At 47.8% G+C, this 108,145-nt stretch overlaps 3 protein-coding genes, 1 long non-coding RNA gene and 1 pseudogene across 9 annotated transcripts; 3 read left to right on the top strand and 2 right to left on the bottom strand.

The window, feature by feature from the left end:
- Positions 1 to 201: 201 nt before the first annotated feature.
- On the top strand, positions 202 to 320 carry LOC118613180 (annotated as a pseudogene).
- Positions 321 to 5,559: 5,239 nt separating this feature from the next.
- On the bottom strand, positions 5,560 to 24,551 carry LOC107508969. 3 transcript variants are annotated; one of them, XM_036234431.1, is made up of 6 exons: positions 24,387 to 24,551; positions 9,061 to 9,321; positions 7,059 to 7,107; positions 6,664 to 6,770; positions 6,118 to 6,170; positions 5,560 to 5,742 (listed from the first exon to the last, which is right to left on the bottom strand). In XM_036234431.1, the coding sequence occupies exons 1-6, from the start codon at positions 24,421 to 24,423 to the stop codon at positions 5,680 to 5,682; spliced, it is 570 nt and encodes a 189-aa protein (XP_036090324.1). In that variant the 5' UTR covers positions 24,424 to 24,551; the 3' UTR covers positions 5,560 to 5,679. The 3 variants fall into 3 exon arrangements, with proteins under 3 accessions (XP_036090324.1, XP_015996549.2, XP_036090323.1); XM_016141063.2 differs by having other exon boundaries at positions 5,560 to 5,852; positions 24,387 to 24,546; XM_036234430.1 differs by having other exon boundaries at positions 5,560 to 5,849; positions 24,387 to 24,543.
- A 4,555-nt stretch (positions 24,552 to 29,106) lies between these two features.
- LOC118612837 lies at positions 29,107 to 32,951 on the bottom strand. 2 transcript variants are annotated; one of them, XR_004955093.1, is made up of 4 exons: positions 32,588 to 32,951; positions 31,767 to 31,870; positions 31,087 to 31,174; positions 29,107 to 29,818 (listed from the first exon to the last, which is right to left on the bottom strand). It is a non-coding gene; the product is annotated as an uncharacterized LOC118612837 (long non-coding RNA). The 2 variants fall into 2 exon arrangements; XR_004955094.1 differs by lacking the exon at positions 31,087 to 31,174.
- Positions 31,835 to 42,554, top strand: CTSE (cathepsin E). The gene is made up of 9 exons (XM_016140895.2): positions 31,835 to 32,015; positions 32,668 to 32,824; positions 33,274 to 33,391; positions 34,345 to 34,463; positions 36,969 to 37,168; positions 39,244 to 39,366; positions 40,559 to 40,697; positions 40,795 to 40,893; positions 41,379 to 42,554. The coding sequence occupies exons 1-9, from the start codon at positions 31,948 to 31,950 to the stop codon at positions 41,544 to 41,546; spliced, it is 1,191 nt and encodes a 396-aa protein (XP_015996381.2). The 5' UTR covers positions 31,835 to 31,947; the 3' UTR covers positions 41,547 to 42,554.
- Positions 42,555 to 51,004: 8,450 nt separating this feature from the next.
- On the top strand, positions 51,005 to 73,186 carry RAB7B (RAB7B, member RAS oncogene family). Of its 3 annotated transcripts, XM_036234429.1 has the most exons (7): positions 51,005 to 51,191; positions 54,702 to 54,918; positions 57,483 to 57,551; positions 58,100 to 58,226; positions 58,923 to 59,159; positions 65,042 to 65,167; positions 71,116 to 73,186. In XM_036234429.1, the coding sequence occupies exons 3-7, from the start codon at positions 57,499 to 57,501 to the stop codon at positions 71,194 to 71,196; spliced, it is 624 nt and encodes a 207-aa protein (XP_036090322.1). In that variant the 5' UTR covers positions 51,005 to 51,191; positions 54,702 to 54,918; positions 57,483 to 57,498; the 3' UTR covers positions 71,197 to 73,186. The 3 variants fall into 3 exon arrangements, with proteins under 3 accessions (XP_036090322.1, XP_036090321.1, XP_015996362.2); XM_036234428.1 differs by lacking the exon at positions 54,702 to 54,918 and having other exon boundaries at positions 51,006 to 51,191; XM_016140876.2 differs by lacking the exon at positions 54,702 to 54,918 and having other exon boundaries at positions 51,008 to 51,191; positions 58,944 to 59,159.
- Positions 73,187 to 108,145: the final 34,959 nt, after the last annotated feature.

Raw genomic sequence — 108,145 nt, 5'->3', positions numbered from 1 at the left:
ATGTAGGAGGTAGAAGCGGGGATTTGGTGATCGAACTACTTGGAGTGGAGATGAAAGGAAGAGAATTCCAAGGTGACTGATCATTTTTAGCTTGGGCGAATGAGTGACCGAGGTGAGATGGAGAGTAAGGAAGCAGCAGCAGGATGCCTTCTTTTTCTGAGTGTCGAATGTGAGAACACAGGGGGCCAGGATAGATGGTGGTTAAGGACCCAGACCCTACTGAACAAGCCTGATCCCGTCTGATCTCAGAAGCTAAGCAGGGTTGGGTCTGATTAGTACTTGGATGGGAGACCACCTAGGAAGATCAGGTGCTATCGGGGTGAAAAATAAAAAAGTAAAGAATTGCAAGCTGGCAAGGTCCTTGCAATCTGTGAGGTCAACCAAAGGTTGCCTTCCCTAAAAAAAATATCTATTTATTTATCATAAATAAATAAATAAATAAATAAATATAATGACCCAGACCCTGAAGGCGTCTGTTGCAGTTGTTTAAACTCTCTGTGACTCAGCTTCCTGGAGATGAGAATAATAATAACTTTCTCAAGTGCTGTCGTGAGAATTATGTAAGTTAATATATGTGAGGCACTCACAGAGTGTGTGTAGAGACTATATAAGTGTTTATACCTTGTAAAGACAATATAAGTGTATATCATTATCATCATTATTGTTTTATTATACACCCAAAAGGTGAAGTCCAGTCAGCAGTTAGATGTGTGTCTGTCTGCAGTTAGAGATGTAGATTTCAGTGGCATCAGCAAACAGAAGTCACTGAAGTCTTTGGGAGTAGAGTGGAGGCGCCCCGAAGTGCTGTAACATGTGAGGGACAGGTGGAGCCTGCCGAGGGGACCCAAATGGCATGACAAAGACACAGGGGGAATGGAGTGGGAGTGCACAGATGTTAAGCCTCAAGGAACATTTGTCTTACTTGTTGGGGCCTCTGGTTGTCCCCCAACTTTCTTGGTGCATAGTCAAGATTGCCGCATGTGGGGTGTATCCAGGGGACGTTGGCAAATTCAGTAAATTGAGTTTTAACATCTATTCCCAGAAACATATTTTCGGAGAATATTAAGGGAGTAAATTATTTTTACAAAACCTAAAGTACATTCTCCTATAAAAACAAGACTCTTGGAAATAAGGACCATCCCTCCACACTTTCGCAAGTCGGGACTTGTGCACACCAAGGGTGTCCTTTCCTCCATCCAGGCGAGCCCATTTTGCACACAAATTTTCTCCCTCTGTTTTGTGTCTGTTTCGACTCCTCACCTGGATCACCCACCCATTCCTAAGGAAGTGAAAAACGATTGACCAGCGATTGATTTAGTTATTGGGTTCCCATTGTGAGGAGCTGATGCCAAATGATACTTGAGGCAGAATCTAAGGAAAAATATGTTAACCAATAATCGCCACTTCCTTTCAATGATAACAAAATAGTACTGGCGATCTAGTCCAGTCAGCTCATCAGCGAGGAATAACTCCTTGTAACTTAATCAACTGTGACATAATCAGGTGAGAATGATTCTTTACATTTTCAAAGCATCATGTAGTTTGCAGAATATTTTCATATAACATCATTAGATAATACCTATCTGTGAGGTAGTCGTTATTATTTTTGTTTTACAGATGAGAAAACCTCGACTTGGGGAAATTAACTTGACAAAGGTTTTACACGGTAAGTGAAGGGCCCAGACCGACAGCTGAAAGGGGAGCGGTGAACCAAGATGGAGGGGCAGGCGGCAGAGGAAGCTGCCCATCCCGGAAGCGGGCATGAAAGGGGGGAACTGTCTGTAGAAGAGTTAAAGAATAATAATAATAAAAACAACTAAAGGCAAGCTGCTTTTTTATTATCACCATGCACCAGTAATTCTAAATAATGTCAGTAATAAAGCACTTCCCTGCTGGGCATTGAGAAGCTGGCTTTTTTCTATCCTCCGATGGAGACATTAAGAGAGCAGGTGAGCCTCATTTCCAGTCACGCAGAGAGATTTCTCTCAGGACTTTGCAAAATGTTTAATGTTCCAAATCCCTGCCTTTATTAAAACAGATACCATTTCCTTGGGGATGTTCAGGGCCTTTCGGGAGAAATAACAACTGCCACATGACCAAACATTGAGAAGCTCCTCAACTCACTTAACAGAATTTCCCAAGAATCTTCTAGAAAAACAGCGCCCATTCACTCTTTCAGCAAAATGCACTGAGCAGCTCCTCCGAGAGTGATGCAAGCTGGAACTGTGGGTGTGGGTGGCTGGCAAGGAGAGAAAGACAGCTACCCGTGCCCAGCTGGGGGTGTGGACAGCTGCTTTTGAAGAAGAGCTGGAGGAATTTGTCTTAATGCCCAAGACCTGGGCCTCTCTGGAGCATACAACTGACTTCCCTCAGGGCTGTAGCTGAAATCCAGACTTCTCCCATCCTGAGCAGGGCAGCTGCTTGCTTCCAAGCTACAAAGGGTCATTCAGTGTTGGAGAGTCCTAGGAGCCAACAGCTCAGACCTGAGAGATTTCCTGGAACCTATGACTCTTACTGCTAACCTGAGACAGTCTCAGGAAAATCAGATGGCTGATCATCCATCCTTCTAGTTGCCGAGAGATTTCCTAATCATTATTTGGTGCTCATTTTACTGCTGTTGGAATTACTGTGTCTCTCAAGCTAAAGGCATCGAGAGCCTGGGCAACACTTTCTAGATTTCTGTAGGAACCAGCACCAGGACAGGCTCACACGCAAGCTCCAGGAAGACCCTGGACCAGAGCTTCTCAACTGCGGCACTGTTGACATTTTATGTGGGGTAAGTCTGTTTGTGGGTGGCTGTCCCGTGCATTGTAGGATGTTTAACAGCATCCCTGGCCACTACCCATGAGATGCCAGTAGAACACACACACACCCCACTGTGTTGTGACCATCAAAGGTGTCTCCAGATATTTGCACATGAGAGGGAGAGCAAAACTGCTCCCAGCTGAGAGCTGCAGCCCCAGAGAGATGTCTCTTGCTGCCTCCCTAATGATTTGAGGCTGTAGGGCACAAATCAAGGCTGGTAGAGGGGGCTTCCTGGCTTCGGGCCAGGCAGAGCCACCTCATTTGCCCACATGAAAGTCTAATAGCTACTCTGCACTTTCACTGGGAAGAATAGAGTTAGCCTTGTCATTGGGGTCCCATGCCATAGGGGCGCCAGGGCAGGTGCCCCCTTAAACAAGCTCTTTTTCATAAGGAACAGTTCCTGTCCTACGAGATGTTCTATGGGAAAATGGGAGTTTAAAAATAGTAAATACCTGGCTCTTCACAAAGTACATTACGTATTGAAGGCTCTGAGAAGTCTTGCAATGAAAAAAACCTGTTTAAATTTTACAACCCAGATTTATGCTGAAGTCAACCTATCCATTAAGATTTAAACACATTGGCTCAGTTTCCCAAATGTAGGTTATTTGGACACTCTGCAGTTTCTGAGCATTTCCAGAGGGTTTGTGCTCTTGGAGTCACTCCTGGCTCTGAGTTCAGCCTCCCCCTGAATTGTCAGACTCATTCATATTGCAAGTCTTACCACTTTCCCCTTATTTCTGCTCTCTGCTGACCAAGATGTGGATTTCAGTCTCCTTTACATGATTTTCCCTTCCCCAAAATACCCGCAATGGCATTGGTGTGCTCAGTATCCCTTGTTGAGGTTGTAGCGGTGCAAGTCTTTTCTGTGATTTCAGGCCCCTTTCCCCTCGAAACTTTCCTCACTATCCCCCTAACTCACAATTCTTCCAGCATCCTTCTCCCCAACCCCAACTCCATGATCCTCATTTTATTGTACAAGACAATGTCTCTTTTCTCTCCTTACTTGATCTCATGGACCTACTTTTCACTTTGAAAACCTTGTTAACAGGTGGCTACATAATTTATCATCCAAACTACGACAGTTGTGAGAGTGAAAGGGGACCTAATAATAATTTTGCTGGGACAACAGACGTACACCAGGAAAGTCCCCAGAAAAACAGGGCACATGATCATTACACATCTCCATTAAAACAAAAACTGTCTACTCCAGAACTTGCCCTTTATCAATGCAGAAAAGGTGGCAGAGGCTTGAAAATTGTCAGGCTTCCTTTCTCCCTTCTCCTTCCCTCACCTGTCCCTATAAGTGGATGAAGCCATAAAGTATATTTTTCTTATCGATATGAACTATGCCATCTTCCTTAGGAGACAAAAAGTAGCTTCCTTCAGCTTGGTTTTAAGTGAAAGTTTCTTTTTCTCCATTACTTTTTGCTTATTCATTATTTCCCAAACTTATTTAGCCACGTCATTTAATCCCTCCATCTCCGTTGACCTATTAACGTTGGCCTTCCATAACTAGACAAACACACTTTGGGGAGTTCAGAGGAAGGGAGGACTGTCTACGTTGCGGTTGATATCACCTCAGGTGATGCCAAGATCAGGGCGCAGTGGAGACTAGGAATCAAGCACCTATAAATGAGGGGGAAATCTGGATTTTAACAATGGGAGCAATTGGAGTGCAGAGAGCGGCAGGAGCCCCAAAGGAACAGCGAGCTCTGCACTAACGTTCCATGGACTGTGCTGCAGGAAACACTACCTTGAATCACTGATTCCCAAACTCTGGAGCTGACTTGCTGTGAAATCTTATCTCCCCTGCCGCCCCCTCCACTCCAGACACACTCACCTCCTTGCTGTTCTCGGACCAGGTAAGTCTCGCTCCACCTCGGGGCCTTTGCACTTCTCGCCCCTTCTTTCTGAACGTTCTTCCTCGTTTATCCTCAGGTCTTACTCTCACTTCTTTCTCAGTGAGCCTTCCCTGACCACCCAAGAGCAACCCACTCCCACTTGGTATTCCCTGCCTTCTAAAACTTGCTTAAATTTTCTCCATAGCACATGCCACCACCTGGCACTCCATGTATCTGCTTACGTGTTCATTACTTGTCTCCCTCTCCTAGTCGGTAAGCTGCACGAGGACCAGGGTTTGTCTGTTGGGTTCACCACTGTATTCCCAGAGCCTAGGTCATGGTGGTGTTTGATAAATGTTTTTAAATGAAGGGGAAAAGAAGTGACTCAATTGCAAAGTTCCAGACATCTTCCAAAGCTCCCTCTGGAGCTGCCCTTAGTCATCACGTCTACCCACTTCCTCTAGGTGCTTGTTCTCCAGCTCCTTCCCTGATGGCCCTCCATTCTTTGTGGGAGCTCATGTCTCACTCTCTCAGTAAGAAGCAGTGCCCCTCGCACCTCCTCCCCCAACCCTTGGTGCATTGTCCAGACATTCAAGGTCGTCAGCCATTCACATCTCCTCCGCACACCACATGAGCATGACTCACAATTAACTCCTACAGGGTGTTAATTCTTGACAGGGCAGAACAGGAAAGACAAAATCCAGAAGCTGGACCCTAAATAGTGTAAATTCCTCTACTCAGACCTGGCCTCAGGAAGGGCAAGAGCTAGAAAGGCCTCCTTTGTTTGCCAGTCTGTCTCAGGGACCTGGGGCTGCAGGTGGTTAGGACGAGCATGTTCCTTGTTGCACACATGTCACTCCTTTTCAATAGTACTGTACTTTGCTTCCAGTAAATAAAAAGAAATACACAGTCATTTGCCTCCATCAGAATACGCTTTATGTACGTTTGAACACACAAACTCACATACATCTAAAGCAAAAACCATGTCAAGACCCAGCCGGGGCACAGGTCTGACTCTCTGTGCTGAAACATCTCATTGGCTTCCCATCAGTGGAACACAATGGAGGCATATTCCACTTGGTCTGGTGATGGTCTCCTGGGGTGATCAAAAGGCGGCACGTTAGCATAGACAGCGAAGTCATCCTCTTTCCAGGTGGCCAGGTTGATCACGTTGGCATATATGGCATCAGCATGGCAGGAAAGCTGCTTTAGAGACAGGACCCTGGTTAGAGTCAGATGGCTGGGCACCAGAGACTTCCAGAGACAAACCCGTTACTGGGCTTCCTACAGGACAGCAAGTGAATCACTGGGTTCTTGCTGACGAATCCCCTCGATTTTCAAACACATTTCCTTTAGGGCTGTTCTCTGGCTCATGCCCACCACCCCATGTATTGGGTCTATCTAGGAAAGAGCATGAAATCATGGCAGAGGTGACTGAGAGCCCCTCTAGGTGTGACTTAACTCTCCTTACCGAGGATTTGTAGAGAAAGTTGTTCTGATGCCTCAGTTGTTTCTTAAATAGTCCTAGAAAAATTAACAAACTAGAGTCAGCCTGAGTTGGGACAATAACCATCTATACTTTGTTGATTGCTGGACTTAGGGTTAAACTTTGAAATTCAGCATCTACCATGTTCAACCCATTGGGCCTCTGAGACTCAGCTAAATGCCCAGGAAGAGACAGGGGTGGCAGGGGGGAGGGGGGAGGGGTGATGGTGGTGGTGGTGGTACTGGTGCACTTTATAGTTTTGGCTATTATTTGGATGAGATTATTTGGCATCAATATTTCTTTTAGTTGATACATATGAACCACATTGTACATAGAGATTGCTTATATATGGCTTTCAGCATAAAGAATTTGTGTCATAAATAAATGTTGCTACATGCAGAGTCCCTTGCAACTTCACAGAAGAGACCATATAGCTTACCTACTCTTCTCCCTGAAAATCTTGCTCCATCTCCACCCAAAGTTTCTCCCCCTTCTACATTTCAAGTTCCAGAGCCAACTTGTTCAACTCACTCTCATGCCTCCATTTCTTCAGGGTCATGGACAAGAGACCCACCAGGAGCAAGATAAGGGCTACGACACCAATGGAACCGGAAATGGCTGTGGCTGCTGTGCCCAAGCTGAGGAAAGCAAACAAGAGAAAAGAGTACACTTCAGCTGCCCTGGTTAGCATGGGTGACCATTTATAAAAATGCCCTGGGACCTCCCCACTCCTACAGAGCTCCTACCTCTGGGTTTCCATGTCCTCAGTAGCTAATCATCTCTTGCTCCCATTTTGAACTGCTCTCCTCTGCCCCAGTCTCCACGGCTATGGCCCCGCTCACACCAATCTTCATATTTGGGCCAAGTAGAACCCTTCCCCAAGATCCCCAGTGCTCCTCCATAGGTCCAGCCCTTCCCTTACCCACCTGCTGAGTTCTTTGGGTGTAGTCTCTGGATTCAGGGTGGTGATGTTCTCTGAAGGGACAGAGAGGGGAAAAAAAGAAAATTTGAGAGTAATTCTTATACACATGCCGAAAGTTTGTGTCCTGCCAAAATTCACATGTTAAAACCTGATTCTCAATGTAATAGTTTTAGGAGATGAGGTCTTCAGGAGATACCGGATCATGAAGGCGGAGCTCTCATGAATGGGATTAGTGCCCTTATAAAAGAGACCCCAGAGAGCCCCCTCACCTCCGTCTACCCATGAGGACACAGTGAGAAGAGAGCTAGGAACCAGGAAGTGGGCTCTCACCAGACACTGAACATGCCAGGGCCTTAATCTTAAACTTACCAGCATCCAGAACTATGAGAAATAAATTTCTGTTGTTTATAAGCCACCTAGTATATGGTAATTGGTTATAGCAGCCTAAACTGACTAAAATAACACACAAGCAAATGAGCTCTAGAGGATCTAAATGGTAATATTAGCCATCATTTATTGGGGACTTAAAATATGCTGGTCATATTTATTATCGCATCTAATCTTTATAAATAGACAATGAGATAGGAATAATTATTATTTCCGTCTTATAGCAAAGAAACCAGCTCACAGTCATAGACCTAGTTAGTGGCAGAAACTAGACTTGAAGTCATGTCTCTCTGACTTAAAATTATGCATTTATGAACACTACACTTTGCTGCCTTTACATGATCATTTCAGTCTTGAGTTCTACCATTCTTACAAAGGGTTAAAGGTTACCATATATGACAGGAGGTCCAGAAAGAAGACAGCCAGGATGATGCAGGTGTTAGGTACACCTGGAAGGGCATGGAGTGGGTAGGAAGGGGTCAGGACATCAGCTAGTTGGTCTGAACCTAGGTGGCGGTGGCAGGTATGAGAGCCTGCCCATGGTCTGGTGAGGAAGTAGTGTTCCTATTATTCACACTGCGAAAACATTTCTCCTTCATCAAGGAATCTAAAACATATTAGCCAAACTCTCCTGCTGTCCAGGTATATGCCACATGCCCCAGGCAAGTGATAGATCAAGGACGTGAGTCATGTTTTCAATTCCAACTCCAAAGCTCTTTTTTCCTGCACTCAGACCTCTTCTTATTTCTTTCCCAATAAAGAGGAACTGTGTGATTCATTCCCAATCATAGGGTAACACTTCTCCAAACACGTGTGGAGCTGCCTACTCAGGCACCCAAATGCAGAAACTGCTGCCAAGGTGAGGCAGCGGGAATATACAGGATCACTAAGGCAATCTAATATCCACTGACAATAAATAGCACCCAGGAGTAGATGCAGCAGGAATCACAGCCTCCTGGGACACTAAGGCCAGATGGAATTGTGTCAGGCACCTTAACGTCTCACTTCCTGTCCCCCTTCCAAGTAAGACGGCTGACCTCATCAAGTTTCTCTTTGACAGCTCCTGCCCACCTTCTGAGCAAGGGGTAGGGAGGGAACTTGGAAACCAGATCTTTTCATTGCCTGTATCACTAACACCCAGGATGAGGTACCAAGTCACAGGGCTTGATGTGTGGTGGAGTAGGGCAACGTAGTGTGAAATGTCACATGCAAATCCAGAGCAGTGAGAGGAGAGTCTAGGACACTATCCGGGGGTGGTTAGCTGAGGTAGGGCACATCTGCTTACAGCAAAAAGGACAGACGGCATGGGGGTATCCATCCAGGATCAGAAAGAGAAGGACATATCCTAGGAAGACAAAGGAGGGTCGGTGGGGGTGAGTGGAACAAACATGGAGGATGATAGCATTGAAGAGCCTGAGATTGAGAGTCCAGTGACCAGGGTCTCAGACTCTTCCTATCTGTGATCTTAGGACAGTCACTTAACCATTCTGAGTCTCGTTTTCTTCATCTATGAGATGGGCATAGCATGAATACCTGCCTTGAGGGGTTGTTTAAGGCCTAAATGTTCATACTATTATTTAACAGTAATAGCCACTTTGCCTATTTTCACCTGGTCTTACCTGAGCAGAACAATGGTATGGAGTTGTCCAGGAAGGCATTGCTGGCCCTGGAGTCTTGGAACATACAGTTGGTCCAATTCATTTTGACAAGGGATCCACTCAGGGGGTTCTTGTCCCAGGTACTGAGGTTCTCAGGACAGGTGGTCCCCTTGAGCTGGAAGCAGAGTTTCTCAGAGGTATTTAGGAGCAGCTGGCAGACACAGGACCCCAGGGAGCTGGCCCCTCTCTTCACCTCTATCTCTTTCATTCTTCCACAAGAACCTTTTGGATGCAGAGAATGTTAGAATCTTGCCACTGGAGGGCAGGGCCTCTAAAGGCAGCGAGGTAGCATTCCTCGTAAGGAAGGCATCTTCACAGAGTCCTTCCCCAAGCACATGGTGCAAAGTCAGCTTCCCAACCTCTATGCCACGTCCCCCTCTGATCTATTAGTATATGAATTTACCTCGATCATTTATTGGTTTACTTGATTATTGCCAGACTCTCATCACAAGAATGTTAGGTCCAGGGAGGTGTACAGGAGTAAAAAGGGTCAAATATTTGGCAAAAGAAGGAAATTTAATTTTGGGTGGTGAACAATGTACATTTGACATATTGTCGAATCATACACTTGAAATTTATTGGATTTTATTAACCAATGTCACCGCAATAATTTTAATAAATAGATAGATAGACATAGATAGATAGATGATAGATAGATAGATAGATAGATAGATAGATAGATAGATAGATAGATAGATAGATAGATAGAGAAATGGATGGACGGATGGATGGACGGATAGATGGACAGATGGATGGATGGATGGATGGATGGATGAATGGATGGATGGATGTAAGTAAGCTCCACAAGAACAGACACCTTAACTGTTTTGGTCATCACTCTCTCCAGTGCCTAGAACAGTGCCTCACACAATGAATAGGTTCATTATATATGTGTTGAATGAATGAATGAATGAATGAATGAATGCCAGAGACTCCTTTATATCACCACTCAACCTCTGTTGGAATAGTGGCGAGCCTCTGACCACAGCCTTTTGAATCCCATGATTGCTGGCAAGTCTTTAACCTCTGAAGGAGAAGTTGATCTGAGACAGACCAAAGTCACTCTGAACCAACCAAATTGTGTCATAAAGTAGGTGGGGATTGAACCAGATAATGCCAATTTTGGAAAAAGAAGAGGCGTGCCAACCAAACGCCAAGAATAATGTACTGGAGGAGGCTGGAGGAGGAGGTGCCGTGCCTGGGTATGTGGGTGACCTGGGGAAGAGAGTAGGGAAGGTGTGAACCCACAAGCCACCATCAAAGGCACTTACTTCCTACTTTGGCCTCCAGCCTCTGCTTCAGGTGGGAGGTGAGGAGACAGTGTGTTTAAGACAAAATGAAAGAGGACCTGTCATCTTCTGTCCTTCCACCACCAACCACCACATTCCCCAAAAGGGATCTGCAGGAGCCGTATGGAAATCCCCCGCCCAGGTGATGTGGATGAGTCATTTAGCATACCTGGACTCAGTTTCCCTCTTTGTGAAATGAAGTAAGAGTAAGAAAATAAGGCATGCCTACAAAAATTACTAATTTTTTTCACAAAGGCATCACATCATCCCCTTCTAAAATCACCTTTGCACATGTCACCTTATACATCGTACATTTCTTCTGATAATCATACTACTGATCAAGAATTACTAAGAACTCTATGTGTTAGGAATTGTTTTTATTTTTCATTTCCAAAAGAGGAGAGGCTTCTTTAGAAGCCCAGTTTGAGGCTTCTAAAAGTTGTTTTATAAGGTAATGTTCATATGGTTTAGAATTTTAAAAGTACCAAAGGATAGTCCTTGAAGGCTGCTTTTCCACCATTCACCCCAGCCAGCTAGTTTTGATCCCTGGAGACAACAAGCATTTCCAATTTATTATATGCCTTATGTATATATGAACAAACACATAGATACACACAGACATATAGACACACACAACACACTTTTTTTCTACAGATGATAGGATGCTATATATATTGTTCTGCCTCTTGCTTTTTCACTTAATGTATCTTGGAGTTAATTTATTATTAATACATACAAAACTTTCTCATTCTTTCCTTCAGCTGCTGATTGTTCTAGTCTATGGATACTCACAGTTTATTTAATTGGTCTCCTGGTAGTGGACATTTAGATTATTTCCAAGTTTCGTTCTTCAAATGATGGTGCAATTATTAAACTGTACAAACATTTTGTAGGTATGTAAATATGTGTAGAATTAGGGGAATAGTTATTAAAGTAGATTTACAATCTAAATATTAAGAAGTCAGTGTGGCTTTTAAAAAATTTTAAATGTAGTATTACCCAATTGACTACCTGTATTAATGACTATTTTTCACTCTAAATGGCCTTTGGCTATTTCCAAAAATCAAAATGGTCCTCAAAGGACAGAGATCTGAGACCACTGAGGGTATTCGACAAAACTGCCAGCGCCTCTAGAAACCGTCCTCCATCAGAATCCAAACGCCGTCAGCACTAGCAGCACTGGAATAAGTGGAGTGTTTCCCAGGGGGCTGGGATGGCTGATATAACCCTTAATGGAATGGATATTTCCAAGTATTTCAAACAGGGTTTACTGAGTCCCAACCATATCCTACTTAAAACCCAGGCTATAAGGATAAACAGGGAATGGCCTTGCCATGAGGAAACTGAAGGTCTAGGATGGTGGTCAGTTCGCAAAGTGTGGTCTGGGGAGCCCCTGGGGGTTCCAGAGATCCTTTCTGAGTGCTGATGAGGTCAAAACAATTTTCATAGTAGTACTGAGATACTGGCTGCCTGTTTCACTCTCGCTCTTGCTCAAGTGTACAGTGGCGTTTTCCAAAGGCTACATGGCATAGGGTGTGGCTACAGACTGAATGCAAAAGAAGATCCGAGAATCTAGCTCTCTGTTACCAGGCCGGATGTTAATATTAATAAGATTGGCAAAAAACGTCAAACAATGCTTCTCTTCTCACTACAGTTTTTATGTTTTGGAAAGTATGTTTATTTTACATAAAAATATGTTATTTATGTTAATATTTAATGGCTTTAGCATTATTTTTAAATTAAATAGATATTTCTAAATGTTCTTAGTTTTCATTTCTAGTATGGTAAATAAATAGTATGGTACATAAGCAGTAGCTCTTTGGGTTCCTTAATATTTTTTCAGAGTATAAAGGGACCCTGACGCCAAAAAGTTCGAGAACTGCTGGTCTAAGGACCTCTGGCGTTTCTTCACCAGGGGGCAGGAAAAGGGCACTTCACCAAAAATGTCAGGGGGTGCAGCACAAAAGACACAAGAGAAACAGAGATGGGCGTTCTCAAAGAGCAGCACATGTCAAGGAGGACAGATAATCTCCTGTCAGAGAAAGACTCTGGGGCCTCTCAGCTGGCAATGTGGTGGCACAGCTCTGCCAGAGGGGACAGAGCTCAGGTGTGGGGACCCAAAGCTCTGAGATGGAGGGAGCCTGGAGAGGAAGCAGGCTGCCTCCCACTACGATGCCAGGGGTCACCTGCCCTGCCCCAAACACTTCTTCACTGGCCGCTGGTGCCTGAAATTGCATCGAAATTCTTCATTCCCTGAGCCAAAGGTAAATTCAATCCAAAACAATGACAAGTGTCACTGAAACTCACACAAATGTGCAAATAACCTCATGGCTATTTAGATAGATTAGGAGGTTGCACTTTAATGAAACGAGAGTGTATGTCTATGGCTCAGGGAGTTGCTCTTCCACCTCATCCTCTCACCCTACTCTATCCGGGAAGGTAGCTATCGACACCCACAGCTATAGAAAAGGCAGATGTATGGTCAGTGCTAAAGGATAAGTGGATCAGAAAGAAAGGACAAGTCATTCCTAACTTGGGTGATGAGGGAAGGCTGCCTGGAGGAAGTGGCATTTGTGCTGGTTTTGGACAATGGGAAGGATACCTATGGGCAGTGCTGAGACCGTGGACAAACCAGTGTGCTCTGAAACAAGGCACAGCAGTTGGAACATGAAGTCATTTTTCCCTGAATGAACATCTGAAATCATTAATAAGAGAAGAAGCACTGGGAACTTGAAAAGGATGGGAAATTGTCATCAAGAATGGTGGAAGGAAGGAGGGACAGAACCTTGGGAAGATAGGGTACAAGGAAGATAGCTCACAAACTAGATTTCAAGAGCCCTGTGTGAACCAAGATCATGTTTGACCTGACTTGTTTTCCCAGCACAAAAGCCTGTGCCTGTAACGTAGAGGCCCACAATCAATGCCTGATGAACAGACACACTCCTTTTTTCCAGACTGGCCACAGAAGTACTGCTGTAATCAAGCAGGGCCATCGGGAAGAGAGGGGAGGAAGATGTGCAAGCCAACTTCCTCTGACTTCCTCTGAAACAAATACTCTCACCATTTCTAGGACTTTAAGGGCTTTTCTAGTTGTTTTTGCAAATTTCCATTTCTCAAAATAGAAATGCTGTGTCCTCTTGAGGTTTATAACAGAGCCCTTTATTGGTTGGGGGTTGCTTTAAATATCACCTTATGTTTTCAGTTTGCACAGTGGCTGCTTTGCAAGCCTCAAACAACTACCTTCACATCTGGCTTCCTGAGAAAATCAGAATGTCAGCCTCTTGGGCTCCTGCAGATCACCAGTGAACACACGAAACGCAGCTGTCTACACGTGGCTTAACAGGAACTGATCCCAAACTCATTAGACTTGCTGCCCTGTGCTGGCCCTGCACATATACTTTATTCAATTTGGAAAACATAATACAAAATATTAAGAAAGCACATTTTATCAAGAACCAAGTGAAAACGCCATGCACATCTCATAATTTCATTTACCACTCAGAAGCGGGGATCTCCTGTGCCTTCCAGTTAGCAGTTGGAAGGATTAGATGTACTTATCCCCATTCATAGATGAGGTGACCAAGAATTGCTGGGGAGTGGTGAGTAAATTGCCCGAGGTCACAGCAAATAGCATGACCAGCATCCAAACACAGGTCTCACGATCCCTTAGCCTTTCCTCCACTTCCTACATAGGTTGTTTCTATGTACGTGGAAGTACTTTATTAACTGTAATGGCCATGTGGATGTTCGCAGTAGCCAAGGATGGTTGTTTGGAGTGTTCATTGTTCTAAGGAGACTACCCACATCATAGACTTTGTTATTATTTGAGGTTTTTCCCACACTTTTATTTAACTGCTAACTGCAAAGGTAGGTGATTTATAGTGTTATTACAATCATTTTCTGGAAGATAGCAGTAAAATATCTTACTTAACAAAAATGTGTTTATTATGATAATTTTCTGACAGAAGACTTTTTTTTTAACAGTGTTGATATTTACTTGCTTCATAAGTTGAAGCAGAATGAGTTTGATAAAGTCTTGCTGATTTAAAACATCTACAATAACTAGTGCTTCCGAACAAGGAGCTGCTTTTCTACCTGTTTTTAAAAATCCTCTATTAGTATTTGTGTATTAGCTAAATTTGAAATTTTGCATTATAATTCATATTGTTTGCCTGAACGGTAGTTCAGAGTTCCTAATTTTAATCTACCAGATTTCCTTATGATATAACTCACTTTTGTAGTAATTAATGCTCATTTACCATTACATATTCACAAAATAATTACTTTATATTCATAAATTACAGATTTCTACATAACGAACTGCTAGTTAAAGCATAGCTATGGTTTATGGGTTAAAGGAAATTTCTTCAAGATGAAAATTAACTGTAGTTAAATTTCAATACTTGCTACATATTATTTTTTAAAGTTACAAATTCTAAAATTAAATACTAAGCTCATATATTATTTCTCCCAAGGTATTGGAAAGACAAAAAGATGTTGAACCAAAAAAAAATGAAAAGCTGCCTATAGAAGAAATGAAATAGAACTATTCGTACTGTTAATAAATTTGGTAAGAAAAAGGTAGAATGCCAAAAAATAAAAATAAAAGTTTAAAACCATCGGTTTCAGTGAATATGTCACAGAAATGTGAGCAGGATATTAATCTACTTTTTAGTTTTATTGTCAACCATACCTGATGGATTTCAAAAAAAAAAAGTAGGGGGAAAATGCAAAGAATCCAAATACATAGACACTTAATTTAAATATGAAACAAGAGCACATTCTTATTGAGAATTATCCACCTCAAGTAAGAAATTTTTACTTTGCAAAAGATATTACAGGTTGGAAGTTTGGGGAAATACAAAGGACAGAAATATTTCCAAATTGTGGGGAGGGGGAGGATCATTCTGGTTACTTTATTCTATTTCAAAAGAGTCTGCATTTTGCAGCTCTTGTAGAATGAAAAATCAACTGGAAAATAAGAAAGAATACAAATATTGGGGGCATTTAGCACCTTTTTTCTTTTTGTAAACATGATGAATCTGAAATAAACATCAATAGTAGTAGTATATATACACATTTCAAATCTGATTTGAAATATATGTAATTATTAATGTTGCAATAACAGATTCTACATGATGAAGAAAATACTGGCATGCTCTTGTCAAACATAATAAACACAATTCTGTTTTTAGCAAGACATGGTCTAGCATTTAGAGGATCATTCAAGAAAATGTATGAGTATTATGTAAGAATTTTAATTTGCAGATATCATAGATTAATAGCATTATAGCAGAATATGTGTCCAACATACAAACACCAAATAACATTATAGATCACTTAGCAGATGTAAAATAAAAATCAAATAATTAAAATACAGCACATTTGTTGACTGAAATTATTTTGAACATTGTAAGAAATGTTAAATATTACACAGTTGAATAACTGAGGCACATTTCCTGATGAAACAGTTATTTTTAGGATTTGTAAATTTTCAAAATGCAAATATATATATAAACATGAAAAATATTTTTTCCCACAGTAAATGACACAGCTGGAGAAGAATTATACAGATTTGTAGTAGAGCACCAACCAAAAAAAAAAAAAAACATTGAATCTAGATCATAATAATTTTAAGGGGCAGAGATATAACAATAATGAAAAAAACTTATGACAAACTTAATGGATTTCAACATAAAATTCCCCTAAAGATGCTAAGGCTGACCATTCTTTAAACCTAGTAGTGAATAATATGGCAAAATTTATTTAGATATCACCGAATTCTGTTATATCATGTAAGAACCTTTCAATTTCAGTAGAACGCTGGAGAATATTGAAAATAGAATAATTAAACCTAAATTTGAGGCTACCGTCAAATATGTGATGATGGAAAAGTCAATTTGAAACCACTGTGACCCAAAATCTCAATTAGAGGCAGTATGGAATATTCTTTTACAAATCATTAATGACACCAAAGATATAGATTCTAGAACACAAACTAAAGCTATACTTTTGAAAATACATTTTTAAAATATATTTGCTCAGTACCAATTTGGTATAAGATTTATGACAACATAATGATAACATATGACAAATTTCTGACAACATAAATATCAAAATAAGCAAAAATCAGAAATTAATGTACATAATGTCTTTGAAAACATCAAAGGGTTTAAGAAGCTTTGGGGGAAAAAAACAAAGTTTTACACAATTCATAAAACAAAGTTTATGAAATATGTATTATTGTTGCTAAACCAACTTTAGTCTCTTGACACTGATGCTAATTTCTCCAAACTAGAAAGTACTAGAAACAGGAAAGGGAAGACTCATTTTAACTGTGAATCCTATACTAGCCCTTTAACAATTTAAGGGTCAATATCAGAATCATATGTTTTTCTATATTGGAAACAGCGAAATCTCTTTAACAGGCAAAGAGTCTCATGGCTTTTTTAGTATTCTAAGTGACATGTATAATTTGAAAAATTATGATAAACATGAACTGCAATCATTCAAAATATATGATTGAAATTGAAGAGCATGGTAGAAAATGCAGCAATGACAAAACTGATGTGCAAGAAACTAAAATCCTTAAGCTGCTTTCGCAAATGTGAATGCCCGTGAAGTGCCTCGATTTATTTGCAGCAATAATGTATTGGACACATTTTACTAAAATCATTGTAGCTCTCAGGATATTTTTACCTTGGCGGTATCAGCGACCAGTGGAAAGTGTATCTCCTCGCATTTAAAATTAATAAAAACTACTTAATACCCACAATGTCACAAGAAAGACTGTCAAATCTAGTGACCATTACTATAGAAAATAAGATATTGGAACAAGCAAGCATTAAAATCACTATAGAAAGTTTTGTTTTCATGAAAATTGTTTTGTGACTGAAACTATCTTATGACAAACTGTTACATCCCTAAGATTTCCTGTTCCTAATGGTCGTGACAAAAACACTAATATTATACTCTTTTGTAGTCAATAATTTTATGTATATAATTTATATAGAATCAACTTATATTTTTGCTTTGTTATTATTGAGAAGTACATAACTACCAATTTGAAAAGATTTTACTTGAGAAAGAAGCACTTCTTCCTTATTCCTACAAAGGTGCCGAAGGGGCCAGCAGTAACTCTGCGTCTTCTAGTGATTTGTGAAAAAGTGACGCGGGTGAAGGTTAGCCAATGAAGCATGGTTCTCCCCTTGGAGCACGTTGCCTCACATGTATTATTATCATGCATGAATCTGCCCGACAGTGGCCAGTGTCTCCCAGCCATGCTCAACATACTGTCAAAAGGCTATACACAGGCATGAAAAGCTCACCATCTGTGCCTACCCACTTTTCCAGCCTTGTCTTTTAGTAGTTCCTCTATACCTGATGCTACCATCTGTTTGAACTTCTGACAGTTCCTCTAAACCTGTGCTCACCCCTGCCTGTACAGAGACCCCAGGGTACCTTTCCTTGCCTGCTACTCTTGCACTGTAAGTAAGCTGAGTTGTCCCACTTCTCCAGGAAGTCTTCCTTCTCCAATCCCCATTTTTCAAGGTTACTAGGCTGGGTGACACTCCCATATATCACATCTGAACATAGTACTTGTCACACACAGCTGTAATCTTCTGTAACCTTGTCTGACTTCTCACTGGACTGCAGTCCCTCCAGGGAGAAGCCACATCTCATCAGTTGTTGCACACAGTCTCTGGCACCTAACTGTTGCTCAAGAAATGTCTAGACAAAGACACATGCAAACAGTCAGATGCATACATTTATAAAATGAGTTCTATCTCACTAACAATCGAAGAAGTTAAATTAAAACAATAATTTAAAATCATGTTTTTAAACAAGTAGACTCATCAAACTAAAAAGCTCTACACAGCAAAGGAAACCATCAAAAACAACAACAACAAAAAACAACCGACCAAATGGAAGAAGATGTTTGCAAATATTTTCAATAAGGGTTAATAGCCAAAAATACATAAAGAACTCATATAACTCAACTGCAAAAAAACCACAAAAAACAAAAAACAAAACAAAAAAAAACAATTAAAAAATGGGCAGAGGATCCGAACAGACATTTTTCTAAGGAAGACAGAGAGATGGCCAACAAGTATATAAAAAGATGTTCAACATTACTAATTATTAGGGAAATGCACATCGAAACCACGAGGTATCGCCTCACACCTGGCAGAATGGCTACTATCAAGAAGACAAGCAATAACAAGTGTTGACGAGGATGTGGAGAAAAGAGAACCCTCACACACTGTTAGTGGGATTGTAAATTGGTGCAGCTACTGTAGAAAACAGTCTGGAGGTTCCTCAAAAAATTAAGAACAGAACTAGCATATGATCCAGAAGTTCCTCTTCTGGGTATTGATTTGAAGAATATGAAAACAGTAATTCAAAAAGATATATGTACCCCTAATGTTCATTCCAGCATTATTTACAATAGTCAAGATATGGAAAAAATCTAAGTGTACCTCAATGGATAAGTGGATAAAGAAGATGTGCTATACATATCCAATGGGATATTACTTAGCCATAAAAACGATGAAAATATTATCATTTTCAAGAATATGCATGGATCTCAAGGATATTATACTAAGTGAAGTAAATGTGATAGAAAAGGACAAAACCATATGATTTCACTCATATGTGGAATATAAAACAAAAAAGTAACAAACGAACGAACAAAACAAAATCAAAAACAAATTCATAAACACAGACAACAGAATGGTCATTACCTGAGGAGACGAAGCGTGTGGGAGGCCGAAATGTGTAAAGGGGGGTCAAATACACGGCAACAAATGGAAACTAGATTTTGGAGGTGAGCACGCAATAAAGTATACAGATAGAGAATTATGAAGTCGTACACCTGAAATTTATATAGTGTTGTTTTTTTTTAAAAGAATGAAAATATTCAGCCCTAACAAGTGTTCTGGGGGATGGACAATCCTTGTGAGGAAGGCAAGTTGTTACAGTGTTTGTGAAGGACATTTTGGTGGTATATTTCAAAAAAAAACCCTGAAAATGTTCCTCCTTCTTTGACCACTTAGAGGAATTTATCTTGAGGAAATAGCCAAGGATGTGTGGGTGACCGACAAATCATTTACAACAGCAGCCTTTGAGAATCATCCTCAACACCCAGTAACGATGAATTGTTGTGTTAATTGTGGGACACCTGTAAGGTAGAATACAACTTAGCCATGAAAGTGATCTTGGGAAACCAATTTATTGACAGGGAAAAATGTTCACACCCTATTGTCAAGTCAATAAACGGCAGATAAAACAACGGAATGTAAAACACATGCCATTACAATAAATACGTTGTATGTATGCGTGTCTTCATGTGTGTGCTGTCTATTTTTTTCCTCCACTTAATAATATATTATTGTGATCTTTCCATGTCCACGTCATGGAAAGGTAAATACCCAAAACATTAATAACAATTACCCTTGGGTGGAAAGATTCCTGGTGATTTTTGTATTCTTCTTTCCCGTCTGTTACCTAATTTTTCTGCAGTGAGTGTATGTGTTTAAAGAGAGAGAAAGAGAAGAGGAAGGAGGAGAAGAGAGAAAAGAAGGATAAAAGAGTGAGCGAGCAGAGAGAGAGAGAGAGAGAGCCGGCCTCCCCTGGGGCTGTCAGGCCCCGGGAGGTTGACTGTGAAAGGGGGACCCGCACTATCAAAGGGGAGCGTTGGAATTAGGAGAGCAGGAGGGAGGGGACTGAGTTGAGAGCTCCGAATGCTCCGGTACTGACAAAACAGAAGCTTTGCAAAGTGAACACTGTTTTTTTAAATAAAAAATAAATAAAAACAAAAACAAAAACAAAACGTGTTCAGAGGCAATGGAATTGCCAAAAGACAGTGTGGGCACAATTGAAGCAGCTTGTGAACCCAGGGCCTGGAGAAAAAACAAAAACCAAAAATCTCACAACAGTAAAACTTCTTTTTTACCACCAGAAGGCTTTCCCTTCTATTTATTTACAGGGCGTCTTTTTCTTGCACCCAGCAAAGCTCGCTATTTATCTTGCCACTCTGACCTCTTTCTATTAACATCTGCTGCTTTTAATGTAGGTCGGTGAAGCGGCTCTGCGATGAACCTGGGTTTGTCTTTTTTTTTTTTTTTTTTTTTTTGCCGTGAATTTATTTTGATATGTGATGAGCAAGGGTTAGACCGTCTCCATTTCCCTGGGATTCCATTTCAAAACACGTTTCAGTAAATGTCATCTTAATCTAGTGCACCCGGCCCCTGAGCCTCGTTAGCATCACTCTATATTTAGTCTATTTTGAAACTCAGTGTCCTGTGCAGAGTCGATCTTAAATAAATATACATTGTAAAGTAAGAGAGGACACTGCAAAGAAAGAGCCAGAGAAAACAGAGCATCTTTGGTGGGTCGAGAAGAATCTGCTGGCCGCAGCAAGAATTCGGGGTTCTAATCCCAGATCATCCGGCCCTCCGCCTTCCGCCCTCTGCCCTCCGCCCGCCGGGCTGCCCTGAGCCTCCATCACCCGCTGAGCATTCTGGCCAGTTTCCTCAGTCTTTTTCTAGTTGTGCCTCTCATAGGAAGGACTTGCTTGATCATCCAGACGCTGGCATCCAGCATCTAACTATGCCCCTCTGCTGCCTTCTGCCCAGGCCCGGAAGCCTCCTTACAGGAGTGGCCTCTCTCTTACTCTCTCCCCATCTCCACTCTCCGCCTCCTCTTCATTCCCTGCCCACAGGGCACACCCCAGGGTGGCGCTGCCAGCCTGCTACATCAGGAGCTGGAGATCCAAACAGGGATGGCACTTTGCCCTTAGGAAGTGGGCGACATTGCTTTTTTCTCTCATTGTTCTGTTGACTATTTAATGGGCACCAGAGGCCTTCCAGATGCGAAGAGCTGGCTCCTCACCATATCCTGTTTATTCGGCATTTATTGAGTGCCTACTGTGCGCTCCCTGCCTTGAAAAGCACTTGACCCAATTAAAAGCGCACATAAATTTGCCCTAGCAATTTCTGAAAATGCCACTCTGTTCCTTGGAGTAATGACATGTCCTTATAGCCTTGTTCAGATTAAGGTCATTTTTGCCTTCATTTTTTCAAATATAGCCCCTGTTTCTGAAGGTCATGGCCATTTAGGGGGGTGTAAATCTTTAGCAAAACAAAAAGACATCTTTATCTTCCCATCAGAGTTGCTGCCTGCAAGGTTAGGTAACCCTCCAGAAGTTTTTTCTTATGGATTTCCACAGAGGAAAAAAAATTAATTTGAAGGTAAACATATATGCCTTGACAAACTCCATTGTCAACATACTGAAAGATCTTTTAAAAAGTTTGTTTTTTGTTTGTTTTCCAGAATTAACTTATAGGACTTTTGTTCATATAAAAATTTACCCTCCTTTTATTTCCAGCTACACGGTGTTAGGCAAGGGTCCTGCCTGACTCATTAGTTAGCAGTCGCTGAACAATAGACAGGCACTTACTGCTAAGAAGCACGCTTAAGAAATAGGTTTTCAAATCCTTACTAACAGTTCTTTCTGTCCCTTTTCCCCACCCCACCCTGAACCCCAGAACCACGGTTCAAAGAGATTTAGATAAAGGATGTATTCCCTGACCTATTTTCATTTTTTTTTTTTTAACATCAAGGCCTCAAAGACTAGCAGTGAATTAATTTATGGTTCTGCCAAATTGGACTGATAAAAATCACTATTCACCCTGAAATTCATTTAGAACTAACTATTCTGGACATTTAAATTTACCCTCCAGAGACTGAGAACAAGAAATGACAACTCACTTGGAAAATTAATCTTCCTAGGCCTTCTTAGCAGCAATCAGTGGGCATTGAATGAAGAGGTTTGTGTAAGGCCTGTGGGGGCAGGGTTGCTGCTTTGGGAGCTTAACTGCAGGTAAACTAATCTGAGCTGCAGCTGGAAGAGCCCCCAGGCTGGGCTTCACCTCTCTTTACATTCAGCTTTGAAAAGGAGAGCGGCTGTCAGGGTCCTAAAGAGAGCTCTCCTCGGACAGCCCTGCTTTGACGCCGCTCTTATAAAACTTTTCAAGGAGGATTAACAAGCAGGTTTGTGAAAAGACTTGGCATGCCTCTCCAATTGCTAAACAGATAATGAGGATTTCTAGTCATTAGAGCAATGATAGCAGATGGAAATTCCCAAGACTGCACCATGTGAAACCAAGCTAGAAAACACCCACCCTTATTGGCGGTCATCAAAAGCCCCCTAATTATTGAAAATGAACTTGAGGTTTCCTGTCTCCTCATACAACATGAACACCTTTATCTGGAATTTAGTTTTCAGCACATTCAACAGAAATTTGGACGTGAGGAAATAACATGTTCCCAGAGCATTTTTAAAAATCCTATTTAGAAAATAATGTCTCTAATTCCAGGTATAGCCCATTAGGGATTAAGCAACAAGGGCAGCCTCATTCCCTTCCCTCACCGAGCAGGCTAGGGATCACAAATAGTAAAGGTCCTCTGTTTTATAGTGGTGGAAGCTACTTGTCCTGACCCTCTTAGTAAGTTAGGCGCCACACACCAGGACTAGAATGGGAATAGGTGTTCTGAGACTCAACTCTGGGCTCACGCCTTGCACAATCTAGAAATCTATCGTAAAGAAGAAATCATCCAGGGTCTCCTTAGTGAGCTCTTTCCATATTGCAGGCATAATAGGACCTACAAATAAGTGGAGGAACCCCTGTAGTTTCATTTCAAATGATGCAAAAAATGAAGCCACATGCTACTGGGGCAAAATTGTCCTTTAGCCAGGCACACCAGGATTCAGGTCCTGCCCCTGCACCTTTTACTGGGAGGGTGATCTGGGGAGGGTTATCAGAGCTCTCTGAGCTAGTTTTTTTTTTTGTTTTTTTTGTTTTTTGTTTTTTGTTTTTATCTGAAAGCATCAATAATACCTACCTCACAGAGCTGTCATGAAAATGAATTTAAAGGAGATAACATATAAGAATCTGGTAGCCCTTGTGTTTAATAAAAGTTGGTCCCCCTCCTACTTGCTGCCACCTAAACTCCTTTATCCTAGAACAAAGGGTGTGATTATAGAGTACACAGCAAGAGCAATGCCTTTGCTAAGGTATGATCAGTGATTCAACAAATATAAAATACACAGGAGATCCCACTCTGGCCAATAAACAACTGTAATGGCTTCACATGACCAGGCAGAAGGACATCTCTAGTCTGACGAGATGACTGAGGGAAGTGAGAAAGGGTGGGAGAAGGGAGGCCAGGGCAGTATAGACCAGAGATGTCCAACTGAAATATAATATAAGCCACATACATCATTCAAAATGTTCCAGCAGGCACATTTTTTAAAGAAATAGGTGACATTAATCATAATAATATATTTGATTTAACCCAGTATATCCAAAATATGATTATTTTAACTTGTACTGATGTACAAATTATTAATGAGCTATTTTATGTTCTTTTTTTCCTACCAAGTCGTCGAAGTCAGTATGCATTTATACCTACAACACATCTCATTTCACACTAGCAACATGTCAGGAGTTCACCGTGTAGACCATGCAGGTATAGATAAATCCCCATGTGCCAACCACTGTGCTGGGTTTTGAGGGACCAAAAAGTCTACCCTAGAGCAGGGTCCCTGCCCTCGAGGTATTCTCTGTCTAGTTTGGGATCTAAGACAGATGGGGGAAATTTTACCCAACAATATACATTTGCCTGTAGGTCCCCAAACTGCTTATCATGAATTACTAAACCTACAGCTCAATCCTTTTCCTATAAGCCTTAGACATCTCCCAACCACAAGGACAATTTTCCTTCCCATTGTCCACATAAACCGTTTTCAGATTGTGCCTCTGATTTGGAGTAGAGGTATATATCACCCTAGGGAGCAGTTTAAGGGAAGAGAGGTGCCTTGTTCTCCCATCCCTTCAGGCCACAGAGTGCCCACTTTATAGCAGGTGAGCCCAGATTCCAGACCAGTAGGAAAGAAACTGAAAGCCAAGTCTCAGTCTTAACGGAACCGGTTACCTGTCTCCGGGTGTGCAGCAGCAGCGGGAGGAGCCATCCATGTCGAAGAGGCAGCAACTCTCACTGAAGGCTGAACCCCGCCCTACCCTGTCCTCTTCCCTGCACCCCTCCCTGAGAGCCTCTTCATTTCCTCCACTGCCTGTCTGGGCTCAGAGACTCACACCGAGATGAAAAACCAATGGCTGAGGCTGCTCGCAGAGCAATCTTCATGCTGTGCAGACGTGGACCTTAGCCAAACCACAAATTGAGATTTGCTTTAGATTCCCTAGCATTTTTTTTTTGAAACTCTCCCTTTCTGCAACCCACACCTGTGACCAGCCTAAGGTCCTTCCTTAGCAATTCCTGCTGACAAACTAATTCATACTAAGGAGTTAATGACTCAGTGGGCCATCTTTCCCAGGGATAGTTGCATTTTTAAAGACAAAATAATAATCAAAAGGATGACTAAAATTTATTGAGTACTTACTTGGTGTTAGGCACTGTGCTAAGATGGTAATGCCTCATTCTAGAGAATGACTGAACAATGCTGGAATTTCAAGCAAGGCGACACCAGGTTGAACAAAGGTGCTTTTAAAATCATACTTTCATGCGACTCTATGATTCAGGAATATGGGAAACCTGTACGATTTTTTTCCTTTTAAATTGTAGAGCCATCTTCTTTGTGTATGGATTGGAAGGTATAAGAATTAAATTAGTTTGTTTTCATTCATCCACTCATTCATTCAACAAGTATTTATTCAGTGGCTTCTCCGAGCCAGGCACTGGTGGCTCTGGGGACACAGCGATGACCCAGACTGCCAGAATTCTGGTCTCAGAGCTCACAGGGTAGTGGGGGGAGACAAGCAGCAACAGTAAGAGAGAATTACAGATGCGCTCATCCCCATAGACAAAATGGACAGGGGAGTGTGATCAAGAAAACCTGGGGCGTAGAGTCTCCTTCGACCTGGGCTGCGGGGGGAGACAACCTGAAGGAAGTAACATGGTTGTCCCGAAGAAGGAACGCACAAGGCCGAAGGGGTCAAGCAAGATGTATTGTAGCAGAGTGACAGCTGGGCTGAGCCAAAGATGCGAGGACACCTGAAACTCAAATGGGGCTTGAGGCCAGCTCTTTCGGTGGGAATATTTGGGGGAGGTAAATTGGCGGAGAAGGGAGGAGAGTCCACTGAAGCGAGAGGTGAGCATATAGGGCTACCAACCCAGAGGTAAGGTCCGGTTCCCACACAAAGGTGAGGAGTCTGGTTCCTACACTGCTGGGGAAAGGGATAGGGCCCTCCTGGACGTAACGCCTGCATCCCCACCGTGCTCTTGACCATTTTGAGCTGGATCTGTGGTTATATATGCAAACTTTCCTACCACAAACAATGCTAGATGAATAAATAACCTTGAACCAGCAGTGTTTGTCAGAGGGCTAAGTGTGTCTGTGAGACAAATTCCAAGAGTCATCCTTGATCCTTCCTTTCCTTCATCCCCGTCCAATTCAGTGTCTCGTCCTGTGGGTTCTGTCTCCAGAACGAACCTCAGACACCACTTCTTTTCTAGTGCTCCTTCTCCTCTCCGTCCCAAGCCACTCTCACCTCTTTCTGGAGCCAGCCCAGGGGATACGTCCATGTGAGAGTGTGGTGTGGGAGGCCCTCACACCAAGGCATTTCATGGACCAGGAATAATACAGATTTTGCATCTTGCCCTGTGGGGGAAGAACTCTCTTGGGGCCTTGGATTTCTTATCTCCGAAATAGGGTAAATGATTTTTATGTGAATAAGTGATGGTGTTTGCCAAGTCTTTAATGATGGAGCTCCACTGGGAGGGTCTCAGATAAACGAAGCTTGTTAAACCTGAGAGGAAGATCGGACAAATGTCTTGGCGACCTGGAATGGACGTAATCTTAATTGCATCTCCAGTGTGTGTTTTTCCCCTATAGGTTGCCAAGGCTTTTCATGGACCAGGAATAATACAGATTTTAGAAATGGAGACAAATTTCCTTTAAAAAGACCCCGATATTAAAGTTCTGCCTTTATCCTATTCAGCTCCAGCTTTGTAATTTAGTCCTCCCCTGAGGGCGCTTGAGGAAGTTCCAGCACGGGAACTGATTCAGAGTCCAGCAGTCCTGGTAGAGGAACTGAAACCCTGGAGAAAGGCGCACTGCCGAGATGAGGCCCCGGTCACCAGAAATCTGGAAATGAAACCCGTGGTGATAATGAAGGGAAGGCATCGGATTTATGTCACATTGGCCTAAGTGCCATCTCTCTTTCCCTTATAATAAAATCTACTCAGGCATTTATCGAGCACTCACAGTGCGTCATGCACTTCCACATACACTTGCATTTACTCTCCCTGATGACCCCATTTTACAGATGAGGAAACTGAGGATCCGTGAGCATTTTTGTTTTCTAGCCTTTCAACAGTTGAGCCCCTGCTTCCACGGTAAGACCTGAGGACAGGTGGAAGAATTGATGACTTTCCTGACCAATTAAAATACACATCAAAGTGAATGCTCTACGCAATGCATTTCAGTCAGTTAATACACACAGTAATGTATATACACGCTACCGATGGCAGCCTGGAGTAGTGTAAGATCAGACTCTTCGGAGAGACTTCCTGGGTTCAATCCTGGTTCCATCATTACGGGCCATGTGACCTTGGACAAATTCCTTTACCTCTCTGGGGCCATTTACCTCATGGGGTTGTTGAGAGGATTACGTGAGTGAGAACAATTAAAGGACTTAGAGCAGTATAAGGCGTAAAGTGGGCACTCAGTGAATGGCAGGTGCCTGCTCTGGTACCTATGTTCTAATCAGGGTACCAGGACGGAGTGCTCACTTGGTGTCAAGTGCTGGGGTGGAGGACATAGAAAGCACTCGTCCTGAGGGTGGTCTCCCGGAATCCTCACATCATCCTGCAAAGAAATCATTCTTTTTTACAGTGGGGGAACTGAAGCCCCAAAACAAGCTGCATGTCACGCATCCGTCTGTTAAGGGGCAGGGTTGGAATCCAAACTGTGTTTCACCTGCTTTCAAAACCGAGTTCAGCAACGAGCACAGAACCTGGTGGTGTTAGCCAGCAGTCTGCTCCCGACCAAGCCCAGGGCATGAACCGCTCTTTCCGCTTACGAGGACAGTGACCCGTGCACAGCATACACGCACACACATGCAGTACGCAGGTGAAAAACTTCCCCGATACCTGTGCCCTCTGCTGACTGGACTGCAGCAATTGGTCTGAGAGACACTTTGCCCAAATACAGTTGATATCAGTTTTGGAAGTGATTCAAAATAACTGAACTCTTGACACAGAGAGATTCTGGGAACATTGGATCCTTCTTATTTCCAGTTGCACGAAAATAAGAGGCTTTGCCAAACCAAAGCAGACCAAGCCACAGGGGAAAGTTTGCATTTGTGCCAGTTATGGTCTTTTACAATAAACAAATGCTTTGATTTCCTGACACTTTTCTTTTTCATAATTCAATGTATGGATGAGGGGTATCTAACAGAGGAGTGCATAGGGGGATTTTCACACTGTCGGCAATGCAAACTAGATGCTTGCTAATCCTTGAAGGCAAGATAGAAAATATTTGCAAAAAAAAATAAGCAGACAGAATTTCTTCTCGCACGGCTCCACGCCACCACACTCCACTCTGCACACACCCTCCTCACTTCTTAACAATAAAAAGTCCTCAAATTTTTCACCGTGCAGGAAATTGTTCTCTCTCCCATTCTTTCTATTCCAGGAATACATTTTTCAACGTCAGACCTCAGGAATAATCCAATACAGATCACCAACTTTAATGTCAGGCAAACCTGGGTTTGAATCCTGGCTATGGCACCTTATGCAAGTTACTTAAACCCACTATGCCTCTGTTATCTCATATGTAAAATGGGCTTTAAAACAATGCCTACCTGATAGCATTGGTGTGAGAGTTGAATGAACTAATGCACCTAAGGTCCTTAGCTCAGAGCCTGGCCTATGCACCCCAAATGTTCCTTGTTATCACCTGATCCAACCTGTTTATTTTACAGACAAGGAAACTAGATTCAGGGGGGAAAAGTGATTTATTTAAGGTCATATGGCCAGTTAGTGACAGAGCCAAGACTAGATCCAGGCAGCTCATCCAGGTATTCTTTTTACTGTACCACTCACAGCGTGGAAGATTTTCCTTCATTCATCAACTTCAAGCAGAACGGGGTTGGAACGTTGTCCACTTGATCATGTTCATGCTGGGCTGGTGACGTTGCCAGAGCCAGGACCAAGAGCATCCTGCGTTTCTGGCTCCAATGCGATCAGGAGCCAGCTGAGCATGAAGGGGAAGGAGCTGCACATGTTACATTGAGACCCTGTCTCTAGGGCTATCCAGCCCTGATGAAGCTGATTTCTGCAAAGCACTGAGCAACTGTCCTCTTATTACTAATTTATCTTTTGGAAGCTGAAATTCCAGAACAGAGAAGTGGGATGGGGTAGTGTCACCACTAACAGCTTTCAAACATTCTGGAAACAGACAAAACCTCTGTGTCCACCCAGCCTCCCAAGGCCCCGAGGGAGGCTTCCTTTCCCAGAGGCATTCTCCCAGCGCTGAGAGGCCGAACCACTGCCTCTGCTGTGCCACTGCGAGGCAAAATGGTTTCCAGTGCTTGACGTGACCAATGCCACCTTAAGAAGCAAATTACTCTCCGTGACCACCAGTTCACCCACAGACGGGTGGGCCTGTATCACCTGAAAGGAATGTTCTCACACAGATAAGCAGGCCCATTAAATTCTTTACTGCTTTGGAATATACAGATCTTAACAAGCATGTGTCACTTGGCTGCAAGCCAGCTGTGTTCCTGGAAACTGCATATATCAAGCTCTTTTAGGTGGAAAGATCCACTATCTTGCTGCTACCCCAGACTCGGCTTCTGCCCATAAGTTCCTTTAACAAACTCTTGGTTTACTTCTAGAGCTGTCAGCCTCTTTCTTTGGTCTCTAGGCCCCATCCTCCTCTGGAGGTCAGTTCCAGCAGACCTAGGGACATTTTTATAATCACCCTGTTTTTGCCCACATGGTCCTGTTTCACCCCAAATGTTCCTCCTCTTTCTTTTCTTAAAGGACACACTCATCATCATCATCATCATCATCATCATCAACATCATCACACGTGCCCAAGGGCTTTTGTTTTCTACGGAAAGTGTTCAAATCATCCACAGCAATATTTGGCTCCAGGGTGGGAGGATTCAGTAATCTGTAGCCAGGGCAGATATAATTCCCGGAGTTTCCAGAGAGAACAGAAGCCATTGTTTCTGACAAACATCCCCACGCTTCTGCCTCTAACCTGTGTCAAATTTTCCAAAATCCATCTGGACCCCAGAGCTCCTCGCAGACGATCCAGGTGGCCCATAGCTGCACAAACCAATCAGCTGTTTTCAAGCCTGAGCCAGTGAAACCTGCTACTCTCAGTAAACGTGGGCCTGGAAGACAGGAGAGGAGAGAGGAGTTATGGTTATACTCATTTCAAGAGTTCAGTAATAATGATGAAAATTCTGTAGCAGAAAACTCACTGGACTGGAAGTTAGGAGGCCTGGCTTTAATCCATGCTCTTAGGCCAGCCACTTTGCCTCTGACCCTCAGTGTCCTCTGTTACGTAAGTGGGTTCACCTTCATGGTCTGGAGGAAGTCTTCCAGAACAAGGTCTTTATAGTGGCAACCTTTGGTCCTAATGACACATTATAGTTTTTCAAGTATTTCCACATGCCTTATTTTGTGCATTTAATCCTCCTTAAAACTCAACAATACAGGTAGAGTATTTGGCAAATGAAGAAATTAAGGTACCCACTGCTTGGGCAATTATGGGCAAACCATATTAGAGCTTAGTGCTAAAACAAATTATTTCTACTTCCAGCCACTTGCAGCTTACATTGCCCTTCTGGGAGTAGAGCTCTCTCCCCAATGAAAGATTGGAGAGAAGGACTCCTGGAAGGTAGGTAAATGCCAAAGAGGCTTTATTCCCTCGGGGTCAGGGGTCAGTAGTCTGGGCTATTCCCCAAGCCTTTTTCATGTCCTTTTAAACATTTTCAGAGCCAAAGCAAGGCTCAACTTAGTTCCAAACTCCATTTGTCTGTTTCTTGGGCTCCAGAGATGGAAAGCCGAGCTGACCTAAACCCAGGTGCCCTACCTCCTACTCCAGAGCCTAAAAGTGTTGGCACCTGTGACAGTGATGGTGGCCTCTGCTGCCCTGGCTCAGAGCACCCCATAGACTTGGGTCAGGGTTAAGGGAAGATATTCCTTCCTGCCCCCCTCCATCCCCAATCAAGAAGGTGAAGCCCACCTCCTGTTTAGTAGATGGGATGTCCTTTCGTAGATGGGTTTCATCATGTTAGTGCTGAGCCTGCTACCCCCTACCCCTGACCTCAGTTCCACTGACAGGCAGGATCCTGCTGCCTTTTGGTACTTTTAAGGGCTGAATTGTGTCCCCCCTCCCAAATTCATATACAGAAGTCCTAACCCCAAATACCTCAGAAGGTGACCGTATTTGGAGATGGGGCCTTTAAGGAAGTAATTAAGGTAAATGAGGACATGTGTGTGGGTCCTAACCCAATACAACCGGTGTCCATATAAAAAGAGGAAATGAGGACATGGACACACACGGGCGGGGAGGGGGGGGAAGACCATGCGGGGACAGAGGGAGGAGAAGGTGACCATCTACAAGCCAAGGAGAGAGGCCTCAGAAGAAACCAACCTTTCTGACACCTTGATCTTGGACCTCTAGCCTCCAGAATGGTGAGAAAATAAGCTTCCGTTGTCTGTGGTGTGTCGTTATGGCAGCCCTGGCCGAAGAGTACAGGCACCTGCTGCAGAGCCCGCCGCCCCCGGCAGCTCCCTGGCCCTGCAGGGCTGCCTCGGTTTCCTCCTTCGAACTTCCCCCTGCCCTCAGCCCTGGATTCATCGAGTCCTTGGCATCAGAAAAACCAGTCCCACAATCCAGACCCAGATCTCCCTATTTCAGGGGATTTGAAGCATGCTGATTTCTGCTTTTACGTGGACTAGGGGGAGGATATGGGGCTCCCAAGAGAATGAAGAGAGAACAGGAAATACAGACAGAACAAACTGATTAGTATTTTGAGTTAGAATCCTGCCCCGCATGTGACAATTGAGCTTCCACCCTCAAGAGCCTTCGGTCCGACAGGTGGTGGTAACAACGACGAGGGTGGTTCCCGGTGTCCAGGGCCACATTGCTCCTCAACTAATACAGGGCTTCTTGGGGTCAAGGTAGGTGCCAAAGACTCTGGGAGAAGCTAAGCCGTGAAGACCTTCTGACTCTTAGAGGATGCACAGATCCCCAAGTCCTACCCCAGATCGGCAGCCTGGTCACAGGAGGAAAAGGAGCTGAGCAGTGGAGGGAAACGCCCTGTTACTCACGTTGTGTTTGCTCAGGGCCTGGCTATTGACTCCAGAGGCCTTATCGCTGTGTCCTCAGACAGGGCTGGTCAGGTCTGAGTTACGGAGATTTGGTTCACACTTCTCTGTGGGACAGAATAAAAGGAGAGGTGACAAGGAAGGCTGCGGCAGAGCGAGAGAGGAGCTGCTGGTCAGAGCCACAATGAAAATACTTGTCCTCTTGCTGCTGGTGCTCCTGGACCTGGGGCAGGCCCATGGACCACTCCACAGGTGAGGCCATATCCACGGGTGAGGCCATATCCACAGGTAGGCCATGTCCGCAGGTGAAGCCATGTCCGCAGCACTGTGTCCAGCTGGGACAGTGTCCCACCCTCAAGCTTAGGGCTCCCCTGGGAAAAGAAAGCTGAAGGGGAGATGAAGAGTAGAAGAAACCAAGGGCTTGGAAAATGCTTACCAAGTGGTCACCTTGCATTGGCCTTAACCTCCAGCCCATGACAAGCCATCCGCCTGCCTCCATCTCTGACAGTGCTGCCTGCCTGAGCCCCAGAGACCCTCTCAGGTTTGAAAGAACAGCTGTGGTTTGCTGTTCAAAGGATCCGAGTACTTCCCCAAGGGACGGAGTTCATCTGTCCCTTTAAATCAGCCCCTCATGAGGTTCATATAAAACTGCAGACCATGCCACATCCCCATTTTCCTAGTAGGGCCTCAAAGAGCCCATCAAGTCTAAGAGTCTACAGAAGCAGACAGGAGGCTCGGAAGGCTGAGGGCAGAGAGGGTACTGATCTGGCCAAACCTTGGCACACCGCACTGCAGATCCCTTTCTGTGTAATTCCCTAACTAACCTCTAGAAAAATGGGGTAGCGGAGGCGGGGTTGGAGAGGGGCAGAAATGCATCTCCTCTTCACACAGACTTTGTCCTCAGGGTGCCCCTCAGGAGGTATCAGTCTGTCCGGAAGAAGCTGCGAGCTCAGGGCCAGCTCTCTGAGTTCTGGAAATCACAGAATTTGAACATGGTCCAGTACACCGAGTCCTGCATAAAGGACCAGAGTGCCAATGAGCCCCTCATCAACTACTTGGATGTGAGGCATCCCTGGGCATGGGCTGGGGAGTCGGCGGAGGAGAGGAGGGCTAAGCCTGGGGCGTGGCTAGTGGGCAGCAGCATTGAAGGCCAGTGTGGATTTCTCCTCTAGGATGAGCCATATGGACTAATCCCCTGAATCCCCATGGACTTGGCCAAAAAAGCAGTTTGTATAGACTTTTCTCTGTGGGAGGAAAGGGATGATCAGAGCAGGCCTTCTCTGCCTAGCTCCCAATGTTATTATGAGAATCAGGATAATGATTTGATTTCTTCCCTTGAAGCCCCTCCTCTGCTGCTTTTACCTTTGGTTGCCACTTCCCAGGCTCTGTGAGCTCCAGTCTGTACTAGCCTGGGCTCTCTGGCCCCAGGCAGCTTTCCCTGGGTCCCCTGGTGAGCACCCTACCCCACCCCATCATACACACCCTGCTGCCTTCCCTCCCTTGCCTGTAGATGGAATACTTCGGCACCATCTCCATTGGCTCCCCACCACAGAATTTCACCGTCATCTTCGACACCGGCTCCTCTAACCTCTGGGTCCCCTCTGTGTACTGCACCAGCTCAGCATGCAGTAAGTTGTCCAGGAGCCCCAGTGAGGAATGGCTGGGGGCTAGTCCTGGGATCGAAGGCCTGGCACTCTGGGGAAGGGGATTGGGTTCCAGAAACTGGCCATCCCTGCACGCCAGCCTCCCCTCTCCAACTCTGGGTCTGCCCTGGGATTGCCTCCAGCAGAAAGCTAAAATGGGACAGCTAGCCAAGCCCCAAGCCAGTAACTTTCGCAATGACCAGCATCAGTAGGGGGAAACTCTATCAACAAAAATACAAATCTTTGAAAACATGGTGACTCACCCCCTTTGGAACACCCAAAAGAACATGGGGGAAGTTCCACTCCATTGGTTATTTCTGGGCAGGTAGGTGTGTCGGGTTTCAGAGCAGAGAGTTCACCTGCTTCAAAGAGACCTGGTGACCTATCTCCCAGTATACGGGAGGTGGGGCTGGTAGCACACCGTGTACAGCAGATCCATTTGACCAGAGGTAACTCAGAGGTCTTAGCAAAGACTAGAAGAGGAAGTGCTAAGGAAAGATGTCTTAGCCTATGCAGGACAAGTTTAGAGACAGAATGTCTCAGGAAACCCCAAGACTAAGTGTCCATAGGTTGGGCAAGAAGTTGGTAGTAATTTCCTGGAATGGCGATTGTTTATTCCTGAATTTCTTTTGAATGTCAGACTCTGACCCTCAGTGGTTGGCAAAGGCTGCTGCTGGTGCCTGGCATTTATTTTGGTGCGCCTCATGAGGTTACTGTGGGCAATCCTGTTTGCCCAGGGACAACTCTTTGAGTGGCCCAGTTAGGCCACTACATATGTAGAATGTAGTAGCTCATTAGCGAAGGCCATGGCCAACCTTTCTAACGGGCTCAACTCACTGCTGAAAGTTGAGGGAAGAGACCCTTACTCTGGGATGTCAGGGCACGGATGAAGACAGTGAGCCGATGGCCTAGGCAAAAGCAGCATCCTTGCTTTCCAGGGACACACGCCAGGTTCTACCCTTCCCAGTCCAACACATACAGTACAGTAGGGAGCCATTTCTCCATTCATTACGGGACTGGGAGCTTGTCTGGAATCATCGGAGCCGATCAAGTCTCCGTGAGTATAAGTCCTTCATTTTTTTTTTTTCTCTTGGTCAGAAACATAGAAGACAGAACACTGTTTAGAGTTCTTGGGGGGAAAGATTCAGATCTGCCTCAGAAAGAGGTAAAAACAAGGAACTGGCTTCTAGCGAAAGGGGGAGGCCTGGCCAGCTGCAGTTAGCACTCCCCGCCTGAGACAGCTGCACTCTGACGGTCATTCTGCTCAGAGTGCTGAGCCCTAGAGAGGTGGCAAGGGGGATTCCCACAGAAAACAGTGCACGGGGCTGAGAGCCTGGTGGTAGGGTTCACAGCTGGATCTCTGACCCCATGAGCACCAAGGAGACAACACCAGGCTTCCATCTAGAAAGATAAAGATGTCCAAGGTGGGGCTCGAGGTGGGAACTCAGTTACTGAGACAAAGCAGCAAGATCAGAAGTAGGGGTCCAATCATGGAGACAAGCCTGAATCCCAGTTGTCAAAATAACGGCCCAAGGTTAGCCCTGAACTCAATGCTGAGCTCATGAGCTGCTCCTTAAACTCCTCTGACCATAGGTCTTATGGGTCCCAGAACCGCGGGAACCTGACCAATGTTGGGGCAGAAAACCAGGAAAGCCCTGGCCTGCTCTGTCCAGGCTGATGGGCAGCAGCACAGTTCCTCCTTATCTGTGGGTTTGCTTTCTGTGGCTGCAGTTATCCTTGGTCGACTGGTCTGAAAATATTAAATTAAAAATTCCAGAAATAAACAACTTATAATTTTTTAATTGCGCCCCACTCTGAGGAGCGTGATAAAATCTTGTGCCGACCAGCTCTGTCCCACCCAGGATGTGATCATCCTTTTTCCCAGCATATCCATGCTGTATACATACGCTCCTCGCCCATCAGCCGCTTAGAAGTCGACTGCGATATCAGATCAGTTATCAGAGAGCGACAGCAAGAGACCATGTATATGTAGCTTTTATTACAGTATGTCGCTTTGTTCCATTTTATAATTAAGTATCGTTAATCCCTTACTGTGCTCAATTTATAAAATTAAACTTTATCATAGGTAGGTATGTATAGGAAAAAACATAGTATATACAAGGTCTGGGACTATTTGCCGTTTCAGGCATCCACTGGGGGTCTTGGAGTGTTTACTCTGTGGATAAGAGGGACTACCGTATATGCCCAGGCCTCTGGGCTCATAGGGGCTGACCCACTCTGGTGAGCATTGTTTCAATTCTGGGGTGACTCCGAAGCCAGCAGGGACCAGGCTTCATCAGCATTCCTTTAAGGTGGGATTAGGACCTGTGGAGTGAAAAAGTGCCAGGAGCAGAAAACACACCATCTATGGAAAAACACCACATACAGATAAAACAACACTCTGCATTGGCTATTAGAACATATGTAAAAGTATAAATGACTGTTTAGAAGGCTGATCATAGTAATTACCTCTGGGAAGCAGAGAAGGAACTGGAATGGCACAGGAGAGGGAATTTCAGCCTTTAGCCTGTGGCTTCTCTGCTGGCTCGCCCGGGGGGTGGGGGGCAGCAGCCCAGTCCACAGCTGCTCCAGCGTCCATTGGTTCCTCCTTCAGATTTTCTGGTTCCTGGGGCAGCTTCACATTAAATCCTGTAACAAAAGAAGACATCTAAATGTCCAATTTCATTAGTCATTAGGAAAAACAAATGAAACCACAATGTACCCACTGCATATCCAATAGAAAACTGAAATGGACAAGAAGGCAACATCCAGCGTTGGTGAGGATATGAAACAGCTGCCCGCAGGAACTCTTAAAACGTTGGTCATTGAAAACATCAGTTAGTACAAATCGCTTCAGAAAACTCTTTATCAGTATTTACTCCAGTTGAGACACTTACATACTCTATGAGCTAGCAATTTAACTCCTAGGCACACATCCAACAGAAATACGTACACATGTGCATCCAGAGACACGTACGAGCTGCTCTATTAGCAATAGTCAAATACAGGAAGCAACCCAAATATCCACACGGTAGAACGAATAAATAATGATGATATATTCATACTGTGAAATATAATAACAATGAACAAATTATGATAGCATGCAATAGCATAAGGTTGAGTGACACAAGCCAGAAACGAAGGAATTCATAATGTGTGATTCCGTTTATATAAAATTCAAAAAATAAGCAAAGCCAATATATGCTGTTAGGAGCCAAGAGAATTGAGAAAAGATGCAACGATGGGCAGAATTCACGAATGGGTGATGGGGGATTGCAATGTCCTGTTCTTGGTTTGGGAATTCGCTCACATGGGTGTGTACAGTTTGGAAACAGTAATTGAACTGTACACTTATGGTTTCTGTATTATGTTTCAATAAAAAAGGTTTACATTAAAAAATTAAGTGGGAATATGGCAAAAATCCTCGTGCCCATTTAATTAAAAAAAAAAAAAAAGTTACGAAGGACAAGAGTTAGCTTCAGGACAGAGGGAGACTCTGGGACTCTGAGACCCTTTGCCAAAGATCTCGTATGCAAACTTCCCTTGGGCTTTCTCCTGTCAGGTGGAAGGACTGACCGTGGTCAGTCAGCAGTTCGGAGAGAGTGTCACAGAGCCTGGCCAGACCTTTGTGAATGCGGAGTTTGATGGAATTCTGGGCCTGGGATACCCTTCCTTGGCTGTTGGAGGGGTGACCCCAGTGTTTGACAACATGATGGCCCAGAACCTCGTGGATGCACCTATGTTTTCTGTCTACATGAGCAGGTAAGGCCCATCACGGCTGCCGGGTCCAGGTCAGTTATGACGACGGTGGGACAGTATGGCACAGCTGGAGGAGACTAGACTTCGCGGTCACGACACCTGGGTTGGACCGCTTGCTTGGCCGCTGGGTGATTCGGAGCAAAACACTTAACTATAAATATTGAGGAAATGGGATTTGCCTCATACAGTCACGAAAAGCACTTCGTAATCTATACCATGCCGTAATCTAGACTAATACAAGGAATTGAATATTCATTTATGCAGTGAATAAGTATGTCCCAAGCCCCTATTATATAAGTGCTGAGCATGTTAGGCACTAAAGACACAATGAAACAAGAAAGACAGTCTCTGCTCTCAAGAAGGTTAACTCCAGTGGTGGGAGGCAGGAAAAAAATTTCAAAGTAAGTTGACAATAAAAGAGTTTCATGTTAATGGATGGATTAATAAAATGTAGTACTTAAGTGCAGTAGAATATATTTGGCCTTGAAAAGGAAGGAAATTCTAACACATGTTACAGCATAGATAACTCTTAAGGATATTTTGCTAAATGAAATAGCCAGTCACAAAAAGATGGCCACTGTATGATTTCACTTACATGAAGTACCTAGAGTGGTCACATTCATAGAAATAGAAAGTGGAGTGGTGGTTGCCAGGGATTGGGGGTGAGGGAAAGGGAAGTTATTGAATGGTTACAGAGTTTCGGTTTTACAGGATGAAAAGTTTCTGGAGACTGGTTGCACAATAAGGTGAATATATGTAATATTACTGAACTTTACACTTAAAAATGATTAAGATCGTAAATGTTATACTATGTGTATTTTACCGATTCATACAATTTTTTTTGAATTGTATGTTGTTGTTGGAAAACATCACACCCCGCCTCGAGCGTCTCGCCTGGGGTCCTGGGGGAGTCATCTCACCTTCCTCCCCACACAGGGAAGGAGCTTTCCGACCCCTGCCCAGTGAGACCTGGCCTGAGCTCACCTTGCTTTGGCATAAGCCCATTACCCTATTTTCCTCTCCCATGTGGACAGCCTTGAATTTCCTCTATCAGACTTTTTCCTCTTCAGCATGGCTGCAGTTGAGGCAGCCCTGGGCAGAACTGTGAGTAAAAAAGCAGATTGTCTGGACGCCTCCACCTCCCCATTTCAGGGCCTCCCGCCTCCTTCCATCCTGGGAAGATGGGAGCCGTGATGGGAAATAGCAAAGGCTTTGCAGTCAGGCTGACCTGGATTTAAATCCTACCACTTATGTTACCTCATTTCCTTGAGCCTCAGTTTCCTTAAATGGACACCAGGTTGATGTGAGAATTAAATAAGATTAAGCAGGTGAAATTCTTAGCACAGTGCCTTGCCTAAAGGCAATCGGCTTTTTCTTCTCTCTATAAAATCACTTTCCTAAGATTATCACAGATATCCAGTCCCCCTTCTCCTTTACAACCCTGCCTTGCGATAGCCCAAATTTTGAATTTTTCTGATCCTTTTCCTCTTGAAAAGGAATTCATTTTATGTCCTAGTTTCCCAAAGTTCTGTTAGGTGCTGGAACATAATCTGAGAAATGAACATCAATGAAAATTAATAAACATTCAAGTTCTAATTAGTCGCTCTGAGTTCACATTAGCTTCTTTGCCCTAACACAAGAGTGCGAATAATGTGGAAACCAACTTAGGCACCACCACAACAGTAGTGGGGAAGGGACTTGGGAAAAGGTGTCTTCTGGGGGCTCCTCGAGTCGCCTGGTGCATGCACACCTTGGGGTGGTTCTGGCCTTGGTTCTGCCTGAGTTCTGCATGACCGGACCCGTTGTCCCCATTTCTCACCTCCTTCCCCCTTTATTCCAAGAAGCAGAGGACATGCACAAATCGTTGAGCAGAGCTGTTTCTATCCTTTTGGCCAATACGCCCAGACTAATCAATTCACAGTAGTTGGAGGCCCTGGTCTCGAAGCCCCGGCTGACGTTTCTGCCTGTCTAAGTGCTTGGCGTGTGTGAGCAGACCAAGAAGCAGAGTCCTAGCGGAAGCTTGTCCCTAGAGTTTTCCAGTGGCCCTTCCTTGACAATCTGCCTTTCCCTCCCTATAGTGACCTAGAAGGTGGTGCAGGGAGCGAGCTGATTTTCGGAGGCTATGATCACTCCCATTTCTCTGGGAGCCTGAATTGGGTCCCAGTTACCAAGCAAGGCTACTGGCAGATTGCTTTGGACACGTGAGTATCCTTCACAGGTATGATACCGAGGAAAGAACTTACAACAGGCACCATTCAAACCAGATTTAACTGAACTGACGTGAATGAAAGTGCTAGTCCCTGGAGAGGATGCTGGGACCCCGCCGCACAGACTAGAAGCATGAAGTGAGGTGCTGGAAGGGGCAGCAGTAACCATGGCGGCAGGCACGCCGCACCAGCTCAGTTTCCTTGCTTGTATGTGTGTGTGCCTTCGATTCAATAGACAGTGAATACAAACACTCAGTCAACTGTATGTTCGCTCAACGTTAATGAACACACAGGCAAGGGCTAAGGGACATGGGGGTACGAAAATGAACTGAACTCAGATTTTGCATTCACAGAGTATGTACAGAAGATAAGATGTTCAGACAAACTACTATCATGTAAAGAGAAAGGAGGTCAGAGCTCTATGAGACATGCCACCAAAGTGACCCAGCAGACGGGGCAAGACAGCTTCTATATGAATAACTCCTCAAGGGTTTCCTGGAAGTGGCAGTATGGACTTAGCGCTCTCTGGTGCTCATGCTCGCTCTTGCACGCGCGCGCGCGCTCTCTCTCTCTCTCACACACACACACACACACACAGACACACACACAGGTGTGGGGCAATTGGGGATGTGGGACAAGATGCCTGACCCATTCCCAGCACTATGCTAGACTAGATAATGCAGGAATTCAAAGAAATGCAACTCAAGTATCAATTCAGCCAGAAATAAGTTCCCACAAGGTTCCAGTCATGTTTAAGGCACCTGAGAAACAAAAGGAAAAAGGCTCATTGGTTCACTGTCTACTGAGGGGTTTTCAAACTGTAGGGATTTACACATTTATAGGTCATGACATAAGTTTAAGGGACCATTATCTAGACTCTGATAGAAAATAGCAGAGTATGCTTTCACATATTAAGGTTAAGCCATGTTTCATGACATTTTTATTGAGTATATGTGTGTGTGTGTCAGGAAGTAAATGTATTTCCTGCTGTGAATTTCAGTCAAAAAACAAATTGAGAAATACTCATGCGATGAGAGAGACCAAAATGGAGATTATTAATGTGCTCCAGCAATGGGGAGCCCAGCAGGGATTGAGAGCTGCTGGGGAGCCCGGGAAGCTTCTGGTCAGGGGAAGGGGAAAGGGAGAGGAGGGGCGGGAGACTGACAATACTTCCCTGTGCCCTCAGAATCCAGGTGGGAGGCACCGAGTTCTGCTCAGAGGGCTGCCAGGCCATTGTGGACACAGGGACCTCCCTCATCACAGGACCCTCGGAGGACATCAAGCAGCTGCAAAAGGCCATTGGAGCAGAGCCCATCTATGGAGAGGTGAGTGCCTGGCTGGGTGGGGAGGGATAGAGCAGAGGGATAGGCTTCTCTTGGGAAATAGAAGGCCTCTAAATCCATCCCCTACATTGTGTTTTAGTATGCTGTGGAGTGTGACAACCTCAATGTCATGCCAGATGTCACCTTCACCATCAATGGAGTCCCCTACACCCTCCAACCAACTGCTTATACCATTCTGGTAAGAACTGTTTCCTTATTCTGCAAGTCACAGGGCCGTGCCCACATGCCTGTCACTTCCCCCTTTTCAAACAGTCGCCTGCACTCCGCACCCCCTCCCGTCTTATCTTGCTCTGAAGTGGTGTTTCTTCTGGGAGGGACACAACTGCCTCTGGTGGAAAGATCAGTGGGCTGGGTCTGGAATCTCCTGTTCCACCAGGAAGCAGGAGCAAACCTGGGACAAGCATTCAATGAAGTTTTCTGACCTTGTCATGTAGGACTTTTTCAATGACAGTAATTTAATCCCCTCAACCACCAAGTCAGACTGGGGATGTTATTATCCCATTTTACAGATGTGTGAAGCAGGAGAAAGAATCAGCCGACCGCAGTCACGCAGCGGCTGTCCACGGCCGCGCAGCGTGGCTCCCTCCGCCGCACGGCACGGCCTCCAGACGGCACCGCTTCCTTCTTCCCCGTACGTCACTTACGCTCTTCTTTCCAACCCAGGACTCGGCCGACGACGGAACGAACTTCTGCTCCAGCGGCTTTCAAGGTCTTGACATCCAGCCTCCAGCTGGGCCACTCTGGATCCTGGGCGATGTCTTCATCAGACAGTTTTACTCTGTCTTTGACCGTGGGAATAACCGCGTGGGTCTGGCCCCAGCTATCCCCTAAATAGGGGCCTTGTGTCTGTGCCTGTCTGCCTGATACCCCGTGGAAATCCAGCTGGGCCTGTTCGGTTGGGCATTCTTTACATCTGTGAAAGAGTCTTTTTCAGTAGAATGCATTTGTTTCAAAGCTGCAAGTTGAATTAGGACCAAATGGAGCGCATGCATGCACACACACACACACACACACACACACACCACACACACACACACTTCACACATGCCCATATACCTACCACTTCCACCACCATCGTGATGGAAGAATTAAGTTATGTGCCCACATTTTGTTTTGCTTTTTGCTAACATTATGGAAATTTTCAAACATGTGCAGAGGCAGAGATTACAGTGGAATAAATCCCTGTGTGCCTCCATCCAACTTTTTCAGCCCAGCTGCACATGGCCCGGCCCGTTTTAGCTGTACCACTCTCCACCCCTCTCTTTCACTCCACACACCTGTGTTATTTTGAAGCCTAGCATCACATCACAAATCATCACATCAAGTATTTATCCATAAATCCTTCTAACAGTCTTAAACAGGCAGTCAGTGTTCATAAATATTGTCTCATAAATATTTGATTACATTTACATGTGACTTGTTTATATCAGTATCCAAGGAAAATTCACGAATTGCATCTATTTGAAATGACTCTTATATCTCTTTTCATCTGTAGAGTTGACCACATTCTGAATTTTGCTGGTTAAAATCCAGAGGTGTCATGTAATATGGTTCTCTGAGCCCGTCTTTCCTATAAAATGGTAGTTAGAACTAGAGGCCTGATTTTGTGGCAAGAAAACTTCATAGACAGTGCTGGGAACATCCCACCGTATCCCATCAGGGGGCAGGTAGTGCCTGGTGCCTCCCCTGGTGAGTGGGCCCCGGAGCTGCCAGCCTCGTTATCCATGACAGATCTCCCTTTGGTACTTAGCCTAAAGGTTTCAGAGGCCACTAATGATCATTGCTTAGATCCACACTGTCATTGGGAGTTGCAAAACAGGGATTTTTCTAATTCTCTAATTTCTCCTGTATTTGTTAGCTGAAATTCTTCTATGAAAAATAACATTTTCATCAATCGTTTCCTCACCATGAGGTACAGCTCATACAGGAAAGGCAAGATTGCTTGCTTTTTCCCCCCTTTGTTTACCAGTTTTAGAATAATGAGTATCTCAACTTACTGCAGTTTTTTAATGCTCAAATCACCCCACCTTTAGCAAGTGAGCACCCCTTCAAGTTAGTTCCTGAGAACTTTTGATTTGACTCAATACAAAGAGGTGTCTGGGCCCATTTTCCAAGCAGCGCTGGTTCCTTGTAATGTGTTCATGTGTTTGTTGTAAATGAAAATATTTCATAGTATAGGGTGGGGAGGAAAGGAGGAGGGAGAGAGAGAGAGAGAGAGAGAGAGAGAGAGAGAGAGAGAGAGAGAGAGAGAGAGAGAGAGAGAGAGAGAAACTGACTCTGAACTAACCCTTTAGGGCCCCAGGGCCCACCCCAAGGGAACCAACATGAGGAATCCAGGTCTGAGCTGCATCCCACTCTAGTGAAATCTGTTGCCTCCAGAAACAACTTGTCTTTCTTTTCTTTTTGCCTTTTTCAAAATGGAATTACCATCATAGTTTTTCTTATTATAAAATGCATGAAAGTCTTCCATGATCCTCCCCCTCAGAGATAAGCATTATAATCAATTTGAAGTTGTTCGATACAGACTTTTTGTGCATATATAAACCAACGGAGGTGGCTATTGGTAAGGAAATGTTCTTTCTACAAAAAAAGGAACCGCACTTGTCTCTAAACTGCTCTTCGCATTTAACAGCAGATTCCACCCCAGCATAGACAGCTCATCCCTTCTTACCCCTGTATTGTGGCCATTTATTTATCGAATTCTCTCCTGATGAAGATTAGATTCATTTGGGGGTTACTTCAATCCCATACAAAAAACATTCATTCTGTGCCAGGCACTAAGCGAGGCGTTCTAAGAGCTGCAGGACGACTGGGACAGGCCCGGGCTGCCACCTTGGGCAGCAGGCGTCGTGGAAAGCACACCGGGCGCACAGGTAACTTCTGTTATCTGTTATCACTTCTGCACTCCACCCCTCATCAAACTGGTGACCTTGGCTGACTACTTCATGCCCGTGAGATATCGACCCCACAGAGCTGTCTCTAAGAGTCAGCTAACTTGGGTGGAAACACTCAACTTGTAATGTGTGTGACCTGTCCCCTTCACTGTCAGAGCAGATCACGGCTGCACACATATGCACACTCTTCTGTTTTGATTTTACTTTTTTTTTTTTAAATTAAATTATTGCTTTCAAAGTCAACTCAGAACAGCCTGATCCAAATAAGGTAGCAGTATAGTAGGGCAGTTGACAACAAGGCTCTGGAGTTGGACAGGTCTGGACTTGATTCCCGATGTCAGCTGTGGGACCTCTGCACCTCAGTTTGTTCATCTGTAGAATGGACATGGTACTGGTAACTACCGCATGGGGTTATTGTGAGGATTCAATAATGTATGCAACACTTATCTAGTTTATAAGCCTGTGCTCACTCAGGGACCAGACCTACACTCGACATAGGCAAATATCATAAAAGGCAGAAGCCCTAGAATAAAAAGATTTTATGACTTTTCCTCTGAAACAAAGCACACCAAGAGCCAAAAAGGAGCGGATTGTCAGAGAGCGCCCCTCAGGCCTTCTCCCTAAGGGTGATGTCTGCGGAGCAGGCAGCCTCCCTGAAGTGGTGAGTGTGCCGAGGAGCTGAGCGGCGGAGCCTGGCATATGAAAACGATGCTTAAACTGGGAAGTAAAAGCAGGCCGTGTCCAGGCTGCCCTGAGCCAGTGCCACTCTGTGCACGCTGGTCCCTCAAGGTAGAAGTGACACTTTCGGTCAGCATGGACTAAACCCCGCTGGCTGTGTAGCCTGCTGAGCCCCATTAGCTGCTTTGGGTTTTCCAAAACTGACCTTTACTCTTTATGACTTTCACATCATCAGTTGTTAGCCCTGAAATCTATGTCCTTGTCCCATGACCCATGTCTGATACTAGGTCACAGACCTCTCAGGGATGGGCCAAGAGCTTTGGTAAAGCTTCATTGTGCCCTGGGTACTGATTTAAAATGTTATATTTATTTCCTCGGGCTGCCATAACCAAGTACCACAAACCGGGCAGCTTACAACAACAGAAATATATTGTCTCACAGTTCTGGAGGCTAGAAGTCCAAGATCAAGGTGTCAGCAGGGTCATTCTCCCTCTGGAATTGGTAGCGGAGAATTCTTCCTTGCTTCCTCCTAACTTCTATTGGCGGCAGGCGGTCCTCGATGTTCCTTGTCTTATAGCTGCAACACTTTAATTGTTGCCTTCGTCGCCACACGGTCTTCTCCCTGTGTGTTTCTGACTCTCGGTGGCTCTTCACCTCTCTTGTAATGTAAGGATACCAGTTATATCAGGTTAGTATCTACCTTCCTCCAGTATGAACTCACGTCAACAAATTACATCTTCCACAACCCAATTTTTTAAAAAAGGTCATTCTGAGGTACTGGGGGTTAGGGCGTCAACGCATCTTTTAGGGGAACACAACAGACATTTCACTAACTGCTCTTACATTTGATGTTTGGCTTCTTAAAGTCCTTCCAGGAGCTTCTGGTATTATGTCTTTCGTTTCTTCCCCTCCCCTCCAACAAATCTGTGAAGCAGGTTTTGTTTCCCAATTTTCTAAATGGGGAAATTAGAGTATAAAACAATGAAACAATCTGTCAAAAGTAGAGGCGACAGTAAAGCCCACGTCTCTCGCTTCCTAGGCCACTGCTTCTAAGTTACATTCTCTCCCAAGCCCAGGTATTTGTCACTTCAAGATATCTGAAATGCGAGGATCGCAAATAGATTCCAGTCAGTTCCCACAGTATTTATTTTTTTAAATAAAAATGCATTTGCTAAAATAAATAAATACATACATACATACATACATTCGCCGCCAAAATGTCGGTGGGTGCCAACCCTGTCTGATCCTGAATGGAAACAAGGCCCTGCTAAGGAGACTCCGGGGAGCCGTTTTTGTTGTGCTGAGCATAACGTTCTTGGAGGAATTGTCCCTCTCCTTGTCTAGGTGAGCCTGGCAGGCTAACTGTCCTAGATTCCTGTCACCGTCCCCGACATTACAGGGGAGAACACAGGCCTCAAGCCACACCAGTCAGGCTCTCTCTCCTGGGAAGCGAACGCGGAGTGCGACCCCACAGGGAGGACGGGCGCCTGGAGCTGAGTTGTGCGTGGCAGGTGCACAGAGGGACAGTTCCCAAGTCCCCAGTGCCGAGACCTCCAGCGCTCCCCAGCGTCTGTCCTTCGCAGGCCATGTTGCTCATCTCTTCCCACTGCTTCTGTTCTCAAATAAAGAACTCTGGCATGTGCCTCCTACCGTAGGAGGGGGACCGATGACTGGCCTGCCTGCTGAGGGCGTCAGCAGTCTCAGGACGGTGACGTCTGTCTGATTCCTTCTGTAGGTAAAGTTCGAGAGCAGGCTTAGCGTCTTTGTCTGGGGAGCTCATAAAAGAAGAACTTGCACTTTAAAGGGTAGGAAGAGTAGAGGCGACATGTGATAATTTGCTCAACACCCCACAAACGTGGGCTGTGTAAAAGACACCAGGGCTTGACCACAAGTCCAGGCCTCAGGACCACAAGCTCCTATGCCTCAGCTACAACACCTGCCTCTGGTCTTATCAACACTTGCGAGGTTATAACATGCCACTAACTCCTAGAACAGATAAACCTCCAAATCACAGTGGCTTAAACAATAAAAGATTATCTCTCATTTATGAAGAGTCCCGTGGAAGACTTGCATAATTCAAAGACCTAGGCCCTTTCGGCTTATGGTTCCCAAATCCCCTGGGACCTCAGAGTCATTCTTTCTGTCCTGTAGATGGGGAAAGAATGTGGCAGATCCTGCAAGAGGTTTTACTGGGCCAGGTCTGAAAGAGGTTAAGGTACCAGCAGAATATTTCCTCTACATCTGTCCAACTTGAGTGCCCAGAGGGCAGGAGCTCTGTGTTGCTCACCATTCTGGTCATTCGCTGAGACGTAGTCCATGGCCGCACCTGTCTACAGGCACTGGGGATGCCATCTAGCTGTGGCTTGTAGGTGTCAGAGGCTTTGATGACCACCAGCAGCCCCTGCCTCAGCGGCCTTGACCTTTTCCCTCCCGCTGTGTAAGTGTCAGTGTGTCTCAGGTCCTGCCTCAGGCCTCTTCTCTCTCCCTCTCTCCCCTGCCCTTTCACACACAGGAGACCATGTGCCTCTGCGTGGGCCTAATCTGTGGTGGCAACCCTCGTGTCAGCATGTCTAAACGAACGGTTTACAAAGCTACGATTTTTCCAAAATAACTCCTATATCTTCGTTTCTTGTCCTGCACTCTGCAACCTGAGCTCTAGTCCTGCCATGCATTCAATGACCCAACTAATATTTATGGAGCCTTCTTTTGGTCCTGGTTCGATAAGGGGAAACTTTTTTTTAATGCCTGAGTCAGAAGCTTATATTTAACATTGTATTGGGAAGTTTAATTCAAAGGAAGCAAGAGAAGGGAAGTAAGGAAGTGAGAGAAGGGGAATAAGTACAAGGTGACTACAGATTTGTGACAAACACAGCTGTTGCCGGGCTGCAGCTCAGAATGGTCTGCTGGCAGGGGACGAGGGTGGGGCGGGTTTGAACTTCTATCTGCTGGTTACTTTTTACTCCTGTCTCAATTGGTCAGAACCTACCCATGAGCATTTAGCCCCTCCACTTCCAATTCGTATTCCTGGCCTCTCCAGGAAGCTGCTGGGAAGCCAGAGCCTCTGCGAGGTCACCAGCCTGGGTGCGAGCCTAGCGCTGGCTTTTTCTCAGTCGGCACCCTGCTGGCAGGCTCCTTGACCTGTAGATATGGTTCTCACAGATTCAAGACCAGGGAGATGGCTTAAGCTGTCATCAATTGCTCTGGCTGGAAGCAAGACAAGGGACTGTGGATGGGTGGGGTGGGGGCAGTCAAGGCCAAACACTGACTGAGCCGTGGTCTGGGGACAGAAACATGAACGAGACAGTGTACACCTTCGACAAGCTTAACTGGTGTCCTGGAAATGTCCTGTTGGCACATCAACCTCAGTTTAGACAAAACGGAAGCCCCATATCCCCTTCCAGTCTCACCGTGTTTCTCATGTCAGTTAGGGGCATCGCCGTCCCCTCCGTTATGCAGGCTCGTTCCTCCATTCCTGCCTTACAGTCCTTCCCACGTTCCCAGCACATCTTCAATTAATATTAATACGAACCCTCTAAATGCTGGGATTGAGAGAGGAAGAGCATCTGGCTCCCCACTGAACACCCGGCACCCAGCTCCCCAGTCCTCTGTAACGCCCTCTGAATGATTGAACACATCAGTGATTTCGTCTTCACAATGGCCCTATTGGTTCTGTCACAGATTTGTTTCTGTGACTTGTCTCCTTGTCCCCATTCTCCTAGTTGTTACATTTCACCAGGAGTACTTCAAGAACATCCTGATGCTCTGATTCTGGTCTCTCCTCCTTCCAGACCCATTTCTGAAACCTGTCTCCAATCGCATCCTTCTCCCGCTCCGGACTTCTCAACAGATCCCTCCTGTGCACCCAACGAAGTCCAAGTTGACATGACTTTTGGGGCTCTCTAGGGCCTTGCCTCAGGGTGACCTCCTGTCCAGTCACACCTCATCCACCCTGGGCCCAATGCGACCATCCCCATTTTCTCGCAGGATTTTCTCTATCCTGTTCACCAGAGGAGGACACTCCCCAAAATGGCCCCTTTTCAACGATTGTTAAGATTATAAGGAAGGGGCATAGACACAGTGCTGAGAAAAAAACAGATAGGAATCTCAGTCCCGCGGGACACACACCGTGAGGTGGTCGCCCAACTTGGAGCCTTTCTTATGTACTCTCTCTTCAGCCGAAATTCAGTATCTCTTCTCCTGACCACCTAGGGCCCACCGCACTCCCAAGTCACTTCTTATTTTGAACTTGACTCCTTCTCCCTCTTATAACACACCTGCACATGTTCAGATCCTGTGCATCCTCCAAGCTCTGATTCAAATACCTCCTTTTCATAAAGCCTTTTCTTTCTCTAGAAATCCTCTAAATTCCCACAACCCTTTAGCTGCATATCTTATTTTATTATTTGCACTATGTCTTATTTCCACTAGTAAAATGCAAGTATCCATTTTGTGCCCCCCGACAAGTCTGACAGACTCACATAATTGAATGAATGCATGCAGGAGGGAAGGAAGGACATTCAATGAATGCAGCGTTAGGGCCTCCCCTGCGGGGTGAAGGCTGGTCATCGTTCCTCACTGGAGCTTGTGTAAGAGGAAGAGCAGGGAAGTTGCTGACTCTTGATCCATGTGGACAGAGGAAGTGGGACCTAGAGGCCTGAGGGTTGTTGGTGACTTGGCTGCCAAAGGTATTAAGGATAGTTCTGCAAACACCTCCTAAAGGTGTAGGTTTCAGTTCCATGTTCAGAGGCCGTAAGGACTAGCTGAGGATAGCTCACTTCCCCTATCCCAAAGGACCCATAGCGGCAAGCTCCATGGTCGCTTTTACATGTTCCCTGAAAGAGGCTCACGTGGATCTCTGCAGGCTCTCGTCCTCAGCCTCGCTCTCTTTCTCTCTCTCTCTCTCTCTCTCTCTCTCTCTCTCTCTCTCTCTCTCTCTCTCTCTCTTACACACACACACACACACACACACACACACACACATACACACAGTTTAAAGCCTGGTCTCAGAAAAGTTATGCGTATGGGGAAGAGTGTGGATTCTAAAGGGCAACAATTTAAGAATGAATTGGCCATCATAAACGGTGGTTGTCCTGAGGGTGGGCCGAGGCACCCTTTCCCAAATAAGCAAAATAGAATACTTTGAGGAAACATGATCTGCAGTCTTTTCAGCTTCAGTGGAATATTATTAAATATTAAAGTCCAAAATTACACTTCAGGGAAATCACTGCGCCCTTCCTCCAGGTATATTTGCTAATTGGAACAAGGAAATGACCTTCAACTGGAGATTTCTTCCACCAAAAACTCCTTACCAAGCCTATATCTGGCACTGTGCGTGGCTGAGTGTGAGGTTCAAGGTTACTAGCTCTGCCTTTGAGGAATGTGTAGTTTAGTTGACCAAACGATCATAGACGGTAGCAGCATCAGACTCAACACTGGACACAAGGAAGAAGTTGTTGACAGTGAAGATTATTAAACAAAGGAACAGGCCACAAAGGAGGAAAAATCCCGTCTCAAAAGGAATGGGGGCGGAGGGGTGCATCGAATATATTACAAGTCCTCAGGGGATCCCTTGGAATCTGGTGACTCGCTTAATTTGGACACGTCTAAACTCATTTTATTTCCCTTTTATCTGAAGATCAGAGTGAAGAAGCAAAATGGAATCACTGCCATCACGCTGCTAAATTACTAAAATCAAAGAGGCTGAAGACTGAGGAAATTATTCTGGTTTCGTTTTAACTAGTTTGGGAATCTAACTTGAAATTTTCAGTTCTGCATCAAGGCCTGGATGCACATCACACTTCCAGATAACCGTCTGACTGCCCCTGACACCCGCCACAGTGGACTAAGAAAACAGTGATCAAGTATCCAGACCACCTGACATCCAGTAGCCAGACAACCAGATTCTAGAGGATGACCATCTTGGACCAATCCAGAGGCTAAGGGTGTGGGGCTGATTCTTCTCAAGAATATGCTTTTTACTATAAGAGCTCTTAGCTTCCCTTTCTCCTTCGGAACACTTAAAGACCCTTGAATAAATCTTTATCATTTATTTCTAGCCAAAGCCACCAGACGCTTTTTGAGTTCCTTTGACATGTCTACCAATCATAGTTACCCAGAGCATGGTTTCAGACAGTTCAAAGAGATACCAAAATTAGTCTCATACTAACAGCATTTTAAATTGCTGTAGTCTCCTAAATACTCCAGGTTGGGTCACGTATCCTCATCTGAGAGGCCCGGGAAGATGTCGGGGCTTGCCTCCCATCTCACGAGTCTGGTGTGTGTGGTGGTGGTGGCAGTGGTAGTTGTAGTGACGTGGTGTGTACAGTATTAGGGTAAAGGCAAAGCATAAGGACCAGAACCTCTCCTGACCAGTCTGGTAGTGGGACCAAATCTACTACACATATGAGTCCAATATTTCAACAAACAAAAGGGCCCCTTTGCTAGGTGGCTTCTAGCAGCAGTAACAGAAGTTCCTAAAATCAGCCAGAAGCTTTGTATGGTGTCGACAAAGGCATGCTACCTTGCAGGTCCTCTGACTACCAGCTCCTACTCTGAAGTCTTCCATCCCTCATCGACCCCTGGGCCGGAGTCCCTGTAAAATAAATTCTCACAAGGCCCGGAATCCAGTCAGCTCTGAAGCCTAGCTATTCCATTCCACCCCACCCACTCCACCCACACAGCTGAGGTCACCGTGGCCCAGCCTCTTTTGCAACTTTCCCAAGTCTGTGCATGAGAGGGAGAGAAGGAAAACCCCGAAGGAAGTGACTTGGCCTCAACAGACTCTTTTTGCTCCCAAAGCCTTTTCCCTCTGACTCGGCTGAGACTGTTCCTCTAAAAGGAGACCTCCAGACGCAGAGAAAACTCCCACCTGCCCTCGGAGGCCGAATGCCAAGCAGGCACACCTGTAAGTGTGTATGTGTGCGTGTGTGTACGTGTGGTGGTGTTTTTCTTGGTTCTTGGTTCTTCCGTCTGTCCCAGCAGCTCCCAGAGGTATTTGTGTTTTGGCGGGAGGAGTAGAGTCAGGTGATGCAAGGATAAGGCTTAGAATCTGGCAGCTGAGGGCTTACACCAAGCTCCAAGACCCCTACTAGGGAGAAGCTCCCGCGGCCTGGGGCCTGGCCACCAGCCAAGCGGAGAAGACTCCCCGCCCAGCCCAGGGAGCTGGGGCCCAGCTCGGGTCTCTGCACAGGCCAACGGTCTCCAGCAGGAAGATGCAGCTGCCGGGACAGTCAGAGGAAGGGCAGCCAGAAACTGGAGCCCTTCAGGAGAGCTGTCCTGCTGGAACCAGGAGTCCCCTTGACACATCGACAGGATGCCTTCTGGGATGGAAGCATCTCATCCAAAGGGTCTCATCAGGGAAGGGGAACCCCTAGAGAAGGAAGTGTCCCTCTTCTAAATCATAAGTATGTCTCTTGCTCTGCAATGCTAGGTGAGCCAATGAGTGGAGTCAGACAGACCTGGGTTCTAGTCTCTACTTGCCTCAGAAATCCACTGGGCTGCAAAAGTGTTTCGTAAATTGCGAAGTGCCCTATAATTGCCAGGAACTGTGTATTAATAAAAGTAATTTATTTGGGCTTACTGATCAATCCCCCATATACAAGTCCCTTAGAGATAGCAATTGGTCTATATCCTCAGACCTTCATAGTACTAATATCTAAGTATATAGTACATGTGCTGGATGGATGAACAGATGGATGGATGGATGGATGGATGGATGGATGGATGGATGGATGGATGGATGGAGGGGATGGGTAGATGACTATTTATTGAAGACGCAACATTCCAGCATGGGTCAGGCTTTTTGAAGGGATACTGAAAGGTGTGAGCCACGGTCCTGCCCTCTGGAACTGCCAGTCTACTTCGGGAGAACGTAAAGAACAGGAATGCTAAGCTTTCTGAAACCAGGGCTGTGGGTGCTCTTCCCAGAGGGAGCATGTCTAGACCTGCTAAGGCAGCCTTTAGATAGGTAAGGCAGAGCTGTGAGCCTTCCGAGGAGGCAATAAAGGTTTGTGCTCCCTAGATAGCCTCTTTTCAAAGACAAACTTTACTCCCAAGGTTGTAAATCCCATTACTTTCAGGGTGGATAGATTTGTCATTTTCCAAGGTGCAGGAGCAGGGAAGGGAGGCACTGAAAGTGGAGCAACAGGAGGGGAGTGGGGAGACTCTGCCTGCTGCAGAGTTCTCCTCTGCCCCCGCTCGCTGGTCTCCCTTACCCCTTCTCCTGTCGCCCCACACAATCGAGGCAGAAGGTTGTGCCTGGGTCCTGGTTGAGGCGCGTAGGGTAGGGAGAGAAGGAAAGTGGGAATGTGAGAACAGAGCAGGGCCAAAGTGTTCTTGTAAGACTGGCCCCAAACCGTAGGGCTTTTTAATTTTAATTTTTTTTAATTTTTGTGAGGAGGTGTCAAACCAGTCTTTCTTACTCCTCAGGGCCTGAGCTACACTGTAGTTTTGGTAGATAGGCAGGACCAGGGCTCCGAGCTTAAAAGTGCTGCCAGGCAAGAGGGGGAGAAGAGTTAGTCACAAGCAACGCAGACCAGTGGCCTGTAAAGTCTCCTGCATGGACCTGAGCTGGCTGGAGGCAGAGCCCTGCAATCTAAGCCTGCTTTTCACTGTTATTAACAATAGAGGGTGATGACTCAGACTGGCCTCTAGGAGGATGCCCTGGTTTGAAGCATCTGAGTCATCTGAGTGGGCAGGAAGAGGCTTAAAAGGACAGGCTTTGCCCAAGCTCAGCCAAGTGAGAACAGAGAGGACATGGGAAGGGACTTCGGCCACCATCTGAAATCTGCACATGCCTCCTTGGTGAGCCCAGCCGGTGTCTACTCTCAAGCCATCCTCCCTTGTCACTGACGCAGTCCCGGTCACCCTATTGTGGCTGCCAGTTATCCTGGGCCCACGGGCCTGGCTATTTTAAATAACAGCCTTTGCAAAGACCTGCCCTTCTGGGAATCGGCAGTGGCAGCACACATCCAGGGGAAGAGTCAAGGCTGAGGTGAGTTACAAGGATCTGGAAAAGAAAAGACTCAAGTAAAATTCAAAGAGAAGATTTTCAACCTCAGAAGGGCTGGCATGTGGCAGAGGAACTGAGCATTTCTTGTGAGCCTCCACCCTGCCCCGGAGAAATCCACCCCTAGGGGTGAGGAAGCAGCTCTGTGGAGGCAGGTCTGGCTCCATCTTTCCATGAGTGTAGTGAAGACAACTCAAGCACTGGGTAGGAGGCTGCACTATATGACCTTTGAGGTCCTACCTGCCGCGTGTTAACGTCAGCTCCACTAGGAGCTTGAAATCAGCCATGGTGAGAATATTTACACCACAGAGTGGAGGAGGCTCTGCAAATCTCTCTCCTCCTGGCCCCCTAGCTGTTAACCATTTTCCTGGGTCTTCCTCAATTTGGGGAGCCAGTCGTGCTATGAGAACATGACACATGCCGTCCTGCGTAATATGCCACAGCCATAAGTGACATCTATTTTACCAATGAGGAAACAGACTCACCAAGGTTAAGTAACTCACAAGGTCACAAATGCATGGAGGTGGGATGAGAACTGACTTCAGAACTCACGATCGCTTCATGGGACCAGATGGCCTTCCTCTCCTGCTGCAGACACAAAATGATTCGTCCTGTCGAGGAGTCACACTCAGATGACAGAGCTGCCATCCATCCACATGCTCTTTTAAAAGAAATGTTTTTATTTGATACTTATTAATTACAACAACTTAGGCTTGTGTAACAAATTTTAACGTAACATGTAGAAAATAAGACAGTAACTCCTAGCCTCTAATCTGCCTTTCTCTACCTCCTAGTATTCAGTGTATTTACAAGACACACATAAATATAACGTTAAACACATAGTCACACACATAGAATCGATGCTTGTTTTTATACGATTGGGATCATACCATACAAAATATTCTTTGTTACTTAAATTATCATTATATCTTTCTACTTCATTACTTCGCTCTCACTCAAATTACAAATGAATATAATTTATGTAGAAAAGTGTCTTATTGATGGACATTTAGGTCACAACAATTCAGCAATCACTTTTGTACAAATGTGTGTTTGAGTATATGTGTATTTCTATGGGACGGATTCCTAGAATTAAAGCCTAGGGTAGGACAAGCATATTAAGTTTTGATATTGTCAAATTGCTCTCCAAGAAAGACGGTGCCGATTTATAGTCCCTCGACAATATACAAGAGTGTTACCCCTACACACTTGCCAGTACTAAATATTATCATCAATCTTTTTAACTGTTGCCATTCTAGTGGGTTAAAAAAGTGGCATTTTAAATTTACATGTCTTTAAAACTTAGTAAGGTTATCTTTTCAAAGCTGACTACTAATCATGTAAAAGACTTCTGCTGGTTACTCACTCATATTCTTTGTCCACTTTTATGTTGTATGTTGTCTGCAGGCTGCTTTACACATAGTGGGCACCGATCCTCTGTCGTACATGACGCATAGACTTTCTAGCTACACCGCACACGCAGTCTTCCCTTCATCTGCTCACCAGCTCTGCTGCACCATGCCAAACGCACACCACCCAGCCCCTGAGCTTCTCCGACAGAGTCCCCAGGGGCAGGGTGTGTGACCCTCGCTCTAGGTTTGCAGTAGGCACTAGGACCTAACAGGTAAGGGTGGAGGCTCTGGTGTTAGGCCTGAATTCAAATTAAAGTTCCAATTCCAGGGTCTACCACTTACGAGCTGTATCTCTAGAGATGAGCTACTTCACTTCTCAAACCATCTGTTTTTCAGTAGTAAAATAGAGATAATAGTGTCAATCCCACAGGCTATTTTTTCATGTGCTAATAATAGCCACAAAATAGCTAACATTTCTTGAGCCCTTCATTTGTACCAGTAAATGTATTAATAACATGTGATATCGTTTAAATGTATTATAATAATGTATTCATTCATTTACCCTCACAACGACATGCATACTATTTATTTACATACTCACGACACCCTCTCTAGGTGCCAGGAAATAAACGTTATCTTATAGGATGAGCCACGTGGCCACATCGCAGCGTGAGCTCCGCCTCACTGCAGCGCCAGGCCCACCGTCCCTTTTGTCACTTTGGTCGCCTTTCTCTGTGTCTCCGCCCACTCTACTAGGGCTCTCCAGACCTGAGCACAGTGCCCTGGGCCCTGGGCACACACATTCTATGCACTGGAACTCAGGAGGTCGGGAGGCAACGTGGCACAGAGGAGCCCCCTCTGGCCTCCAGTTCGAACACCAGCTTGCCCATGTGCTGCCTGTGTGGCCCTGGTGGATTTGTTTCTCTGAGCCCCAGTTGTAAGCATCTCATAGGGCTATGGGGAGGATTCCCTAAGCTCTACAGATGCCTCATCAGCCGCCTGCGAGTTCTTTCTCCGCTTGTCCCCCTCCCCCTCTCCCCACCCCACCGCCTCCCTTTTGTTCTGACTCCCTTCCCAAGGCACTACGTTGGCTTTTGGGGCTAAGTTAGCATGCTGGTACCAAAGCCTTTAGGAAAGAGCTCACCGCTGCTCCCACTCCCTTTCTGGAGTGGCGGCTGATGCTCAGAGGCCTGTGGCCTTCAGGACTTTCTGAACCGCTCTCCCTTGGCTGGTTTCCTGTGGGCAGCCACAGCCATTACAAAATGCCAGCCCCGGTTAATACCTTGAATCCTCTTCCTCACATGTCTGGAGCGTAGGACATGTTTCATGAATGAATGAATGAATGAATGGATGGATGGATGAGTGAATGATAGGATCCTTGGTCTGATATTCATGATCCCTCTTAATCTTGCTCCCTCTCCAGACTTTCCTCTCTCCACATTCTTCGCCTTGCCCTTCCCCGAAGCAAAACATCCACCTTCTCCACTCACCTGTTCCCAGGCCATTGCCTTACAGGGGGTCGTTACCTCCTTCTGAAACACCAGCCCCCAACCACAGCTCTCCGCTCTCGCTCCGCGCTCTCTCGTTTCGTCCGGGCCCAGTTCAGTTGCCGGCTTCCCTCCCCCACTTTCTCTGGGTCACCTGACACTTGCTCTCTGGTGTGATTGCCCAGCCCTGTCCTTTCTCCCCTGATGACCCCTTGGGAGTTGGTGGGGGAGAAATGTCCCATTTGCTTCATCTTTGTGCTCTTCTAGCGTCTAGTGCCGGGCTTTGCATGCAGCAGACAGAAAATAAAATGAATATATATAAATGTATATACGGATTTATAAAATACATGCAAACACATGTATTTTTCTCTTCTAGAAATAGTATATGTTTGACTTGTTTATTGTAAAAAAAAAAAATGGAACAAACTAAAAGGCATAGAGAACAAAATTAAAATCATATTATGTCCTACTACTCAAAATTAACCACTTGAATTTTTTATATATTTCTTTCCAGAACTTTTTCTATGCAAGCAGGACTTCGTTTTAGTACTTGGGGTGGTATCGCATACACGGTTGAGTGTCTTCTGTTTTCCATTTAGATCCTCTGGCAGCACGAACCCACATTATTACAATACGCTCGAAATCTCCATTTTGATGACTGCTTCCTAGTCCATTGTGTGCCATGATTTATTTAACCACTTCTTTATTGTTAGATGTTCATAAATAATACTGTGAAGAACATTCTTGAACAAGAGTCTGCCCGCATTTCGGATTATTTCCTTAGGACAAATTCCTAGAAATGGAGGGCAGGAACATGTTTAAGTCTCTCACCACTTGCTGCCAAGTAGCTTTCCAGAAACATGTACCAATTACAACCCCTCCAGGTGCCTTAGAGAAGAGCTTTTGTTTCTGCAATTGCAGCAGCACCTTGGCCTGGGGGAGGGGCTCTCTTCCATCCGTGGCCTCGCAGGCAGTCCTGACAATGAACCCCTTGTCCTGCCCCCAGCTCCTCTTCCTGCACTGCCCTCCATCCTGGCTCCAGGCGTGACTGTTGGCAAGGCTTTTGTTCAATCTTCTCTGGCCTTCCTGGCACTCCAGGCTGCAGGGTTTGTAGATCTGAAGACTGACAGATGCACCTGTCTTGTGGGGTCACCACCCTTCCAATCTTAGGGAAGCTCCCAGGATAAGGCAAAGGGAGGGTATGTAAGTGTGGCTGAGGTACCCTCCTGTTTTGGGGAACAACCTTGGCCCCTGGCAGTGATCTACGCATCTAGGAGGGGAAAGCAGAGGCAGCCTCAGCCACAGAGGACTTTCTGGCCGGCATGTAGACTACTTCTGTTTCCTTAAAGGCTCTGAAGCCCTTCCATGAATCCCCGGAAGAAGGTGGACCTGAAGCTCATCATCATCGGAGCCCTGGGGTATGCCAAGCTCAGTTTGGGGTCTGGGGGTTGAGAAGCAGCCCCTAGCCAAGGGCAGTGAGACCTCCTGGATGTGTTTCCACCACTCACGGGTCACCTTGTAATTCAGGGTGGTGCCGGGGGGTGGGGGCGTGGATCCCGCCCCAAGGAAGAGAGCTCTGGTGGGAGAAAGAGGCTGGGGGCAGACTACCCGGTTTCTGGTCCAAGCCCTGCAGTCACAAGTCACTTAGCATCTATCTGCCTTCCCATCTCCTGCCACATACAGGAAAGACCTGACCCTTGCTTTGCTTTGGGGACTCGGGTCTCTCCAAACCAGTTCACTCACTGGTCCCTACTTCTAGAAACCATTCCCTACATCTTTGCTACTCAAAGTGTCAAACATTCTGAATGTTTGACATTCAGAATCTCAGGGAGAAACAGTGGTGAGAGGGGCATGGTAAGATCTTAAGAGTGGTATGAATGCGTGCGTGCATGTGTGTGTGTGTGTGTGTGTGTGTGTGTGTGTGTGTGTACATACATGTTCACGTGTGCCTGGGTTTGTCTCTCAGTGTAGGAAAGACCTCCCTCCTCCACCAGTATGTGCACAAGACATTTTATGAGGACTACCAGACCACACTGGGGGCCAGCATCCTCTCCAAGATTATCATACTGGATGATACAACTTTGAAGCTGCAGGTGAGCAGCCCTCCCTTTTCCTCTTTGACATGCATGCCTGAGAGTCACCTGACATCCTCTGGACAGCCACTCGCACAGTGGTGTGTACCATGAGCTAGAATGGTCTAGAGCAGACATCAGCAAACTTCGGTTTATGGGTTAAATTTGGTCCACCACCTGTTTTTGTCAATAAAATTTTATTGGTACACAGTAATGCCCATTTGAGAGCATGGTCTATGCAAAGTGCTTTCAAACTACAACAGTGTAGTTGAATAGTGGTAACAGACATTTTGATCTACAAAGCCTACAATATTTATTACATGGCCCTTTATAGAAGAAAATTTGCTGATCCTTGATCTAGAAGGAAGGGCTCTAATCTAGGAGTTGTGAGGCCCCACTCCTCTCAGATTCCCTGGAAATTTGGCAAGTGGCCTGGGGCAAGTCACTCCCAAGGTCCAAATCTGCCATATAGGAATAATAATGCCTGTCCTGATGACCTAAGGGAAAAACAAAAGCTCAAATGTAAAAGTTCTCTTGGGTGCTAAATGTTGGTGCCAAGATACTGTAGTGTACATGAGTGACAGGGTCAAGATGCCTGTGTGTGAAAGGACCACATGCATCTGTGCCAGAGCTGTCTGCTCCCTACTCAGAAAAGCAAACTTTGACACAATGTGACCCCATCGGGCCTATCTCCAGCCACTCACCACAGACCCACAGTGCATCTGCTCTTCCCCTCAGATCTGGGACACAGGAGGACAAGAGCGATTCCGCTCCATGGTGTCCACATTCTACAAAGGCTCCGATGGCTGCATCCTGGCTTTCGATGTCACTGACCTGGAGTCCTTCGAAGCCCTGAATACCTGGCAGGGTGATGTTCTTGCCAAAATCATTCCAGTGGAGCAGTCCTACCCCATGGTGGTGCTGGGGAACAAGATTGATCTGGCGGACCGGCAGGTACCATTCATTCATTTATTCATTCATTCACCAAATATATGCAAGCACTAACTATATACCAGGCACTGTGCTAGGCCCCAGATGACCTTAAGTAGTGGATATAGACACTTTAAAAGACAATTGTGATATAATATGGTAAATGCAATGATAGAGAAACACCCTGGATATTTGGAGATCACGGTAAAAGTACATCTGATTGTGACCGGAATCTAGAAAGGGCTTCGTAGAGGACGTGGCTTCAAAGCTGATGAAACAGCATGAGCAAAGGCCAGAAATAGCATGATGTGAGCCAAGAACTGAGGCCATTTTGTCTAGAGACAGGGAGTAGAAAAATTAAGGCATCAGAGGTAGACAGGTGGCGTTTATTAACCTATAGAACAACATTTCTACCCAGGGTCAGGTAGGGGGTCTGCAGTTATAAATACCTGAATCTACAAACCTTCTGAGAAAGTAGCATATAGTTTTATTAGCATAAGCATATTCTCCTCATCTGCCTAACCACTTGACGGCTCTTCTGCTCCATGGCTGCAGCGACCCAACTTGTGCAGGCGTTTACTGCACGGCGCTGAGCAGAGCTCTTTTCATCAGTGCCTACTAATGAGAAAGGACTAGAGATAGACTTAATTTGTAAAAGATGCTCTGCCTGTTGCCTTTGGCCTTGGATCCCTCAGCTGCATGTCAGACATAAATCCACTGCAGCCACCAAACTCCAGGGGTCAGTTGTTAAGTTTCCCAAGTTGCCTCCTAAAGCCCTTTTTTGGCTGGAGGTGAGGCCTTACCTGTTCTCCCTCTTGTGTGTGTGTGGTGGGGGGACTGGGAGGTGTACCCACAACACGACTCTCTCCAATGAAGTCCTTTCTAATCCTCCTTTATATCTATGCTGTGGGTTTTAGAGTCATCTAACAGATTCTTGCTCATGAACTTTTGGAAATGTACGAGGCTTGAGGCGGGGGCGGGGGAGGGGAGTCTGTCTCCCAACACATCTGTCAAATTGTAGTGCCTCCACTAAAACTTCCACTTTAACATCCTGCTTCATACACCTATAATTCATAGGATGAGAACTTGAGGGAGTTCAAGACCGAAAGTCTGACTTTTTCTAAGTAAAACAAGAGGCACCATCTTCTGTTGAGAGGGAACCAAGTGGAAGTCTTAAAAACAACGGTGAAGCTTTGCCGGTTACTCTGAGAGAAACAGATAAAGGAGCTAATCAAGGACAAAGACAAAAACTGATAGGTGACACTCAGGGCTCAGCCGAAGGGAGACACCAGGAGTCTGAGGTGGAGACTGTGTTGTGTTGTTCTGTGCTGGGTAAGAGCCAGGAGCAAGGCACCTGGGACTAAGGGTTTTCCAGAGAAGAGTAGCTGAGGAATAGAGGTGTGAGGGCACCGAGAGCCGTGAAGGAAAGAAGAGAGACAAGGAGAGGGTTGAAGGGCTGGGGCTGGGCACCAGCGGTTGAGGAGTGGGTGGAATAAATGAGGACATGAGGGAGGAAGGGGAAGGAGGTTGTGGTCACAGAGTGGGGGAGTGCTCAGTATTGTACAGAGATCCTAGATCTGGCTCTGGGAAGAAGAGACTGAAGCAGAGAGAAGGCGAAGACTGTTGGAGGCGAAGGAATTGTGAGGTGATCCTGAGCGGCAGAGGCTACAGGGTGAGATGCGAGAGGGGGTGCTGGCAAGATGAGAAGTAGAGGTGATGTCTTGAAGGTATGGAAGGGTCTGATCCCAGCTTCAGGGGAACGAGCTTTGTTCTACAGACGGAGGAAGATGAAAGCAGTAGCTGCCCAGGCAAGCCCAGCCCCGTCTCCGCCATCTGCAACGAGCTGGGTGGAAATAGCCCCCACTGGAGAGAGCGATAGGGGGAGGCGACTCCAGGGAAAGCCAGGATTCAGTCAATGCCGGGAGGTGAGAGAGGATCCTGGAGAAGGGAGGACGAGGGAAGTTTGTCTTCTCACAAGGGAGGCCCAGGAAGAGGGTTTGCAGGAAGCTGGAGTAGGAGGACTCAGAGGTGACATGGAGGACAGGGAAGTGGAGAAGAGAAACTGGGTGTGGGAAGAGCAGAGGGACTTCAGTTCAGAGACCCAGGATCATAAAGCCAAGAGATGAGGCAGGGAAGCAACCGCCCTCACATGTCCTGAGTTTGGCATAGACTGAGCAGACGGTGTTGCCAGTCGCTGGTTGGGTGTGGAGAAATGGATGAGGCGAGCTGAGAGGCATATTCTGGGCTTGGAGAGGGTAGCCCAGGAAACCTGTTGTCGCTTACACAGGGTTAAGTGGATAAGAGCCAAAGGCTAGCCAGGAAGCACCTTCTCTGGACTCAAATTCACCCTCCTGCGTGTGCTTGGCCAGTTCCAGCTTCTTTATCTGTGAAATAGAGGCTAGACACTGATTTTATGAGGATTAAAGGAAAAGATGTTTATAAAGTGCCTGGCAAGCTTAATAAATGAGAGTGATTATAATCCTCCTTCTTATTATCTCCAAGGCACAGGCTAGGAAAATAACAGGAGATTTTCCTGCTGAATAAAAAGAAAATGAATATTTAAAACTCTAATGCTAAGATTTGGAGTGACGAAAAAATTTTGAAGATGGATGAGGGTGATGATTGAACAACAATGTAAATGAACTTACTGTCCCTGCATAAAAATATATATATAGTCAGATTGATTTTGAAAAAAATCACTGACCTAGATTTTTTAAATCTCTCCTTTTTCTACAGAAAGTTATACTAATGGGAGGTAGGGAAACAAGGAAAAAAACTGCAAGGAATTTATTCACTAGCATGTGAATTCTTTGCTATATGCTCAAGTAGGCAATTTTTGACTTATCACTGATTTATAATGTTGGGATTGTGTTTTCTGAAAATGTTCTTTATTTTTGGTAGTGAGTAAAGATATATTTGACTTGCTCTTTTTAACCCATATAATTCATCATTTAAATGTACATGAGATAGAAAGAATCATAAATAAAGTTATATAAACTGGACTAATTTTGTCAAACATTTGGCCTCTGATGAACTAGAAAAATTGTAACAGGAAAAATAAAATGTTTATAGTATATTGTTGGCCAAAAGCAAAATTAATGAAAATAACTCTTCCAAAATTTTCATACTTCTCATGCCCCCCAAATCACACCCTGAGTTCATTTCCACCGTCAGAGCCTAACTTACAAATAACTGTTGTTTTATAAATAAAAGACAAGATGATTTTTAAAATCATGAAACTGTAACTGGAATTAGAGGAGAAAAGTGGAAAGTGCCATCTGGGTAGTTTTCTTCACAGGCCAGCTTTCTGAGGTTGAGGGACAGAGGTGGTAGGGGTAGAAAAAGAATGTCAATTTCCAACAATCTCCACTGATATTTTGGAGTTAGGTATTTAATCGCTGCATGTAAACGGAACAGAGAAAGAGAGAAGGAAATGGGACAAAATGTCTGTCATAACCTGCCTACTGATCAGGGGGCTGTAGTCGCAGGCTTGTCTTCCTAGCTCTGTCGCTGGGTGAGTTTGGGCATCAATCCTGGCTTCTGCTTCTCATGCCATTAAAGATAAAGAATCTCCCTGCCTTCTGGAGAAGAGGAGGCACTTGACTCCATTGTGCTTCACTTCAATTTTTACTGCGACTCCTGAGCACCAAGGATGTGCCCAGTAAAATACTCATTGTGTGATGGGAGTGGGGGTTGGGTAACTGGGGTGGGATACAAAGAAGGGAGGAGCCATCAGGAGAGTAAGTCCAGTCCTCGCCCTCAAGGACTTTAAAAGATACAAAGCCCTTTGCTTCCTAAGATGCCATTTAAGTATAAGATGTTAATTTCCAATGAATATTTATTTGCACGTTAACTAATGAGAATCATAGTAATCGGCAGCCCCGCCATCCTTGATTCTTCCTCTAAACCATTCAGGATTGATTTTCTCTCAGCCGAGGCTTCTTGGTGACTCAGCACATCTTGGGCATCTGTGCCCACAGAAGGGAGTAGTTGTGGCCCTCTCTCCAAACGCAGGAGGATCTTAGAGGTCAGAGGCCAAGACCAGGGCCTGGGATTTCTCCTCGCTCTGCACAGTTTCAGCAGCTCCTCGTAGACTGACCAAGCAGAGGCGGAGCTGTCATCTGGGCTCCCCAAAGGGCAGGCTGCTTGGCGACCCCAGTCTCTACCCTCTTAGGTAGCAAGGCTCACAATGTCAGAACAATACTGGGGGACAGTAGAGGCATGTGAGAGAGAGCCATGAGCCCTGGGCCCAGCTCCCACTCCTGAGACCGGGAAGCCAGGACCAGAGGCAGGACACAGCAGTGGTACCTTTCATCTCAATGTGATAAATTCCCGGATCCTGCAGGAGCAAGGGAGATGATTTGACAAGTGGCAGCCTCTGAGCTACCCAGGTGGTACGATGTCCTGAGGGAGGGGCAGAATGGTCCTTTCTCCATGAGAAAAACCTTGGCTCCCTTAAATAAAATGAAATAATGGTTATGAAGTCTCAGGCACAGCAAATGGTCAGTATATGTCATTTCCTCCTCCCTGAAACGATTAGACCTTAAACTCAGTGGGATCAATCATCTTCAGTAGTAACCCGAAGGGCTACCAGAGTATTTTCCAATCCAGCATCCTCTGACTGTGATCGGCCATTTACATATGGTAAAAGGATATTCATTCATCCTGCACTGAATGGCTCATGGCACCAGGACGAGTGCTAAAAAGGCCGGGACCTTGAGCTCAAGGAACCGACAGTCCAGTGGGAGAGACGGAAAGCAGCGCAGTTCTTACGCAGTGTCCCGCGGAGGGCGACTCAGATGTAAGGGGAGCACTGAGCTGGGGCTTCGTCCAAACTCTGCCTTTCTCAGATGTGTGATCCGAGGCAAGTTGCTAAACCTCTCTGAGACTCAGTGTTCTTATCTATAAAGTGAAACTAATAAGACTCATTTCATGGAGTTATTGAGAAAATTAAATGACAAGGAAGCTAACACAGAATGTGGCCCACTGTAGGAGCTTACCAATGCTCCTAAGACTGTTCCCGGAGTCTCTGCGCAGCAGCAGGCCACCTAGGTGAGGGCCTGGTCGGCCAGCCGGCGGGAGGAAGTCCTCATTCCTGCCTCGCGTCTGTCCTGTCCATCTCCTTTTCATGGGACTGAGGAAGGAGCCAATGGCAGGAAGAAGCTCCCGGTATAGGCCTTCAGAAGGGGGCGCAGTGCAGTGGAATCTAATTCTGCTAAGCTCGTGTTCAAATCCTGCTCAGCCCCACACTTTGAGCAAATTCTTTTACTCCCTAGTCCTCAGTTTCCTCATCTGGAAAGTGGAGCTAACAATGACCGCATCATAGGTTTTTGTTAAAGAACAACATGTGTAGAGTTATGGATACAAGGAACGTTCCCAATAAATGGGGTGGGGGTGGGGCAGGATAGGGGGGACGTGATGGCGGTGGAAACGGGGGAAATGTGGGGGTGGTGGGGATGATGGGGATGTGGAGGCGGTGAGGGGGGATGGCGGGGGGATGGTGGGGGATGGTGGGGGATGGTGGGGGATGGTCGAGGGGGATGGTGGGGGGATGGTCGGGGGATGGCGGGGGATGGTGGCGGGGGATGGCGGGGGATGGTGGCGGGGGATGGCGAGGGGATGGTGGCGGGGGGTGGCGGGGGGTGGCGGGGGGTGGGCGGGGGATGGTGGGGGGGATGGTCGAGGGGATGGCGGGGGATGGGCGGGGGATGCGGGGGATGGCGGGGGATGGCGGGGGGATGGTGGCGGGGGATGGTGGGGGATGGTCGAGGGGGGGTGGTGGGGGATGGCGGGGGATGGTGAGGGATGGTTGGGGGGATGGTCGAGGGGGGTGGTGCGGATGCGATGGCGGTATAATCGTAGGGATGATGATGCAGGAACCATGAGCATTTCTCCCCATCATTCAGGTGCCACAGGAGGTAGCCCAAGGCTGGTGCAAAGAAAAGGATATTCCCTACTTTGAAGTCAGTGCCAAGAATGACATCAATGTGGTACAAGCCTTCGAGACGCTGGCGGGTCAAGCTCTGTCAAGGGTGAGTGGCTGTGGTAGCAATACCTGCCTGGGCTGCCCCCTAGGACGGGAGAACTAAGGAGCTTCCAGAAAAGAACACATTGGGCACAGGTAGGGACGTGGGTGGGACAGGATTGCTCATCGTCTTAATTAACGAGTTTCTGAATGGGCTCAACTGGACTCCACCTCTGGAACCAGATCTCAGAGGCATAAAGCTACTTCAGCGTATGCAAATGGTGATCCCTCTACATACTGATTATCAAAATCATTTGTAGAGTTTCTAAAAAATACCATTCTGTATCTCACCCCTGGAGATTTTAATTAGTAAGGGTTTGAGAAATGATGATCATGTTCAATTCTCAATGAAGAGAATTCCCATGGTGCCGAGTATTTGTCCAAGTGGAGTATCAAGCCTGCAGGAGATGCTGACATCCTCCAATCAAAAACATGGATAGATGTAGACTCCTGGGTGCACTTGTTCAGCTGGATGTGTTGAGTGTGTCACGTGTGCCAGGAACTGCACAGAGCTCAGGGCCCCCTCTCTCATGGGGAGACCTGAGTGGTTGCGGTATAGGTATTGTATGACGAGGAAGGACTTGGTGTTGGGGCCCCAGAGGCGGGGCACGCAGCTCACACTGTGGAGAAAGGGAAGGAGGAGAGAGGAGAAGAAGAACAGGGAAGGCTGCCTTGAAGCAGTAGCGGGGTTTTAATGCCATTCTGGTGCGGAGCCTGGAAACTCAGAAGCAGGCCCATGAGAGATTTGCACAGGGAGGAGCTCAGCTTGTTTTATTATTCTGCCCCATTTAATCAAGGTGGGCTTCTTGGCAGAGGGGAGATCATCATGACAATGATTTTGAATTGAGGAAATGAGCAAATGAGGATGGGAAATTGGAGGCCTCGCATAAGTGGAAGTGCTCGCCATCATCACAGGTGATCGGCCTGCCTGGCCTTGCTCTGCCAGCATTCCTGGAGAGATGCATGCCCAGGCTCATAGTCTGACGGGTCCTCGATGGAGAGAGGCAGCAGTCACCTTCAGCGGCTGCCTGGGCAGGAGGCTCAAGCTTGCCATCCTTGTACCTGGTGCCTTAATCGCAGAGTTTGGCCCCTTGAGCTATTCTTACACTTCCCTCCTATTCTCCAGCCCTCACTGTCTCATGATAAAGAGAAGCAGGGGGGTGTCCATCTCTAGTGGGCGGTGAAGAAGTGTGGCTTTATTATATCGTGTGTTGGCTCCTAAGATACAGATGTGCCTGCTCATGTCATTCCCTTGGAAGGCTGAGTCTTGTTTGACCTTATAGAGTGATATGTGATAAATGGCCTTCGGTGCAATGATTGACAACTGCTCAGTCACGGGGAAGCCATATCAGCCCACAGCCAGTGTCTGTGTGTGGTTAGCTTCTGTCCTTTCTAGGAAAGGATTGTGCTTTATTCTTGAAGTTATGTCTCTCCTGCTGTGTTACTTTTATAATGTGTGGTCTGTGCAGATGGCATTTGTCTGTTTGGTGTTTTTTTTTAACCTCCTACTTGGCAAAAGAATGGCTCGGTGACCCCATGTTTTTTCTCATCTTGATGGGGGAAATTTACTGATGAGAAGTCTAGAAGTCACAGGGGTGGTATCTGCAGTCAGACTGACCCAGATTTGAATCCTGCTCTGGTGCTTTCGAGCGGACCCCTGGGCAAGACACATGACTTCTCTGAGCCTTAGTTCCCCCATCTCTAAAATGGAAATAACTCGATCCTATGAACATTTCTTGAGTTGTCAGGCTGAACTGGAGGTATAGTCCTCAGTGGCTCCAAGGACAGGTAGAGGAGCATAGTCACTAACAGACTGTCATGGAGTGAGTAGGTGCCACAGGGCGAGTGAGGTGGAGGCGCCAAGGGGACTCAGAGCTAGCTGGTGGCAAGAGTAGGCGAGGATGCCTCCCCAGAGAAGTGGCATGCGAGTCGGGTTTTGAGAGACGACTCTTAGTTTGCAGGTGGACGTGGTAGGCCCCTGGGGGTGTGAGCAGAAGGACCGGCAGAGGCCCAGACAGGAATCCACAGGGCTCGTGTGAGGAGCCAGCTGTGGGTTCTGTCAATAAGAGGAAGAAGCATGGCATGGGGGAAAGCAGTGGCGTGGGACCACGGCGGGTAATGGAGCCCACAAGGTCAGCAGCACCAGAGCACAAAGGCCTAATGACCCCGGACTTCAGACTTCCATGCTCTTACAAAGCCACATGCCTTCCAGACCGCGCTGCGGGGCCCCGCAGGGCACGCAGGGGCTCACCCAACCGTGAAGCTCAATAGGGCACGCTGTTCCACAATGTCTGTATTATGCAGAGATTTGGAGAAACATTTCACATTAAAACAAACACACTTACTAGGGCACAGAATGGAAAACTCATGCAGATCTGGATGTTTAAGGTGAAACCGCAGTTTGCAAACCTATATTTTAAAGTCAAACTAAAGTTTTCAAAGACATTTCCTACAAGGCCCTCCTTCCCAGAGAGGCCCCGTGCTCATTCACACCAGGCTCGAATGTTTTGAGAAGAAGGTGTTAGAGGTGCTGCTGGAAGAAGGAAAGAAGCTCCAGACTTGGAGGAGGGTGGGGGATGGGTGGGCAGGGAGGGGAGGAACTGGGGCTCTGAAGCTTAATAGACCTGGGTTTAAGTCTTGGCCCTCCCTCCCTCACTGTGTCCTTGACAAGTCACACATCTTCCTTAAGCTACCACTTCCCTCCCTTTAAAGTACAAATAACGATGTCTTCCTCCTGGGGTTGTTGTAAGAGATAAATAAAATAGTATCATAGCACAGAGAAGGCATTGAATAAAAGGTAGCTGTTTAAAAGCCGGAACGATGTACAAGGGTTTTCATCAGGGGCGTGTCAAGGGGTGGTCGCGAAGGTACTGCAATAGACCAGGCATGAGAGGATGGAGCCTGGGGTGGATGAAAGAGACTTTGGAGAGAGGACAATCAGGGGTTGATGATGGGCAAATGCTGGAGAGAAGGACTCGGGAAGTGTTTAGGCTGACGACCAAGTTCTGCCTTGGCAAACAGAGGGACTGTTGGTTAGGAATGCTGTGGACCACGACAGAGAAGAGGAGGGAAGCGGAGCATCGCGGGCAGGCCAACGTGGTCCATGGGAGCACGTGGCATTCGAGGGGCCTCGAGGGGCCTCGACATGTCTGCGCTCCGCAGTGAGCTCTGGATGGAAAGAAAGATTTGAGAGTAGAGCACCGAATAGGTACACAGGTAGCATTTTAAAGGAAAGAAGGTAGTTACTTCAGTGTCCCGATCTGGATTTCAAGGATTAAGGTATTTAGTTGTGCCAAGCTATGATAAGAATGCCCTCAGAATCAAAGAAGGGATGCCTGCCTGCATCATGGGATTTAGGATGGCAGATTTTGCTCTCACCAAGTCGGCGGTACCATCTCTCCTGGGGCTGGTCGGGCCCGGCTCCAGTGGCGTGGGCTGCCGCGAGGTCCCAGTCCCTTTAGGGCGAATTGGAGAAAGACAAAATCACTGTATCCAGGAGGGAAGCAGGTAAGCTCAGTGGAATTATAGGACCTTAATGAGGTCCTTAGGATGCAGGATCTAAGGGCAGGGCTGTGGAGGCGACCAGACTCGGAGAGACAGACGCCCACAATCACACCCCACTGAAAAGATGTGTGCATTTGGGTACCACATGTGACTTCACAGTGAGATGTACGTGTTTGCCAAGGGGACCAGGGCTTGGAGAGCAGAATGACACAGGAATCCTCATGATGGCCGGCTGGCTACTTGGAAGTTTTAAAGGAAATCTGATGATGACATTATCAGGGGAAATGATGTCATTGACGGGAAGCGCTCAGGGCTGCCTTGGACCTAGGAGGCCGTGAATGTTACTGGGTGAACAGAGGTGGCGTGAGGACCTCAGCTTTGCCAAGGCGGTGAATGAGGGAGCTTCTCACACCTCGCCGAGGGAGCTTCTCACACCTCGCCGAGGCAGCACCCTCTTTGTTCCTCGAATAAAGCGCAGAGGAGCTCAGAAAGCGCCCGGCCCCCCAACCCCCACCCTGCTGCTCTGCACTCTCGGAATCTCCCCCGCCAAGGCCGGCGGGGTGAACAATGGCATGGGTTCTGTTCATGGGGCCTTCGGGGTCCCAGCCGGGCCCTGTGTGGACGTGAAGGTGGAGCGCGCTCAGGGGTGATGAACCACAGAGACGCTGGCTTTCGTGGTGAGAGAGAGACCAAAAAAAGGGAATCTTTTCAAAAACCTGTCTCACTGGGAGAAATGGATCTGTTGGCATAAAGAGGAACTTAAATAGTGACACTCTGCTCTTCCCTATTCCGTACTGCGAGGTTTAGAAAAGTCAGGATTTCTAACTACGAGTAGCTGGGTGGAGTAAGGGGGCCCTGCACACAGCAGAGGGGGCCAGGTGACAAACCGGACCATGCTCTGAGCTGTGTAGGCCAGAGCCCGCACTGCAGGCTCGGGCGGAGTTAGTGGTAAGGAGATACTCGGGCCATTTTCCTTCCTTAGGCACCTCAAGGTGGGACTCCGCTCTGAGGATGAGAGCTGGGGGACCATGGGGCACCCAGGCCAGGTCTATAGGCAGTGGGCTAGGATCCTCCCCAGGAGAGGGGGAGATTGATCTGGGGTATGGAGACGTCCCTGAGGGACAGGCTTTCATTTGGAGACACAGAAAGACCTCTCACCCCAAAACTAATCCTGCCTGTTAAAAAAATAAGGGTGGCTGGTGCTCTGTTGGCCCCGAGACCCTATCGAGGAAGGAGTGAGGAATGGGGGCTCCCTAAGAAATGAAATACGTAAAGAAGGGCTGGATCCCAGACTAAGTTACTGCTCAGTCTGGGGGTGGCAGTGAGCGACAAGGCATCAGGGTACTTCCCACGTGTCTTGGGGGTCACCATCATGACGGTGCAGCAGGCAGGCCTGACACAACTTCCTGAAGTCCAAGGTCATGGGCATTAAGGGTTTAGTTGGCATTTGTCAGCTGGGGACCCAGCCAGAGCCCAGGAGCTGCGGAGGAGAAAAAAATCAGACCAAAAGCACAATCACTGTCCCCTCAGAGGGGCACTGGAGGAAAACCATCAGGCGCAGATTTGTCCGCCACACGGGAGGTTCTGCTCAGGGCCACACCGATATGTCCCGAGCCATTTACACAGAGTCGGCTTGCTCACTCCCTCTCTCTCTCACACAACGCCGGCTGTGAGAGGAGCATAAACGCTGTGAGCTTGGTGACGGGCGAGAGCAGTGGCAGAGCACAGAGATGGGATCGCTTTTAGAAGAGACCCTTCGGCACGTGGAACCCGTCTCCTGGAGGAAGGACCCTCTCTCCCCGCCCCGCCATCACCCCTCCCCCCACCCCACCATCACCCCTGAACCAGTCAGGGCGGGTCCTAGGTGAGAGGTGACCAGCTGGGTGAGGAGAGGCTTGTCAGACTGAGGAGGGGGTTTCTCTGGACCTAGTTGGGACAGGAGAGTTTTTAGGGGTGGGGGGACAGAAAGGCACAAAGGCCAGTAGAAATATTTGGGGAGGACAGAGGATTGGCGGGGCTTCTCCAGGGGCCCGGTAAGGGTTGGGAGATTAGGAGGTGGTCATGTAAGAGAAGGTTGGGGTGTGCAGATGTTTCCGGAGAGAGATCTCCAGCAGAAATGAGGAGCAGGCCGTCATCATCTCTGCTGAGGTCAAACGTCACCTCAGTTGCACCCTAAAGAATGAAAAGGTGTGGGACCTGGTTGGAGGTCAGGAGACCTGGGACCCTGACCCAGCCTCCAAACAGCTCTGGGCTCCTGGAAGATGCCGGAGGAGGAGGTGAGGAAGGAAGAGGATGGGGAGGACCAGCGGCTTCCCCCTCTGGGCCTCAGGTTCCCAAAAGCACAGTGGGAAGAGAACAGAAAGCCCAAGCACCATCAGCCTGAGAGTCACACGGCAGGCTGTGCCTTCTCCCTCCCAGATGTGAACGCTGACTTCTCTTTTCTTTCCCCAGTATCGAAGCATCTTAGAGAATTACCTCACAGACTCCATCAAGCTCTCATCGGAAGACCAACCCAGGAGTAGATGCTGCTGATCTTCCAGACTCCCACTCTGGACATAGTCGTCCTAGGCCCCGCCAGCCCCGGTGCTGGCCCAGGCCCAGCCCAGGCAGCTGGGCTCTGTGGCAGAGCCCTTGATCCCCTCACGTCTGTGCTAGGCGCAGAATTAGAGGGTAGCCCCCGCCTCAGGCTGAGTATAATAAGGACAGGGCTGAATCCTCAGGGGTCCAGATGAAACTCAGAACGTCACAGTTCGATCCAGGCCTGGAGTAGGCATCGTTCCCTCTCTGGCTCCAGCTTTCCCACCGCCCGCCCTCCCCGAGCCCACTCCTACTTCAGAAAGCTCGTCTCAGCAGAGAGACGGACCACTATCTCGAGTCCTGTGGACCTGGCTTCCTGGCCCATGCCACCATGCACCCACAAAGTCACAGCACACCTCTGGACAAGGGTGCTGCTCAACCTCCCTGAGTAACCAGGACCCAGGAGTGAGGGCCTGGACCTCACGTGAGGGACTGCCTCACCCCGTGGCACAGCTGTCCAGTCCTGCCCCCTCCAGAGTATAAGACTGAGCAGGTCCAGGAAAAGCCATCAGGGACTGGCTCATTCCTCCTTGCTGCATGTTCAGGCATCTCCCATAAACCTCTCTGAGCCTCAGGTGTTTATCTGTCAAATGAGGGTGGTGCGTGCCCTGCCCACATCAGAGTGTGGTTTTTGAGGACCAGAAGCTCTGCTGAAACCTCAGTTGCTCTTGCTGATATGCATTGATTTATGCCTTCAACAAGTATTTTTGAGTATCTATTACATATGATGCACTGAGGTCCAGTAGCAAACAAAACAAAGACTCTACTCTCCTGGACCCTACATTCTGGTGAGGGAGAGTCAAGAGACAAAATTTACAGATATTTTCAAATAGCAAGTAAGCGATTGAACGAAATGGAACAAGGTGATGGGATAGAGAGGGATAGGGGCTGGGGCTGGGTACTGTTTCAGACAAAGTGGTCCAGGAGGGCTTCCCTGAGGAGGTAACATTTGGTCCAAGGGCTAGAGAAGGAGAAAGGGGCTGCCACCTGAAATCTGGAAGAAGAGCATTCCAGAGAAAGACGGCAGCAAGGGCCAAGGCCCCAAGGGAAGGACAAGGTTGCTGTGTTCTAGGAACAGTGAACAGACATTCATTTACTTGAGGACTCAAAGCAGCCGTCCCAGAGACCGCAAAGGGGACCCCGCCCCTGCATGGCCCCTTGAGCCTCTGCCAACTGGCCACCAGAGGGCAGCAGTTCTCTTCCCTTTCTGGCTGAGCGGAGTGTTCGCTCCAAGGACACTTGAAGAGCGGCTGATGCTCTAAGCTTGTTCACGGCCTCTGGGCACGGTCAGTGCTTCAAGATTTGTGAGGCAGGAGAATCCCAATTTCTTAAGCTTAGTAAGAAATGGGCAAAAATTGCAACATCAGTGATTCAGACAAGAAACATACATCGATGACGAATACCAGAATGAGGGGCCTGGAGAGCCCATGGATTCTCTGTCCCTGCAGGCCGTAATCTTTTTCTTCTGACTTCAGACAGCCTAGATAGTGCACAGCCTGAAGGGGGCGCACAAGATGACTTCTCGGGGCCTCCATAGCCACAGAAGTCTCCTGTCTACATAGAAGTACCTTCCTGAGCTCACAGCTGGGGGTGTTAGTCCAAGACTTCTGAGTATCGGCTGACTCTGACATAGGCCCAGAGTGGGGGAGTGGGGGAAGCGGGTCAAGGAGGGAGTTTGGGGGGCTGCTTCCCCCTACCTGTGGACTAAGAAATGGCTTGTCCTGGGCAGTAACATGGACCTGGCACGGGAGCCGGTGGCCCGGAGCGCGGCTCTGAGCGTCATTGTGCGCATCGCCCCAGCTCTCCGGGGAGTCAGTTGCATTGTGGGTTGGACATTTGGGGTGTGGGTTTGTATGCAGCAGCTCATGCACCGCAATGGACATGTGGACCATTTCTAAATGTGAGCAACAAATAATAAATGTGTCTTTTGTTTTTATCCCTTGCAGAATTTTAGTTATCAATTTTTTTTAAGTCTGCAGAGTTCGAAATTTAAAAGAAACCGAAAGGGAGACAACAAAAACTAAATTGGGACCAGTTATATAGCAGGTAGGCCCCAATGTAAAATAAAAATGCCCAGCCTCTTATTCAAAAATTATTAAGAATTTCAAGACAGCAATGATGGATCATCACACAAGTCCAAGGGCATTCTGAGTGTAGGCTACACACTGCAAAGCTATCCCTGAGTGAGCAACTATGTTTTCGGTGCCTCCAGAATGATAGAGCCCCTGGCCAGGCCCACCTGGGCTGCAGGTGCATGCAGTTTGGAGATCAAAAAAATTCTGCCTTTGCAAGAATCACGTGAGATTTGACCCCCACCCCAAAGCACAGACAGAATGTTCCACATGCACGTGAGAGTAGGAGGCTAAGGGCCCACGGCACCCCTCCTCTCGTGACCAGGGGACACACTAAACAATCCCCAGGGCAAAGGGAGCTGAGCAGACTGCAGACTGCCCCCACTCCCCATACCCACCCTTAGTCTGTGACTGGCCCTCGGGACCCACCCAGTTGGGACAGGTATTGGCAGAGGGGGACAGCATGGGAGGACGCCTGCTGAGGGGAGCCCGCAGGAGCCTGAGCAGGGGTAGGACTGCACTTCCTGGGGCCCCTTCATTGGCATCCCTTCAAAGAGGAGGACCCCAATTAACCAGACTGCTCTGACCCAGGCCACTGTCATACCCACCGGAGCCCTGAGGGAGCTGCCCGAGGGCACATCCAGGCAGGTAATGAAAGAGTGAGAGAGGATCCAAGCCAGTGTTCGTGGCACAAGCCCTTGGGACTTGAGAAAACAAAACAAAACCAAAGCTTATCACCAAATAAGCCTGGGCTGGACCTGGCCAGGTACCACATGAGCAAGTGGATTTGGAGAAATGCTGACTTTTTCTGCTCTTTGCTCCCTCACTGCCCTGTCTCCAGTCATGAGACGCTCCTGGCAGAATCAGGCACGTGACAGGCACCCACGATGCAGTCTTTCTTATCCCCAGGAGTGCACAGTCCAGGGGCAGCCACAGAATAGCCATGCCGGCAGTGACACCCAAAACCTACCAAGCCACACACAGCAGACCCAGCTGTGACAGTGGACCAACATGAGGACACGTCTACAGCCTGCTCACCTGGAGGCTCCCTCTAGGACAGGTGATTTGGGATCTGGGGGAGGAAGAGAACCAAGCTAGTGGGAAGCGTAGTTTAATTAGCAGACGGTGACCTATACCAGGACTCTGTGTGCATGTGATGTGTACGTGCGTGTGTGTGTGTGTGTGTGTGTACTTTGGTGTGTGTGTCTGTGAGGTACGGAGTGCAGTTTGCTTGTACGTGTGGTATGAGAGTGTGTATGCAGGGTGCAATATATGTGTATGTGTCTGTGCGTGTGGTGTGTGTGTGGTGCGTGTATATGGGGTGAGCGTGTGTGTCTAATGTGTATATATGTGTATGATGCGTTTGTGTGTGGAGTGTGTATGTAATGTGGTCGTGTGTGTGTGGTGGAAAGGCGAGTAGGACGTAGAAGGTTGGACAGTGGATTTCTCTTATTAAAGTACTGAAAAATTATAAATAATTTCATAAGATTGGAGAACAAAAAGGCAGGTGACGGGGTGCTGAGTGTTGGGGGGGGGAGGGATTGGGACAGTAATGCTACCCAGAGCCTTCCCCGAATCAGTGAATCTCCAGGACAGCCCACGAGGAGGGCATAGATTCGTTTTTCATATTTGAAGACTGAGGCTTCCTCTCCCTCCCCCTCCCATCTCACCAGGTCTTGTCCACACCACCTCATCATCTTCTAGAATCCATCCCCTTCTCCTCTTGCCCTCTGCTCCACCTGGTCCAGGTGGCCAGCACGCCTTCCTAGACTGCACTTTGCCCCCCCGCAGGCCTGCTGCCTGCTCTCTTGTCCTTTCTTCTCCACTCCACATGGCAACCATCCTAGTGATGACCGTGAGGACAAAATCCTTCTTGTGGTCCACAAGCCCTCTGTCATCAGCCACCGCCTGCTGTCAGCCCTCAGCTCTGGCCACAAGCTCTCCCAGCGCTCCAAATAAATGAACTTCTCTCGGTTACCCAGATGCCGGATGCCTCTCATCTCCCTGCCCTGGCCAGCAAGGGGGACCTCTGTAGAAACACTGGCCCCTCTCTGGCCCTTCACCTGGCCAATCCCACTTTAGCTATTAATTATCAGCTATGATATTGTTTCTCCCAATAAGGCTTCCCTGACCCCCAGACCATTAAGGGCCCCCCATTATCTCAGTGCCAGAACATGAGCTCGACTTGGATACAAGTGCCATGGGACAGAGATTTGCAATAGTTTTATTCACCTCGTCTGCCCTGTGCCTAGAGCAATGTCTGACGAGTGGTTGGTACTCAACACATATTTTTGGAAGGAATAGCACTTGTGATACTTTATCATAATTGTTTGTTTGTTTGCCCTTAGACTGTAGTCTCCCAGAAGGCGAAGTCTGTTTTGATTTATAATTTTAACCCAGCAATCAGCATAGATATTGGTATATAGAAGATATATAAATATTCTGAAATACACAGAACATAGCCATTTAAAAAAAAAAGAATGATAAAATGTTCTATGCAACAACGTGGACTAGATATCTGAGAGGTATTTTTATGTGAAAAAGCAATGGCACAACCCTGTGCACAACGTGCCATCTTTTCTGTAATAGGAGGCTTAGATAACACTTTACATTCATCGCTGCTTATACATAAAGAAAACTCTACAAGGGAGCGTAAGAAATTAATAAAAGTGGTTACTCTTCAGAGTAGGGACTGGGCATGTGGGTGTCAGGAGTGGGAGCAAGACTTTTCCCTATACAATTTTACACTTTGAATTTTGAACTCTTGGAATCTATTACAAAATCAAAAATTTAAGAAAGAGAATGAAATTCGATGGGAGAAAGAGAAGGCGGAAGAATTAGCAGGAAGAGAGGCAAAATTCTAACCAGAACCTAGCTGCCTCCATGGATGCTCGACTCCGTTGCAAGAGGACACGTACCTCAGAAATCCCCCAGGCCCACACGCTCTGGCCAAGATGCCAAGTCTCCAGGTGGGGCAAGATCGCCTCAAGTTTCCTTTGTTCTCCTATGTCCTAGAGGAGGACCCTGTGACCTGGGGTGTCAGTCAATAACTGAGTAAGCATTTCCAACCTCAGAGACTCAGCTGTGGAGATAAACTATCAAGTGTGTGTACTGCTCTGTGAATTACTATGTGAAATGACCTAGATGTCCTCCTGCAGGAAACTGAACAAATAAAATGTGGTACATTCAAACAATGGAATTTCTCAGCAGTAGAAATAAATAAATTAAGGTCAAATACATTGCTAGGTGAATCTCAGAAGCATGTGGAAGGTAGCAAGCCACAGAAGAAGACATACGGTATACGATTTATGTAAAGTCCTAAAGCAAGAAAATTAAGCAGTTCACTTTCACACATATTCATCACAAATGCAGGTGGTAAAACAACATAAAACAACAAAAAACATGCAAGCAAAGGAAAGGAAACACAAAATTTAAATAGTGGTTACCCGGCATGAGAGCGGGCTGGGTTGGGAGGAATGCAATAGGGACCAGACACCCCAGTGACAAGATGAGCCTGGGACTGTTCTCTTCCTCCAGTTGAGTTGACATTCGTTTTATTATTACACTTTGTATTTATGTTACACATATCTTTTTATGACTCAAATTTTAAAATTTCAAAACCACAGCCAGAGCTTTGGAGTCAGGCCTGCCTGAGTTTAAATCTTGACTTTCTTTTCTACAGCCATGTGACCTTGGGCATATCACCTGACCATACAGAACTTCCACTGTCTCACCTGTACAGTGGGATAACAATGCTTACCTCAAAGACTTCTAGTTATGTATGTGTCGTGCCTAGCTTGTAGTAGGTTCTCAATAAATGGTGGTTAGTATTGGGTCAGGAATGGCCTCAGGGGTGTTTCTTTTAAATCTATTTGTGAAAAGATGTAGGACTGGAATCCCATTGTAGGCTGAGGGTGCAATAAATGAGAACTAAACGAACAAACGAAAGAACGCATATATTCTTTTCCTACCTCCACTCCTCCCCTGAGTGACCTCTGGGACTCAAGTTGTCGTCTGGTTAGCATTGTGGTCACTTAGAGCAAAATTCGAAATGCAATTCTCACACCTACCTGGAGCGCCTGGAAGCAGGTGGCTGGCAAGCTTATTCCCAGGAAGATTCTGCCTCCACTCTCCAGACTGGACCAGAGATCCCTGCGGAGGAACTTACCATGTCCTCCCTGCCCCCACAGCACCTGGCACAGCTCCGGGCCCACAGCAGCTGCTCATGAAGACAGCTGCTCTTTGAGAGCAGAGGCCTTTGGTTGACGGGGAGCTCCCTGGACATTTGCAGCCTCGGATCCGTGGCTCTTGAATCTGCAGGAGTTTCCCTTGACCTTAAAGGCTCGGTAACATTTGTCTCATATACAATGACAGCACATGATTAGAGGAAATTAAGTAGCTCTCCAAACCCTGAAAATAAGACAGACCGATATTTATAGGCCTTCAGAGAATCTCTGCCAGGTCTCTGAGTGTGTGTGTGTGTGTGTGCGCGCGCGCGCGCGGGTGCACACATGCGTGTGTGTTTCAGGCTAGATCTAGGGGAGAGAATTACCTGTGGAATCCTGAACAGAGTCATATATTTGAAGTCAAATCATTTTAATGAAGCCTTGTGTGATCTTGAGCCCGTATCATTTCTAGCCTCGGTTTTTTCCTCTGTAAAATAGGAACAATAATTATTTCTTGCTTACTACATGACCGGTGTAGAGAAAGAATACTGGATTTGGAGTGAAGATACCTTAATTCTTTGTTGTTTTTAAGTTTCCAAATATGTACCCAGGCTTATTATGTACCAGGCACCGTTCTGATAAATGTTATGTCAACTCATTTAGTCTTCACGATGATCTGAAAACCTAGGTGTGATATTATCATCCCTATTAGACATATAGGAAAACTGGGGCACAATTAAGTAATTTGCCCAAATTTCACGCCAGTATGTGGCAAAGCTGAGATCCCAACCCTGGCAGTCAGACTCCAGATGCTGGGCTGTTCTCCGGCTATTCCGCCTCCTGTTTGAGGGATTTGAAGACTAGCTCTGCCATTCACTAGTTCTTTCTTCTGTCTTCCATTCATTCATTCCACAGAAATTTACTGAGTGCTTACGATATGTCAGGCTGTGGGTCCCAGGTCTGGCTGTGACCCAGGCTCGCGGCTAGGGATAGGACTCCATATTTAAAATGTTACATTAATGTAGTAACTTATGCAAGTATGACTAAGCTTATTGTTCATTACGCAACAGTGGCAGAATGCCACTGTCGTTCTCGGACATGTATAAAGCCCATGTGGTCCCCCAGCGCAGAAGCGCGCGCTCTCGCCAATAAAGCTGGTGCCTGCCATTTCATTCTCATGTCGGCTCCTCGTGCGTTCTTTCAACTGGGCGTCTTGCCACCGAAATCTTCCCTTCTTGATCAGCTCAGTGCTGACACAGGCTGTTCTAGGACCTGGGGATGGAGCATTGAACAAAGCAGACGGTCATAAAGTGCACATTCTAGTGTGGGAGATGGACCTGCACAAGTAATCACATAAGGCATCCAGAGGACTACACACAGTGGAGGAAGAATAAAGCAGGTATCTGAGTCTGTTCGGGCCGCTGTAACAGAACACCGCACACTGGATGGCTAATAAACCACAAACATTAGTCTCTCACAGTTCTGGAAGCTGGACGTCCACGATCATCATGGTCAGGTTCTGGTGAGAACCCTCTTCTGGGTTGCAGATGGCTGACCTCTCGCTGTATCCTCACAGGGTGGAAGGGGCGAGGGAGCTCTCTGGAGTCTCTTTTATAAAGGCACTAACTCTATTCATGAAGGCTCCATCCTCATGACCTAATCATCTTTCAAAGGCCCCACCTCCTGATACCGTCACTTTGGTGGTTAGAATTCAACATATGAATTTGAGGGAACACAAACGGCAGGCCAAGGGAATAGAGTAAGACTGTGGGGTGAAGATGTCATCTCTTTGAGCTTCTGTTCTCTTACTGTAAATCGAAGATACTGAGGTCCGCCTTGCCTGATTCAGGAGGCGATCAAATGAACTGTGGAGGTGTGCATGGTGCATAAACCGTAAAATGCTATTCCAATGCAGGATTATAGAATTTGTTGTTAATGCCTCTTTCTTCCTCTGGTACTTGGTTCACATCTCTATTTTGTACATTCACCATCATTTCATAGTTGGTTACGTAGGTCTCCGTGTTTCTCAATAAACTGAATTTTTAAGAGCAGGAACAGATCCATGTGCAGCATAAATATGAAACAAAGATATAATTAATCATATTCATAGCCTCTATTTAATGATCCCCTACTACTGCCAGACACTATACGCAATGCTAGATTTAATCTTCAACATATAAGTTATTATTATCTCCATTCCCAAAGGAGAAACAGAGGTTCAGGGAGGTGAGCAACTTGCCCATGGCCATTCACCAGTGAGTGACAGAACCAGGATGGGAACTTGCATCTCGCTGACTCCAAAATCCATGATCTGTCACCAACCCCAAGCTGTCACTGGGTGCTATTATTCATACCTATTTATTTATTCGGTAAATATTTTGTGAGCACCTGCTGTGTTCTCGGTACTTTATCAGGTGCCGGAGACATGGAGACAGATAAGGCAGGTGAGGTTTCTGTCCACGTGGGAGAGAGAACCAATCGGTTCATAGATAAAGTGGATAGACACTACCCTGGGAGTCCTTCCTGAGTGTGGAGGCGAAGGAGGGCCTGTCTGACGGGCGCTGCAGGGCCTTCAGAAGGCCTTGGAAGAACTGCCAACAAGGCAAAGAAGCTGAAGGGTGAATGAGCTGGGAGTATTCTTCAAGCAGGAGGGCAGCCAGTGCGACTAGAGTCGTGAGAAAGGGGGCCAGTGAAAAGAAGCGAGGTGAGCAAAGAAGGCTCGCCCCACATCGCCCGGAAAGAAGCGGCTTCTAAGGAGAGCCCCTTTACTGACCCTGTCCTCGTGACGGGCTGGGGAACCGTTCAAAGTTTCCTGGCAAAGATGTGATCCGATTTATGTTTTAGAAGAGTTATTATTATGATTCTTAATTGCTTAAATAAGATTAGAGCTTGCTAATAATTATAACAATGGTTTTTAAAAACTTGTATGGAAGATGAGAGAGCAAAAAAGAATAAGGCCGGGAAGGTGAGGAAGTCATTCAGCCAGCAAATGACTTGCGAGGCTTTCCCTTCCCTTTAGCTGAATTAAGCCTCATTTATCTTATATAGAATAATAACGGGCTGTCAATGGAAATGACTAACAGATTGCCAGAGCTCTGCTTCAAGAGCGATCACATTTCTCCCCACTTCTCTTCCTATCCCGCCGCCCCTCCGTCAGGAGCGGGCAGAGGTGGCCCCTAACCCTGGGAAAGAGGGGCCCATCTGCTGCTGTCTAGAGCAGGGTATCTGATGAGCAGTTTGGAGGATGTGTCCTAAGACCAGTCCCTTCTCCTCAGGAGCCAGGCTCTTGATCTCTAGATGCAGTTCAGTCTCGGCCAGACATGGCTTAGGAGTCAGGCCCTAGAGCTCTGGCTGCCCTACGGGAAAGGGGCACCCACACCCAGCCTCATCCTTGCTCCACCGCCATGCGTGGCTTTAAGAGAGCATCCCACACGCCTCGGGATCAGGACGGTGGAAAGGGGAGATAGCGCTGCTGGATCCGGGGAGAGACCGCAGATGTCTGCCCAGCCCCTCCGCTCCTCTTCTTCCCCTTCACCCTCCTCTCCCTCCTGGAGAGGAAGCAGATTCGCATCTCAAGAAGCTAACAAGAAGGAAAGAAAACCCCAAGAAAGAAGAACTTTTAAGAAACAATTCCAGCAATTAGGAAATTTCTGGAAAACTGAGTAATCCCACCCACGCAACAGACATAGAATTTTGCTAATCGTAATGTAAAACAGTGCAGAGTCACATTTCCTCCTCTTCATTTCCAGCCTCAGTTTTTGCACCCCGAAGGTGTCTGGGGGTGAGGGGATCCTGGCAGAGCCCCCCGCACACATACCCTGTGCTCATGCAAAGCTGGCAGAGGTGAGTTTTCCAATCTCTCTCATTCCCAGACAGCAGATTTCTCACTTAGCTATTTCCTGCCTCACTAGCCACCAGACAACCCTGGAAGAGACTTAGGGAGAGCCCCTTTACTGGCCCTGTCCTAGCGACGGGCCGGGATGCGTGTGTGTGCGCGTGCGCGCGCCATGGTGAGAGATGGTGGGACAGGTTTGAAGGATTGAGGAGCTGAAAAGCAAGTCATGTAAATAGAGTCTCTTTATGCTAACGATATGCAAATATACCCTGGTTCCCTTTCCTTGGCCCTGTGGAGCCAAGAAATGACTTGTCTATGTGAAACGGACCGAAAAGAGGCCCAGAAAGAGAGCTGGAGAGAAGGAAAGGGAAGAAAGAGAGGCCCAAGAACCCTGGCTGATACCCCCAGACTCAAGTGACCCTCCCAGGGCAAAGGACAGCTGACAGGCTGTCCAAGCCACCGAGGGAGCTGCAGATTCTGGGCACAGAGCTCTGGACAGGTGGGGTGAAGGGCGTGTTGGCTGTGTCCTGAGCTCTCGGGATAGGTGCAATCCCCCCTCCCCCCATACCCCTATGGAAAGTGCCTCTCACCTGTATAGAGACCGTCTCCCTCTGTGCTATCATCTCCTATAATTGCTCATAAATGACGACACCCCCAGTGGCTTGCCCAGCACTTGAACCCCTTCTAGCCAAAGCGGCTTGCCCAAGGATTAACTCCTCTTTGGAGAGCCCACAATAGCCCTCCACATCTTTTGTGCCTCTGTTTACAGTAAATATTGAAGCTCTTCCTGAAACCCATTATGGGCTGTGTGGACAAAGGTTTTCCATGGATCTCCAGGACAGAGGCAATGCCAGGATGTTCCCGGCTATACTGTACCTGCAGCGTCACCTGCCACATCTTCTCCAGTTACCCCCAGAGAGAAATAATCCACACTCACAACAGGCACCTCTGTGCCAAGGCAGTGGGCAGGTGGTTACAATGGTGCCCACACCTGGGATCGCCCATCAGACAGGAAATGGGGAGCTGGGCACCCACCCTGATAGTGGGAGATGAAAGGATGTGGGGCGGGGGAGCCTGGGGTGGAGACGAGGAGACAGCAGCAGGTGCACCGGACTCTCCTCTGTAGGCAGGCCTTCCCAAACGCTGCTGCCTCTTCCTGGAACATCCCTCCCTCCCACTAATTTTCAGAGGCTACTTTTATTCATCCTTCTGGTCTCAGCCTAGGCTTTGTTCATAACCTTCTCCCGCAAGCAATCTCTGCCTCCCAAATTTAGGTGTGCCTCCTTGGTACTTACACCTGGTATTATAACTGCCCGCTCACCACCTACTTCCCTTGTCCCTCTGACACCTCAGCCTCTGAGCTCCCCACAGCAGCTTATCATTGCACCCACACTTGGCCCAACTCCTAGAGCACGGCAGATAAGTATGGTTGAATAAGTGAATGATTGCACGAATTCAGAAACGATGAGCTGTGCCTGGTCCTGGAGTCCTCAGAATCCTGACTGAAGTGGCGTTGAGTCATGAAGGCACCAGGGCGGGAACGGAAGGACCCAGAATCTCGCATAGTTTTCTTCGGAGCCCCTCAGTTCAGTGAAGATTGCTGGGCTGAAAGTCCGCCAAGCACAGGATGCTGATCCTGCCCAAACCTCAGTCCCCTCATCTGGCAAGTGGGAAGAATAACATTGGGAGACTGAGAAAGAGAATGCTCCAAAAACGGCAGAGGAGTTCATGCACGAGCTGATGCACAGGGGGATGCGAAGGACTCTGCCTCAGGGTGAGGGTGATGGGCCCCCCCCCACGGGAAGGCACAGGAGAACTCTTCAGGCAGCGTGTGGAACTCCGGCAGTCACCCATCTGCCGCCCTGTAACAGCACTGTGGGGAGAGGACGTGAGGTTTCTGCTCCCAGGTCTGAGGAGGGGTGAGCGTCTCTGGGACTGGAAACTTCGGGAGCAACCTGAGGCCGAGAGCCGCTGGCCCTTCTGTCTCCCAGGAATTGTAATAAGGAGCCTGGTCGGAGGGGCCAGGGGCCAGGGGCAGAATCCAATCACTTGGAGGGCAGGTTAATCATTTCTTTTTGCTTCAATTCCCCCTCATATAAAGCAGAAATAATAAAAGTGCTAGTCCACAGGGTTGCTGAGAAGCTTTAATGAGATAGCTACATGAATATTTAGCACTGCCCCGGCGTGTAACAAGTGCCTGGTAGATACAGTCATGGCTCCGGGCTGTCCCGTAGCCACCCTCACCTTGTTTCAGGGAAGCAGAGAGGTCGCCCTCCCTCCCGTTTTACAGAGGGAGAACCCAGAGAGGTTCCGGATCTCCTACAAGTTACCAGCGACTCTGGACGGAGAGCTGGACACAGACCTGGGGTGCCCAGTTTCTCTTCCCATTTCCTTGTGGTATTAGACTTACATCATTCTCTCATTACTTCATGTCCCAGGCCACCCCACGAGGCAGTGACAGAGGTTTCTCCTGTGTCTCCTTGCCAGGGCTGGGCTATAGAAAACCTCAAAAAATTAAATAGTGGGATGGGCAGTCTATCGAGAGAGGGGAGGCAAAGCAGAGCAGTTCCCTGAACGCTCCCAGCTCCCCAGAGAAACCTGAACCAAACTGAAGAGCCTGGCACTGAACAGGGAGGGGTGTCCGGGAGGCCAGCTGCCCAGCGGCAGGAGCATGGAGGGTGCCTCGCAGGCCTGGTCCTTCTGGCAGGGGCACTGGTTCTGAGGCAAGAGCTTTCCCCAGACAGACAGAGGTCGGGGGCAGCCTGGGCCGCTCAGCCTGCCAGCGGGCCTTTTAGTCCAGTGAAGGAGGCTCCTGCGGAAGTGTGGCGACATGCTTGAAACTGGCCTCCAGTCACCTCTAGATGTTTCCCCACGGGAGCAGTGGAGGCAGTGGGTAGGGGAGGGGAACTCCCGGAAGATGGGTATTTCCCCAGGGAGGAAAGAGACTCCACAAAGAGTGTTTCGGCTGGAGCGCAAACACCCAGGAACCCCAGCACACCTCTGCCTCCGCTTCTAACACCCCTCTGAGATCCAGGCCGGGCCGTGCTGTCTGGGCAAAACCCACACCTCTGCCACCGCCACCCAGGTGTCTGCCCTGGACGGGATTGCTCCACAAGGAGAGAGGCTTTCCAGGCAGAAGGGACTTTCCACCTGACCTTCAGCTCCGGAGGGTAGGGACGGTGTGTCTCTGCTCGTGGCTTTCTTCCCTGTGCCTGCAAGTGCCAGGCACACAGTAGACACTACGACATATCTGAGGACCAGCTGTTCTCAAAAACACCAGCACAGAAGCTTCTGCAGCCTTCTTCCTGGGCCCGTGTCAGTACCTCCCAAGTCCCTTCCTCCCATCTCACCTCGGGCCGTTCAGCTATCATCTAACCTCCAATCGTTGGGTCAAGAGCCTAATAAATAAACCTCTCCAAGTTCTTGGGTGGTGATAAGGCGCCCCCTCAGCCTTTTCTGGAATAAGTAATCCTAAAATATCTTTCATCACTTCCTTGGCTCTCCTCTTGGCCCATCTCCAAGCCCGTCTTCAAATTTCCTCCTTGGACCTGAACCTGAGCATTCCTGGCTGGCTCTGCCGAGAGAGAACTCTTGTGTGGAGAAGTGTGAGGTGTGGGGGTGGCGTGGGGTGCCTGAGGGTGGGGACCAGGAGGTGAGAGAGCAATTTTCTGCTTCAAGGGCCTCCAGCCAGGGGACTGCCTTCCTGCCTGGGTTTCTGAAACTGCTCATTCACCTGGTCTTATCTTACTGCCACCGACCCGGACTCCTTCCTGGCATCCTGGGAGACTAACCACTCCCCGGCAGGTACGCGTGATGATCTCATGCACTGGCTCTCGACCATTACTATTCCTAAGAATTCCCCAAGGGAGTCTATTAGAATGCAGATCCCCAAGCCCCATCCTCAAAAATTCTGATCCTAAAGATCGGGAGTGAGGCCACACCAGCTTATCCTAAACAAGTCCCATGGATGCTGATGATCCAGGAACACTGCTCAAGAAACAGCAAGGTAGCAGCCAAGCCAGAATTCCCTGAGTGAGCAGCCCCTCAGTAACCTGTTAGGCTGTCTAGTTGTTTTTCTAGTCTCTGCCTCTGTCTCTGAGGAGTCATTCCAGCCCCTGAAACTGACAGCCCAGTTCAAGGATTCTGAACTTCCCCCAGCTTAAAGATGAGTGGCAAACACTCCCCCAGTGCCCTTCACCCCATCCAGCCTTGGGACCCCCACCACAGTCCTGCAGTCCTGACACCTAGATTCAATCAGGCTCTACTCAGACTTTGACACCACCTCAAGGAGGTTGTTCTGGGCAGCCAGTTCAAGACTTGAAGTCGGGAAGGAATTCTGGCTTGGCTGCTACATTGCAGCACGAGTTGGGGCAGGCTCCTGACACTTCTGAGCCCTGGTTTCTGTATCTATAAAGTGGGACTAACAGCCCCCACCTTCTAGAGTCAAATAAGACCAACCAGCAGAGGCACCCAGCACAAAACCCCACTTTGAATGTTCTCGATTTTTCTGCCCAGGGAAACAATAAAAAGAGACATCTACTCAGCTTCTCTGGTGAGCTAGGGAGTGTCTTCCAAATAAAGATGTCCTCGCCATTGTCCTCTTCTGAGAGGTGTCTGGTGCTCTCCCAGAGGGAATGCTTGATCAATCCAAAGCGTGCTCTGTTGACTGAACGTGGCCTGCTCAGCCTCGGCCAGCCTGGCCTTGTCACCCGTACTCAGACACTCTACCCTCCGTGCCCACTCACACATCGTTCCTCTTCATACCCAGATCCTAAGCATCGCCCCGAGCCTGCAGACCGCAGCCCACACTGCGTTCCTCCATCACGTCCCAAATCGGGGCCGCCAGTCAGTCTTCCCTCCATACCCGACCCCATGCTCCTCAAGAGTGTGACTTGCCCATTTGATCCCAACCTTAAAAGATACATCATACAAACCAACGCCAAATCTGTTCCTCTCTGGGGACGGGGCCAGCTGAGGCTTTTGCGGCATCAGCTGATGTCATAGTGGCCCAGAGTCGGGAGGCATTCCAACTGGTGGCCTGACATTCACAGTGATTGCCGTTCCTGTTCAGGGGCTTGAGTGAAAGAGAGACCCTCCCCATTAGTGCTAGCCCCTGGTCAAGACCTTTGTGTTCACAGACAAATTATAATGTGAGGAACAAAGGGTTTTTGTTTGTTCATTTATTTGTCTGCTTTTGTAGCACATTTTACTTTTAACATAGAGCGTTAGAACTGGAAGGGACCTAAGTTAGAATTCTTAGGGACCATTTAGTTCCACATTCCCCTCCCACCTCTGCGTTACAGATGAAAAAACAGAAAGTGACCTGCCCAAAGTCACCTCTGGGGCGAGGGGCAGAGCTAAACTCCAGATTTTGTAGCATCCTGATCTTACTCTGAACACCACTGCTGTTGTTTTTTAATTTACAAGTACTCGAACTGTCGATTTTCATTTAGTCATCTCTAACCTGTGAGGAAGTTATTATTGTAGTGTTCTAATTTACTATTGTGGAAAGGGGCTCAGGAGGGTTAAGGCACTGCCTAAATGTCACACAGCTGGCATATCTGGGACTTTGCTATGACAAGCTCTTTCAGAGACCTGAGTGATTTCTTTTGTGTTTCACTGGGCTTAAGGTTTGCCTCCTAAGTGAAAGTGGAAGGTAGGAGGGAACCTCACTTCATAAATTCTTATCCTCTCATCATCCTGAGGGGACTGTCTTCAAGGTTACACGATGACTGTAAGTTAGTGGCACCTCTTGGGACCAGGCAAAAAGGAGATATGCTCTCCAACAGACACCTATTGAGTGCCAACTGCATGCCAGGCCGTGCGCTAGGTACTGAGGATACTAAGGCGAACAGCAGAGTCCAAAAGAGCCAGAGGGGGCTTTTATGGCATCCTCTTACGGCCAGTGTCCACCCTGGCCCTCACCTCTTGGCCATTAACCTATATTCCGGATATCAACAAAGCAATTGATCATTCATTGTGCAGGGGTTCAAGAAGCCCAGGGAGGGGCGCTTGGTCCGGGCCAGGGGATGACAGAAAGAGAAAGTGAGCTGAGTTCAGAAGAATGTGTAGAAGTAAGTCCAGTGAAAGAAAAGAAAGGGCATTTCAGGAAGCAGAAGTGTGAGCAAAGGTGTGGGGAAGCAAACAGCACGGCGGTATAAGCTGTTTGTACGTGCTTAGAGAAAGATCTGGAAGGGTGTATACTCAACTGCTGTGGCTGCTTATCTCAGGGAAATCTGATTATGAAGGCTCTTGTTTTCTTATTTGCACATAATTATTCTGTTCGAAAGTTTTACAATGAACAAGTATTACTTTCACAAGCAGAAAAAAATAATGAATACATGAAGAAAGAGTGTTCTGTGTATGATGGAAGTTTAAGAAGCACAGTGTTTATGGAGCATAAAATCGGAGGGGGGACTGTCCATAGTAAAGAGAAAATCCAGGGCGCTGTGGGACGTCCCCAGGGCCTGGGGAAGCAGTGGGTCTGATTCTAGCCCCGGGCAGTGGCTGAAGTGCTCTGTTAATTGGGCAAGTCCTTGCCTAGGAAGCCTCAGGGCAGCCCAGGGAGAACGTCCATCAGCTCCAGCCAATGTATTCCAGCTAGAGCTCCAGGGAGTGAGCAGATTCCTAGAGCTCTGGTGTGCTCCACACCCCCCTCCCCCCACTTTCCTTCAGACTGGGAACCATACAAAGGCGAGGCCAAGAGGTGGATATGCCAGTTGCTAGACATTAGGCAGCTGCCCCACGGGGGGTTCCAGGCTCCTACCTGGGGTGTTATTCTTGGCCCCGGTCTCTGTTCCACCACTTCACTCCCCAGGCTGGACCTGGGCTAGACCTGTGAAGGACAAAACACCTGAAGCTCTTTGGACAAGGTCATTTGCAAAAGATTTTTCGATCTTATTGACCTTTCGAAGTTTTCTATAGATATCAATTTTTTAACACCTGCAATGTTATTGAAATCTTTCTCTATTTGTCCTTTGACAGAGAACTGGGAAGTAACTTGCAAGATGTAACTCAGGTGTATCATTCACACACACACACATTCTCTCTCTCTCTCTCTCTCTCAGAAAGGTTAGAAGGGGTTAGATCCCAATAACTTAAAACAGATTTGTTGGTGCACATTTTCCTCTGTGGAGATCCCAGACCAAGAGTGTATTATCAGTTCCACTGCCGAAAGAACTCAGAAAGGGGGCGGGTCGCCCGGGGACAGGTCAGGGGTAACTGTTGGTGTTGTCAGTGTAAGAAATTCTTTTTATAAGAGTTTATTTGAGACAAAACTAATGACAACTGCCAGGAAACAAAATCTTAAATACTTTAGAGAATGATAATTTTGTAGTTTCTTTTATGCATTTGAAATTAAGGAGGGAAAGTAAGGAAGATGACATAAGGGGGGGAGAAAGGAAGGCGGGGGTCGGGTTACAGGAGGGTTAAGATCATGTGCTTCCTCGGGGGCGGTTACGCCTTCATGAGGGTATTCTGGCATGTCAAAGGTGTGTTAACCTAGGTGCACAAGACCAATGGACAGGTCTGGCTTACAAACCTTTCGCTAGAGAAGCAATCGTCCTGAGGCATGACTACCCACCACGACCCGCCCCGGAAGGAATTTATGATCCGATCACCCTGTGAGATTACTTTTCATTGAACCCCTTTTTTGTCCCCAGCGTGCATTACCAGTATGCCCTCCTCTCTCTGGGGACTGAGGAGAGTCTCTCAAAAAAAAAAAGAATAAGAGAAGCCAGTTGCTTAGAGGAAGAGTTTGGGTTGGGGCTGAGACTAGAGCCTCATAAGGCGCCAGTTCCCAATCTGCCATTTCTCTTTTGGCCCAAACAGTGTAAACCTGTGCTCTCTCCTCTGCCTTCTAGAGCCTCAGCCAATGAGGACCAACTCCAGGACACAGGGATGGTCTCATGCAGTGATGCTGCTGATAACAAAGATGATGGATTTCAGGATCAGGGTAGAAACAGCACAAGAGACAGAAGAATGTTTCGGACAATGATTAATTTAAAAGTGATGGTATGAAAAGTCACCTATTATCAATCAAAACCACATCATTTGTACCAGAAAACAGAACGTGTATTCAGGAGGCTAGAGGGAAAAGGGGGCACCTGGGTTAAGGAAAGGCTTCCTGTACTGACCTATGTATTTGGATTACCTGAGGAGCTTTTGTAAAATATTCGTGACCAAGATCCAGAGACACAGTGAATCTGAATACCTTGCAACAAGGCCTAAGAATCTATACATTTATTTTTAAATCCTCCAGGTAGTTTTAAAGTACAGCCAAGTTGGGAAACCTGAGCGTAGTTAAGATGAGGATGGGGGGCTGGGGAGAAGGAGCACTGGGTTAGGACAGGGAGGGGGAGGGAGCCCAGGCCTGAGAAGGGGAGGACTGGCGGGAGGAGGCTGACCACAGGCAGTCCTGTGCCCATTTGTGGTGGCCTCCTGATGCTGAGAATGCCCATCAGAAAAGAACCTGGACTTGCTGGTTCAGAAGCAAACTTCCCACAGCTCATTCAGTCTCCCCAGGGAAGAGCCTATGTGAGGAATGAGAGTTGCAGATTGAACTCTAGCCCACTTAGCACCCACTCCCATAACCAACATCCTGAAAAAAGGACCAACTTGGACTTCCCTTCAGGGCCAGCAGAATGGACCCAGAGTGATTTTCTGGTTCCCTCAGACCCCACGTACTATTTCCTGCTTCCCACCTGGGCCTAAAATGCCATTGCCAAAGGCTATGTCTCTTAATCTAGGGCAGGTCAGGGATAGGGGGCAGTTAAAGAGCTCCAAGCCCAGGGGAAAGCATGACACATCCTAGAGCCTTTTACTCAGAGATTTGACAGGGTTTTTTGCGTTTTGTTCCGTTTTGTTTTTTGTTTTGTTTTGTTTTGTTTTGTTTGGGGGGGGGGTGCTTTCATATCACAAATAAGCCTGAACTTAACATGTAATGGGATGCCTCATTCACTTTCACTTTTGAGAAAATACACAATTATTCAATGACACGTCTTCTGAAACTGCCCTCATCTCCCCTCACCCTTATCCTGATTTTTATTTTGGGTCTTTTGGCAACTGCCTTTGGGTCTTTCAAAAATGTTAAGCCTTTATTTATTACGATGATTTTTTATGTGTCAGTTGTAGATGGTGACCGTGGCCTCTCTTCCGGGACGGGCGTGGAACTGGCACCCAACAAATCCTTCCCCTTCTCTCCGTTTCTCTGCACAGCATTACTTTTATATTTTCAAAGTTTTAAGGCTTCTGTGCTGTGCCGATGGCTGAAACACCACACCTATTGAGTGCTGTGGGGTTCCTCCTTAGGGCCCCTGTGGGGACAGGGCTCCTTGTCCTTAAGGAGCCTTAGAGGAAGTCAGAGAGGCACTGTGCTGGGGGAGCCTATCGGCCAGTTCAGAGATAAAATCAGGAACAGGTCAGTCCCGTGAGGAGGCAGCACCTCAGTGGAAGGCGGTCCTGTTACAGGGTAACCGGACTATGAGTTATCTAGTGTAAATGGCTGGTTATCGGTCCCTTCTGGTTCGGGTTGGGGAGGTGGAGGAGGGTGTGAAGAGGGCAGAGCCCTAAGTGCCCCAGTGAGAAAAGAATATCAAATGGAGGCAGGGCGCACCCAGATAGGCAGTTCTAGCAGGAAGAGGAGGCTGGGGCTGAGAAACCTCGCACATCTCACAGATCTCACTGGGCCCAACCCTGTTTACCTTAGCTGGTAAACAAACAGAATGGGTGCGCTGAGGTGTGGATCAGGCCCTTGTAAACACAGCTCCCCCACCCCCACCGTGATTAATGAAGATTAGATTCGGAGACATGTTTTTGGGTGGTTTAAAGAAAAAGGTCTGACTTTATATAAAGCAGACCCTTTCCCAAAGAATGAGGAGTGATTACACTGAGGGAGGGAGGCCTTCCCAAGAGTACATACTGCATGTGCTGTATGCTCTCATTCATACGAAGGGCGTTCTACAATGGGCAAAGCTCATCTGTGATAGCAAAAAATCAGGACATTTGCTGGCTCGGGGTGGGGTGTGGATTTATTGGGAAGGGGCACGAGAGGACTTTCTGGAGTTATCACTGTGTTCTGTGTCTTGGGGCCTGAATTATATGGGTGCATACATTTTTCAGAATTCAAATACAGTACACTTAAGATTCATGCATTTCATCATATGTAAAACTTATGTCAAAAGAAATTAACTGTGAAAAATATTGAACTCTTAATGACATGATACTGAAGTAATGGCCTTGATGATCCCGATGTGTACATCTTACTTTAAAATGCATCCAAACTACAAAGGGTTGATGGGTGGCTAGAGGGATGGACAGTTGGATAGACATGTGATTTATCACACATAACATAATCATAGAATATAGGCAGTGGGTATATTGTGTTCACTATAGAAGTCTTTCTACTGCTCTGTATGTTTAAATTTTTCATAATACAATGTGGAAATAAAAAGAATTAACTCATCAGGGAATCACCCTACCTCCTTAGTGCCCTCTCAGCCATTCTCACAGGGTCTTGGTTCATTTGACTCGGCTGGGTCTGACTGAGTGAGCAGAGGGGCAGGTAAACCTTCTCCCACCACCGCCCCCTTCCCCGTCCCCCGCATTCCCCCCCCCCCCACCCAGCCTGGCTTCCCTTCTTGCTCTGTCTTCTGAGTTTGCTAAGGCAGACCTGTTGACCACTCCAGATGTCAATGACCCACTGCACCCAGAGAAATACCGCATCTCACATACTCCTCATCATTTCCTGTTCTAAGAACCAAAAAGAGTTGTTCTTCCTTGATGACTCACTGCCTAGCAGACCAGTAGCCCCCTGGCTGCTATATTCCAAGCCCAGAATTGCCTCTTTTTCTCCCACTCCTAGGCACAGAAAAAGTAAGGGATATAATTCCTATCCACATCTTACTTTGTTCTTTATAGCTTTTCCTTCTGCCTGGGCTTGAAGATGTTCGCCAGCAGTGACCGCACACCTTACTCATATGGCTGCCTCTGGGGCAGTCTAGTTGAAGGATCTCCCCCACTATCACCCTCCTCCCCAGAACCAGAGGGATAACAATTTCTTTCACATTCATAGAGACTATCATACTTACTTCAGAAGATTCCGCACTGTCCGGTCTCTGATCTAATACCCTCACCCCAAGAAGTTCTCCTTTGTTTCTCACTTAAATCCTGCATGCTGCTTTTCCATAGAAGCCAATGGGGCCTAGGGCCTGGGATCTGTGGCTCTTGACACGTGGGTGTATTTGTGTCAGGTGCACAGAGCTGTGTTCGTGCAATTGATGGGGCAGCAAAATCAGGGGTGCTGGGGTCAAGTCAATCTTCCTTCTCTACCGGCCTTTTATCCTACACTCCACTCAAGCACCCAGTATGGCGGGGCTACTGGAGGTGAAAGTGAGTCCCCATCCCCCTAGTCCCCCCAGGCTGGTGACTTCTCTCAGGGGCGGCCTTGTATGGTTCACCCCAGGAAGGCCCATCCGGGGGCAGCAGCCCTGGATGTCTCTTCCTTTCCAGGTTCTAACCCCCCTCCCCAACAAGTCCAGGTCCATAGACCAATTTACCTCGTAGTCTTGGAGTAAGAGCAGATTGGATGGGGAAGGGATGTGTGGGAAAGACAACATGCCGTCCACTTGGTCTGTCCTTCCCCTTTATGGAAGAAGAAACCGAGGCCTGGGTTGGTTAAGTGGTTTGCCCAAAGTCGACACAATACCCTCTTTTCGATGTCATCCTCGATGTCTAACACTTTCTGAGCATAAGTCAAAGTGCGGCATGTTTCAGCCTGGCAGGGTGTAGAAATGAGAGCACCAAGCTAGAAATCAGGAGCCCTGAGGTCTAATGCAAACTTGGGCATTTCCCCAAGGTGGGTTTAAACAGGGATGAAGAGCTCCTGTCCCTATCACAGGGCTGTAGCCAACAATTAGACGAGCTAATGCATGTGAAAGCACTCTGTAAACTGTAGGTGCTCTACAAATACAAGGAGTTATCAAGGCACTATTTTTTCTTAACTTCAGTTAGTAGCACAACTTCATCCATCACCCACTTGCCATTCTCACTCTGAGCCAAGCAGGAGGGCTGAGCCCTCATCCGGGAAGCTCACCATAACTGAAGATTTTAATTGTTAGAGACAGACAAGTTTGGCGATCCCAGCTGACCTTAAACCGGGATACGGAGTCTGGGTATATCTGATGAGCTAGTGTATCAGAGGCCCTCCAGAGTGCTATTGATGGGAGCAGTCAAGTCTCTGGGACAAAGAAGAACTCAGGAAATGGACTTCTATGGCCTCTTCTCAAGCCGAGCCCTGGGGACTGGTCTAGCCCTTAGCGAGAGGGGATACAGGACCACAAGCAGAAGCTGAGTGGGCTGTGTTCTCATTATGCTCAGGTCCTATGTGTGGTAAAGACTAAACCAGGACAGTGGAGAGAACCCCAATGGGGTGGCTTGCAGAACATAGGTGTTTTTCTCTCATATAATCATCTCAAGGTGAGTTGCCCAGGCTATGGAGCCCTCAGTTTCATGAGGTTATTCACGAGCTCAGGTCCCTTCTATCTGTCATTTTACCATTTGCCAGGCCATTGTTACCACGTGTGGAAATTGAGTCATTAGCATGGAAAGAGGAGGCACATCCAACACGTTAAGGTCTAGACCTGAAAGTGGCTCACCTTACCTGACACCCGCTAGAGAAGGCTCAGTCACATGACCACGCCTCATTGTGAGGGGAGCTGGGAAATGGAGTCCAGCTTGCTGCCAAGTGCCCCACCATAATGCTGCCTCCAGTGGTAGACACACAGCTAGCAGTCTACACCACAGCACCACCAGGGTTCAAACAGCATGATGTGACACAGATTAGAGAGAAGCCACCACCCACACTTCTGGGTGACACATGTCATGGCTGCTGGCCACGGTGCGCCCCGAGACATTGGGCCCGTAAGAGTCGGACCTCTGAGAGACAGCAGAGCAGCATTCTTAGGAGGCGCCCTCTCTCCATGGCTTGTGAGCAATAGATGGTAAGAATGAATTTGGAGCAAAAAAAAACACACAAAAAAACTACCCACAGATCCCCGGAGACTCCCGAGCCTGACCAGGGGAAACCATAGCCGGCGAGAGGATTCAGGCTCTGAAGTCAGAGGGAGGGGCACAAATGGGCAAAATATGGGTGGGTCACTATAATAGGGGCTCACCAGCTGGCGGAGTTGTGGCTGCAACTGAAGCACCTCTCTGGAACCTTCGGACCTTCATGAAGCATGGCTGAAACCACAATAAAGGACGGGTCCTCTGGCTGCCCTGAGGCAGGACCCAGGATGGGCGCGTCGGTCAATAGTAAGTACTCATGTTAGTATACTCAGTACAGTTCGGTCTGTAAAGGACACAATACAAGCCAAACACCCAAATCCCATGCTCCAGGAAGGCAGCCTCTTGTAAACCATTAGAGCTAATCCCTAACAGCACATGGTCAAGTGTCTAGCTGTGGTTACCACCTGCGAGTACTACAGAAGTGTGGGTACAATCAGAACAAACAAGGTGGACTTCATGGAGGAGGTGTGGCTTGAGTTGAAGGACTTAGAGAACTGAGAAGAAAAGGGAGAACATTTCAAGCCGCATGGGGAGAGAGCATAAGAAGGATGGTGCTGGTGGCATTAGTCCTCTAGAAAGTGCCAAACCCTGTGTTAAGTGCTTTTTATGCATTACCTAGTTTAGTCTCCCCAACACCACTCTGAGGCAGGTGATGTTATTACCCACGTTTTGCAAATTAAGAAACAGCGCTCAGAGAAGTTTAGTAACTTGCCCCTAATCACACAACTTCTTCCCGGGGAGCCAGAACCAATCCCGGGCACTCTGGTGACAGAGTCTACTCTCAGCCTCTTCACCAGGGCCAGCAGTGGTATCAGAACTTCCCCAGCGGACTTGCTGCTGCCCTTGACACATCAGTCGCTTGGCAGGCTGACGAGCCCCTGCTGCTCCTGTGCTTCCTGCTCGGTGGAGCGGCCCAGGTCCACAAGCCTGGCACTCTGCCTGCCCCCTGAGGATGTCTTCAGTGGGAATCACAGCCAGCAAATGTACCAGGGGAACGAGACAAGCTAAATGGTCAAGAGGCTCCCAGGGAACAATGAAGCTCTGTGAGCAGCCAGGGAGGGCTGACAGGAGCTCGCCCCAGCCGACGGAGGTTCCTGAGGACTACTCAGCATGGCCTGGGGCCTGTTCCCTGCACACTGGGGGTTAGGACACGTACTTCTTGAGCCTTAGACCCCAGAGCCACTCTGCCTGCCTGCATCGTACTCCCCTCTGCCTGCTGTGCAGGAAGACCCAGAGAAGTGACCCCTGCTGAAGTCCCTGGTTCGCTCCTGCACCCTCACAGAGGGACCATGTTCTCAGGAAATTCCATGCACACCTTCCATCCCCCTAGCTCCCAGAGGGAGAATGGGGTTCTGGCTGGTCAGGGCTGAGCGGCCTGAGGAACCCTGAGTGGGTCGCAGGCTAGAGCTCTGGCTTGGTCCCAGCCACCCACCAAGAGAGGGCAAGCTCTTCTCTAGGGCTGACGATCTATCCTAAACCATGGTCCCACCTCCACCACAGCACTTTGCGAATGGTCCTGGGGGAGCCTGCTGGAAGGAGAGAAAGGGAGGAATCAGGATGCTAAGAGCCCTGACCTTGGAAGGTTAAAAAAAAGAACAGCAATAGGAGGCTTACTTTATGGAGAGATGCTGATAAATTCCTGGACTTGTTCCCCAAACATAATTCCTGGAAAAAAACTCAGAGTAGACACATTCCTCTCCACCCTCCCTTAAACTGAGGGCAGCTCCAGCTTCAAGACTGTTCTTACAAAGCTGCCCACGCCTAGTGTGCATCTGGCCCTAAAGAGTGTGGTTTATTTCTCAGGCAGGAGAGCTCCAGGACCTAGAGGGAGAGAGAGCTCACCCCAACCCACCAGATGGCTAGCTGCATCAGAGCCTGGCAAAAGACCACAGGCAGTGGGTCGTGAGGGAGTATTGGGGTGAGGGTGATGTATACCTGCCCCAAGTTCTACTCGCTTTTAGAAAAGCGTGCCTGCTCTGGCCCAGCAACCTCACCTCAGACACACACACTCACACTCATGCTCAGCCCCTCTCCACTTGGCACCTCCCAGAGGCAGGAGCAGAGAGGACGGGACTCCAAGTTCAGGTAATGCCATGAGAGTTTTGCTCTGCTAGAGCAGCTTGGGAAAAGAGCCTTCCCAAACCCATTCTGCCAACCGGCTGTATGGGAGTTGGTAAGGGCAAGAGCTGTGAGTGGGAGCTCAGTACACCTGGTTCCCTGGGACTGGGGAATAAGAGTCATTCGTAGTGCAGGGTAAGAAAGGTGTCACCCGGCTGCAGTGGGGCCGAAGGGCCAAAGGCAGCGGGTATCAGAGAGATGATGGAGAGAACTCAATGCACGTGCAGTGAGCGCACAGTCATCACGGGACGTGTGTGCTCGCCGAGGAAAGGAACTTGCCTTTCAGAAGCGCTTCCTTTTTGCCACGTGTCTCCTTTCACAGATGAACAAACCGAACCTCAAAAAGGTTAACGCTTTGCCCGAGGCCACATGACTAGTAAACTCAGAATCAGGATTTCAGCCTAAATTCTGCTCTTCCACGCTGTCCTAATGTCTCTCAAGTACTCGTGACATAGTCCCTGACTTCAAGGATTTGTTGGGGAGATAAACCTAGAAGACCCAGGACACCTCACCTTCGGCAGGTAGTGGGGTGCAGAGAGTACAGCTGTCAGCACTCAAAGAATTGAGGCCTGTGTGGTAGAGGGTGATTGGGGTTGACTAGACCGGGTGGTGGGTGATAGGTACCTTCCAGTTTTACTCTTTCCTGGAGAATGGGGAATAGAAAAGAGGAAACGAGAAGGCATCATTTTCCCATAACTTTCCCAAGGTCACGAAGCAACCTAATTGACCTAATTCTCGTGCTGCCCAAGCTAGATCCTGGAGATAAGGTGTGGCCCTAGAACCCAAGATTATCAATTCCACGTTTCTCCAGCAATCTCAATTCTCCCTGAATTGAGGGGTCTAGGCCCTCTACATCCCACCCTTAGAGACAGCCCCAACACCCAGGTTAATACATGCTTGGCTTAAGTCCCCAAAGCCAGAATCACAGTCAGAAGACCCATCAGTCAACATTAACAGCCTGGAACTCACCCCCTCCCCACCTCCAGCCCATTCTCAGCATCCCCAGGGCAGTGCGAACTGCCTTGAACACCCTCACCCAGTCCACCAGTTTCTGGTTCTGAGCAGAATTGCTCCCTCTGTCTGGCAGCTACAAGACCGGCCCACCTGGGAGGTGCATCCCCCTGGGCTCCGAGGCCCTCACACTGCAGACTCGCTTCCCCCAAACCCCTCCCTGAACGATGCTGGCTGGGCTTGCAGCCAGCCCATGCCCACCTCGGAGACCACTGTGTCTCTGCGAACCGCTGAGTGACACTGAGAGTGGGAGGTGGGAGGGGTCCCCGAGCAACCTCCTGCTGCCTCTGTGGAAGGAGAGCTTGGTTTGTGCTTCAAGGTCAGGCTGCAAGGATAGTCTGGGGGCCTGGGGCCAACACCAACCTTGGCTTTGCCATTACCTCTGTCCCTTCCATCTCTGGGGCTTCAGGTTCCTTACCTATAAAATGAGGGAGGTGACTCAGATGAACCTTAACGCCCATTCCTCTTTTCTCTGTTCTATGATTCTGTGACACTCCCTTTTCTCCAGCCTCAGATGCTTGGGGACCTCGGCCAACTTCAATGTGACTCTCCAGACAAGTCCTGTCCTTACCGTCCACGCTTTAGAGCCAACCCTTATGTTCCTTCCAACAGACGATCCCTCACCTCTGCCATTGTGTGTATTCTGGAAGCCTCCCTCTGCCTGCTCCTTTCAGTGTCTTGACCTCCCAAAGACTGGCTCTCCTGGGTCTGTGTCCCTAGCACCCAGCACAGTGCCAGACATACGGCGGGAGCTCAGGTTCCCTGAGTAGAAAGACTGGACACAGGCTGGCATCGCCCTACTCGCCTTGCCTCCTCTGTCTCCTGACAGGCCTATGATGCTCGCAGCTGGGGCACTGAGCCCCTGGCTTCCCTGGGAAGATGGGTGAGAATCAGCCTCTACTGGGGTCTCTCCACAGTCCCACCAGTCCCCACGGACCCATAAAACTGGCAGCTGCAGCGCCAGGTCAGACCTACCACTGTAGGGCTGAGAGGTAAAGACTTTTCTGTCTCCAGCCTTGAAGTGTTTGCTTAAGTCACTGGGTTGATCTGCCCAAAACATGATCCTGCCCACACCCTTGGCACAAACCCCACACGAGGCACATGTGCAAGAAGTCAGCAGGTGCAGGCAAAGCCAGAGCCCCAAAGAAGGACAGAGGTAGCAGAATTAGTCTCCTTGGGGGTCTAGCCTGACTCCTCATCAGGACACTAACTGTTCCTTAGCTGGACCAGCTCAAATATGAGGTGTGTCAGGAGGGTACTTTGTGCATACTTTGGCTTTATCTGCAAAGCTCAGTAAATCCTCAAAACCTGTTTGGTGTGAGTGAGTAAATAAGCAAATGAGTTGTGACGTGTTGAAGAATAGGGTTGGAGGAGGATGACAAGCTCTGGGTCAGAAAGGAACACGGGACACAGGGATGGGCTTTAAAGCAGAGAATGGATTCGGAAGTCAGGGGACTTGGGGACAAGTTGGAAACCCCTTCTAAAAATAGTGCTTCTAGGGGCAGCCCCCCTACTTCCTCCTGGAAGTGTGTTTAGAGCTTAGGTCCCCAGGCTCTGGCTATGGTGGGCCCTCTGTGTCCCTTCCTGATCTTCTCTGGCTTCCCTCCCCCTCCTGTCAAAGAGTGAGAGCCTATGTTCCCATATAATGGATGATAGTCTCTTTACCTCCTTGTCTTCCCCACCAGAGGGAGATCTTTTCAGGGCAGGGGTTGTGTCTTATCTCAGTATCCCCAGGACAGGATCCTTGCACTGACTACGGGCTTTTCAATGGATAAATGAGTGAATGAATGAATAATAGCTTTCAACACTAGCAGTGGAGGTGGAGTAGGTTACTACCGAAGGAGAATCTATATACTCGAGAGAGAATATAGATTCTCTGGGAAAAACCGTGATTTAACAAAGCTCAAGACTCAGCTGTTTTGGATGTTAATGTGTTCTTTGCTCCCTGCTCTGCGTTTCTGAGCCTGCCTCTTTCTCTGTTTCTATTCCTGCCATCTGTCTGTCTCCCCATATCTTTGTTTTCTCTCCACCAGCCCTACCCTAACTCTGTCCAACAGTTTAATCCTATCCAAGATACCCCTACGACGTCCTGTAAGCCATCAGGGCCTCTCTTTCTCCTGTTCTGCTTCTTCAGACTCTGGTCTGGCTTCTTCCTTCCTGAGCTCCCCAGCCACGCCAGTCCCTAGATTATGAGGCCCCCACCCATCTTCTTTGGTGACTTCAGAGAAACGTCTGGGTTCATCTATCTTTCCTGTCCCTATCATGCAAGATCTACATACCCAGAATTTTGCCAAGACAATAGGAGAAGGGTTGGGGAGGAATGCCAACATGTTTCCAACCCCGGAACGTGTTCTGGAGGACCCAGCCATCTTCATCCAGGGATATATACCTGTCAGGGAGACTGAAAGTATCTATAAGATGAGATCTTGCATTACCCTTAGCTTTTAGGGTTCAAAGATTAAAGTGATAACATGAACAAAGCATAGGATTTCAAGCCATAATATCTAAGTCAGATTCCTGCCTCTTCCATCTAGTTCTCTGTGACTGTGGGCAAGTAATTTTATTCAGTCAACCACAGTTTTCTCATCCAAAAAAATGAGAGCAATATGCCTAAATCACGTGGTCATTGTGAGAATGAAATCCAAATATCGTGGGTCATTTAAAAGAAAGAAACGCACCTGCAGGTGGCTCTAGATGTTCCCTGTCAATTAGGTGGTGCCTTCTCTGCTCTGAAGGAACCAAATAACAACCCAAAGTTTCCCCGATGGGCATAGTATCCCAGCGAGGGGACTAAGTTGTTTGATCTTGATGGTCTCTGTCACCTGGCTATAGGGAGAGCCTGACAACTCATCTTTTCTAGCAATCGCCTGCCCAAAGTTTAGAATAGGTCAGACTACCCACACCACTGGACAGTGCTGAAGACATATGGGCAAATTCTTTGTTTAAAGCTTCATCATACAGTCACTAAACCATTCCACAAGAACAGAGCCTACTCAGTACCAGGCACTGAGCAAGGCAGTAGAGATACAAAAGTGAGCAAAACAGGTACTGCCCTGGCCTACTCGTGGAGTTCACAGTTGTTGGAGAAAGACTGACAACTGAACACAGACTGACCGTCTGTTGTGATCAGTGTATTGTTACCATGGTGAAGCAGAGGGAGCAGTGGGAACAGGGCAGCTAAGCCAGCGCAGGGGCCTGAGGAAGGAAGGGCTCCTGGAGGAAGTGTCCGTGCATATATTCTTTTCTCGGCAGGAGGCAGGGCATCGTGTCTTGCATTCTAGCTTTCTTTACCCGTGCTCAGGCCTCTGGCTACACCCTGACAACTCTAAGTGACCTCGGGTGTTTCCCTGGTCCCCACAAGCAATGCATCTATAAACTCTCTCTTGGGCTGGACTCACAGACAATTCTTTCATTCATTCAACAAATATTTATTGAGTCCTTATTATGTGCTTAAGCCAGCTCATCTCACCTTCCCAGGGGACATTCACCCTAACTTCCAGGGATGTCTTACTGAAGCCCCCTGTACTAATTCCAGCCCACCTCAGAGCCTTTGTTTTCTTCTGGAAAGATGGGAGGACAATTCAGGACTAAGGTAGTGCTGCTCCAGATGTTGCAAAGGCAGGGGCTCCCAGCATCTGGTGGGAGCTCTCCCTCCCAGGAGACATGTCAAGAAGTAGCAACTTGCCTAGCCACCTTTTCTACCCCAGGGGTCAGTGGGCATGGGATGGGCAAGGCAGCTCTAACTCAGATGCCTGAGCAGGACTATGATGCAGGCAGACATTAATTCCCGGAAGCAACAGAGGCCTGTGAATTACAGCTTCGCTAGCCTTGCATATCTCCTAGTGTTGTAAGTCCAGTTTCTTGAGCTCCTTTTTCATATCCCAAACCCCATGTTCTCTCCTGCACCCTACCTAGGAAGTTAGGGGGACAAGGAGTGTTTTTCCCATTGCACTGGTGGAGAGACCAAGCCACAGGGCTTACAATGAATTAAGCTTGAGGACAGAACTGAAAACCATGTCTCCGCTGCAGCCTCAAACCCCCTAGAGGCCCAGAGGACCTCCCAGACATGGCTTACCCCCTTCCTCAAGGGTGTTCAGAGGTCCACTGTCCCCCATACACTACCCCCCACCCCCCGCCGGCTCTCTAACCTTCAAAGCAAGTAGCTCCAGGACCCCACCCCTCTGGTGGCCTCAATGGGTCTCATTGTCCAAGAGGCTATTTGGCTTGACCCCAGCCCCATAAGCAGCAGGACAGCAACCTCAGAGAGGGGTCTGCCTTGTCCCGACCTCAGCCTCGGCAGGCCAGCCCAGAGGGCCAGCCGCCTTGGGGGAGCCTGTGGGGCAGAGGCCCCGCTGAATGTGACCTATTGTATCCAGGGTGGATTTAGGAAGTGCCAAGCTCCCATCAAACAGCCCTGCTCCTCAGGTAAAACAAAAAAAGGGCTGTTCATTTGGGACCTTTTCCCTTATCTCCTTTTCCTATCTCCTCAGGCTTAGCTATGGTGTAGTGTTCAAAACCACTTCCCCTCTGAGCCAATCGGAAGCCAGGGCTCACCCTGCAGCTCTGAGGTAAAGTTATTTATAAACGCCTCCCTGGATTATTTGAGCAGAGCCCTTTCGCACACCTCTGGAACACCTTTCAGCTGCCCGCTCCCCAGACACACCTGCAGCCCTGCCCAGCCAGCTCTGCTCACCCACTGGTAAGCCCCAGCCAGCCCACCCCACTGGGCACGAGGGTGCTTGAGGAGGGATGACAGGAACCTACCGGTCAAAGGGTGGGCTATGTGCCAACCTGAGCACAAGCAGGAAGGACACTCTAGCCCCTGAGCCTGGGAGCAGCCCCCAGCCCTCAACTTCCAAGGAGCCCGTTGGGTCCTCGCTTCCATGTAAGGCCCGGGGCAGCAGAGAGGGAGGCTAAAGGGAACTTGTAGGACGGCGACTCTGGCAGAGGAGGTCTGACAGACCCTGAAACAGAGCGAGGAGAAACAGCCAGCTCCTTTGCCAGGGCTTCTTTCCTTTGCAAAGAAAAGGACAAAAATATTAGACCTTCCTCGGGGCGCCAGCCTTTGAAGCTACTGGCTTTACTTCTCTCTTTCTTGTCAATCTTGGAAGCAAAAAGCTCTTAATGCTTGGCTCACAGGCCTGCCCTGCGGGCCGTCTCTCCCTCCTTTTGCCCCCCAGACGTCCTCTTCCCCTCACTCGCTTCTCCAGGGAACCCTCATGGGCTGCATGGAATCCACTGGTGGCCTTTAATCCTGGGAGGCTGGAGGAAGTGGAAGGAGGGGAGTCAGAGGAGCAGGAGAGGGCTAGCGACCATCCAGGATTTTCAGGCAGGTGGGATCAGGACCCCGGAAACCTGGCTCCCAGGTGGATGTGTTAACACAGGACGATTTGGGCCGGCTCCACCAGCTCCCAGCCTCCCAACCCTTCATCCTGCAGCTACGATGGGTTTCGAGTCATCTTCGAGGATTGCCCCTGTTACTCAAAATCAGCCCACAGTGTCCCCAGCCTTGGTCAAGCAAATCATTCATCATTCTAGCATAAACTCCCCACGTACATTTGGCCCCATTGGGTCTGAGCACCAGGAGGAAGACTGGCTTTTAGGGTGTGCCCCTGCAGAGAGGCATAGCCCCTCAGTATGGGCAAGTCAAGCGGGGCGTTCCACCTAGATGGCTTCACTTACATAGACACCCCTCTCCCAGAGCCCCACAGTCCTCCCTCCCGCCCTGGCATTCAGAACATGGCAAGACCCTCTCCAGGCAGCGTGGAGACTAGCATACAACCCTCCACCACCACCAAGGTGGCCCTCCAGGGCTCTTCTCAGATCCTGGTTCACTGTCCTGAATGCTCGTTTGTACGAAACCTGGGGGACAAAGAGTTTTATCTCTCAAAGTCCAGGGTCTTTTCAGGGGCTGGCACAGTTTAGTGGGCGTGTGCTAAACTGACCCAACAACCGAACCTGATCCCAATGAGCTCCCTGAGGGAACGGAGGCTGGCTCAGCACCAAGCTCTGGACTCCTCGGATCAGAGCGCCCGACCCTTCACTGGCCTCCGCACGCCTGCCTCCAGGTGAATGGAGCCCTAACCTTACAGATCTCTAGGTGTCTAATCTTAATCGTCTGCTTCAGGGATCTCATGACCTTGGTCAGGTTCCATTACTGGAAAGTGCTTTTCAAAGTCCAGCCTCGGTGTTTTTGCCGAAGCTTATTTCTTTAGCCCTGCACTCAGCCCGGTCCCCAGCAAGGAAAGAGAGTGAGAAGAGAGAGGGCTTGAGATGTGGGATGAGAACGCAGCGGCAGCAGTGACTCTCTCCTGCGAGGGATGCCGGTCCCTAGAACAGCCAGAGAGCCGAAAGCCAACTTAGGGGCCCCTCACACTCCCCCTCACATTACCGATGAGGAAATTAGGCTGCTGAGGAGGTGGTGTAAAATTTGCCCAAGAAACATGGAACAATAGAAATGAAAGGAGCCTTGGTAAGAACCTGGAAGACCCGCAGGCCTCTACACCATCATTCCCTCTTCCAGGGACCTGGTGGTCAGCTGAGAGCCCAGCCCTCCCGTCCCATCCCCAGCTCTCACTCCACACGCCAAGCCACTCGGAGGCAGACCTCTCCCTGTGGCTCCCAGCCTGGATGAGGCAGAGAGGAACCAGCAGCTAGAGCAAAGGGGAAACCTCAAAGTGACCTTTCCTCTCCCCAGAACATAGCGACAGCCCAGGCAAGGACCAGTGATAAGAACGCCAGGGTGGGTTGGCCAAGCCAGGGCTGGTCTCGTACCTGGCACACATGCACATTAAAGAAACACACACGCACACGCACGCGCACGCACGCACGCACACCCTGCGTGCAGCCTGGGCAGGGCTGAGGAGAAGCCAGCCCGGGCCACAATGACACAGTCACCTCCAGACCTGCCCAAAACCCCACACATGGGCTCCTCGCCTCCCTGCTCCCCAGATGTCCTGCCCTCTTCTAAAAAGAATTTTTGGAGGGACAAGGGCATGGGGAAGTTTGGTGGGGGGTTAGGTGGCATGTAAGGGCAGATGGGAAAAGGAGGACCAAGAAAGGCAAAGGGACCTGACTAAGGGTGCAGAGCAAGGAAGAGCATCCTCCGAAATAACTGTACTGGTAATGATAATGCAGTCAGAATCTGTTGCATGCTTACCATGGCCAGGCACCATTCCAAGCCTTTCTATGCATTAACTTAGAAACTGCTCAAGCCCATCTCTGCCCACAGTACTCTGATGATGTAGCCAGACCCACTCATTGGGTGGAGCTACTTGTGGGCTTTCTTGTGTATAAGCTCATTGGAAGTGGAACTAGGGGTCTGATAAAGGGTTCTGAAGAAGCACAGGAGGGTGTCTGCTCCCCCCACAAAGTCCATTTCCCTTTTGTCTGCTCCCCACGCCAGCTCCCTAGCCCCCAAATGTGGCCCCATTTCTTGCCAAGCCTTGGGAATTGTCTGTATACTCACCTCTCCTACCCTCTGCTCTTCCTTTCCCACCCTCTACTTCCCTTAAGCCCCACACCCCCCCTGTAGGTCTCTCCAGCAATTCAGAACCCTCCCCTCCTTAGAGGAGGGGGCAGGGGCACCCTTTTCTTCCTTAGTATTGTCACATGGCACCTGCTATTTATCCCTGATCTGGTGGGGGTTGGAGGTGCTGTTTGATGGAGGCAGGGTGAGGTGATACACACCTGGCCATAGAGCTCAGCAATGCTGACATCACACAGCAGGGCTCTATGTTTATTTACCTAGGGATCAAGTCATCTCCTCCCCTATACCTCTCTCCCTTTCTAGCTCCCTCTTTCACCTTCCCACCCTTAACCTAGCATTGCAGGAGCCCTCCCTGGGGGCACCTGGAAGCCCCCTAACTCTCTGAAAACCCGTCTAGGAGAGGTGGTGCCTCCAGCCTGCTGGCTCACCCTTTTCCGCCTCTCCCATCCCCTTTTCCACCCCGGCCTGAAGGACTGGCTGGGGATGAAGTAATCTCCCATTCTAAACCCCACCCCACCTCAACCCCTATTCTTGGAATGATGACATATGACCAGGGCACCTCCTTATGGGGAGCTGGGGCAGCTCCTGTGGCTGCAGATTTGCTACTCTGCCTGTCCTTGCCCTGGGAACACAGAGGCCAGGAGAATCAGAAGCCATAGTAGGTCTCTCAAGAAGAGGAAGCCCCAGTAGTCCTGTACTGTCAACTGTGGTGGAAGGTCACCAGGATGGTCTGGAAGGGCACTTGGGATGCCACTCAGGGGATGACTCCCAGGGAGCAGGGTCCAGGTCATCTCTGGGAGGAATGAACTTTCAACAGGAGCCCTTGATGTGGAGTCAGAGGTCTGGTTCAAATTCCCATACAGCCTCTCTCTAAAACCCAGTTTCTTCAGCCACAGAATGAGAGGGCTGGACCAGTGTCATCCCCAACTTCTATTCTAGACAAAACTTTCTGTGTTAGACTGACCGCTGGGTTCTCCTTTCAGTGTGCGGTGCAAACTCAGGATTGAGAAAGTGCCCAGAGCCTTCTCCCCTCTGACACCCTATTTCTGGAAGGGGATGGGCAGAGTGTATGGCAAAAGGTACAGGTTTTGCATTCCAGTAAAGCAGGGGAGATGTTCTCCTCTGTTAGCCTGTGTAGGCGGGGCACCCCAGCACCTAGTCCCCCTCTGTAGGAAGCGTGCCCACAGGGGCAGAAACAGTCCTGAGTCATCTGCCTGTGCTCTCAGAAGTACCACTTCACCCTTTTCTCCCTTTCTTCCCTGGAAGTGACAGCCAGGAGTGGCCAAAACCAACACTGGCGTACAGGCTGGAGAGGTCCAAGTAAAGGAGACCCGAGGAGAAAGAGATCTCGGGCCAGGTGCTCAGGAAAGGGTTCATAGAAGGCGAAGAGGGAGGAGGGAAGGAGGAACTTAGGCAGGTCTTAAGGATGGGCAGGTTTAGAAAGGCAGAGTGAGTCAAGGTACCTCAGGTAACCAGGGAAGTGTACACAGAGCCTCAGAGGTAAAACAGAGCCAGACTTGTTTGGGGGTGCTGGATGGTGCTGTGGGACCCAGCCAATGAATTTACCAAGTCCACCAAATAGGGCCAGACGGTAAAATGAAAAATATGCCAAAGTAAGGAGTTCGGGTTTGATCCTTCTAGAAATGAGGAAACTGAGGGTTTCTGAGCAGGAGTCGTAGGCCGGAAACGGAATAAGTTAGCAGGCGATTGCAATGGTCCAGGTGTGAGATAAGACCTGTGGGGGTGGGGGACAGGAGGGTCATGGAGGGAAACAGCAGTGGGATTGGTGGACAACTGAGTGTGGGGGCTGGGGAGGGCCAGGGCAGGGACACGTGCCGGGGTGAGCCTGGGTGACAGAAGGAAAGGCAGCACTGAGGAAATGGGGAAACAGAGTGGGGGAGCTGGGTTAATAGGGGTTCAGTAGAATCAAATGCAACACTAGAACTGAGAGACTCTGAGAGCTACCTGGGAAGCAGTTTCAGGAGGCCGCCTGCCAGCTGGCATGGAATCAAGATCTCTCATCACCCTGCCTCAAAGGGGCTCCCCTCTTCTGGTTCAGCCCCCCTCGAAAATTTTAGCTATTCCTTTGCCAGATGTCTTCAGAGGCCCATAAACCATGGATCTTTCTCTGAAGCTAGGCTGGAGCTCTGGGTTTCTCTAGAGGGTCAAGTTTCCCACTCATTGCTCCCAAAGGGTCCTCAAGGCAAACCTCCTGGTAAGCTGGACCCTTCCAGCCCTGGAGAGGGGAAGGAGCAGAAGGAGGAGCAAGGCACCCTGCCTCGCGGGGAGCGAAGGGCTGGACGCCTCTGCGTAGTCTCTTCTAAGAGGAAGAAAGCACCCTCCCGTCTTAATCATAGTAGTCACCGCGGCTGCCATTCACTGGGTGCCCTTGGAAGGCCAGCCACTATCCACATGACCCCATATCACCCTCACAGCAGCCACCTGCCACTCTTACGATCCCCACGTACAGAGGAGGAAACCGCATCTCTGAACCCAGGTCATTCTGGCTCTAAAGCTCGAGCTGTCTTTCTTCTGTCGCTCTGTCTCTCACTTCTCCCACTGGAATGTCTCACATGCCATGACTCTTACTCAGTTCGACCCATGTGTTCTTCAAAACACCACTTATTGATTCACTCAACAAGCATTTGTTGAGTGCATACTAAGCTCCGGGCACTGTGGACAGGTTCGTCCCCCACTTTGCTCCCAGCAGGGCCCGTCCAGGGGCTTGGCCACGTTTCCGGCCTGTGCCGATAGCTCCCGATGGGCCTCAGGGTCCCAATACTAAATGAATGGAATGTACCAGCTCAGCCATCATCAATGTGGGCACAATCTTATTACAATTACAGCTCACATTTGCACCATGCTTTACATGCTACATGACCCTTTCTTGCCCCTTACCTCATTTGATCCCCACGACAATCCTGTGAGATGGCTGTTACTCTAATTTTACTGACAAGGAATCTGAGGTTCAGAGAGGTAATGCCGCCCCTTCCGCCTCACCAGTAAAGCCAGGACTAGAACCCAGGTTCCTAGAACTGTAGTTAATGCACCTTCCATCTCTCCCATGTTTCTCTTCCACAAAAAGCATCAACCACTTCCCTCTGGTAACCTCCCATGCACCCGGGTTCTCCCCTTGTAAGTCAGGGGA

Source organism: Rousettus aegyptiacus, unplaced genomic scaffold, assembly GCF_014176215.1.
Source record: "Rousettus aegyptiacus isolate mRouAeg1 unplaced genomic scaffold, mRouAeg1.p scaffold_m13_p_17, whole genome shotgun sequence".
NCBI lineage: Eukaryota > Metazoa > Chordata > Mammalia > Chiroptera > Pteropodidae > Rousettus > Rousettus aegyptiacus.
The sequence above is the reverse complement of the archived record's forward strand: the minus strand, read 5'-3'. Positions and strand labels throughout refer to the sequence as shown.

Bases quoted from the DNA above. Each gene is read 5' to 3' on its own strand.
- LOC107508969 (XM_016141063.2), bottom strand. From the start codon at position 24,423: ATGGCTCCTCCCGCTGCTGCTGCACACCCGGAGACAG. The intron at 6,771-7,058 runs GTGGGTAAGGGA...TGCTTTCCTCAG, and splicing joins ACACCCAAAGAACTCAGCAG to CTTGGGCACAGCAGCCACAG. The intron at 6,171-6,663 runs GTGAGTTGAACA...TAATTTTTCTAG, and splicing joins GAAGAAATGGAGGCATGAGA to GACTATTTAAGAAACAACTG.
- CTSE (XM_016140895.2), top strand. From the start codon at position 31,948: ATGAAAATACTTGTCCTCTTGCTGCTGGTGCTCCTGGACCTGGGGCAG. The intron at 37,169-39,243 runs GTAAGGCCCATC...CCCTCCCTATAG, and splicing joins TTTTCTGTCTACATGAGCAG to TGACCTAGAAGGTGGTGCAG. The intron at 40,894-41,378 runs GTAAGAACTGTT...TTTCCAACCCAG, and splicing joins CAACTGCTTATACCATTCTG to GACTCGGCCGACGACGGAAC.
- RAB7B (XM_036234429.1), top strand. From the start codon at position 57,499: ATGAATCCCCGGAAGAAGGTGGACCTGAAGCTCATCATCATCGGAGCC. The intron at 57,552-58,099 runs GTATGCCAAGCT...TTTGTCTCTCAG, and splicing joins ATCATCATCGGAGCCCTGGG to TGTAGGAAAGACCTCCCTCC. The intron at 59,160-65,041 runs GTACCATTCATT...CCCATCATTCAG, and splicing joins TTGATCTGGCGGACCGGCAG to GTGCCACAGGAGGTAGCCCA.